The 121,896-nt window shown below is 47.4% G+C and overlaps 1 protein-coding gene and 1 long non-coding RNA gene across 7 annotated transcripts; one reads left to right on the top strand and one right to left on the bottom strand.

Moving 5' to 3' along the window:
- Positions 1-813: 813 nt before the first annotated feature.
- Positions 814-50,734, bottom strand: lmo3 (LIM domain only 3). 5 transcript variants are annotated; one of them, XM_086201276.1, is made up of 5 exons: positions 50,472-50,606; positions 46,631-46,764; positions 45,504-45,717; positions 13,639-13,764; positions 814-3,251 (listed from the first exon to the last, which is right to left on the bottom strand). In XM_086201276.1, the coding sequence occupies exons 2-5, from the start codon at positions 46,641-46,643 to the stop codon at positions 3,146-3,148; spliced, it is 459 nt and encodes a 152-aa protein (XP_086057402.1). In that variant the 5' UTR covers positions 46,644-46,764; positions 50,472-50,606; the 3' UTR covers positions 814-3,145. The 5 variants fall into 5 exon arrangements, with proteins under 5 accessions (XP_086057402.1, XP_086057405.1, XP_086057404.1 ...); XM_086201279.1 differs by lacking the exon at positions 46,631-46,764 and having other exon boundaries at positions 50,472-50,734; XM_086201278.1 differs by lacking the exons at positions 46,631-46,764; positions 50,472-50,606 and adding an exon at positions 50,166-50,416.
- On the top strand, positions 48,750-59,915 carry LOC147262435 (uncharacterized). Of its 2 annotated transcripts, none has more exons than XR_015112377.1 (4): positions 48,750-49,204; positions 56,560-56,653; positions 57,443-57,549; positions 59,829-59,915. It is a non-coding gene; the product is annotated as an uncharacterized LOC147262435 (long non-coding RNA). The 2 variants fall into 2 exon arrangements; XR_015112376.1 differs by lacking the exon at positions 48,750-49,204 and adding an exon at positions 52,034-52,074.
- The last annotated feature ends 61,981 nt before the right edge of the window (positions 59,916-121,896 follow it).

Here is a 121,896-nt window from a genome sequence, read left to right as displayed (position 1 = left end):
TCTACTCGGAGTGTTTTCATCTACTCAAGGACTTTCAACAGCTTGAGCCTAATCAAAGAGTTTCTCTCTCTTCTCTGGATAAGGAAATTCAATTAGCTTAATTGGTCTGGATATTATGCTCTGTAATGTGATGGAAGCACGGCTTTCAACAAACTTCGCAGGGCACTTTGGAAGCACCTCGCTAATTAGAGCAATAACTTTAATCCAAATGTTTTACCTCAACATTTCACATGATTCTAAATTGAAATCCAGGTAATTAGTAGAATCAACCCATGAGGAGGGAGCTAGCGCCGTCTTGAAGGCAGCTAACGGCAAAGTATAACTGAAGCGTTCCTCCCGTTCCATGCTTGACACATAACGGGACCGAAAATAGAAAATTCACTCCTCCTTCTGACAAGATGAAAGCGTCGTGTATTTAAGAGGAAAAGGTGAAGATCTGGTTTGAGCGGGGATTTCGACCCTGCAACCAAGCGTCTCTGTTGTCTCTGCTGCTGCTTGTAAAAATCCCCTTTTCACTTTTGTTCTGATAGCAAAGAGCTCACAAACTGAAGGAATGATTGCAGACTTCAGATCAATCATATATCATGGGCTGCAACATGCTCTGCTGGGTAGGGTAATAGACAGGGAAGCAGCTTTTTCTGGTGGCTGGTTTGCATCTAATTCTGTGCCCTTGAGCTAGATACTTAACCTTAGCTGCTTCAGCAAACACACGGCCTGATAAATGAAAGCGTAAACTTTCTGCAGATATAAATCTCTCCTGACAAACAAACTTACAAGAATGAGATTAAAGAAAAAGACCCCACACTCGCTGTAACACAATAAAACTGTATTACATTTGTGCTTAAAATTATTACAATTACAGTATTTACAAGCGTTGTCCTAAAAATAAACATCTCATGCTGGATGACACATAAAAAGAAATCATTGTACAATAGCAAGCAAAAATGAATATTTCTTTTATGTACACCCACAATTTACAAATGTTGTTTTTTTTCCAGCTAATTAATGCTGAGCGCCGTTGCACGCGCTCAGATGCTGATATTTAATACTGAAAGATCAAAGATGTGTTTTGTTCTCTGCAGCCGTCAGGCCCGGGATGATCGACGATCTGCCGCCGCCGCCGGATCCACGACATCATTGACCGGATTCAAGTATCAGCACGTCGAACGATGCCAAATTTTGGACAACAGGGTGATGCACTGAATGTTTATCAAATAAATAGTGTACAAAAACCCCCCCCAACACCCCCATCAATTCTCTACAACTGCTACGACGACCCGCCGCCTCCAGCACTTCAGCTTCTCAATAAATAAGGACGACTGCTTCCACGAGAGAGCAAAGGTTTCCCCAAGAAGCGGCTCTGAATGAAACCGACACGCCGTCAACATCCGTCGGCGGGTGAAGTTCTGGTCCGTGTCGTATTAGTGTTTTGGTCACATGGTGTCAAGCGGTAAACGCGGTAAGATGTGAGTTGAGTTGTTAGCTCAGGTGTTAGCGTTGCTGCTCAGACCAAAGCACTTTCTGAGAGGGCCGATTCACCTGGGAGCCCAAGGTGAATCGGCGCGTGATGCAAATGATGCTGATTTGTGTACCAGAGTTGCAAACTTGATGCCAAACGTCGCCGCTCGGATCCAAACTGTCAGGAAACGTGTTTTATGAGCTGTCGGTGACGCGACGACCACAAACCAGCACGATGGCGCAGTCGAAGCCTGTGGACGAAGAACCTCCATCCCAGCTGATGAGTCACAGCCCAACACTTCCATCCCAGCTGCGATTATGGAGTCGTGTCATTTATGAAACAGACTCCAGTCTTGGCTTTCTGAAGAATTCGTGACTTGAGTGACAGAAAAGATGAAGCAGTCAAGTTTTCCGACGTTTCCTGTTCTTTGCGTTTGTTCTGAACACAACTTCCTGATGGTTCGGTCTCGAGCAGCTCAGGAGGGAAACTCTCTGCTCACTGCTCACCAGCAAACCTCCAGATGTGTCGGCTTGGATACGGTGATCAGTTTTCACTGAAAACGGATATCTGCTGATTGGGAAATGAGATCGATAAAAGTCCAGACTGACGACGAGCTGGAAAAGAGCGCCGTGATTTCCCTCAAAGGTGGTGGGCGTCGTGGAGCCCTGGAGCCACCAGAGGCGCTCTTCTGCTGGTAGGCATGACGGTGGTACAACTTGTTCCCTCACTTGACGTCCTCATGGCCATGAGACGTAAATCAATTTAACCGTTTTCATTTTATTTTTTAAGGTAAATCTCACTGATGAATTGAAATTTCATACCTTATGGCCTCAAAATAGCTAAGTGGTGGGAACAAGTTATACCTGGTGGACCCTACCTGTATACGTCCTCCCCTCTCGCTTCTCCAGGGCTCGGCTCATTCAATTTTTTTTAAAATCCGTGAGTGTGAATTCATACTAATGTGTGTGTGTGTTGTGTTTTATTCATTCAGAGAAAATCACTGATGTGTGTTTGTTTGCTCCGTCAGGTTCCGGCTGCTGGGACCAGCAGACGAGGCCTCGCAAGACTGCAGGACAAACATGAAGAGTGGCTAGCGTGCGCACGCACGCACGCACACACACACACACACACACAGAGCAAATCATCAGTCAGTGTTTTTGCCGCTCTTCAGTTTACATTCGCTGTTTTAATCTGACGACGTCCAGTAAAAAGGTCTGTATCTCAAAATGACATTGATTGACAAACACCTCAGTGTCTCTTCCATTCAAGTAGAAGCTGTTGGGCTGCAGTCAGGTGGGACTCGCCGCTCCTCCACAGACGAGGCCAGACGATACTGCATTGTAAATTTCTCTCCAACAACCAGGAGATGCTGTCGGTAAAAACTTGCTCGGAGGGACGAGGCAGCGTCCGCCAGTCACGGACAAATGGACAAACTTTAGATTCATACGTGTAGTCCGCCGGCCTCCGGGACCTCTCCCTGCCACGCCGCAGTCTCTATGGCTATTCTGTACAGCAGAGCACCTCCCCTCCCCTCCCAGGGAGGCTTCATTATGTACACGTGGGGGACGGGACCTCGACAGGAAGCAGTAGTGCTTTTGTTGTGTGATTGCAAGCTCTCCTTCAGTCTCTCTCTTTCTCCCACTCCTCCGCTTCCTCCTCCTTTTCCTCTGTGTCGGCCTACGAAGGTCAGCGGACCTGCGGAGCATAGCCCTCCTTCATCAGCCCCTCCTCATAGTCTGTCTGGCACAGGATCATGTTGTTCTTCAGGAAAAACTTGTCTCCCACACAAAACCTGCACAACACAAAGAGGCAGAGGGGGGGGTTTACATAAGCATCAAAGCAAGAATCTCATCATTAATACGGAGCTGTAGGCTAGCAGGCCTAGCTGGCTGCAGCACTAGCTTCCTGACAACAGTTCTACCTTAGCTACCGCTGCAGCGCTGAGCATGTGCAGACGGCCGTCCTCCAGCAGGCCGGTAGACGGCAGCTAACAGGGCTTCAGGGAAGGAGATGCAGATGGAATCATCACGGTTTTAGCCCACTGAGGTTCGCCTGCACCTGCAGCGGTTACCCAGCGCGGCGCCGTCCCGCTCCCGTCACGAGGGGCCACAGTTACGCTTGACCTTTCAGTGCAGCGCCAAGTGGAGATTATGTTGAACGAGAGGTAACTCTCGCTGTATTGTCCTGAGGGGGGCTTATCTCCCTCAACGCTCAGGTTGGACAAGGTCGGCAAGCGCCGGTGCCAGTGTTTACTGGTGGGGGGGTGGGTGGGTGGGGGTGGTGACAGTCAGTCTCGCCTCTGTTTGACTTCCCAGGATGCTAAGAATGCCGAGTTGAGTGCCGAGAGCAGCGGATGGAGCTCAGGTACCTGATGAGCTCGGCCAGCGTTTATTCAGGGCTGGAGGGCAGATCCAGAGCGTGATTTGTTCCATCCACCTGGGACCAATTAACAGACACCAGCACAAAACAGCAAAAACTCCGAGTGTGTGTGTGTGTGTGTGTTTTTAAAGAAAGCAAATGTTTAAAGACAGAATTGATAATCAGCTGCACACTCAGTTCAGCCTCTGCAATTTGTCAACTTTGGCGTGGAGGAAGAACCGAGCTGAGAGGAGCCATTCTGGGTCAAGTTGTTCCTCCACTTTCTTGACTCGGGGACCAAAGGACGCGCGGCGACCAGCGTACGTCTCCTGATGTCCTCACGGTTGCTGCTGATGTTGGATGTAACACCACGTTTCCACCATGTTGCGTGAACCTCCAGAACTCCTTCCTCCTTCTTTCCAGTATGTTGAAAACATTTAGCTTCTGCTGCAGGGGTCAGGCCGAGCGTGAACGGCGTGCTAAGTCAAACAAGCTAACGGCTCGTGCAGCATCTCTGTGGGGCAGCGGGATCTTCTACGCGCTCGACGCCAATCATCTCTGGATTCTACTGCTTATTCGGGGTCGGAGGCCCGCGCTCGTGTACTACTACACTACTGATACGTTCACTTCTCACTTCATGCTGTGCTGCCTTCCAACAACGTAGTAACAGTGATAAAATCGGGTATTGAGTCTCTTGGTCACATGACAGGGAAGCTGATGGAATAAACTGAATTCAAATATCAACTGAACATGAAAGTCACAATTTTCAGCCTTAAACTTCTAGAGCCTCACAGGCGCTTGAATATTAAAAATAAAGGTGGTTCAGGTAGGTGGAGGTAGGAATGTCTGCCGGGCTTTGTTGCATGGAAGCCCGATCAGCTGGTCGTCAGTTTAAATACACGCAGGAAAACTGAAGTGTCACCTTTTGGCGTTTTGGACACAGAACGGTGATGAAAATGTTCCTCGCAGGTGGTGGGAGCACTAAAATACACATGAACCCCGAGCAGCGGCGATGAGGGGTGCAGTAAAGATCTGAGCCTCGGCGTCACTGGATCCCATGATGCGAGAGCAAATCAGAGACAGCGGCCAACCCACTCCTTCCTGGTGTTCACACGTCCGCCCTGGTCTGAATCACCGGTCAGGACATGAAAGCTGCTGATCTAAAGGAATTAATTTGGCTTTAAAATGTGAGGACAAAAGAGGCCGAAGAGTCAACGTGTAGGGACGCCATCAGGAACCTGAGGCAACAAACGCAAGGACAGGAACCTCGCAGGACTGCAGACTCATTTTTCTGTAAGTAGAAGGTCACGGAACTGAACACTGAGGTCGCGACCTCTGACATCAGAGGGCCGCTGTTATGGTGAATAAAATGTGATTAAATGAGAGTTCTCGGGTCGGCAGACGTGTTCCTCACACGCAGAACCCGTGTGCGTCCGTGTGTCTCCAGTCAGCTGTGCTTCATGTTCTCCAGTATGTCCTCCTGTGTAACTGACACGTTCTCCCCTAGAACCTATTATTGCCTGTCTTTACTGACACTGTGTCCACTCCCACTTAAGCTTCATCTCACCCTTTATTTTTTACTCTCTCTCTCCTCCAGCAGGATTACTCCCTCCCTCCTCTCCCTCCCTCGCCCTCCTCCTCCTCACGGCTCTTATCCTCGCCTTCCACTTATTTCACACAGCCAAATTGTTTCTGCTCGGTGAAATGTCAACAGCATATGTGACATCTGTGTACCAATTATGATGAGGATATTACACTTGGCCTATCACAGCCGTGTCTAATAAAGGACCCTGTGTAGCAGCGCCGCTTCCAGTTTACAAAAAACAATCGCAGGCTCCATCTTCCATACATCACTCTATTAGAGGCTGCTCAGGGACTGGTTTTCTGCTGCTGACTTTCAATATAAATCCCAGTATTTGCCAGTTGGGCCACTGAGGATGAATGGAACACGGAGATGACTCGACACCACCGGCTCTTACAAGTACAACATTACGTAGCTGCAACACTTCATGAATCTTTTCTGTCTTCGGACGTGGAAATAATCTCCCAGCTCAGCGGCTGCGTAGGAACCAGGCTTCCTGCAGGACTTTTTCAACAAGGACAACAGGACAATTTCAAATCCACATGAGGAAGAGGTGAAAGGTGTGAAGGATCTGAGGAATCCCAGAGTGCATTTACAGACAGCAAACATGAAGATGGTTGGAGTTTACCAGCCAACACTCGTCATCAACGCCTCTCTCCGAGTGAACTGGAGCATTAAAGGAAGACCCGAGGAGTTCTGGGTGACGCTTCCATGTGACTGCAGACGAACGTGGACTCAGGATGTGCGTCTGCCGGTGGCTTGGTGTTGTTCTGACCTCAACTGTGACTCCCTGTACCTGAAATTCCTAATTTGAGTATTTGACAAGCCATCGCCGAGCACTCGGACCTGACACTGAAAACTTTCCACATCCTCCTGGTGTTTTTAAGGCCTGTAATTCAGATTGTTGGATTTTAGACCTTTAAGGATCTGTGGTCTGATTTTACAAAGCGTGTGTTTTTAGACACGACCCACAGATAAAATATAATGGAAGGAGGTCATTCACATTTGAGACTTTCATTCATACGAATGTAAAAGAGAATCCAGCTGCGAATGAAAGCCTCAGCTCTGAGTGCTCCGGGTCCAGAGTCTCCACCTGTGTCGTCTGATCCAGAGATCCGTGATGTCTTTCACATCCGATCATTTCGGAATCTTTGCAAGTGTGCAAGAACGACACCACCAATAAACCACCATCAGCCACCGGGCAAATCCGCCAACATCACGTCTTTGTCACGTTGTCCTCATCCTGATACTGTATAGATATGTACTGATAACAACAGAATTCAGGTTGGAGGGAGACTTTGTGATGCAACCGATCGCCGGTGATCCATCTGGCACGTAAACGGCACGGATGTGGTCTGTTGCTATTCTTGTGCCCCCCCTTCTTTTTCGGTCAAACGTTGTCATATCTCTGACTGTGCCGAAGGACGATGTCATCGTCATTAGTAAGCCCAATTACCAAACTCTGACTGTTGCTCCAGCTGAAGGAAGCAGCAGTTAATGAGCACGACATCGTGGTTATTTAAAGATGTGGGCAGCCGCTCAGACGTGTGAGGAGCTGCTCTCATTTGATTATCGTGTCTCGACCCCGAGTGACCGCTCAAACCAGGACGCCGTTCATCTGAAGCCCGCTGATGCGTCACGTGCTGCCAAACCTGATCTCTGGCTGATTTGTTCTCTCCACGCTTTCAGGTTCAGGTCCATTCTTCCATTCGTCACATCCTGAAAACGCACCGTTGATGTGTTTCTGTCCAGTCCACTGGGACTCCAGGATGAAGTGAAAGTGTTTTGGTGGTGAAGGTGCTGGTCACCACACGCCTGATCTGACCAACACTCTGTCTCAGGGACACCGTGAGGGGAATATCGTCAAATTTGGCGAAACATTCTGCAGCGCGGTTGCATGATTCCACCCAAATATTTGAGTGCATCCGTGAGTCCCAGTGGTCGCCGGCTGGTTACCCCTCGCAGGAACAAGCACAGCTGGAGCGTCACATCTGTTCTCAGAGTCCGTGTGACTGCACACCCAAATCTAAACCCAACCGTATAGATGTCAGACTACAAGGCCTCTGCTGAATCCGCCCTCCCTCCCTTTACTGCCTTCACTTTCTTCCCTCTTTCTTCCTTCCTTTACTTAGAGGTGAGTGTGACTAATGAGTCTTCAGAGACCTCGTGCTGGAGGAGGCAGAGAAAGAATGGCTTCCACTGGCACACACTTAAAAGATGTACTGCGATGCCATCTATTTGCCTCGGAGGCCCGTGTTAACTAGAATAGTCACTTTCCACTCAAATGAAGAAACAGTGAGATTGTCAAAGTGAGAAAACAGTCCAAACTGCAGCAAATCTAATTACAGTTGGGATTCACACAGGTTCTCAAACACTTGGCCTATGAAGCCCATGCTTAATAGCAACCGCCTGCTGTAAATCTTGTCTGGCAGATTGCTGCCGGGCAATCACACAGCAACGGTGCAAGGACATGTTGAAGATGAGTTTTTCTTTGGGGAGTGTAATGTAGACAATATAGTTCCACATCTGGAAAGGAGAGGATCATCATTGTTATTTATTTTCAGGCTCCAGTTTGGTGCTTCAAACTCTCAGGTTTTAATTAAATCATTAACATTTCAGTCTGGATTTATGAAGCTCATCACAAACAGACGCCACGTTTCTCTGCTGGAACAGAGAGCCAAAGTAGCCAAAAGTCTCTGTCCTGAGGTCTCAGTTAAGTCGCTGCAGCTCTGCACGCCAGACAAAGACTTCCAACACTCTTCAGTCTCCTTGAAGGACCACTGGCCTCAACCGGCGCCGCCGCCCTCGCACAGAGGATGATCCACAGGACGGTTGCGCTCCTTCCCACTTGTTGTGAACAGAAACAAGCCAATGAGCCCGTTAACGCCAACTAGTGGCAGCGCAGGACGCCTGTGTGAGCGGTATCACCCCCGTCTTAGGGTAGTAGCCTATCCAAGTCTGAGATTCTGCTGAAACAACTTGTTTGTCACTTCTAGTTTAAGACTACAGTTTGTAGATTTTTCTGGTTCCTGGCAGCACGTAAAGAAGCCGATGAAATCGCTGCATGCAGCCGCTGCAGCCTTTATAGTAAATCGTTAAAGGACAAATAATTACAATGAGCGGCTCCCAACACGCCGGTCCCGTCAGCGTTAAACCCTGAATGAAGTCATGTTGAGCATGTAACCTGCTCATGTGCTGGGGTGGAACCGTGCAAACCTGCCAGTGGCGAGCAGGTCCTCTACAGGAGCGGCAGGAAACCGCCGGCGCTCCCGAGGTGGAGCTCGTACACAGTAATAACCCTTGATGATGTAAAAGTTTGAGCTTTAGCTGTGTGGCCCTGTGCAACAAGCAAAGAGCGTGCTGTTCCCTTTGAGGAGAAGGAAAACTACTGTGTCGTGTGTGGAAGGCTTTCCTACAGTATGTCAACGATCTCACTGCTGTTGGGAGCGACTTCTTAAAAACGTAGCAGCGTTTAACAACAGCGCACAATGGTCTTCAACAAGGGACATCGTGACCTGATGAGATGCAGCTGGGGGGCCCAGTGCGAGGCGTTATTCCACCATCGCCATCAGAGCAGGAAGGAAGGAGGAAAAGCCATCACTCATTTGTGTGTCACTCCTCATTTTTATTGTACACAGTGTTTTTCGCTCCACCTCCAGCAGCTCAGGATTAGGACGCGTGCTCTCTGGTAGCCGGGCTGCTCCGGCTCCGAGCTCTCGACACCAATCATACACCAAGTGACAACTGTGTCCCTTATTGCCTATTAGGCCCCTGTCTAACAAGCCTAACTCATGACATACAAGGCACCAGTGGCTGAGCTTAGCTGTGCTGAACCCAATTGGCGTCACTCTCTCCTTCCAAGGCTCCAGTATAGAGCCTCCCCCCCTTATCAGCACTGACCTGCCCCTGCACTGTCACCCATCCTGTTCTTCTCTGCTCCCCTCTACTCTAACCTTCCTCCAGCCTCCCCAGACTGTGGCCTCCAGCTCATCAGGGGGAAATTGGGCCAGCACTGGCTAGATGATGAGGCTGGACGACAGCCCCATCGATTAGCTGTCCCCCAGGGCTGATCTGTGGCTAACTGCTTGCTGGATGGAGGCTCATATCTCCTTCCTTATTCCCTCACCAACAGCCCTGCACTCCTCAGAACCAGCCTCCTGTTCCTTTTGGGTGCTTCCTTTTACCAGCTCAGGTAGGGAGAATAACAGGTCCAGCAAGTGGGAAGGTCACCACGGTAGATTTATGTCCAGTTTAACGGAGTAAGGCCACATTGGGCGCAGACATGAGGAATCAGAGCCAATGTAGAATCCTATATTTTCACTGGGAGACCAGCGACAGGAGCTATTCACTCCTCTCAGCTTGATACCATTTCAAAGTCATGCAGGGAGTGGAAAAGTGTGTGTGTGTGTGTGTGTGTGTGTGTGTGTGGGGGGGGCTTTCACTGTCTGGCAGATACACAAGTAAGATAACTGGTGAGGCTTTTCCATTTATCTTCTTCCTGAAGCTGGTTCAGCTCTCAGTGCTTTTTTCATGGCAGGCCAGAGTTTGCTGCAATTTAATGGTGATGATGACAAAGATGTGATCGCAGGTCATGATGTAAGTGACATGTCCACTCGCCGCGAACGGGCCAGCCTCCCCATCTCAGCCGCGCACTAATTGGCCCATCACTTAAGCAAGGCCCTTAATAGGGGAGCATGGCAATGACCATTAGACTCCTGGAGCGAATCCCTGATGAAATCAGAATAATCACTGGCCTGCAGTTCCCTGCTCTGTGGGATACACCAGGGTGGATGTACCCACAAAGGAGCTGATGGCGTGGATTGATACATGGAGGAGAGTGTGTGTGTGTGTGTGTGTGTGTGTGTGTGTGTGTGTGTGTTGGTGGGGGTGGGAGGCTGCTGTATGTTCATACTTGATTGTAGCAATTCAACCTTCAAACGCCAATTTGCGCTGCGGTTGACCTGCAGGAGCAACGGATAATTACACTGCGTGACCCCGGCCGACCTCGCGATCGCCTGCTCTGTTTATCAGATTTCACATTTTCTGACGATGTTCCACAGAGAAATCTCTGGGCCATTTGTGAGATGGATTAGATTGCTTTATTGAAGGGCCTGTCGGGGGATGGGAGGGGGGTCAATGGGGGCTTTCATGTTTGTTTGAGGCTGGGAAATGAGAGGGGACAGAGCTGGTGTGGATGAACAAGGCAGCAGATCGGTATGCCAGACAAAGAACTGCAGCCCATTTTCAGGCCGGCCGCGACGAGACGCTGAGAAACTACTCAGGGAATCTTAAGTGAGATCCCCTGACAGATCTCCAGCAGAGAGCATTTGATCTATCAGGATCTCGGCCTTGAGAAACCCACTTTATGATCTTTTCACGCCAGACGGCCGAGTGGCTCGTCCGTCTGGCTTTCAGGTGAAATTATGCAAATGTACTTCTGCAGATCAAGACAACACTTCTGATTCACACCCTCTCACTTTCAAGGTAGTAAAACTACGAAAATACACACCCACTTCACTCCAACCTGCTCAAGTTTAAAAGCACCACGCCTGCGGCGTCAGACTCAGTTCACGCTGGGAGATAATCACAAGACTTTGGTAGAAATCTGCAAAAATGTTTAGATTTTGACCTTTGAACCAAAGAGATTTCCAGGCTATTGAATCGTTTGCCATGTGACCACTCAAACGAGAGAGACGCGCACCAGAATGGTTATCAGTTATTTATGAAATTTTCTTTGTTAACCTTTATTTTACACACTCCAAGATGGAGTCTGAGACATGAGCAGTTCTCTGATTACAGGTACTTTTGGAAAATGTTCCCTCAAAGGCACATTTGTTACCTCAGAAATCCACCTTTTGACGAACAAAGAGAAAGGAAGCAGAGCAGTTCAAATGTTACTGTACTTTCTCAAGACGCTAAACGTTTTGAACTCCCATCTTGCTCATGGCGTTGCTTGTTACTGGTGATACGAACCTCACACGATGGCAGATGGTGTGGGAGTAAACGAGGGGAACTTTCGTCACGAGGCTGACGGCCGCGGTTGTTGTGTTGATGGATTTCCGAGGATTTGCACGTCGGACTGCGGCGGGCAGTACGGAGGAGGCGTGGCGTTCACGGGCTCGGCAGGTAGAGCTTCTGGCAACATGGAGCCATTTTAGAGTGCAAGAGCTCCTGAGTTTAAAACCCCTGCTCAGGTTACGATGTCCAACTTTTACAAGACGGTGTGACTCACACAGTTTACGGCGATACTGACACGCTGCCACTTTCAATGATGCTCTTCAATATTGCACTTTTTGACGCTGGCCTTGGCGGCGAGATCCGCTCCAGACGACCCGCGAGTTTTGGAGAGTCACTGCCATGAAAACCTGCTCTGAATCCCAAATCTTCCAAGAGATAGAATTCATTAATGTTGTCATAATTCATTGATGGATATATGGCGGCAAAGATTACTTAGAAATCTTCCCACACAGTTTCTCTCAGAACAGCAGCCTGCCAGTAGGCTGACATGACGAATGGTCTCGTGTCTGCAGTGTCACTTCTGAAATATGCTACAATAAAACATATGTAAGAACAGAGGGAATAACAGTAATAATATGCACCTCCGAGTCTGATTCTCAAAGTTACGTCCCCAATGAAATATGGCATCCTCATTTATTTCAGCTACTTTGCGGGCAGCACAGTTCCTCTCAGATGTGAGCTCACACACACATTGTGATGCCTTAAATTTATATTCTTGCAGAGTTATCTCTCGCCCGATGTAACGAAACAAAATGGAAAACAAAAAGTCAAAGCTGAGGAACAGCTTCAATTAAAGCTGGTGCCACACCATAAATCTTGGCCCGGCCCCGGTGAGATTGTGATGGGCATCTGAACGGCGCCTACAGAGCCGCGGCGGCCAATGTGAAACACTCCAACGTCGATTTTATTCAACAGTTCATCAGCTGCCTTAATGTAAAAAGAAAGATTTGCCCGCACTTAAGTGGGTTTTAATGTGGGAGAGCAGAGTTGGCCTGCCTGGGTCTGGCTGATGAAGATTAGCTGACTTCTTCCATTAGGGGAGGCTGTCTGGTGCAGCCGGCTGAAGTGGCAAGACAATAATCGAGTGCTAATTGTGCGTAACCAGGTCCTACGCTTTTAGCAGTCACAGTGAGTCTAGTTTGTGTGTCCCTGCATGTGGGGGTCTGTAACGGGACTCAGGAACAACACGTGACCTCCTGGGATCCCCCAGGGTTCTCGTCCTCTCGGGTTCCTTCAAAAACATTTGCAACATCCTGGTTTGGTTCATTAAGTCCATGATCGTCCTTAGAAAGTGTCCACAGCAGCCACTCCTGCCAGCTTGACTTCTGTCCAGGAATATGGAAACGCATGCTCAGACCAGCAGTGGCGCCATTTCTGATGGTCCGTCAGGCGCGGCTGTGGTGTCACTGTAGGAGCCTGCAGACGTCCTCCTCGCAGAGGTCGATGACCACAGCGTTGAACGAACGGGCCGTTCTTTACTTTGCTGAGTTTTCATGGCGAGCATTTTCAAAGCTCTCCGGCATTCCAGGTCCTGTCCCGAGGAACGCCGGACGCAACGCTACATTCAAACAGGTGGAAGCTTCTTCCCTCCATGCTGTAATACTGCACGTCACGTTTATCTGGCTCCCACCTGTTTCTTCATCTCTGCTTCTCTCAGGATGACGCGGCCTCACGTGCTGGTGCTAACTGCTGTCTGGGGCACTGCAGATGTACAGAGATGGTAAACGGCTGCATTTGGGTCTCTCATCCCGTTGCAACCGTCCCACACAGGTGATTTCTATTTGCTGCCAGCGCACCTGCCACTGCACATCCGTCTTCTCCTTCACGCAAATTCTGAGCATTTCAGTAATTTTTCTTTTTTTTTGTTTTTATTTTTGAAGGGCTGAAAGCTCTGACCGCGAGCTTGAGCAGGTTCAGGTGGAGGCCAGGTAACCAACACTGACAGGAAGCATACATAAGGACACGTAACGGCCCTGCTCGCTCTCACCTGACCCTCTCCAGGAGTCCTGGATTATAATCACACTTCTGCGTCTAGCAGGTGCCCTTAAAGCCTCCGATGGGTCTGGCTGGTCACTGGGTAGAGAGATATATCCCTCATGTGGGACCCCCCTTCAACTATCAGCGGCAATTGGGTTTACTATGCTGCAATCTTGCCTCCCTGAACAGTCATTTGCTGGCTGCAGGTATGAGGGGGAAGCAGGAGTGTGGTCCAATCACTCACCTCTGATTGCAGAGCTGGCATGCGAAACAGTCCAGGTGGTAGACGTTCTCCTTGGCCCTCATGACCATCTCGAAGGCTGGAATTAGCTTGCTGCAGGCGGCGCAGTTCCCCGTCACACCAAACAACCTGAGACAGAAAAACATGATGTCAGTCTTTGCCTCCAGCTCAGGCCTCGGGATGCAGAGCGTGTTTGAAATGAAACGTAGCAACCAACAACAACAAGTTAACCGCTGCTAACAGTCGTTGTGCTAAGCTAGGCTACACATCACTGTTACACTGATGGACTTCAGGGATAAAAGGTGGAGGAAGGACTTTGTCTTTAATGTCAAGTATTTGTAAAGTGTCATTTACAGCAACAAGGACAGGAAGACACACAGGCACCGTTTTTTTCCCCCTGAATATTTTGGTAACTACACTTTTGTGCATTTTGAGGCCGGCTGCTGCTTTGGAAAAAGATATGTAATTTTACAAAAAACTTTTTACACTCGTGTGTGTGTGTGTGTGTGTGTTTAATGGATGTGGAAATTATTAAAAAAAAAAAAGGTTTCCAATCACAGGACGTGTGTGTGTGTGTGTGTGTGTGTGTGTGTGTGTGTGAGAGAGAGAGAGAGAGAGACTTTATTTGAGGTGATTTGACAATGTGAGGATGAAGACAACTTTATTCTTTATAACTCCACTTTAAACACGTCTTCGTCCAATGTTGCACATCAGGTCTCTCGCAGACAACACGGAACCTTTGACGGAACGTTCACAGCTGTTCTTGTCTCGTACCTCTGTGGTTGGACGGATGAGGAAATGTCAGACGGAGGCGGGGCCGAATCCTCGTCGTTATCTTGTCAAACCGACTGGTAATATTTTCTCAGCGCTGGACTGAAAGTGCACATTTAATTTATTTTGCGTCCCAAAGTTGTGAACGAGAAGTTCGGCACATTTGAAGGTCTGGTTATTTTGGCTCCACGACTCCCGGACTCCCGCCCTGGAGTCTCATTGTTACCAGGAATACACACTGAAGAATTACAGGACCACTTCTGCTCTTTCTTGGTGGCTCTAAGACTGAGAGTGACAGCTGTCAGGGGAGCTCTGGTAAGCAGATGAACATGAGCTGCTGAGACAGATCGGGTATCTGAATCAGCCACAGAAATAGGCTGGATGGGCTCCGGCCACAGTAAAATAGAGCAGGGCCACAGCTTGTGCCGGGGAAATAGATGGGACACGGCTCCCACCACTGCCCAGGGAGGACCCTATTATTTCTGTGCCTGCTCTGGGGACATTAATGCGAGTATTCATTAGGGATTCAGGCCTGTTACTACACAGTGACCTAGACCGGGCTAGCAGGGGAGAGAAAAAAATCTGATAACGAAATCATATAACAAAATAACCTATTAGGCAGACTTCTTCAGGCACTTTTAGCCGTCGTTGTTAAAATGATAAAACGGCATGCCACTCTCAGAGTCTGTAAGAGATCGCAATCTGATAAATGATCTCGGGGCTCGGGATATGCAGGGTTGTTTATTAACCTTCAGAAAGTATGTTTCCCAGAGGCAAAGAAAGCAGATAGATTGTGCCCTCATGAATACCTACAGAATTAAGGGCCACTGTCAACACACCTTGAGACAATGAAGGATATTTCTTGTAACGCGGTGCAGGAGCTTGGTGAAAACAAAGAGGGCCAAATCCACGGATTAATGCTGACTTAATTAAAAGAATTATGCCTTTTCCTTTGAGACATCTAAATTTAGATATGTCTGTGTTATCTCTTCTCCTTTCTCTTTGCTGCACAAATGTGCATTGCCAAAAGGCCTTCACATGAAATAGATGAAATGATGATTCCTCCCCATACAAAGCCAAGTAATTGATCTAAAAAAAATCCTTTAAAAAAGAGCAAGAAATGATAGATTTAGCACGAGATAATGAGCCAGAGTGTTTGAGCAGAACGGCAGCACTTTGTATTGTGCCGTACGACAAAGAGTCACAGAGAGCCGCCTCTCACTCTGCAGGGGCGAATGTCCTTGTCTTCCAGTAACCTGAATCATTTTCAGATAGCATGCTCTCAAGGCTCTGGATTATAAATGATGGAAGGTATTCGTGTAAAAAAGTGATGTTATAAGCTTTCTGCCTGTCAGCTTGAATCAAAACGGTGTTCTGTTTCACCGTTCGCCGTGTCTGTCCATGCTTTTCTCTCATCTCTTGCAAATTTAAGGTGGCCTGCGCTCTTTAAAAGGACTGTCACACTACTTTGCTCAGAGAAATGTGTGTGCGTGTGAGTGTGTGTGTGTGCAGCTACCACCTGACCGAAGACCACGACTTTCCACAGAGTGATTATTGTTGAGGGGAAGTAACAAGCTAAGAGAAAACCTTTCAGATGCTGTTGTAAGACCCGTAAAGATATTAAACTCTCACAAATTCCTGAAAGTACCTGGGACTCTTTCAGTGTTTCCTCTGACAAGAATCCAAACCTGTTTCCTGGAAAGTGTCTCCAAAGCTCTCAAACGTGCTGAATTTGTGCAGGGTGACTGGTGAGATTGGAGCTTAAGACAAATAAGATAAAATCACGGGGTGCTGTTTTTATTTCTTGTGAGTAAAAACTAAAACTGCAGCTCAAACATGTATAAAAAAAGAGCCCAGTTTGTGAATGACTGTCACCCCACTGATGGGTTTAATCAGCATGAAAACATCTTCAAGTCATAATTTATATCCAGAATTCACAGCTGTGATCGAGTGTCAGGGTTCTGCCGGCTCGGGAGCAGCCAGTGTCAGCGACAGCCGCCATTCATCCATTTTCTGTTTGGCAGCGAGCAGCAACACAGCTGGTGGCGGCGTGTCTCAGCTGGTGAGGGCGTGAGAATGAAGCTAAAGTTTGAGCAGTTTTAGCGATATCCGATGTTTGGCGGATATCTGGTATTTACCGGCAGAGAGATCATCTGCGCAAAAACAAGACAAAAGGACAGTTTTAGGTCCTCACTGAAAAACTCATGTTTCACCCCCAAGTCGGAAAAGTGAAGTTCTTCTGTGATTCTGTTTCATTTGGGAAACTGCATCAATAATCAGAAAGTAAATGTGATTTTATCAGCAAAGAGACTGAGCAAAACTGACTGGAGTCACAGACAAAAGAAGCCCTTGATGCCCCTCACTGACGGAGACGTTGAGCCAGCTGTCTGACCTGGTTGGCGTTTTGCGGAGGTTATTCTGCGTCGCTGAGGTGCAGTCAGACTGTCTCTGATGAGGGACGAGCGTTCAGGGCCATAGCACGCTGTCGTTCAGTCAGGATCCCGTTCATCACCATGTTTAGGACATGTAAACCAGGTGAGACACCTCCAAAAACAGCCACTGAAAGGACGGAAAAGGCAAACATCCCCCGGCGTTCCCGAGCAGACCGTCTGAACTCCTGTCTGCCTCTCATCCACTTGTTTGCTGCATAATTCATCCTGCTCTTTCCTGCACTCCTTCAGCCGCTGCTTTAAATGATTAAACATCACCTTGCAGCCTGTGCTGCTTTATGGGGACAACACTTACATCAGCTCCTCAAATCAAACAATGTTTTTATGTCTCCGCCGCGCTGAGCTCAGGTAATGGAGTAGCTGATAAGAGGTTTTAGAGTCGGCCTCCGTGTGGCAGCCAGCACCCAGCCGGCGCAGCTCACCGGGCTCTCATGTGGCGAGGAGTCCTCAAACCGGCGGGATGTAGGAAACCCTGCCTCACCCTGTGGGGAGGGAAGATGGATGGAGCGTACCTGCCACTCGTCTTTCGCCGCTCTGCCAGTTTGATGTCACCGACGCTAATGGCTCTCGAGGGAGGAGGCAAATTAAGCGCGGTTTGGCTTGTAATGAATTCAAAAGCTCCAACACAATCAGAGGGTGATGGCTTAGAGGCCTTGTGTGTAAGACCCAGGACCTCAGGCTCAAAGCTTTTAGCGCTGGATTATAATTGGTAATAAATATATAAATTCCTCTCCAGCTGTCAGTGGTACAGCTGTCTGCTGTATCTGGAAGGCTGTAAACTGTTGGACAGCGGCAGGAAAAAACAGACTAACATATGTAAAATAGCAAGCTTGACATACACTGCGTATCCATGGCTGACCAGAGAGCATGTATATTTAAAGAGGTTGAAGATACAACATGGAATTAAAATTCATGCTTGGCTCCAATCTGAATTTGAAAGAGAATAGAAGCAGTCAGTGCTCAATACCTTGTTTCAGTCAAAGGCAGGGCTGTGCACTGCAGCCTGTACGGCTCAGTGGTACCTATTTGATGAGAGAAAAACAGACACCAATTAAATTATTCCACAAGGCTTTAGCCCAGTGGACCCCAAAAGGCAGGGGTGGAGTCGTGCCCACGGCTTCTCTCAGCTTGGTCAATCTGAACGTGTCAAAATGCAACTGATTACTGGGGTGTTGGGAGTGACGCACATTAGACTGGGACACACACGGAGGCACAGATGCTGCTCAGAGACAAATGTGTGTTCCGAAGCTTCCTTTCTAAAGACGGACGCCAGTTTAGGTTCTCAGAAGAAGGTTTGAGATGTCGAGCGATAAACTGAAGCTGAAAAAATGGAAATACAGAAGCTTTTGATTGACGGCTGAAACTTCACCACCAGAGTCGCCCGTTCGTGCAGCGGCTTTCAAACCACTGCCAGCAGCGCCTCATATGGCGTCGCAGACATTTTGTAGAAAAAGTGAAACGTTGAAAAATGTACCATGATGCTTCATTCACTGGTCTGCTAGATCCATGGTCATAAAGAAATGTCCCGCCTCCTGATTGGAGAGATTTGTGTCAGTCACAAACACACCGGGGCCTGAGGCTGACGTCAGGGGGAACGCGGTGAAACCACCGTCTCCTCCAGTGAGGCAGCGACAGCTGTAGCTCTTTGTTGTGTGTAGTTCTTTCTTATTCTGGACTTCTGATCAAAGTTTGGCTGAGAGAATCGATCACTTCCCCCATCGATCAGCCACTATAACAGCAATAACAAGGGCCACAAGTGTGTGTGTGTGTGTGTGTGTGTGTGTGTGTGTGTTGGGGGGGGGGGGTGAATCCATTTAGGAGAACTTGGTGGAGGGCTGATTGCTCCAGTGCTTCCAGTATCCATTTGAAATTCCAGTGGCGGCGGCTGTGCTCCCCACCCCCCGCGCCCATCTCTTCCATCCCTCCCACCACTTCAATTGCTCCAACCTCGGCATGCATTCATCAGCTGCCGGATTAGAATTTGTTTCCTCACAAACCATTGATCATCGGCCTATTACTAGGCAAATGACAGTTAATTACCCACTACATTAACCACTGGGACCCGGGGACCGACTCTCTGTGCCATCAGTCAACATGATGAATGTGGCAAGTTCAGTAATGCATGGCCATTCCCTCGTCCGCCTGCCACGCCGAGAACAACCCCTGGATCTCACTTGCAGGCACCCAAGGAAAATCTATGGTAATCTGCATAATTACAGGCTCAGGGTTAATAACAGACAAATGATTTGTTGCATCTCAACATAGGCTTTTTTAATGGGATTGTGCTTTGTCCGTTTGATGATCCACCCTGGCTGTGGCCACCACGCCGGTGTCCCACTTGAAATGTAATCACAGCGAGGGGAAGCTTCATTTTGTCCAGAGAGAGAAAAGAAAAAAAAGCCCACTCTCATGCAGCGTGGAGTTCATATTTGATAATATAGTTTGCCTATTAAAGGAGGGAGCAGGAGAAGAGAGCGGCAGCGGCAGCGGGCTGAGGGGCTGCTGGTGTTCGGGGGAGGGGAGACAGTTAAGGCTGGCAGATGTAATCAGACTCTTGCGTTCATCAATTTAGTACCCCCTGCATGTGTGACTGTCAGTGATTAAACAACTTTAGGGGCAAAATTATTTCAATTACTGTGGGCATGACCTGGGAATTGTCCCTGGGATAAGATTTTCCTCCTTGAGTGCCCCGACTTGCCTGGCTGCCGGCTCTATCAGTTCTCATCTGCACCTGGACTCTGATATCCTAATGATGAATTATGGCCTGCTTTCTGAGAGACTGCCGACCATACACAGGAACATTCCCCTGAACTGTCAGCTTGAGGAGCAGCCGCGGAGCACTGCCTAATTAGGTCCTTTAGAAACTTCTCCAAAAGGTCGTAAAACATTTGCTATCCTCCATCATGCATCTCTGAAGCTGTGAGGGGAAGAGATGGCGGCAGTCAGGTCCTCAATTATGATCATGGTTTTGGCCACAGTGAGTGAATCAGTCAGATAAATCCACGGGTAGAGCGCCTCCGTTAGAGCTGGCGGGAGCCATCGACTCCTGCGATGACGATGATCGAGGGGGTGAAGGGAAACTTCTTGGCTGCGCATGTTCACCGTGAAGTTGTGCGACTGACGGCTAACAACAGCAAAACTGCCCAAAAGCCGTTGGTTTACAGACTCGAGTGCATCATCCAGTAGAGCCCTGGTCTTTATCCAGCCGCCTGCTTGGTCCTCCACAAACTTTGGTTAGTTTTAAAAAAAACAAACTACAACCCTTCCCGTTTTCTAGAGTTGGCCGATGTCAACCTCGCTGGCGGGAAACCTCGCCGATGGACAGCAACATCCAGCCTCCTAAGCTCAGAAAACCGTCCAGGCAGGGAAGGGAGTCCCTTCATGGGGGGATGTCCAACATGCGTCCCTGTGGTGGGTTTGTACGGGTCCTGGTTGCAAGTTTAACAAAACTGAGTGCCGGAGGTGTGATGTGGTGACCAAGTTAGCCTGCTAGCTTTGCTAAGGAAGCTAAGCTAACAGCAAGCTGCACTAAAGCAACACTGCCACTGATGTGTCTGGTTTAGTAATTCTATGTTCATGCGGCGACCAGCAACTGCAACTTCTCCCGCAAGTCAAAGGTGAAGCAAAACACCTGCGCTACGGCAGCTCTGAGGGGACACAGGCCCTCACATCACGGTGGTAGAGGATGCAGTGGCCATGACGGTCAGCCATCAGCTCAACGTGGCGAGCGCGGCCAGCCCGCAGGTCCGGACCATGTGCCTGGGAAACGGGAGATTTTGGGGAGTTTTGCTGTTACTTTGTTGTCAGACCTGAGTAATAGACTAATTACTTTTTACACGCAACATTTGCTCACCAAGCGGCTCGCCAGGAAATGTCAGTGAGGAACAACCTGTGAAGGAGATTAGCTTTCGCATCAGAGAGGAGAACATCACCTGCACTCCAACATATGATTGATCACTGATGCTGTCTAGGCGCCATTAATACCCCTTTAATGTATTTTATCTTATATCTTGTTTTTGTCAATAAGTGAAAGGTCTGATTGGCTGTGTGCATCCGTTCTGCTGCTCTTTCTCGTTGCCACGTTTGACGATGAGTTCTACAAATAGATTTCCCTCCTCCAGTAATTCATGCGATTACTCAAACTGGGAGAATGTCACTGGAGCCCACGCTGCAGTCCCTCACCCGCACACCAACACCGCAGCCCCTCGCTAACTTTACTCTCCGTCCACAACAAATATCCCAGAACAAAACACTCTGGGTGAGTTTTCAGTAATGCTGTTTTCAGGTCCATTTTGAAAGGATGTAATGAAAGATTTTGACCCCCACGGGGGCCAGATGTGCCGTTCGATAGGCACTTCCCTGCGCCAACCCACCTGCTATACTGAGCTGGATGCCAGGCTGTGGCACACTAGCCCTGCAATTATCTGCACCAAACATGCACAGTCCCATGAGTCATTGCTCTTCACAGCTAATTTAACTAATCTCAACTGGAGGGGATGGTCCAAAAAATAATGTGTCCAGGCGACTGAACACACAGACATTTTAGTCAGAATGAAAATACCAGTGTTGTGCCCCCTCATGGAGACAAAATGGTGTCCTTTTTATTCAAAGAAAGTGTGGAAAATGAAAGGTCATTCAAAGGTCACACTGTCGTTTGAGGGAAAGCCTGTTTTTACAGGTTGTTGTACTGACATCAACACTGACGCCTGGTCTGGTAAATACTGAGGCGTCTACTTCCACCTTTTCAAGGTGAAATGATTCCTTCATGCTGGAGGTTTTAGGCTAAGAACTGAAACAGGAGGACATTTTGTATTTGACGTAGTAAATAAACCTTTGTTGCACCACTGAGGGATTTCTGACCGCAGGATCGTTGGTTAATGTCTGGCGTGACGCTCATCAGTGCGTTGAGCAGCAACAGCAGAGTTCTATGAAACATGGAATATTTGTCCACTGTAATTATTTTGTGCTTTTATTTCAGAATCAATGACGGGAGAAGGAAAAGTTGAGGGCGTGAACATGCAGACAGGCTCATCTCATCCAATTAGGGGCTCGGTATCTTGCTCAAGGACACTTTGACATCAGTGAGGGGAAGTGGGGATCGAACTCGCGACCCTTCGGTTGCTCGACGACCACCCCACCTTTATTTCAAACATGTTTAAAAAGCGCAAGAACATACAGGTTGATGTAAACGCAACACAAACAAAATCCTCTGCAAACAAATGAAGTCAATCAAAACGCCAGTCATTGTAACGAATAAATCTCTCAGAGAAAAGGAGCTGGTTGTCTGATGTCACTGTGATGTCACTGTGACCATCAACTGGTCATTTTCAGCCGTTTAAATTTAACAAAGCAGTCTATCTTAATCCAAACGATGATCTTTCTCAACCAAGAGTTTCTTGTGTCAGTGACGATGACGCAGCCAAGTAACAATCGCGCCGCACCGAAGCACCGCCCACAACGCAGAGCGCAACCAGTGACGTTGTTACTTAATGAGTGCAAACAGTCAGACGTGACGTGCAACATGCCCTTCAAGTAGCGTGTTATCTTCACACCACCGGTGTGATGTCAAGGGAAATGGACGTATGCTATGTTTAGCTTTCCAAACTTCCTCTGCTGACGCTTCAGCCGTGCTCATCGTGACGGAGCGGCGCAGCTGCTTTTACCTGTTCGTCACAACAAACTTCTGCTCCTCCCCATTAATAATGGCCGTACTTCAAATGCAGGCTAAGCGATGCTGCCGTTGTGGGCCTGTCATTTTTCTCTCTCCATCAAATCCCATTCCTCCTTTGCTATTGGGAAACAAAACAAAGGCCCCACTCTTGACCTCTGCTTAAGGAAATGTGACCCCTCTCATCAGGACAATTAAGCGCTGGGTGGAAACAGACCCTCCCGTGTGCGTCACCCTCCTTCAGACTCAATCACTTGCGATTACTGGCGCCCAGTTTGACCTCGTAGCATTTTCAGATCACACGTGAAAAGCCCAATTTAATTACAGGAAATTCAGATACACGCATTTGTGAGCTCGGGCATTATTGGCGAGGTAATTGCTAGACGTGTGAAGTGAATTGTGGTGTTGGGAGGTTAATGGCAGCCAAGCTTTACTTAGCACAACATAACAATTATAGGGTGCTTTCAGAGCTTTTAACATCTATATTCCATCTCATTAAACTGCGAACTGAAGTGGAAGCTGCTCGGAGACACTCGCATATTTCTTGGCATCATATTGTCTGCTGGTTCAACCTTTTAAGAGACAGACAAATACAATAAAAGATTGAGAATTTATAAGTTATACTTATAAATGTCATGCTTTAACATGTGATAAAAGCATAACTCTGTCACGGTTTGTGGCCTAAGAAGGCACCATAAAATGTTCTGGTTAGTTTCACTTTCTGCAATTAAGTCGTTTTTCATGTAACGGTTGCAAATGTGGAAGAGGACACGCGGCCCGTCAGGTGAAACCTGGCTGACTGACACATCTGACATGGGCAGAAATATCTAAATCGTCCCAGAGCTGCCTTCAACTGGATTTTCACAAGCTGTCAGGAGCAATATCTTTTCATATTCACTCCACTTTCTTATTATCCGATCAGCTCCATATCAAAGGAAATATCTAAACAATCTGCTGTCAGAAAAGGTCAGCGTTTTTCATCATGATGCTCCCGTTATCTGCTGCCTGGTTACACACACACTCCACCGATAGCATCGTAGCATGATGAACGCTCCCAGGAGCCAAAGTGACATCATACAATAAAAAATCACCTCAACAGGTCACACGTGGAAAGACTCAAACAAATAATGGCTGAAGAAACAGGATAGATTTTATATTCGTCATTGCTGTTTATCAATCTTCAAATATCCACTCAGCCAAGCTCAAGGAATCCTAACACGCCGTTGACACGTCTGTGGATCTTCGCGCTCAAACTGGAGACTGAGGGACAAACGCGGACGGAATCCTGAGCAGAGCAGCGCCAACACGGGCGGTTGTGTGAAGCATACGTGTGCCCGACACATGCGTGACTCCCTACATGTCCCATGAACAGAACATTGATGGACAAGCGCTTGTTAGCCCAAATGAGGAATTCCCCCAGAACCAGAACATTTCCACAGGAAGAAGAACAGAGACGGAAGAATGAAGTGAGAGATCGACGTGAGAGCAAACAGAAGCACGGAGAATCTCTGGCTCTGGCCTCATTTATTGGTTATTGTCTTCCTCCTCTTAGGATGGGCTGCTCTCTGATTAATTCTCATAATATTTGATAAAAACTGGAATTCCATGTACCGTGTAGTAATTTTTACTGTATTTTTTTGTACATTAATATCTCTCTTGGATTCAGTCTCAGCTGATTCACCGGATTAAATGGAGGTGAATAAAAAGGCTGGAATTGGGTCCGATTTTTTTTTTATAAGATTGATGACAACTTTTTAAATTTGAAAAAAAAAATTGAATAAAATCACTAATTTTAAAAACAAAAACAAAAAAAATACAAACGTAGTTTTGTTCATGACAGCCTTTGATATTAATGACAGCGAAGGAGCTTTCAGAGTGAAGATGCAATCATCACAACACAAGATCGGTTCTCGTTCTTTGCTGAACAGAACTGAAGGTGGCAGTAGATTTGGGAGTGTTTCAGGCTGCTGGGAACGTCCATCAGCATCGGGGACACCACCTGAGACGCCACCTGAGACGCCACCTGAGACACCACCGGCTCGCTGATGCCTCTACAGCTAATTTACATACTTGTTGATTTCTCAAAAATCAGAATTCAGAAATCAAAATGGAAGTGAATCATGACATAAGCAGGATACGATTCATCTGCACGTTAAAGATGAAAATCAAAAGCATAATTGACGACATCATAATGACAGATTACGGACGGGAACACCAGAGGTGTCACGGTGAAAAGCGCCGTGATGAGGCTAAATGTGAGCGCGGTGGAACAAAGGAGATTCTGCTAATGAACGGACAGAGTGCAGCCAATTACATTAATGAGAGTCTACAAAAGCCTGAGGTCTGGCCAGAGCAACTATGTGAAGCCATTAAAGTCTGAGACGCTTTCTGTGCATGCAGCGAACACACACACACACACACACACACACACACACACACACACACACACACACACACACACGGATCATTCTGCTATTTCTGGTAGCAATCGACGATATCTCCACACATTGAAGAATTATTAGTAAATGCTGAATAAATTATGCATGCAGTGTTGTTCTGAGACAAGGTGATTAATAAACAGGGAAACAAAACAGGTTTTATCTTGATTACCATCCATAATAAAAGACTCGACATTTCCAAGATAAATATTGTATTGATCATAAACCCGTTGTTTAGGGGACTTTAATGGTTGCTAATGTCGCTGCGGCTGCAGGGGGGCACGTGTGCCGGTCACCGATGCTGCAGCTCCTCATCAATTCAGGCTGGTGAGACGAAGTCACACAACGGTCCACAACAAACTGAATTAATGAAGCGCTGCAGCACCAATAGGAGTTCAGAACAGACTATTTTGTGTGACTTCATCTCTAGTCAGCCTCACGATGTGAGCGAAGGGAGAAACGGCCGGATACACAGATTGTAGAGTACAACTGTGCTGTTGATATGAAACTAAAACTAAAGCTGGAATAAAAAAACGAGAGATTTCTCTCAAGGGAAACGCTGGCTTGGAAGCGCTCCCTTCGTTTTGAACCTGAGTCCTAGTTTCATGATTTGTTGTTCCAAATCATTCATAAGAACAACGACCGATGTGCTGAGGTCATAATTAGAGATGCCTGACGACGTCTCCACGTCATCGATACCTGCCGATAGAAGGCCTGAATAGCCTGGTACCGGTCGGACGAGCAGAACTGGGCCGATACTCAGTATTTATGTGTGTGTTGTCAGTAGATTGTGATTGTTTTGCCTGATTCTAACACACGTGTCACAACGTTAGTGAAAGAGCGTCTGACAGTCAATGTTTTGTTGGTCACGATCATCAGATGTAGGAGAGTACTTCTGATCATGTGATGAATGACAACATTCTAATTTGTGGTTTTAGCAGGAATGTAACACACAACCCTGTCACACCGATGCGGAGCTCCGCTAATCCACCCACCCACTGCCATTCAAGGCGCAGCGCGAAGCAGCAGGGGTGTCCGCTCCCTGAAGCAGCGCAGAGGAGAGACGTGCGTCTGTCTTGTCTGACGCTGGGAGGAAGTGAACGTGTTCTCGAAAAAACAAAGGGCTCCAGGAATTCAGCCGATCCTCCAACAACTAGGAATTGGGAATTGTTCCCATCCAAGACTTGTGCCACCACGAGTCCACTTTAGAGGCAATCAGCCGTCATTCAGCGTTTTATTTTTATGATAAATTCGATCGCTGACATTGATTTGCCGTTGGAGTTGTTCAGAGTGACTGAAGACAAAAAGACTGCCGAGGTGTTTATTTCTATTTTCATATTCTGTAGTGTTAGGGGTCATGTCCACGTTGTCTCTCTCTCCGTGTCTCTCTCTCTACCTGTGTGTGTGTGTGTGTGTGTGTGTGTGTGTGTGTGTGTGTGTGTGTGTGTAATCTGCGTCCCGGCTCTCCCACCCATTGATCAGGCCTTCTTAATGCAGCAGAGGTGGCTGAGAAATCACCAGACTGACACATGGACGCCGCTCTGACAGCGTGGCTGCAGATCGCTTTGATTGCCTCTTTAGCATTTCACAGATTAAAAGCGTATGGAAAACTGGTGGAAGGTGCAATCAATGCAGCCGTATAACCCCGCTGTTGTGTCCTCCCAGCCTCTCACCGCCACACACACATCACACACACAAGATGCAGGCGTGACCTCAGCAGCACATTGATTCCTCTAAACCCCAAAACATGATATAGATCGTCTGCCGTCCCAATCACGAGTCTTTGCCTGACTCTCACCTGACTGATTCCTTCTTAGTTTTCATCTTCAGCTTTAGAAAAAGAACAATTTAGCCTCGTTTCCAGGCGACATCAAACCTGAAAGTGTTTATCTGACAACTTCCGTAGCAACATTTATGTCTCGCATCAGCCAAAGTGATGCAGGACAGGATGTGCCAACGCTGCCAGGTAACTTAATGAAGTTGTTAATTCCTTTGTTGAGTGACTTGTTTGTCGATGTGCCCCGGCCAAGGGCAAAGCAGTGTGTAGCATTAGCATTCCTGTCTTTCTTTGGGCTTCCTCATGAATAAATCAGGCTGTTTAAATTGCCACATTTACATCTCATTTCACACAAGCGTAGCACAGCGACTAGGACTGGCTTGACTCGGTTAAGCAGGCGGGCTCTCTCCTTCCTCATTGTGGAGTGCGTTATCTGAGAGATTCAGGTTCGTCCCGTTACAAAGCATCACACTCCGCCATTCTGGCTATCATGGACGAGAGGGCGACATCAAAAACAAACTCATCCTCAAAGCTGCAAAACAGCATGAGCCTGATGAGCCCTTTCCGTGCTCCTCTCTGCCACGTGACGCCACATAAAAGTAGCATGTTCTCAACAGGTCAGCACAGAATAACTTGACCAGCCAGATCACGGCCAGATCAGCCCGGAAGCTGGACGAGGTTCGTGTGCGTGTGTGTGTGTGTGTGCAGGGGCTGCACAATGGTGTCTGGTAGTTCCGCTAGGCCGCCCACTAATTGAGAAGTCGCTCAGGGGTTCAGCGCAGGCCTCACAGCTCTGCCTAAACCATTCAAATAACGCCTGTAAGTGAGGCTGACACCGACCAATCAGCATTTTGAAATCCTGTTTTCCACAGCGCTACCCCCCTCCCACCACCCCCACCCCCTTCACCCCAGACTGTTTTAACAGCTGCAACCAGCTACAATCTCCCTGGCTAACACTCCTCTCCATGTCTGCTGCACCCCCACTTCATCTCCATAAAGGCCTCATTAAGCCAGGGTGGCACCCAGGGCCTGGCTGAGGCTCCCCACATCCACACACACACATACGCACACGCACACACACACACACACACATGCACACACACACACACATGCACACTTCCGCGCTAATTCCTGGAGCTGACTGGCTTCAGGAGGTGATGGTGGAGGAGGCCCCCCCACGTGTGTGACACCTCCTCTGACACACCAAACTCCCTCTGAGCAACATTTGAATGAATAAAACACAAGAAGAAGAATTAAGAATTTCTTTGGGGTAAAAGTAGAAAATGTACTCAACTGGAATTCTATTTTTATTTCTAGGTCCTTCTTGTCACTGCACCCACCAGGCTGATGAGTGACATCACCACTCCAAGTACAAACACAATATTTAGCCCATGGAAAAAAAAGGCTCATTGATATCTATCATGATGATTCATGATCTTATTTGTGGAACCAAATTCAAAAATGCTCTTAAAAAGCAGAAATGACGTATTTAGGAACTGGAATTTTTATTGCAAGAAAATGAATCTTGATACATCACCACATCTTTTAATAACATTTCCTACGAAGCAGAGAGGAAGCATCGTGTGTGTTAGCATTCACACCAAAGATGAAGCTACAACGACCCAGTCTGAGCTCAGCGCCTCTCCAACACACACAACTGCCCCAGCAACAACGGGTCAATCAGCCCCTCCCATAAAAGTACTGATATTTGGTGTCAGTGCATTGATGACAGTTACTACAGTACTGATACTTCGTCTCACTCCTAATCGCTCCCAACAAGCCTGACAGAAGAGACGGAGGGATTCATGATCCCAGTGTGTAAACCTGCAGTGGTTCCGTGTCTGGATGTGATCAGAGTCAAACCGCTTCGGGATCTAACTGGATCATCCCCAGTGAGTGTGTGGAGGCTGAGCCCTCGGGGGGGGGGGGGGGGGGGGGGGGTGTCTCTGAACCTGCAGTAGCCCTGCTACGGCCGAGCCTCCCTGGCCTCAGCTGATCCCAGACCAGAGCCCTGGTCTCTGAGCTGAGAGCAGCCCTGCAGGGATCATTACTGAGCTGGTAACTCCTGTGTTTGTACAGAAACTGCACGTATACACACACGAGGTTAAGGTTCAGAGAGGAGGGGTGTTGTTTGACTAACAGGTGCTCTCTCCCTCTCTCCCTCTCTTTCTCCCCTCCAACTCTCTGGATTTCTCCATCCTCTCACTCCATCCTCTCCTCGGCGGGCACGATGCCAGGCCCTCGTCTGTCTTCATCTGCTCTGGCAGGCCTCATTAATCATGCATGGCTGCATTTGATCCCTCCCGCCACAACACATCTGCTTTTGTCACTTGGAGCTATTTAGCATCAATAGTTAAAAACGGAGAGGAGCGGGTTCACAGGGGAGACCGGCTCCATCTCTCCCCACCACCCGTTCTGAGGCGAGGTGGTTTGTTTTTCTGGATGGGCTATGGTGGTGTGAGGGCAAACAGGTTGAAAACTGTGGACGCTTCCCAAACACATCACCCTGAAACAAAACAAGACCCGTGTATGCCAAAACCTGCGGGGCGGTGGAGCGCGGGGGTGCTGCATATCGCCGAGCGTCAAACAGCAGCACTGTTATCACGCTCTCACATGCCTGCAGAGGAGAGGTGGCGGCCAAATATGCGGCGGCGTTGCAGCCAGCGGTGTGTTCCAGGCGAGGCGTCGGGCCTGCGCCACAGAGCTTCTTCTACCCACATACATACATACCACCTGACACGTGGCGGCGGGTCACTGGAGCGGTTGGGCGGTGACGCAGCCACAGAAGGATCCGATTATGACCGCACGGCTTTCTGGCTTGTGTGTGCTTTTATCTCATTCATCATTCAGAACTGATTAAAGCAGCACAAGACCAAGACCAGGTCCCCGACGGACCAAGTAGGTCAGGACACATTTAGGGACCATGTGACTCTGGCCTCAGCGCTGCGGGCGCCAGCGGCGTCTCCTCAGTGTCGGCCTCTCTGGGCCGTCAGCGGATTTGATGCCCATTTCTCTCTATTTTGATAAAAGTTCTTCACTCAGCCGTTTCTTGTCTTTTTCCAAAAAGAACAAATGTACCAAATCGGGCGCGGAACACCTTTTTTGAACTCGTTCTCTGGGATGTTCTTCTGTTCTTCCCCACAGGTTTTTTTGCCTCTAATTGCTAACAACTACATAAACCAAACCCTGAATTACTTTCATCCGTGGTTCTTGGGTGCTTTTGGTTTGAGGTTTTTAGTTTTCAAATCCAGGTTTACTTCAAATTGTCATGACAGTGGAATCATTGAGGAGCATTTGGCAGGTTGGCATTAGTTTTTAGAAAAATCACTGAAATATCTTTACTTTGGACGCAGAAACACTCAGGAAGTTCCTCGGCAGAACGCTGTTCCCTCCGTAAAGAGGACCTCGGCCCTGACAAACTTTCGTGCCAGCATTTCTGATACGTTTGCACACCAGCAGACACTTGAACCGCAAATCGTCCCTCTGTGAAATCAGTTGTGGTGTGGGGTTCCAGATGAGAGGGATGCAGTATATAAATTACACCTCCATGCACGACAAACCCATGATACATTATTATATTTGCTTTTAATATAATTTTCCTTTTTAATTCTCACACAAACGACCTGATCTCACTCTGCTCTCAAATGTTCCTATTTTTCACTTCCCAGACACACAGGTAATTATTTTGACTACAGTGATTCTGCTCGACATAAATGATAAATTAAATGAGAAGAGGTAATTACAGTCATTAAAGTCATTTCAGCGGCTTGTATAAAATTCTTCAAGGGATTTTCAAATAAACTGTTGCTGGAGAGGAAGAGGTGGCTTTACTTTGTTTCATTCTTGTGTTGCAAAATGTCCCCAGATTTCTCCCTGCTGGAACCATAAAATGTCATTTGGATTCCAGCGCTTCACTCAAACATCACATACTTGACCTCTGACACGTTGAATCAAGCTGATGGAACACGGAAAAATGAGGATTTTTTTTCCCCCCTTCCTAGATTTCAAAGCTACTTAAGAGAAGACTGAGGGGGAAAAAAATCAGGGTTAACTGTGGCCATAGACAAAGCACAACCACTTAAAACACCATTTTAACTGAAGCTTTAAACATTTTGTTTCTTCTCTATCAAAGAACTTCCCACGTAGCAGATTAAAAATGAGCCACAGTCGAGACCCAAACCGCTCCTTAATCTGTAAAGCCTCGCCTAAGAGGAGAAAGGATATTAATATATGCATGGAAATGACCTGCGGCACTCCCCGTAAAGAGGGGGCAGCAAAGGTCAAATAGCCGCCAAACTGCACTTGAGTTTAATTAAAAAGACAAAGAGGAGCATAATTTTGGAGTGGACAGGCACGATTACTGTTCAGTGAGAGGACGAGCTGGGCTCCGGCTCGTTCAGCAGGCCCGTGTTCCCCTTCCCATAAGGCATTGCGCCATCTTCTCATCCCTTTGATGTGAATATAGAGCATTTATTAGGGCCATAAAGGTTAATCTAGAAGGAGCCAGGATATCACATAGCGGGCATGAGCAGAGAAATCCACATGAGCCTCCAGTGTGGAGGAGAGCTGCATTTAGCTGAGACCAGTCATCAGGTAATGGAGTTACCAACATCAACTCCTGCAATTTTAATGAAAACCCTAACCAAACGTAATGCTGACACTCCGGCACCCCCGCGCCCAGCGGGGCGCGCTGGGATCGGAATGTTTAAAAAGCTTGATTTGCTTGGATGAATTCGACGCAATACGAGTCAATATTCATTACAGAGAGGTCTGCCTGGTCAGAGGGGTTCACGACTGGGACGCACACATGATTTACAATATTACAAAGTATCAGAAGATGATGGATGTGTTCAATTGCACAAAGTAACTGACTCAATGAATTTTTCATTACCCTGGTTGATATGTTTGGGACAGCGAATTAGATAAGCCCACTGATGAAACCCAGAGCTGGGCTGTGTATCAGCCGGCCCTCAGGGACATACAGGAGGAAACGCGCTCTCTGTGGATACGGGACAGCATGCACAATGGCATATTCATTCATTTGGCACACTTTTGTCCAGAGATCGTACAAATGAGGTTTAATTCAAGCCGCCGACCAGGGAGGATCAACGACCCACCCGGATCACGTGGACCAAGTGACGCCGCGAGGATTTTCTTCGTTTCTTTTGCGAAGGGGTAAAGTTTTGTACGTGTTTGAACACTTTCACTCCTTTCTCAAGACCCCTAGAAGAATCTCAGCTATGATTCTGGAAAAAGAAATCAGAATAAAGAAGAAAAAAATCCACACTTGCATGAGGATCATCAAAAACCGTTCATTTGGTTGTCAGGCGCAAGGCAGAGAAAACCAGGTACGTTTTTAGCTTCAGCCAAGCATTTTTAAGCGCTGCCATCATGTGTCCTTCACGCCATGGTTGACATTTTCTAAAAGCGCAGAACAATAAAGATGCTTTGATCATGGTTCCACAGCAGGGCTTAAGAAGCATTACTTCAGCATAATTAACATGTACTAATGCTCTTTGTGTTATTATAAAGTGAGGAACGTTTGTGGCTCTGAAGGCTCTTCACCTTGATGCTGGCCCCCATGTTTCCTCCCTGCCGCAGTCCTTTCAGTTCACCAACAGCTGGTTACTGAAGGTTACTAAGCCATTCAGTAACCCAAGTGCACCCTAGCCTTCCGTCACGCTCAGGAACAGGAAACTAGCGCTGATCCATGTTGTCGGGTGTTAAGTCAAAAACAAGTCTGGATCAGTCTGGACTCCCGGGTGGAAATCGGGCTCATCGCTCACTGAGAAGTCCTGTGTCATCGACTCGTCCTCCAGATGCCGACATCCTTGCTCTATCTGCTTCCCTTTGGTCATAATCAGGACGGCTGCCCGAGGGAGCTCAGCCTGAACACACCATTACATCCACTTCATCCCGGCTCTCTGATTACGGGCTTTCCTCTGCAAGATTTTTGCCTTGACAGCATCTGTTTTCTACATAAACCCCATAATTTGTAATTGTATTTGTTTAGACTGGGCCAGTGCACGATAGAGCATTAACCTTGTACATAACAAAGACAGATGCATTGTACCGGGTTACAGCAGGATTGTTATTTTCTGCTTGTAGTCCTGGGGCAGGTGTGGGTGGTGTAGAAACCCAGCGCTTCACATCCTGTGACTGACAACACGGTTATTTACAATGTAACACTGAAGCGTTTCCACGACGGTGGTATTTGAAATCGAGAGTGTGGACGGATGCTGCCACATCTGTCAGATGAACGTCTTGTGTCGCGTATGAGGCTACAAGATGTTTTTTGTTACCTGGCAACAATAAATGCTGGAGGAGGAACTCTGAAATCGAGGTCGTGGGTGTTTTCAGTTAGAAAACACACACATCTTGTGAACAAATGTCCTACAAAAGCAATCATAACTCGTCTCACCCTCCTCTCTCCTCGGCCTGCTAACATTTACATAGTACACAATGACAACAATTAAAGGTAAGAGGAGTGTGTGTGTGTGTGTGTGTGTGTGTGTGTGTGTGTGTGCGCGTGCGTGCCTCTGATTGATCAGACAACTCAGAGAATTACATAAGTCCAGAAACACACACAACTGCTGGAAATCAATACAGCAACAATAACGCACGACGTGAACACCCAGCAGCCCACTCTCCCACCCAATCACTCCAGTCACCTCTGGGCTCAGCTGCTGTCGGCTCACCTCTGAGTCACCATCACTTCCAGCTCACTCTCAGCTCCAGGAGAATCCAAACAGGATTCTTCTGTACAATTATGTTTCATTAAGATGATGGAAGCAAAAGGAGCAAAGATGCTGTTTATGTCTGGTCTCTTTACCCTGCATGTGTGTTTAAGCACCGTCCGGCGTGGAAGACCAGCATGTGTGTGTCTTCTTGTCTTGGACTGAGATCCAGTAACCAAACCCCCCTGTTAGATTTGTAAAATGTCACCAAATGAAACAAAACCAGAGGCACTTAAAAAAACAACGGCAGAGTTTCACCACAAACGTCTCCCCAGGCCTGTTTCTGACCCTTGCTGACTTGTTTGTGTTCAGTCTACAAGCAAAATTCCTCCTCTACATGTTGACTGAGTGGAGCTGCACGCCCCCCTGCAGCAGGACCTGCACGCCCCCCTGCAGCAGGACCTGCACGCCCCCCTGCAGCAGGACCTGCACGCCCCCCTGCAGCAGGACCTGCACCTCCTCCTCCTGTCTGAGCTCTTTTGCAGTTTGCTGTTTCTTTCAGGGAGGAATCTGTTATTCAGCATTAATTAGCTCCAGATTCAACATGATTTGCTCTGTTTTAAAGTACAGAGCCCTCAGAGGAGAGCACAGAGGCACAGAGGCACCGGTGCCATGAGGAGGATCAAGACGGCGACGCCGGTTAGACAGACGTTACAGCAGGTGACAAGGTAACGAGGCCAAAAACACCCAGGAACTACAAGAGGTTTGGAGGTTTGAGTTGCGAAACAAAACTCCACTTCCTGCTCTTGTGTTTCAAATTAAAAGCCTTCCCAGGACCAAAAGGTTATATTTCTGTCAACTGAAGGTGTAATGTTGGTGAAATTAAGACGCGTGCTATTAAAACAGTCTTTGGCTTTCCTGGCGGTTGTCTATAGTGACGGAGCAGATCCCCTCAGAGGAAAAACCCTGTTGTAGGGACAAAGAAGAACTTCCTGCTTTCATTCAATGATACTCGATCACAAAACACAACATCTGATGTTTCCCTGGACGACATCCAGAGGCAGCATGAAGCTTTTAGCAAATAAAGGCTGTCTGGGTCCCTGCAGCCAACAGGAGCCCTAAACAGCAGGCGCCCAGTCAGAAAAGAAGGTCCAGCTTTGTCTCTGATTCTCAAATGCTGTCTGGTGAACGTGAACTGTTTCTTCCTTGCAAATGTTACGCACATCCATAGTTCTTCTCATGCAGGCAAAGACCATTTAGAAGAAACCTGCTGTTGATGTTTGATGGAGGTGTGCTAGTCCACCCATCGGCTACCATTGGTTGTGCTAAGCTAACTGGCGGTCAGCAGGAGAGACCGCTATCTATCTGCTCACTTGGCTCGAGGGAGGATGGCAAATATAAGCATTTCCACAAAAAAACAAAAACCCTGGCACAATCCTTTCAGTTTCCCTAAATTTTTGGGTTGATACAATTTGGAGCAGATTGAAGTACTTAAGACACAATTAACAAAAACCAGTGACGAACCAAAGAACTTCCACTTTTTATCGTTAAAACCAGAGTCGTGATGGTGAAGGAGACTGAGCAGTGACACGTCAGGAGGCGGAGCTTAGCTGTGGGAACATGCTAAGCTACGTATTCGCGATAGAAAAGAAGCACAAGCCCAACATGGTTCCTTGAAGGGTGATTCGCAGACTTGAGAGAACCACACACGAGTGTTCCCTCCACCATCTGATCACGTCTCTCCCTTTTAACAGCCCGAACCTCCTGAATGGTTCTCTTCCTCTGGGGAGAGAAATTACCGCAGCAGGACACATCGCAGTTCCCTTCAAATCCCAAAACCAAACAGAGGAAAGTCATGCAGCAATTTTAGACCCTTTACAGTGAGGAAACGGGGCGCTATCGTTCTGATAGCTGGAACGCCCAGCATAGATCCTGTTCAGTCCCAACACACACGACCGTGAACCTTGACCTCTCCAAAACCAATTTCATTTGAAGAAATTGAAGGGGTGAGTTGTTACAGTGCATTTGTGATGCAGACAAGCTGAGTGAACGCTCATGAGAAGGGTTTGAGTGGAGATACTGCAGTACAAATATCACAGATGTGTGAGGGATCCACACACTCACTCACCCACGCATCTCATCAGCCAATCACGTGTCAGCAGTGCAATTCATAGCATCGTGGCGCTTCGGGACGGTGAAATACGACCTCAGTGCTTCTGTAACTCTCCATCTTCAGGGATTTTCCTGCCTCAACAGTGTTCCTTCAGAACGCTGCAGAACACATCCATCTCAACGGGCAATTGATGAAAGATCCACTGTCTGATACAAGTGAGCACAGATAACAACTGAGCCGAGCAGGAGAAAAAACATCTCTGAATGATCAAGGTGTTGAGGCTTGAGGGTGATGAGCTACGAGTGAAGAACGCAACGTCAGGTTCCACTTCTGTCGGGCAAGAACATCAAGCTGAGGCCGCAGCACTGAAACCTCACTTGATCTCACACCTCACACGTCGTTTTAGAGTCCGACACGAATCCAGGGCTTCATCCTGCCTCCTGTCATCAACCTAGCAACCGCTACCGTGGATTATACCCAAGAATCGTCGCTTGATGCCTTGCTGCTGCGCTCAGCCAGCATTTAAGCATCTTCCCAAGCAAACTCTAATCTAATAACCAATAACACACTGTTCCACACGCAGAATTGCTAGGACAATGTGTGTGTGTGCTTCTCTTCACTGGCCTGTGCTGCATGAACCATTAGAACAGAGTTCCTGACGTGTGACTGCAGGTGGTGACCTTGGATTATCAAAATCACACTCGCTCACACGCTCATGACGGTCTGGGATGCTAGACGGCGCTACGCGCTCCCTGCACACGTACCGCGTACGAAGACGAGTATTAGTGGCGGATGAGTTTGTTCTGCTGCTTTCATGTTCTTTGCTTTCTCCCACACACTGAAAACAGTTTTTTGAAAATACCAGAGAACAATTTTATTCCACCTCCTTCAACTTTTATGTTTGAGCATGTTGGCACATTTCCACTCCAATGGACTGCACAACAACTTTTATGTGTTTAAAATTTGGTGTTGAATAACGAGGCGTCTTGCAGTACTTGAGAGTACTGAGGTAGTTCTGTAGGTGCGGTCATTACGGACTGTACAACAATCTCGTTTCCTCTTCATCCATCTGCTCACGGGTGAAAACGCGCTTTCGTCTCTTAATCACATCCACTGTATTTTCAGAGACTAAACAATTATGCTGCACTGCTAAAATGGTCATAAAACCCCAGAATTCCACTAACTAGTGATATCTCATAATTTGACTGCTGATAAGCAATTGTCCCCATTTTTATCTCCATTTGTCCTGGCCCCCCCCCCACACTCACCAGCTAATTCACACAGCCATCAGAAGTTTAACGACAATGGAGAGGTGCGGCGGAGACAGAGAGAGAGGGTGCTGAACGTTAGAGCCTCGACCTATTCATATTCTAATACTTCTGCTAAAGGTATGCTAAAAAGCTCCAGGTGGTGACATCTTAATTTTTCACGGACAAAAAAAATGTGTCTGGGCGACCCCCCCCCCCCCCCCCCATGCATTATTCTTGCTCTAAGCAGCGCGTCTCCTCAGGGGAAGGGGGGTATTGTTTTACAACACACCCAGCTGCGGCCTACTTGCCCGGCCTGGGGTTCTTTTTCAAGGAGTTGTCTTTGGTGACCCCTCTCACTGGCAGTTATTAATAATAACACGTGCCGGGGAATAGTTCACCTTGTAGCGCTGAGGCCGCTGTGTGTATGTCTGGCCTCATACAGAGGAGTCCCCGGGGCTGGGGGGGGGGCTATAGGAAGCCAGAGAGAGAGATGCACACACACAAAAGACATCAAACAAAGTTTCCTCTTTGCATGTAATTAAACTCAGGTAATCATCTATGGTCCCGCTAAAGTGATGGAGAGCCTGATTAGCAGCATCAAAGAAGGCCAGGAGTGCTGAAACTTAAAAAGGAGGTGGGCAGTGTATGTATGGAGGAGGGAGGGAGGGAGGGAGGGAAGGAGGGAGGGGGAGAGATGAAGGAAGGTAAAGTGCAGCGGCTGGCAGAGTGAGTGCTGCATTCTCCACCTAGAAGTCCCATTAAAAGCTTGAGCAGGAGAAGGCTTTTGTGCATGCTGAGTGCTCTATTGTAATAACAAGCAGCAGAGATAGGATTCAATCTGGAGCTTGAATGAAGCGACGCATTCCAGACAAATTCTCCCTCTCAAGTGCTCCAGGGATTCGACAAATTGAAGGCTGCTTTATTTGGAGGGTTCAAAAAAATTATGTTCAACTGTGATTTTAAGACTACTCATTCTATATTTTCAACCTGAGGGTAATTCTGGGCAATTTGACATCCTGATTGATGAATTCAAATAAGTGCAGGAGCAGGAGATCATAGCTCTCTATCAGTGTGAGTTACGTGACTTTTAGACTTCCAGCGTTAACACAGCCCCACTCACGCCAAAGGAATACAAAATTGTGGCGAGACACAAGGACAGAGTAAGTAATGCTGGTGGCATTCATAGGCACAGCAGGCGCTGTAACCTTTCACAGAACCACATCCTTCAAACAACAGCACCCCGCACCCCCACCCTCTAAAAAACTCCAGCACAGGTGCAGTCATGGGAGAGAAAGAAAGAAAAAGTCTGTCACACGCTTGCTGAATCTGACCTTACAGCTCTTAACGAAGTGAAGATAACACAGCAAGCCACGCAAAGTTAATTAGTTCTGCTTGATTTGCAAAGAAACATTTATGACACTTCTCCTGCTTCTGTTTCACATGTTTTAATTGCACAACCACGTCACATTTCCTTCTCTGACAACTGTGTGTTCGGAGAGGTTGGTTTATGTTGTCTATTATAGAACAACGCGAGGTCGGAGTCAACAAAACATCGGACTTTTATGGGAGATCATTCTTGTAAGGTTAGGGGACGTGCTAGCAAGTCACTAAATAAAAGTGAAGGATTGGGTTTGGTACCGTCAACATGAGCCAGTAACTCTATATAATACTGCTAAAGTTACAGCAATACTTCATCTAAATAGTGTATTTTGCCTTTCAAGTAATCACTAACAGGAGTCTTGAACTCTGAGATGGTTTTTTTTCCCCTCCTGCGTTCCATCTTGGCGCCAACAGACTGCAGGATGAGCCAGCCTCGTGTGCTTAGCTTGAAGCTAATGGAGACTGATGGCTAAAAACAGCTAAACTGTCCAGACACAATCTGTTTTTAAACTCTCCAGGTCATCAACTGCTATAATCTGTGGCTTCTTAGTCCAACCGTATGATTAGTAGTCCACAGATGAGCCATAAACTGCATGAAAGTGGGACTGGAACAGTAAGAGTCAGAAGTATTTCCAGGTGTATCATATAAAGTACGAGGTAGGAAAACAATAACCGTCTGTGTAAAATGACAGAAGATGGCGGGAGATCATGTCATGGTCATTCAGGTAAACTCAGTAAGAGCAGGAGAGGGGGAGTAAATCTGCAGCATGGAGCAGAATCAAAGGACTGATGCTAGCTTAGCTGCAGGCGACACGCTAGCAACTCTGCTTCTGGTCCGTGTTTTTCAAAATAAAGTTTTCAAAGTCAGCTTTAATGAAGCCTTGTCATTAATATTGCTGTTTATTTTGAAGGCGTGATTACTGGAGCTGATTGTAACTCATCAAGGATCATAAATGGCAATGAAGAAAATAGGATTTCTGATAATTTGGCAACTACTTTTCCTGCCAACATGAGTGCATGCGATCGTTGGGTTGATGTGTCGGCACACTGTCACATCCCTAACGCTCGTACATCCCAACTCCCTGAGTAAAAGGTCAGCAGGGATGTAAGGAAACCATGTTCACAGTCTGTAAGCATTTATTCTCTAACCCTCCACTCCAGCTGGAGGAGAGTGGCTGCAGGAAAGTAAGCTGCGGTGTCACTGACCGGCAGCCTGACGGAGGATGTTCTTGTGCCCTTCACTGTTAGTCGGGGGAACATTCGTGCTGGAGGAAAGACGAGCTGGCCTGAATCTTTCAGCCTGTGGAGAAGGACGGCGTGAACCCAGCTACAGCCGGCCTCCCGCAGATCTCCCAGGAGCACGTCGGCCGTGGAGCCAGGGGAATGCTGCGCAGCGGCTCGTCTACCGATCGGTCACAGTAGACCATCTACCTACTTCTGAGCTGTATCAAGGTTTCAGCACATCCACCACCAGTTCGGTATTAAGATGAAAACCAAACCAGTATTCTGAACTCCACCATGTTGAGCTTCACATACCAGCTGCTACCAACTGGAGCTCTCTGTGGTTGAGCTTCCTCTACGCCGCCACTCATTCAGAACATTTTTGGACAAACTATAGAGATTTTCCCTGGAGGACAGTCAGCTGACCCACCCCACCAGAGAGAGGTACTCCTCTCCTCTGTTCAGGGGATTTAATCTCACCGGAGTGCTGAATAAATAACCTACCACCACTTGTTTCCAGAGGAAGACGTGCGGCACGTAGAATGTCGTCTGTGTCAAAAACCCATGCTATGCTGCAGCTGCTGGCTAGCTACGTTAGCCTCACACAGCACGCTGCAAAGAGAGACAGCTTCTCCTCATTTGCACCTTCATATTCACCATCATTACAAACACTCACTGCTGATCACTGCTGTGGGACATATCAGGACTTCACATATCAATATTTACGATCCTATATATTCAAATGATCAGAATGAAGTCCAACAGTGTCCTTCCACAATGTCAAAGATTCATACATCTCTCAAAATCACTTGGCTCCTCTTGCTAGTCATCTAGAGATGGTTTAATATTTTGTGGCGTACAGCAGCACACGTTTGCACCTCGCTCCTCGTTTGCTGATGTCTATAATTTCATAGAACACACGGCGAACGCCCACAGAGGGTGACAGAAACATCTGCTGGTATCCTGGAACACTTCCCACATCGCTGCACAAACAGCACAAGCCTGTTATTTAGCTTCCATGTAGCCTGTTAGCTTGTTTATGCCAGCACACTGTCGCAGCAGAAGTGCACTTTTTCAACAAAGTCGATCAAATAGCAGACGGAGGTTAGGGAGAGAAGACTTGACCTCCAGGTGGATTCTCCAAATGTCCTGTGGAAGTTAGGCCTTCGTGGAACAGCAGGGTTTATATTCACGCCACCTCTGAAGAAGCCTGCGCCGCGCACCATTTGAAGGAAACGTTTCAACCAAGGAACGCGAACGTGCCCCAGTTTGAACGTGGAGAACAATTTCGAGCTGCACGGCCTTAAATTTGAATCTGCATCTGAGCTGAGAAAAGTATATGATTGTACACTGGGAGTAATCACACAGCGAGCAGTATTTTATTAAAGGTATGACAAATGTTCATGAGAAAGAATGTATCTAAATGAGATTTGTGAAGAGAAAAGATGAGTCGGCGACAGCCCGAGCCTCCTCTCCTCACCGCCTGTCACTCGCCGCAGATAAAGCTTGACTTGATGTCACAGTCATGCCTGACGCCAACATACAAACTGCATCATAAGCCCGATGTGAGATGGAGAATAAAGATACGTTTTTTCATTTACATTTACATACATGCTTATACAAGGTAGCTGTGGACTACATAGTTGATTCTGAAGGAGGACGAGCTGTAAGTTATTACACTGAACCATGCTCTACATGTTGGTTATCTCTCACTGATAGCCAGCTTTCCAAAACGTTAATAAATCCAGCCGTGTTGACTGCTCGGTGAGTTTGCTTGCATTTACAATCTTAGTAAAACCACTGTAGAGGAAAATTGAAGTTGGATTAAAAAAATGAATGAATACATAGATAAATAAATAAGTGTTCTCCTGGTGCTGTCTTTAAAATGGATGCCTGGAATTTACAGTTTTCCATTAACTGATGCCCAACAGCTTTTTCACGCCTGCACCCCGGCCTTGGAGCCAGTGGTGGTGGTGGTGGTGGTGGTGAGTGTGTGTGTGTGTGTGTGTGTGTGTGTGTGTGTGTGTGTGTGCGCGCGCACACGGTGGCACTCAGCAGGCCACTGTGCCTCAGTCTTCATTTTCTCAGCGTTTTTTTTTTTTTTTTTTTGTAACTTAAATGTGTCAGTCTGTCTGCCCTCCTCTGGGCTTTCAAACATTATCGCTGTGTACTGTGAAAATCCCGCATCAGCATAAACAGAGGCGCCGCACTATTACCAGTATCATCAATGGAAGCTTTGCTTTCAAAGGGATCATTTATTGATAAAATGTTCCTTTCCTCCATATTCACAGAGAGCATGCCACAAATCAAGCTCTAGGAGATAATACCTGTAATTATGTTTACACACACACACACACACACACACATTTCTCTCCGTACATCATATTTGATCACACAGCTGAAGCTTTATGTTTTTTTCCATCAGTGTTTGCTTTTTTTTTTTGTGACTCTTTTTAGAGGATTATTATTTCACTGCTGGTGGCATCACATCGCTCTCGCGTGTAGAACCCTGAAGAATTCTATTAACCCTGTTCGTGTCGGGCCTAATAACTCGCTAACCTGCTAAGGAGAAAATGATTAGCTTGGAGAGGGGAAGGGGCCTCAAATCATTTACTTTTAGGAATATAGAAAAGGACAAAAATCATTTTTACTTTTTAAATCCTGTCCCTCACCTGGGCTGACACACGCAGATAAACACAAGTCAAGATAATAGTGTATGTGAAGTTGCTTTTAAAGTGAGGGACTCTGTGTGTGTGTGTGTGTGTGTGTGTGTGTGTGTGTGTGTGTGCGCGCGCGCCTCATGACATAAATCTGTCACAAGCCCCCATAAATCATTAAATTTCAGGTGAAGACTGCAGTAAGGTTAGGTTAAGTCTGCAGGAAATTGAATGTAAGTCAATGCGATGTCCTCTGAAGTGCTGCAAACTGCAGGATGCGTGTGTGTGTGTGTGTGTGTGTGTGTGTGTGAGTGTGTAAAATTGTATTGCTTTGTGATGTTGCAGCCATTGATTGCCTCAGTGATGGAGCCCGGTTTTCTTTCTTGCTCTGCAGATCAGATGTGGAGTGCTGCGGTTTGCTATATTTGCCATTCATTAGCCGGCAGTGAGGGGATGTCAGGGCGCATTCACAGGCAGGCCACTCGCATGATAGCGAGCATCAAATCAATCCAGTCACCTTGAACTTTGAAGATGAAAGAATAACATGTTGGAATTGGTCTCCCTGTTAGCCTGCACGCTTGTTCCAAACGGCTCGCCCGGCTTCACGGCTGCTCTGACAGTGCTGCTGTTGGACAAACAATGTCAACCGATTCACTGGTGACATTTACAGTTTTTTTCTCGGCTACATGGCAACCAGAAGTTTGGAGTGGGCCTGTTTCTGAGACATGTAATCAGAGAAGGTGAAGCGTGTCTCCCCGTCGTGCCCAGGGTTTTTTTTAAAACCAGAAATCACGCTTTGGTTCATTACTCATTTTTACTCTCCTAACTTTACCCTGAAGACCAATGAAGCTGAGAGGAGAAACGAGACGAGCTCCACTTCTCCAACACCAGAAGAACTCATTCCAGCCTCTGCAATGGACTCTGACATCAAACCCACGCCAGGCGCCAGATTTCAATGTTGCATTTCAGCAAACCTGCATTTCACAGCAACATACGTGCATCAGGTTCGTTACATGAACACATCAACACGAGCCAAGCCAGATGAAACCAAACGTTCATGTGCAGCGTGAGGAAACACACGCACATCAGGGGGACACCTGGTCAGGTGGAGCCACCTGAGCCCCAGCGAGCCCCACATTCACTTCAGCTTCAGTCAAAGATGATGGAGCTCTAATACTTAAATCTGCTTTCTTTAACAACACCTTCCTCCACCAGCTGACTGCACCCAGAAGCTGAGCTGGCGAGAGGTTCTGTAGGTCAACAGCACCCATCAGCTTCTGCTCACCAAACGATTCACGCCTATCAAACATCTCCTCCCAGCAGCAGCATGGCAGAGATGGAATGTGACACTGTACGTTTGCACCTCTATTGAAATCCGCAAAAAACTCAAATCCTATATTTTTTGTCGTCTATAATTCATTTCATTTAAAATATAAATATGTCTGTTGAAAAAATGAACTTGATATTAAATATCTCCCACGACTTTTCATCTGCAGCGTTACTCTGTTGTGTGCTGTGCTTATCTTCCATCTTCTATCTGTCAATCCTGTCCAGAAGTAAATAACAGGGCCGACGTGGGGAGAGGTGGAGAGGATGAGCGCTCCAGCTACGTCCACCACAGCTCATCGTGTGTGTGTGTGTGTGTGTGTGTGTGTGTGTGTGTGTGTGTGTGTCGGCTGTGAGGCCAGCAGGCCTCGGCAAGAGCGACACAACACTGGCGGTGAAGTGACGTGGTGCCCAGAGAGGGACCAACAAAACCTACAAACAGACCTGCCAGTGAGGGAGGTCGCCTCCACTGAATGACCCTCGGTCAGGAGCTGCCCTCATCCACAACTTTGTTCTTACACAGGATAGAATTTGCTAACCCTCATCTTAGTCTTACAGACGGGAAGCAACGCCTGACGGCTGCCAGCTGCAGATGTCGGAGCAAGGAGGTTCAATGGAAACCAGGCTTTCTGTCTGTCGGACAAAACTGAGGGTTAAGTACAAATTTGTGCACAAGAGCATTTCATGAATGATATCAGAAATAATCTTGAATTATTCAAATTGTTTTTAAAGGCTCCATCAGGCATTTATCACAATATAAAATAATTATGAAAAGGTTCTTATCGACACAAAAAAACAATAAGGGTTTGTCAGGAGTCAGCATTTAAAACATTAAATTTGAGAGTTGCTATGACATATTTATCATTATTATTATTATTTTTATTATTATCATCATTGTCATCATTGACAGACCTGGCGATCGAATCAAGGGCGGAACCTTTGTGATGTTGTAGTTTAAACTCCAGCTGTGAGGATCCTCAGTTTTGTGATGACATCACAAGCTGATAATGATGTCAGCTTTCTGACGATTACCGTAACCGTGTCACGCCGCACCGCCACACACGCTGCACTCCTGATAATCTTTTTTTTTTAAGTTAAAAAAATAACTATTAAAGCAAGTGAACATGTGACCCAACTCAAGTAAATCACCGCAAATCAAATCAGGGTTTCTCTTTGAGTCTTGCCTCACACACTCCTCTGCCAAGGCAACCTCCTCAATGTAAAATATCCTGCTTTAATAAATACTAGCATCTGCCTCAGAGAGCACCTGCGTCCCTCCCGCCGTGCTACGCCCCTCCACCACCTCTGGAGACGTTTGTCTTCATCGTTTCTGTATAATCCTGCTAACACACAAACAAACGCCACGGGTAACATGACCTCCTCAGCCAGTGATGGCGTCACTGGCTGAGGAGGGGAAAATCAGAGCGGCACCAGCGTTAAAATGGTGTGAACCGATCTCTGCGTCTGACAGGAACACGTGAACCCCAACAAAACCGAGGAGTGATCAAAAAAGGGAGTTCTTGTAAGTCTGACTGATGAAATAACAGTAACTTTCTAACTGACCAATCAAAGGAGTTTGAATTTCAAATTTCTTAATTGATCTTTTTTTTTTTAGGATCAAAACTGATCGATAATTATCAACACTGACTGAAATGAGATCTTCATGTCGCAATATTTGCTTCAGCTTTATCATCCAGGCCTCAGTTGTTGCTGTTTTTGTTGATAATTCATTCCTCTTGACCTTTGACCCCAAGGAAGGTAAAATCTCCTGGTGTAATGAGAGTAAAATCCAGGGACGGCGTGTTTTCTTTTTAAAAAGGCAGATCTACGGATGCTTGCTAAGAAACTGCAAGGAGAAAAATGGGGGAACCCCAGAAGATGCAAGCAGAGCACCAAATAATAACCAATTATTTCTACGTGAATCTTGCTGCAGTCTAACAGCTGCTTCCTCTGAAGCTTTTGGTGCCTCAAAAACCTGCTGCACTCACAACGAACTCCAAAATGTGTTCACAATTGATTTCAGGAAAATCCTCCCCTACACGCACGCCCTCTATCACACACAGCGCCCATCCCGCACACGATCGGGGCGACGCTGTGTGTTTTTAGCGTCACACAGGCGCCCGGCCGCTGCCTCTCTTACCGTAGGTAGTCTCTCCGGCACAGGATGAGGTTGGCTTTGGTGTAGAGCGTGGAGCCCACCTCACCCAGCCTGCAGTCGCAGCAGGCGCACTTGAGGCAGTCTTCGTGCCAGTACTTATCGAGGGCCTTCAGCAGGTAGCGGTCCTTGATCTTCCGGTTGCAGCCGGCACAGCCTTTTGGCTTCGTGTCCGGCTGGACGGAGAGCATTTGTATACCTGCAGGGAGCAGAGAGAGAGAGAGAGGGAGGGGGTCAAACTCTCGTCCAGCACCGGTGCAGGGCAGAAGCTTCCTTCATCAGGATGCTCCAGCAGTGAAAGACTGAAGCTGACGACAGCTCTGAGGAGACGACGAGGAATCGTCAAGCGAGTCAAACGTTTGTTGACAGAGATTAGAAGACGCGTCCCAGCAGAATCATCACTAAAAAAACAGCAGCCGGCGTGAGGTGCAGAATTCTTGTGGTGAACAGGAATTTACATGAACACTAAATGAAATAACAGTAACTTTCTAAAAGTGAGAAAAGATGTGGCATAAAAGCCTGAGTGTGAAGAGGTGTGTGTTCCAGACTGGAACCGTGTGTGTGCTCACACCACAGATGCATAAATTCTACATCAGAAAACTGCTGCACACAGGCTGCAAAAAAAGATGAGTTTTCCTCAGGAAGATGTAGGAACAATTTATTGGTACTAGAATTGATGAAAACAAATTTAATACCACGCCACTACTGAGTTTATTGTGAGGTCACATGTGACGAGGTGTGATGAACGCCGTCCTGCTGCGTTTAATCAGAAGACGGTTTCTGACTCCAGCAGCACTTCAGTTCTGCACCTACAACATTTGGATCCTAAATTCTACACGAGATCTACAACCTCAGTTCCTCTGAATGTGAGACGAAGCCGACACAGTCGGAACCGTCTCACATCTTCACGCTGCAGAGGAGTGGTGAGGTTGTTGGGAGCTCTGGTCGCCCTCCTCTAAGACTCTAGCTTTGTTCCCTGGGCTACAGATTAGCTTAGCTGCCTACAGCTGGAGGAAGCTGTGCACTGTCCCTGCAAAACACAAACAAAGAGCACACACCAGCGCCAAAAGGAAAAAGACGGCACGACTGGGATGTGCAGCTCAAGAACTCACACTCATTAGCCATCAGACAGGAAGTTGTAGTCTTTCGCTCCCCAAGACAACAGGAGAGGGAACTATCTGACCAGCGTCATTCTAACTGAACAGGCAGCACCAACACTTTAACCACCGCGACTGTTAACTGATCACTGGAACAGAAGAATAAAAGAAGAAGAAGAAGAAGAGTGTTTAGTGGTTAGCAGACTTGGCAGCAGCTGATCAGTGTGAGTGCAGCTTGTTGGTCTCCACACACACACACACACACACACACACACACACACACACACAAAGCCACAGTTTCACATTTTGTTCTGGACACTTTTTTTTAAATAAGCTGACCTCCTCTGTGCTTAAGGGGGCGTGGCTACAGGCAAGGAGCTTTGCAGCCCCTGTATTGTTTGGCCTGAGCTGAGGGTCTTTGTTGGCCCATTGGGGGCTAAAGGGCTGGGGGGGGGGGGGGGGGGGCTCACACCAGGCTGGAATTAGTATTCTCCTACCATTCCCTGAGGAGAGGCACACCCCCACTCCCCTTTTGTGTCCCTCATTCTCTCCCTCTGTCTCTCTTCTTTTTCTTCCTCTCTCTCTCCCTCTCTCTCTCTCTCTCTCTCTCTCTCACACACACACACTCACACTCACACACACAATCTCTGGGTAAAGTTCACTCATTTTAAGGTTCTGGATCTTTCATCGTCTCCGTCTTCATTCAAACGTAACGGTAAACACAGCAGAGGAGAGACGCAGCTCAGTCTCTGGACGTTTCCTCCACGGGAGGCGTCAGTGGTTTGTTGGGGTTTTTGCTCCCGCAGCTTCTCAGTTTCATTTGAAGGAACTTCTGTGTCCCGTCAGCCACGTCCAGGCAGGGTGAAGTCAGAGGGGACAGACAAACACAACTGGCACCTCAGTCCAGGAGGACTGAACTCATCCCGGTTCTCCTCTCACCTACGCCCTCCTCCTCCTCCTCCTCCTCCCCACCCAGCATCCACCCCACACCGGCCCGTTACTGCTCTACAGGAGCTGCTCGTTTGTTCCGGTGCGTTCGGGCTGCTGATTTGTTAATTGGCTGGATTTAGGGAGCCCGTGCGCGCGCGGCTGCTCAGCTGCACCGATCCGTCCAGCCTCGTTAACACTACAAAGTCCCCGCGACTCATTACCAAACCAAAAGAAGCCGGAGTTTCCAACCCCCCCCCCCCCCGCTTTTTTTTTTTTTTTTTTTTTTTTTTACAGTGCAATCAACTCAGAGGAGAAGAGGAGAAGCATGGCAGGAATTTGGCCACTTCGCTCTTCCGATTGCCGGGGGAGGGGGAGGAGGAGGAGGTGCTCAACAAAAGCTTCATTTTCCAGGGAGGAAGGGACCCACAGCTGCTCGGAGCCCCAATGATATCTGTTTTATTTGCTCGCTGGCTCGTATCCTCCCTTCTTTCCCTCCTCTTCTCTCTCTCTCTCTCTCTCTCCGTCGCCGCGCGTCCCCGGCCGCGTGTATCACCATCCGAGCCCGGAACGGATGGAGGAGGAGGAGGTGATGATGGAGAATAGCCTGCTATTTCAGTCCCAGCTGTTCCACAACGAGATGCCGCTGACATTTCACCCTATCAGTTTAATTACTGTTGCCATGGTAGCGGAGTGCCGGTAAAGGCCAGTCACGGGTTTGATACGGACTCAATTTGCCGCGCAGCTTCCGCCGTGAACGCGGGGCCACATCGTGCGTGTGTGAGCGCGCGCGTGTGCGATTCTAAACACAACATCAGAGCTTAACGGGGAACCGTTGTAGGAATCAGAGAGAAAACCGAGCGGCGGCGGCGGGTCCGGCACTCGCCGCCTCCCACCGACGCGGAGATGTTTGAACTAAACACGCGAAAACACACCGAAGGTCGACAGAAGACAGAGACCTCTTACCGAAACTTTTCTCCCTTTTCTGCATTTGTCGAGCCGCTCCAGCAGCACCACCGCACCATGCGACCCGGAGAGCAGCAGCTGTCTGCTGGCAGGCTGGCAGGCTTTGTTAGAGAGAGACGGAGCCAGCCAGCGACCAGAGAGAGAGAGCGAGAGAGAGAGAGGGAGAGAGAGAGGAGGGGGAGGGGGGCACCGGCCAGCACCGCGGAGGCGGAGGATCAGGCTGCTCGCCGTCTGAGAGCACCGGGTAGCGCGAGGAGACGCAGGCGGCGGCTGACAGGACGACAAAGAGCCGCGCTGCTCCTCCACCTCCTCCGCTGCTGCTCCTCTAATCAGCACTTTGACGTGACACCGCGCCGCGCACACGGAGCAGAGGCTCCCCGCGACCACCAACTCTACTCCGCCGTGCGTGGCTGAGCGGGAGGCGCGTGTGTGCGGGGCGTCCGCGGCTCACTCACCTTTCGCTACAAGTTACAGCAGAAGCCTGAACTCCGGCAGCAGCGGCCCCTGATCCCCTCGGAGCGACGGCAAACTTCACCAGACTGAGGTCTTCACCGCGAGCTCCACCACCACCACCCGGCTACAGGTGTTCATCCGCGCGGCTGTGCGGCAGGCCGGCGTCCCCGTGCATAAGCAGCCTGCGCGAGCTCCAGATCCCCCGCGTCCCTCACCGGAGAGACATCACACCGCCGAGATAAGGTCACTCACTCATCAGGGAGCGCTCCACTATAACGGAGAGCAGGCATGGCGTGCGCGCCCCCCTGGAACGCCCACTTTCCCTTCTTCATTCTTGGGAGCGCGGGGGCGCGCAGACGCACATGCGAGCAGGGGACAGGTGCGTTTGTGTGGAGGTGCGCACGACTGCGTTTCCTCCTGTTTATTAACGCACAGGCAGAGCGAGGGCAGAGCCACTTTGCGGGTTCAAGTGAACCCGAGTTCAACCAGAACCTGACGGGGTCTGATCCCTCCACGCAGGACTGCCCCCCCCCCATACACAGGCCTGTGTGTGTGTGTGTGTGTGTGTCTTTGTAATGTAAATAAAGTGAATTAAATCAATCTTGTTTGCCGATGACGTATCGATTGTTCCCCGTTTTCTCTCGACCGTCCACGTGACACACGACCCCCCACCCTCTTTTTAATTTAAATCATCCCTGTAATTAAAGCGGAGGGTTTATTCCTCCGCACTGTTATTGCGCCACTCTGCATCAATTAGCAGCCCAGTTGTGACTCCCATGTTCGGGTACCTCCACCCTCACCTCCGGCTGCTGGACTCACACCGTACCGACACTGACAAGTTATTCTCTTAAATATTCTGGTGTGTGTGTGTGTGTGTGTGTGGGGGGGGGGGTAGAGTGGCATGCGGCTCCAGCCTAAAACGCAGCGATAATGAGATGGGTCATAAAACGCTCTCCGCGCCATTATGAGTGATGAGATGCATTAAAGCTGACAGCGTATTACCTGCCAGTAATTAGGTTTTGTCATGGATTGAATTATTTCAAGGCGGCCTATCTTGGTAATCATGCAATTTGCTGCAGAGAGAGAGAGAGAGAGAGAGGGAGTTTGTGTGTGTGTGTGTGTGTGTACGTGTGTGTGTGAGAGAGAGAGAGAGAGAGAGGCTGCCACCTCTCTCCCGGTGCCCTTCCACCCTCCTTTCACTCACCGCGTTCCGCCAATTATTTACCCTCCGCGCCTGGCTGGGAGATGGAGGCGGAAGGCGGTGTAGAGGTGGAGGATGGGGGATTAACTCTCCTTATCCCGGCGTGTATCTGCGAGCACACACACGCGTCCAAAGAGGAAAAACTTGTCATGTTTGTCTCCAACCTCCTGACTGAGCGAGCCGGAGCCCCGGCACCTCTCCAGCAGCACCAGCGGCGGCGGCTACCGGGAAGGAGCTGCTGTCGCCGGGCACTTTACGCGCAGCTCCGCGCCGAGGCTGTCAAACTCTCACGGAGGGCCGACCACGTACCTTGAAGCAGGACCCGTGACGTCCAGGAAGAAGTGGCTCGGGATGGCCGCGGCGGGGTTTCTTGAATCCAAGTGTCCACACTTCTCTCCAGCTCCAGAGGGGAAACTTGACGGAAAAGTGTTGGGAGAGTTGTCGGGATGCGCCCTAAACTCGCCTCCCTGCGGGGCTCTCCGCGTCCTGGACCCCCGGCTCTCACTCGGCTCCCTCGCTGCTCTCCCTTCCTCACCTTCCCCCCGTCGTCTGTCTGTCTGCTGGCAGCAGGGAGAATCGGCGGAGAGTCGAGCCTCCTCTCCTATTTAAGCCCCTCCACCAGGTCCCCAGTCAGCAGCGCACTCCAGCTCATCCAAGAAGCTGACAAGCACCGTTAGGGAAGGCAGCGCATGTTGCTCTAATGGACCTCATTAAGCTCTACTTACAGATGTTCTCTTAACATAATTGATCTGCAGCGAGTTGAGAGGACGGCAACCTATTCCCCAGCCCCCAATTATGGCCCGGTAATTAGATCCCCAACCTCCAGTTCTCCACATTCACCCTTCTTACATTCCGAAATATCAAAGTATCTCTTTCTCTCAAAGCGACCCCCTCCCTCCCCCTCCACCTCCACCACCACCTCACCTCCATGTCTCCTCCCTCCCTCCTTCCCTCCCTCCTCCCACCCACAAGACACTATTGACAGTCAGATCTGCTAACCTTTGTAGTGAAGCCAGACTTAGCGGTGCTCTCACTCCAATTGACAGAGCTCACTCACTCTCTCACTCCCTCCCTCACTCCTTCCCTCACCCTCACTCACTCATCCTCTCCTCGCCTTTCCCTTCCCGTCGGGAGGCAGACAGGAAAAAGTGAGTGGCACGGAATGAGAAAGACAGAGCCAGGAAGTTAAAAAAAAAAAAGTTTCCATAAAGGGTTGTAATGATAATATCTGTCAGGGGAGGACCCCCCCCCCCCCATCATGTCTTTTATCTTAAATAATTCCTCTGATGGCAACAGAGAGGGAGAGAGAGGGGGAGACGCTGGTGCTGGGAACCAGTGAGGAGTGATAGTGCAGCTTTTATAATGCCAATCAGTGCCACTCCTATCACCCATCTAATTAGCCGGCGTGCTAAAACAAAAACACTTGGGAGATGGTAATGTCACGCTTTTGCACTTTAAAAAGAGGCCAATTTCCACACTGACGTATTGATTGGGTGTGATGAAGTATTTCCTGAGCGACATGGGGGGGGACACCTTCCTGCATCTTGTCACAGATGTGCAGCTCTGAGTGTCTGGGTGGCTTACATGACCTAGATTGCAATGCTACCTCATATGTGTGTGTGTGTATGTTGGTGTCCAACATTTGCACGAAGCCTGCAGGACAGTGGTGGTCACGTGACGGTGACAGCACGCCAGTATTACACATTACTTGTACTAGTGCTGTAAAAAGTATTCATTTCCTTTCCTAAGAGTAAACTAGGTATTTTTTAACTACAGGGTACTTCTAGATGTTGCTACGAAAAGTAGAAATGATGCAGTTGTAGGGCGGCCCGGTGGAGCAGTGGTCCTCACTGTGGCCCCCCAGCAAGAAGGTTGTGGGTGGAGCCCCGGCTGCAGCACGGGGTCTTTCTGGGTGAGTCTCCATGTTCTCCCTGTTCCTGCTGGGTTCTCTCTGGTACTCCAGCTTCCTCCACAGTCCAAAGACATCAAGAGGGACCAGGTTTATCCAGACTCTAAATTGACCGTAGGCGTGGCTGGGAGAGCCAGTGGTTGTCTGTCTCTATGTGTTGGCCCTGCTATGGACTGGTGACCTGTCCAGGGGGAAGGCTGCTGGGATAGGCTCCACCCCCACCACCCTGAACAGGAGAAGAGGGAGAAGATGGATGGATGGATGGATGGATGGATGGACGGATGGATGGTGTTCCAGTTGTGCTGATCTAATTGAGCCGTCTTGAAGTTACCTCACATTGAAAGGTTCTGGGTTTGAACCCACAAGCTGAGGAGTTGACATGTTCTCTCTGTACCTGAGAGGTTCTCTCTAGGTGTTCCAACTTCCTCCCACACACCGAAAATATGGAAGTCAGTTAACCGGGGACCTGTGACGGACTGGTGACCTTTCCAGGGCGACCCCGCCTCTCACCCAGCGGCAGGGTGGGATAGTATCCCTGACCCCTGACCCCAAACAAGATACATGGTAAAGACAAAGATGATTTTGTGTATCCAAGTGACCACCGGAAGAATTCTCCTGGTTCTGCCCTCACAGAGATCCTGGTAGTGTCTCTGTTCTTGGTGGTGCTTCTATCAGACCTGGTCCAGTTCTAGTCCAGGACCTAGTGAGGGATTCAGGGGTGTTTCTGTGGACGGGGTCATTGCTGCCATGCTGTTATCAACTGTCTCATCATGGGAATGTTTCCTTTGCTTCATCACTGATGACTCAGACATGGTACCGGTATCAGAGTCACTGGGAGAATATTCCTGGGCTCTCACTGGTCCAGAGAGTCCTGGATCAGGTACACACACCTGATGGTTGCTGAGCTGGCCTGGATTAGTTTTGGGGGTGAACCTAAACTCCAGAACCCCTCACAGGTTAAGTGAAGTCCAGTTACTTCAACAGTGTTGTTTGGGCTCATGTTGGAGGTTCTTCAGGTCTAGTAAAAAAAGTTCAGTGACATATTGTGCAGGTTTGTGTTATGCAGACCCGAAGCTGACACCTGAGACCTGTTCATCACTGTTGTCTTACCAGCTCTGACAGCGTGTGGCTGCTACTGTTTCCACTGCTATGTGGCTAAACCGGGTCCGAAACTCTGGGGAGTCGATGAGCTGAGCTACTGAGGTGTTAACATTTCTGTGTGATTTTTGATATATCTGTGCATATATCAACATACCTGTGTTTATATTAACATATCTGTGTGTATATTAATGTATCTGTGTGTATATAAATGTATGTCTGTGGTTGTTGACATATCTGTGTGTATTAACGTATTTGTATGGTTGCCAATGTAGCTGTGTATATAAACATACAGTACATGTGGTTGCGAATATATCTTTGTGGTTGCTTATATATGTGTGTATGTTAACGTATCTGTGTGGTAGCTAACGTATCTGTGTGTATATAAATGTTTGTGTGGTTATTAACGTATCTTTGTGGTTGCTAATTTATCTGTGTGGTAGCTAACATGTCTGTGTTTATGTGAACGTGTCTGTGTGGTTGCTAACATATTTGTGTGGTAGCTAACGGCCCTGTGTGGTAGCTAACGTTCTGTTTATGTTAACGTGTCTGTGTGGTTGCTAACATATTTGTGTGGTAGCTAACGGCCCTGTGTGGTAGCTAACGTTCTGTTTATGTTAACGTGTCTGTGTGGTTGCTAACATATTTGTGTGGTAGCGAACGGCCCTGTGTGGTAGCTAACGTTCTGTGTTTATGTTAACGTGTCTGTGTGGTTGCTAACATATTTGTGTGGTAGCTAACGGACTTGTGTGGTAGCTAACGGCCTTGTGTGGTAGCTAACGGCCTTGTGTGGTAGCTAATGGACCTGTGTGGTAGCTAACATATTTGTGTGGTAGCTAACGGCCCTGTGTGGTAGCTAACGTTCTGTGTTTATGTTAACGTGTCTGTGTGGTTGCAAACATATTTGTGTGGTAGCTAACGGCCCTGTGTGGTAGCTAACGTTCTGTGTTTATGTTAACGTGTCTGTGTGGTTGCTAACGGCCCTGTGTGGTAGCTAACGTTCTGTGTTTATGTTAACGTGTCTGTGTGGTTGCTAACATATTTGTGTGGTAGCTAACGGCCTTGTGTGGTAGCTAATGGACCTGTGTGGTAGCTAACGTATCTGTGTTTATGTTAACGTGTCTGTGTGGTTGCTAACATATTTGTGTGGTAGCTAACGGCCCTGTGTGGTAGCTAACGTTCTGTGTTTATGTTAACGTGTCTGTGTGGTAGCTAACGGCCCTGTGTGGTAGCTAACATTCTGTGTTTATGTTAACGTGTCTGTGTGGTTGCTAACATATTTGTGTGGTAGCTAACGGCTTTGTGTGGTAGCTAATGGACCTGTGTGGTAGCTAACGTATCTGTGTTTATGTTAACGTGTCTGTGTGGTTGCTAACATATTTGTGTGGTAGCTAACGGCCCTGTGTGGTAGCTAACGTTCTGTGTTTATGTTAACGTGTCTGTGTGGTTGCTAACATATTTGTGTAGTAGCTAACGGCCCTGTGTGGTAGCTAACGTTCTGTGTTTATGTTAACGTGTCTGTGTGGTTGCTAACATATTTGTGTGGTAGCTAACGGCCCTGTGTGGTAGCTAACGTTCTGTGTTTATGTTAACGTGTCTGTGTGGTTGCTAACATATTTGTGTGGTAGCTAACGGCCTTGTGTGGTAGCTAATGGACCTGTGTGGTAGCTAACGTATCTGTGTTTATGTTAACGTGTCTGTGTGATAGCTAACATATCTGTGTTTATGTGAACACATCTGTGTGGTTGTGAATGTATCTGTGTGTTCGTTATACGATCTGTGTGGTAGCTAATGTGTCTTTGTGGTTGGTGACGTAAATATGTATGTTAATGCATCTGTGTGGTACCTAACGCATCTGTGTGGTGTGTGTGTGTGTATATATATCTATATCTATATATCTATATCGATATATAGATATATATAGATATAGATATATACAGATACACACACACACAATTTCTAATCTATAATTTTCTACTATTCCAGCATCAGGAGACACACAGAGCAGCTAATGAACAGACCACTGGTCAATTACTGTGGTTTAAGGTGTTTGTTGTTGGTAAACAATAGTTTTAATCAACCAGCAGACATGGAGCAACATTCAATTAGGACTCGTCTTCAGGAGCCGGATTAATCCACCGGAGGAGTTCATTACATCACATCCATACCACCCATCCTCCCATCCGGGGTCACGGGGGCGGGGACATCCAAGCTGTCATCGGACCCAAGGTGGCGTCACCCTGGACAGGAGGCCAAAACATCCACACCACCCCGTCAGCCACCGTAACACGTCAGCAGCAAAACTCATTCAAGCTGAGGAAAACTCTGAACCCCTTAATGCTCCTGAAGCCTGATGAGCTGGTTGTCACCTGGCATGCGGTTGCCACTATATGTGTGTGTGTGTGTGTGTGTGTGTGTGTGTGTGTGTGTGTGTAAGAGAGAGAGAGAGAGAGAGAGGTGCACTGTGAGTACCAGGGCACAGAAAATGCAGGACAGTGTTATGAACAGCGCAGTGTTGTGCAGACTGGGCTTAAAGAGACACAGACACCCAAGATAAATGATGGCTTTGTTTGAATTATTTCTTACAGTATTTAACAAACTTCCCAAAAACCTTCTTCAGTACTTCCAGGTCGTGAAAGTATTAGATTGTGTATTTCTCTGATGTATTAGCGTGTAAAGTGCATCTAATGGAGCAGCTCATCTCTGTAATCGGTTGAGCTAACCAGGCGTGTGTGAGCAGCCTCCTGTTGATTGCCTCTCAGTAACTCACTGAGAGGTTCTTCCAAGTATTTAACTTTGATTTGGAGCTGATGAACTTTGCTCCCGTCTGTTCAGATGTGTCTCTACATGCTACAAACCTGTTTTTTTTTTGTGTGTGTGTGGTTTTTTTTTGTCAAACTACTCTGGACAACCTGGAGATGTCCAGCACGTGAGGCGCGAACACAGACAGTCGCGCCACATCTCCATCAACACTTGCTGTGCGAGTAGCTTGTGACATCAGCAACATCCAGATCTTTGTTCTGGATGCAACCAGCTTCTCTGAGGACTCTGACAAGTTCAAGGGTGGACCTCATTGCTCCTGTTTTCCTCCTACAGGGGGTTTTCACAGGTTTAGCAAGAAGCTTAAGGCCTGGATGCTGGGCTGTGGTCCTCCAGCCCCTCACTCACACACACACACACACACACACACACACACACACACACACACACACACACACACACACACACACACACCCTCCTCTCCCCAGGGAGATAACCCGGGGGACTGTCACACTAACGACCAGCAGAGGCTCTCCTTAAAGACACACTCAATAATTGCTGCCAGTATATGACCTTCAAGGGGTCAAGGGATACGTAATTTTAATGACAACTTTTCCTCTTCCCCCGCAGGCCAATTTTGTCTTTTGGCAGACAGAGAAGTGGCAGAGCGAAGTTCCAGAGGCATCTCTTTACAAAAAGTCTGGAGAATCACCTTCGGTAATAGGTCAGAAGGGAACCCTCCAACTCTAAAGAGAAGCCGGGCCAAAGAGTATTGACCCTTCTTATTACTCCACTGAGAGTTAATGGAGATTACTTAATTCAAGCGCCTATTCATTTAGTCAGAATATAAAACGAGAGCAGTGTCAGTCAAAGAGCTGGGACTGCAGTAATAGGCTGTCTCATTCCCTCTGACTCTGAACACCAAATAAAAGAGACGGAGGCCAGCGGAAGATTGGAGCAGCAATCAAAGAGAGGCTACCTTCATGAAGACACTTAACATTCATGCAGCATTTGTGTTATTTCAATGAAACTCATCAGTGCAAATGTAACGTTTGAATCAAAGCGAATAAGATGTAGAATCAGCCTCACGACAAGAGACATCCAGACGTGCAGAGTTCCGTATGTGCGGATTTGAAATCGGCTCGATAGGGTCCGAGACGACCACAAGACCATTCTTTTTATGAAAATTCAAGTTTATCATTTAACCCTCTCTTATCATCATATTCTATATTCTTCGAGTAGGAAATCTTGCCCTGGTTTAAGAGCAGGACATGTCTCTTTCCAGTGCAGAGCCACAGCGTTTCCTTGGAATGTGTCTGACATTAAAGCGTTAGTGGAGCGGTGATTATTGAATCAGAGCAGTGAGAGCGTCGTTCTTGAGGTTTTACTGACACACAAAATCATGTGGAAGAACATGGAAGTCGTACTCAACAACAGTGATTCAAATCTGTTCTGCTGAAACTGAAAAGAAGAATATGTTGTGGGGTTTATTATGCAACTGTTGGTTTTGCAGCGTTCTACTTGTGCCTGAATCGTCCAACCGGTGCTCCAAGGTGTCCGCGGCAGAGGCGCAGGGGACACCAGCAGTCCTCTCGGTCACCGGAGTCCCAGATGTACCAGGTGCTCTCCTGAGTCCCCAAACTCCATCGCTTAAATCCTGGCATTTTTTTGTGCATTTTTGGCCACTTTAAGGAAATGAAGAAGAGACTAACAAAAGTAAATGAGACAAAAGAACCAAAGTGGTTCTCAGAATTCAGAAGCGTGAAACTCGGCAGGAACGTTTACGGCATTAAACACAAAGTTTGGATGCAAAGGTAAATAAACCGCGCTAGCTTCATTTTTAACGTCCCAGGCAGAACATCTATGGGGATGCTGCATGTAACAGTTCATTTTAGTTTCTGTTCTGTATTTAAATTACGTTAATGTAAATGTTCTTAAAAAAAAATATATATATATATGTATATATATATATATATATATTTGATCTATCTCTATCTATCTATCTATCTATCTATCTATCTATCTATCTATCTATCTATCCATCCATCCATCCATCCATCCATCCATCCATCTATATATTGATATATTTGATCACAAAAAAGAGGAAAGCATGAATGGAATTGGTGTGCTGGGCGGCCATCTTGGTCTGGGGCCAGGCTCGACCTGTTCTCCTGTCTCCTGTTCAAAAGCCAGCCCTTCACGCAGGGAGGATACTGGTTTGTGTGATTCGTGTTGGATTCCACTGGAAGCAGCTTCAGCAGTACTCAGGACAAAGTAATATTTTTGGATCAATACTTTCTAACTCATAGTAGTCTATCCCTTCAGTAACACTTGGATCCTCTGAAGTAGAAGTACCTCAATAGAAACCAAAACAAACAAACACACAAAAAAGACCTCTTCAAACTTTGTACTAAGAGAGTTCCACAAGTGACGGAACCCACAGTTCTGTGTCCTGGACTGAGCAGTGTGTGGCAGTTTTATACTAAAGGGCTAATATGGAGACAAGCGAGTAAGTTTCCTGTTGACAGCTGATGACTTCACATGTACCCGTATGATGCGCCATCATTTGCAAAAGGGTTCACGTGTGGTACCGGATGAGGTGAAAGAAGAACGTTCCTCACGTCTTCTCTGCTGTTCTGGATCGTTCAATGATTTGGCGGTGAGCGCGGAGAGCAGAGCCGTGTCGCCTCCAGCCAGGGGAGCGGCAGCAGGCCCTGTCACCCAGGTTTGATGCTGCCACACATGCCAGCTGACATGTAGACACGCATAGACAAGGTTTTAGCAGCCGCTGCCTGTCTCCATCTGTATCTCATGCTAGCATGCAAACTCATTCAGAAGCAGATGATGGGCCTTTGAATAATATTTCTCCAAGCCTTTAATGATGATAACCTTGAACAGTGCAGTGCTGGTAACTGCTACATAATATCTATCGATTCCATCCGCTGCGATTTCCTTGAGTAGCTTGGGCTGAAATTACTTGTGTGTTCAGAACTGAACATTTCAAACAGACTGCTGTATACCTCAGCAGCAATCAATCAGCCTTAATCCAAAACCAATTTACTCCGCCTGAAGAGGAAAATATCTTTTAATCTCTTGCCGACAATCCCTGATTGCAGTCAGTTGACAGTCAAACTGTGCCGCTTAGAATGGGACGTTTATATTGGATTTGTGGTTGCCGTCCTTACACACACACACACACACACACACACACACACACACACACACACACACGAATGAATGAATAGTCAATTTAATACCTATGAGAACAGTTTTCCCTTAACTGAAGATGGGATATTGCTTTCCAGACATCTTCTCTATAATGATTTCCTGTTCTATCCTGCAAAACAATGTAACCAAAAAAAAAAAATTTAAAAAAGGTCAATGTACAGGCCTCAACACAAAAACACACACGCACACATGATCCACCTGTGTACAGATTGGGAAGAAAAATATGTGTGTGTGTGTGTGTGTGTTGTAACACCATCTTTTCACATTTTAACAACTCTCACTCTGGATTAAAGCTTTCAATATGAACGGAAATCTTTGAAATAGTCGATGTACCTCTGACATTAAGCCATCTGCTGTGTATAGGGATTGTTTGTGTAGTACTCCATCTTTACAAAGCAGAGGGGATTACCTCTGTCAGGAGCAGGACAGTCGTTGCACCGTCGCCGTTTTTACCTCCGCTGGTGCGGGAGGGAGGCATGTTTGGGTCTCACTCTCTGTCTAGCTGCTCACCGTGGCCCTAAAAACGAACCAAACAATGAAATATGCAAGTGTTTGTTCTCCCGTTTGCAACAAATAGCAGTAATTGTGAATCTATGTGATACTGAGAGTACTTCACCTTTCAAGCACAAATAGCTCTCTCAGACATTTTGTTCTCTCCTCTGCGACTCCAGGATGCAGAAAGAACCGGCCACATGTATTCAGCTTGAAGCTAACGGAGATTGATGGCTAACAACAGGAGAACTGTCTACAACAACATGTATTTTTTTATTTATTCTACTGACCTCCTGAGTGGTTCTGGTGGGATTTCTGTGGAACGGGGATCAGTTCCAGTCTTCGTCACGTTACTGGGACAGCACCAGACAAAAGGGCAAATGATGCAGGTGGAACAAAAGTCACATGCTAACAAGCTAATAGAGTGTTTCCCCTGTACTGATCCGTGGTAGCCCGCACAAAACCAACACTGCCCACCAAATATTGATTTTCTATTCTTGTTACTTTTTAAAAAGAGTAAAAGCCTCTTTGTTGGTCAGGTCTCTCTCTCTCTGTTCTACTTGTCATCAGAGTGGTCAAACATAATAAAACCACAGCTCATGTTCACTTTGAGAACCCCTGATACAGATAGAAAGACAAGTGTGTGTGTGTGTGAGTGTGTGTGTGTGTGTGGGTTGTGGGTTCAGCAGCTCAGCTGGACTATATACTGTCCAGTCCGGGAGAGCCTGGATGTTGAGCCAACCGCCAGCAGCCTTTCATGTGGCTTTATCTCACCAAGCTAATTAGCTGATAAGCGTGTAAGCAGCGCTGCATCAATCACGATCTAGATTCTAACTGAGGCTGGTGAGACGTGTGACGCCACACCCTCCAAACAAGAGCGAGAACCAGGATGGGCACAAGAACAGCGGTCCCTCTTTCGCACAACCTAAAGGGACACTTGGACATTTACCACTGAGTTCTTCTCAGGTCTTGCTCTGATGAGAGGGGTTGCTGAGGGCAGCCATTCTGGGTTCTTTGTGAATTGGTGGTGGTGATTTCAGAGTCTTCTTTGCCAGTAGGAGCTGATTTAAGAGTTGCAATGCCTTCATGCTCTTCCACAGCAAATGTTCTAATGGAGACTGACAAGTGTCCAAGTCTTTCTTCACAGTCACCAAGTTCAGAGTGACTGACGCTGAAGTGGAAACAGGCCCGTACCTGCAACTGTTGAAACGGTGAATGTTTGTTGTCTCTTCGCAAAATTAGCATCCAAAGTTGAGCCATTTTTCATCTCCAAGTCCACGAGATTCAGTATTGCAAAAGCTCGACTCTTGCTTGGAACTACAGGACTTCAGCGTTTATACTGTAGGTATTCGTTGGGATTTGGGACTCGTGAAGCGTCGGAGGGGAGGTATCCCCGCCGCACAGCACCGCCCGCAGGCCACCGAAACATTAGCGGTAAACGTCGATCATCTGACGGTGCATACAGGGTATTGTGCACTGGTGTGTGCTAGAAAGAGAGAGCAGCAGGATGAATCTGTTTTTGAGTGCAACATCAATGAATATTTCATTTGTGTTTTTAACCAACTGCAGGTGTTTCGCAGCTCTGAGTTCAGCGTTAGCTTTAGTGGTTTGAGCTCTGCAGCACAGGAGATCATCATCATGCAGTGATGTTCTCTATATTCACAGCACTAATGAGAGGACAATAACAACAACACAATCTCCTCCGGCTACAAACAATAATGTCAGTCATTTGCTGTAGCGCACTCTCTCTGAGCCCCACAGTAACCAAACTAATTGACGGCCATATGTAAGCAAGTAGGCCTTGTTTTAGAGGAGTGCAGGGAAGCAGTGCGAGGAGGGAGTCGAACAAATGAGCCCCCCTGGAGGGAAGCACAGCTGAGCCACGGTCAAGCACAACATCATCACATAGAACAAGACAGAGCGAGCAAAGGACAGCTCTGTTTGTCATGGGGACCATCCTAGAGTGAATGCAAACGCAGGATTAGCAGCCAGTTAGCATCGTAGAAAAACACAGTAAAAGGTTGTTTGATGGGAAACGCTGCTACGATAGAAACACGACCACCTGAGCTGCTTTTACATCTCACGAACTCAGGGGGGTGCTGCATATTCCTGCTATGCAACTTGTTGAAATCACATCATTAAAATACTTAAGTAAAATTCCCACAGAACTTATGTGCTGAACAAGTAAGCTTTCAGAATAAAAGCTTCGTCCTATTAATTTACCTGAAGAATACAAATTATTCTATGTCATGTGAAGTCACCCTCTGGAAACTTCAGCGTTCCAGCCAGGAGTGATATCTCCCACAATGAAGCCACATCACCCTGCAAGGTTTCCAGGAAGATCCAAGATGGTCACCATGGAATTCTATTAGCTAGATTTCCAGGGAACACACAGAACATTTTGGGAACTTTTAGGGGGCCACCCAGGATCTGTGTTATCATCATTTTCCCAGAATGTCTAGACATTCTAGACATTTCTGGAACCTTTAGGGGCTGAGTTGATGGGTTGTGGTTGTTCGGTGGCAGCTGGATCAGAAACCATTGTGTTGGGCTTCAACCGATGACAGTAAGAAGAGACTATTGATTCAAAGCAACGATGGCGGCTCCTGCAGACGTTAGCGATCCGTAGCTGCTGCTACAGCATCAGTTACATCAGCGCGCTGGAGTATTTCCTCTTTGAAAGAGGAGCAAACAACGTTCGATGTAAGGATGTCTTTGCTCTTCGCCTCCCTGAACCGGACCAAAGGGTCTCAGGCATAATTACTCTTTGGAATATTAATACAACCAATATACATCCAAAATACTTAAAGATCGCATCAGTGCTGCGCACACAGTGGAATTGTCATCATTGCTTCATTATTGAGTGCTATGAAAGCTTTAAGTCAAATGTATTATTATTATTATTATTATTATTATTATTATTATTATTATCAGTATTTACTAAAGGGCACCTTCAGTTGCTTGGTGTCCAATATTTTATTAAATAGAATGTTTTGAAGACTCTGGATGTCATTGAATTTTTTAAACACTCAACCTCTCATAATTAATATCAGAAGGAATCAGACACAAACAGGGCTGAATGAAGGATAAGCAGCAGGTAGGTGATAACTGAACCAGGGTCAGTTTGCCCCCACGAGGGCTAAAAGCAACCGTGAGATGTCCCTGGCGTTCTCGGATGGCGAGCCAGCTGAACGGAGGAGGGGATTTACTGGATGGTGGTGTGTTGCTGCGATTGTGAGGCTGCGTGACTTCCCTTGTGGTGAATCCACAGCAAATCTGAGCCGCAAGCACACATGTCCCTGCACACTGTTTGCTCATTAGCACCAGTCACTTAATTCTGCTTCCTGTACTCTGTGTTCCCTCTGCTGATTGGCTGTCGGCTCTTGTGTAACTTCAGGCCTAGTTTCTGCGTCGGAGGCTCGACTCTGTAACGAACCTGATGCTTTGGCAACTCAAGAGCAGATTCAGGTCCCACTCACATGCGTGTGCCAGCCTGACTGCAGCTCTGCTGCCATTTCAGCACCTTTGTGTTGTTTTCACCACTAAAAATCTGAAGCTCAGTCAACACTCAAAGAGTTATGGTCATGTTTGAACACTAATAATACAGCTCATGTAAAGCAGAAATGAATAGCGCTCTTTCTCACATCTAATAAGCAGCTGTCCTCGTCCAAGGCTGCACAACACACAGTATTTGAATCCCAGTCAAGTGTGATTTATCTGAACCAGAGGCTGTTTGGGTTTGATCCAGTTGTCTGTCACAAGCTCTGGCTGCTGATAAGTACATCCAGTTGTAGGGCATTGATTTATTCATGGTGTTTCCTTTAAATATTCACATTGTGGTAATCCATGGAGACATGCGTTCTGTCTCCAGAGCAATAGCTGAGGCGACATGCAGCCAAAGGAGAAGGACCGAGAGCAGTTAATTATTGAATGAGTCAAAAAATAATCAGCAACATGTCTCAGCGTCTGAGGAGCACAAGCATCGGCTCTGAAATGCGCAAGTGCATGTCAGCTCGCCGTGAAACCACTGCTCACCACCACCAGTGTAGCGCGTGTAGTCTTTACGCTGGTGGACCGGGTCACAGGGCTACAGGGCCACGGGTCTGGTGATGAAGGGCAGCGTCTTTTTCCACTTGTTCCCTACGAGGAGCGGACAGATGTAGCCCGCTCTTCAGGTAGCCAATCACAAGGTTGCATGAGCCGTTACCCAGGTAACTGATAAATGTCCTCCCTGGAGGTACAACAGCACCCAACCGGCATTGCTCTTGATTTCTGTGGAGACCTGAAGGTGATGTGCACCATCACTGGTGCCTTTCACTCAGAGGAACTTTCAGGATAAATTGTGAGGGATCTCGGAGTGGATCTGAGCCCCAGAGGGGCCGTGTGCAGGATCCACTGGTGGGTGGACCAACTTCAGACCTCATCGTTCAAATCACCTGCTGCCTTGATCGCGTGTCTTCAGGTACAGACGGGAGAACCCAGAACACTTCAGTCCATCTGGATTTCATTCTGTAGCTCGAATTTCTTGCTTTTGTTGAGTGAGTGAGGAGAGCTGCCATCAGCACAAAGAAGAGGAGAAATAAAAACCCCACCCCCAACAAATAAAGGCCCTAGAGGACGTCTCTGAGTAACGATAACGATGTTACTGCATACAGACGCTGATTTAAAATGCAAAAATTGAAATTATAAACCTGATTAATCTCCATTCGCAATTAAATTAAGAGATTAAAACGATTCTTCGGCCAAAAAGAGTATTTTGCCCTTCAAGTACTTACAAATAAGTGTCTTGACCTCACAAAGATGTATTTGCCTCTTGTAGCGTTGCTCGTTGTGTCCATTAGCTTCAAGCTAATACGTGTGGCTGGCTCTTCCTGCATCGCAGAGTGGAAATGCAGGAGGGAAAAACCTCCATGAGCTGGGGTCGAACATTTGAGAGTAACTGAAGGGCAAAGTACATGTTTTTGAGAGTATCACTTCAATTGCGATGAACAGCAAGTATCATTTGAAAGGCCTGAAAGACAAATACAGGATTTGAAATGTGAAATACTGAGATACATTTTAGCAGCCATCATCAACAGCTGAAGTTGTCTTCAGGGAAACCCTTCGATAAAAGAGGGAGACAGTCATCAAATTGTTATTTTTCACCCAATATCTTGTTTTAGTGCATTAATCTGAAGGCAAAACTAATGGAATTCTGTGGAGCAGACTGTCTGGCATATCCTTATCACCAGAAAATTGCAATATTGACCAAATGTCAGCTACAGAGCAATGCAATGATTGAATAAAAGAGGATACATAATCAGAGCTGAGGAGTCGGCCAGCGCTGCCTGCTGCTGCCACCCTCCTCACAGCACTCGGGGAGCGCTCAGTCATTAGCACACGGACACACGGCCACATATCACTGTCCACTTTTATTGGCTTACTTTCTGTTTTTAACAAAAGACAGCCTGCAATTTGTATTTGGAGCGTAGCCAAGTAAAATAAGAAAATGCTGTCATCCACTCAACTGGATTATTCATCATCTATTTTTTTCATAGCCAATCAAAAGAGATTATTGATCTGGGGATAAAAGATTCAATTTGGTGTCAATCTGTTCAATACGGAGCCCAATTATCGCTCCCGTGGAAGCTGACTGGCGGAGACGAAGGAGGCGATGACCGGCTGGGGGGAGGCAGCGTCCCACCGCCGCCAAGATGCGTCAAACCCAATGGTTTATGTTTAAATGACGGACAAATTGCTGTTAGATTTGAGAGGCAAGTCATTTTGGCTTGGCGGGTTTGGTTTTGTGGAAAAAACATCAATTGTAATTGCTGATATCGATTTTTTTTTTTTAAGATTAGAATAGAACACAAGAAAAATTACAGCAACCCGAACCAGTCGAAGCATCGAGGATGAAACCAGGCTGCTAACTTACAGTAGGAGAAGCCAAGCCGCGATGTCACACCTGATCCACGAGAGGGTTAACAGGTGTATCTGAATGAAGCACATGAAACGTGTGTAGCTGAAGGAGGCCTACCCACCCAGCCAGAGTCCAGCCAGACCAAGCAGCTACGGGGGGGGGGGGGGGCTCAGCCACTCGCGCTAATGAGCCACTCCTCAGACTGGCAGCTGATGATGTATGGAAGCCTGAGAAGCCAATCAAATTATTTGGAAATAAAACATCATGTCAGTACAAGTTCCTGACGCTGCTGTTCCAACCTTTTACAGAGTAACTTGTTGACTTGATTGAAAATCTTCTGTTTTTCACAAAAATGTGTGACGTGTAAATAAATTCTTTCCCCCAACTCCTCTGAGGGTGAGTGTGACCTGCACAAAACACCGTCAGTGTTCACGCGGTGGAGAGTTGTTCAAGTATGAAGTGTAAACTTGCTGGCCATCAGCAGTCCTGGAAGAACCCGTCCTCAGCAGCGGTTTGGTCCTTTTCCAGCTCTACAAAGCGACCTGTGCACCTCCAGGTGTGTGACCGGTGGCCGCCGGCCTTTCTGATCCTCAGCTGTTGTATTTCAGATTGTGGGGCGTAGCGGAGTGGGGTACACACGCTACACAACACTGATTGGCTGCACCACTTTTCAGGGTTGATGAGATCATGAAAAACCTTGGGAAAGTCATCGGGTTTGAAAAAAAAAAACATTTCAAGGCCTGGAAAAGTTTTAGACCTTAAACAGTCAAAAAATGCTGAAAAAGACAGACGGAGAAAAAAGTGGTTTGGTTGCTACTGATTCACTTCACATGGAAACTTCTTCCTCTTCTTCCTTCAGCCTGGATTCCCTTTGCTAGATCATCAGGAAGGACAGTTCTGGTCATCTGAGGCTGGCGGCGTGATTCAGTCATTCGACAGGAGCCAGTTGCCCTTGATTCACACTGGAGCAATGCCAATCCCGCACTCGCGTGGGTAAATAAAGGTTAACTAAAACATCTCTCACTTTTAAAAGTTTGGAAAATCGCGTCCAGAATGACAAAATAAAGTGTTTATCTTGTGAGAACGTGGTGAAACGGTGGTGATTCACTTTGACAAGGATGTCAAATCCATGGCTGAGCTTCCCGCTGCATTCGACTGATTCATGTTCCTGTCGGACGGTGTGATCACGTCAGAGTAAAAAGAAAAGCTCCGTACGCTCCGAGTTAGCTCGGCGCTTCGCTTCTCGCCACCTCCATCGTCCAAATATGGTTTCAGTTACAAAAAGTGGAGGAACGGAGAATGAAAGGGAACAGGAATCCATGAACCAACGGGAGGCTCACGCCTGCTCCTCAGGCTCCTCAGCCATAAACGTCTGACTCCTGGAGGACACGGACAGCGAGTACGTCTCTGTCTTCAGGTTGAGGCAGTCACACAGGCTGTGGATAGTTATTGAATTTGAAATGTGGACAGCAGCCCCATCTGCCTCACGCAGGCCCCCAGAGCTAACCTCAGTATCACACTGTTTGATGGGAACTCTACTTGCCTAATGGACCTGCAAGAGCTCATTTGTTTGAAGCAATTATTCCAGAGCCACTTTCTCACTCAAGTTTCCTCTCAGATAGCCAAGATTATTCGCTCTTTGCCTCACAGAATGACTGAAGGGCATCTGAAGACATTCCATTTCCTTGCATCCACCAATGAAGACAGAGGACCGGGCAAAGCCATCTGCTGACATTGTGTGTACACAGAGGTGGAGGGGATCAACCAATCAGCTTTCAATGTGGGAAAACAATCTCAAAAATGAAAGAGAGGCAGTGGGTCTGAGTCAGCAGCCGGCTTCCTTTTGGTGTCCCACGCCTTCGCATCAAAATGGAGATTGAAAAGCCCCCAAAACTCCAACAAAATGATCATATGTCTGCCTCCTTGCAACAAGGACATCATTACAGATGACGTCGCTCCGTCCAACACATCCGGACACGCGGCTCGCCTCTCAGATTTGCCACATCCAGCAGTTTCCTCATCAATAGCAGTCCAATTATCTTATAGCCTTATCACGGCCCTTTCAGCCTCACAGGGGAATTAAGTTGGAGCCCCTCAGCGTCCAGCGGCGGCGGCGGCGGCAGCACAGCCCAACAGGGCCCTGATACTCTCATATTCCATAAAAACACCTCATTCTGATTAAAAAGGCCCCAAGTGAGCGGAGGTATAGACGTAGCATAAACCAACACAACAAATACTCCATCATGTCCAGCATCCACACTGAACTCAAGGAAATACTGCACTTTCAAAAAAGAAAAAGTCCCCAAAAGACTGATAGACACCGCTGCGTCAGTCTCCCGTCACTGCGCCGCAGTGGTTAGCGTCTCTGGCGGGTTTAGCGTCCATCGCTGACTCACTACCTGAGTCTCTCCGAGGCCCAGGAACCCGAGCGGGGAAGACGACGGACCTCCACCGTGAGCCGATGGCACTCGGGCCCACGCTCGCACAACTTATTCTGATTAAAAACCCAACATCAGATCATTGATCCAGAATCCGGGATGGGAATGCCTTCAGTCAAAGGAACCCAGGGACTGATCTCTAAACGCCGATCAGAACTTTCACCCACAGAATCGCTAAAGTAAACCCTCACTCAAACACAGGCAGCACAGTAAGTTGACATCTGTACCGACTTGTAAGGACATCAAATGCAAAATTCTCTCTCTCTCTCTCTGTTTTTTATCAGTCAACTATTTTGGATTTCCAAACCTGCTGGATTCCCTCGCTCATCCTCCCCCAGACTGATCAGTGGAGTGCATTTGAAAACAGCCCTTAGCCAAGCTTAAAGGAGCCTAAGACGGGAGGAAATATCAAAATGGCTTCAGAAGATGACAGGCCCAATGTGTTGCCAAGCCTGGATCTCTCAGCTTTATCCTTTGTGATTCCCTTCTTCTTTTTTTTCCCAGCGTATCAATCCCCTCGATGGAGGAGAGTGAGAAGAGACAGCTCTTCCTGTTTCTCCTGTCTCTATTAGCTCCCTGGTGGATCTGCTTGATGTGAAGTGACTCCAGCTATAATCTCTCGCTAAGTTTGTATGTTGTACAACTTGGCATGGTTTAACTTAACTTCTCGCTCGCTTTCCCTTAGACTCCGCCCACTCTACCACCCCAGTTGAGCTGTGGTGCAGTGGCACTCCTGCATCAGACAATGAAGGAGCGATGCAATATAGCCGACACACACACACACACACACACACACACACACACACACACACACACACACACACACACACACACACGGTAATGCAGTCTAACAGCAGCTGCAGTTTACTGCTTATCCAGGCTGAATCCAGAAGGGAAATCATTCCCTAACAGTTTCCTTTCATAAGCACTGTTCAGGGCTTAGCGGCGCTGTGTTCATCCCAGCCCACAAATCACTTTTCAGAATGGCCAAAAGAGCAAATAAATGATGGGAGTGACACTGAGGCTGAGGTCGGCTTTCCAGATGGAGTTACTTGTTATCAATATAATTTTGTTGAGAGAAGCGGCAGCACTTGGTGGTCTGGTGCCTGCCGTGCATAAACACACACCACCATCTTCACTGGTTGACTAATGTTTATCTCCTTCCCCTCTGTAAGAAATAAGTCCACTTGACAAAAAGAGCAGCAGCCAATAGCTCAGCCAGAGTGATTCTGAAAAGGACTGAGGTGACTCGCTTCCTCTCTCTGTTTAACAAGCGCCGCTCTCAACCATGTCATCCAGCGTGGTTGTTGCTACGGGTGATGGCATCACAAGCGACAGGCACAGATATAATGGAGCAGGTTTTGCTGGTCCCTGGAAGGCTGAGCCGGGGTGTGATGATCACATGAGGATTCGTCCCCCGACACTCTGAGAAAGCAGTCAATTAAAACACAAAAAACAAAGGACTGGAACGCCGCGGAAAATCTAAATAAATAAATAAGTCAAAGTGAGATGTAAAGATCTTGAGTGTTCTTGTACATCAACCGTGTCACCCTCCGCTGTACGCCGCCGCCGCCGCCGCGTTCAAGCCCTCTCCATCCTGAGGGGCTGTGAACCCCAGAGGAGCAGGTTCTCCATGCCTCATTTACAGTTCGACGACACCTTCAAACCTTCAAACATGGCAGCCGCGCTCGCAGTCACCCTCCCTCTCACCTTCCTGTTCATCTGCTTTAATGGGAATTATTTTGATGCAAACCTGCACGCAGAGAGCTCGGTCCTCTTTTCACCCACGCCAAACTGAAACCATCTGTCTGAAAGTGTCTCCAAAAATACAGGGGCAGAAGAAGAGGGGCCGGTCAACATCTGATTGGCTGCCCTGCCCTTCCCCGCAGTTTTAATTGCCAGCACTCACTTTTGCAAGCGCTGTATCTTAAAACACTCCAAATAAAGGAAATTTCTCTCGGTTTCCGTTTTGAGTCCCTACCACCAGGGGGCAGCACAGAGGTGGCACTCGTTCATCACTCCAGATGAAGTACAAATACAGAGTGTGACTGAACCTGTTGACTCCAGAGGAGCGAGGATGTACAGGCTCCTGGATGTACTCAAAAGTATGAAAATATTGTGTCTTTATTTGTCCACTGTCCTTGTTGATAAAGGTCACGATGCCTGACGTTTCCACGGCCGAGGGTCTCGAGCGCGCCTCTGTTCTTCTTCTGCACAAGAGAACACGCTGAATGCTTTTGTTAAGGTTCTAAATGTTTAACGGTGGACATCTTCTTCTTCTTCCTCTTCCTTCACATGTTTTGGCAAATGGTGACCAACATTTACGTGCATTCGCGCCACCGCTGTTGGATGAATGCCGTGACAAAACTATTGACTACTTCACTTATGACTTGTTTGACACCGTTTTTGTCTGTTGCATCAAACCAGTAAAAAACCAGGCTTGTTTTTGAAATGTTAGTGGTAACATGTATGTAAGTGTATGTATATACACACACACACACACACACACACACGTGTATATATACTGTATACATGTACATATATATGCACATATACACGTACATATATTCGTCGTCAAGGACTCTGGTTTGTATTTGTCCCTATTCATTCATCAGTTCGCTAAACTTGAATAAACTGGCACGATTTGTCCTCTCAGACTGTATTTTATAAAAGCACTTTTCCCTTTGATGAGGTTAAGAATCTTTGTTTTCTGTCTTTTTTCCAGGCGTTCCACGCCGTCCTCACCTGAACATTAGCATAAGCATGTCATGCCGCGTGCAGCATCTCTGCTTCAACACTGGGAAAACACGCGTCTTTGTTGTCATGGTTGCATCACTGGGGATCAGAGCTGGAGGCCGTAACGCCCCGTGCAGCTCAATCATGTGACCCAGGAAGCAGGAAGCTAGTAGATGGTGGAAGGTAAACTCAGGCTGCACGCCTAACGGACATCTGATGCTCCCAAATCATTCAAATGCAGGGACTGAAGTGTTTGATCTTCACTCTCACCTGACAGGGCGTCTGATCACAGTTGGTGGCGACACGTAGTTTTGTTCTCCTTATTCCCTCCGTCAGAGTCGCGTGCAGGAAGACAGAATTTAAAGGCCTGTTTTTCTCACCATCTCTGCAGATGAGAAACGTTTCCTTTCCAGCATTTTTTCTTTTTTTAAAAAAGTCATGTCACAGATAGCAAACAACAGGTGCTGGGAAGAAGAGTGACAAAGCCCGCGGCCGCTGTGAAATGAAGTGATTAGCCATCTTAATTAGCTGTCGTCTTTGGCCCTGGCCTTCTCTGCATGATGGAAAGTTGTGCTCGGAGGATCAATAGGGAGTAAAACAACAGCCACCCATGAGCCTCCTCTTAATCAACCGTCCCTCTGCTTGAAAGCTGAAAACTGCGTAGGCGCGCAGGCCATTTAGGGTAGAGGGCGCCGCAGCACCTCTCGGTTGGCATCTGCTCAGCTGATTCTTCAGTCACTGAATCCGTGTTGCACTTCTCACGTTTCATAGAGACTCATGTCAAACTCAGCACCTCTGACCTCGTCTATGAGTCCACGTACGTACGCAGTGCACGACGTCTGGCGGTCTCTCCAAACACGTCCTCGTATTACTGGAGATCCTAAGATGAACCCCGGAGACGCTGGACGAACGTGGGCTTGTCCAGCGTCTCTGCTGCTCTCCAACTTTCTATGACCTCCAACAAGGAAGTCATGTGATCATCCGTCTGTCTGCTGGATCATGGAAATACTGTAGGGATATTTAATGCTTTAAAAGTTTATTTTTTCATTTGTCTGACGCCGCCTTGCAGAAGTGAGTGTTCTCCAACGGTCGTGGTTGAGTTTACATCACGGTGGTCACCAGCCTCACTCCGACGAGTCAAACAACACTTCCAGATTTTAGTAAATCCGTTTAACCTGTCAAACGCACCAAAACTGGTTCTTCAGTCACTGATTAGAATAACCTGACCTGTTAAATGAGGTATTTGCAGTTTTCATGTCCACATTTAATACAATTTAAAAGAAAAATTCAGTTTAAATCTACTCAAAGGAATAAACTCGAAGGTGAGTGCAGGATGCAGCGGCGCTACTGATGCGGGGGAGGGTGATCCTGCACATGTTGACAGATACTATAATACCTATACAACCTCCCAAGTGTGTGTGTGTGTGTGTGTGGGGGGGGGGGGGGTGTACACAACACTGGCTGTTGACATGCACCCAATATTCCTGTAATATTCTGGTCTGCTCCACTCAGAAAATGACAATATTTAACTGAGCTGTTTGCTCAGATCAGGGAAGTCAACGTTCCATCAGCTGGACCAGACCAGGATCAGCTGGACCAGACCAGGATCAGCTGGACCAGACCAGGATCAGCTGGACCAGAGACTCAAAGCTGAACATTACAGTTCCTCCTCAAGTGACTTGGTGACAAAACGTGATGTCCAGAGTTTCTCTCGTGTTTGTCTATTTTGTTCTGACACGTTTCATGATGAAGCAAACTGCAGTGTGGATGGCAGCGCTGACGCCAGTGGACACAGGGGTTCTGAACCTGCTGCGCGTCCTCTCCTACACCGGACCAACACCAGCACGTCCCACACAAGTGAAGTTCAACTCAAACATGCGGTTCACACAACCTTCATCAAAGAACTCTCACTTTCTTCATAATGGCGGCGTACGAGTGAGCATGTAAACACAGCATGTTCACGCTGACATCCCTGACGGTGAGCTGAAAGTCCTACGACCCCTGAATGCACCGGTCCAGGGTCTCCATTCTTATCCCAGGTTATATGAATGTAGCGCCACCTTGCTGGTTAATGAGATTAAAACACGGACAACCAATCACGACAATCTTGATGGCGCTGACAAGAGCGAGTTGCAGTGAAACAGTCAGAAAACAGGCCGAGTCAAACGTGCCAAACACGCGGCGTCCAGGTGGATCCAATATGAGCCGCCGCCAGATTCGCCTCCCTCTCAATCCCACAGTATCAATCCAGTCTATCAGAGCTTATTCCACGGCTCGGCTGGACACCGGGACCTTATTTCCAGATAGAGGCTCGGCATTATCATCCATATTAAACAATATCCCAATGGCACTTGCTCCCCGAGAACAATATCAGGGGTCAATCAATAATGCATCCTAGGTTCAATTTGAAATTGATATTTTGCTTGCAGTTAATATCATGTGGCTGCTCAGCGACAGCAGGGTGTGTATGAGGGAATTAGCCTACCTGGCTAAATAATCAAATACTCCAGTGTGAGTGGCTGCTCCAGCAGATATTTATCTCCTGGGAGGACGGTTTAATATAGCAGGAAACATTATTATGAGCCCAGGATGAGCAAATACTCCTGAAAACACCGTGAGTGCCATCAAGCAGCTAAACGATTCTTGACTACCACATGTCAATAATAGGAAACCTTATGCATTTGTAAAAGTTCTGCTTGATTGGCCATTTACATAGAAATTGCCTTATTTTAGACCAAATAAGGACTTCCTTTTCTTCATTTATTATCGCGCGATATCCAAGGTCTGGAAGAGGGTATGATATTGATTGGAAGTGTACTACTGCACTCACTACTTCTTCCTCTTGGCCTTATCAAAAGGTAGAACTACCATTCCAAGACCTCAGCTAAAGCGCTAAACTGATACTGACTGTTTGGGTTACTGCAGTTCTGCGTACACAGATGCTCCTCTCACAGGGGGAAGCCAAGACCAGCCAGGTTTGCTCCGTGTCAGGTTCCCGGTGGTTTTATTCTGCAGGTTTGGAGAACTTTTATGTAATTTGAGGTTCCTTTTTCAAGAAAATTGTGGAGCAAAAATCACTTGCAGCTGACACAGAGCCGGATTCATCCCGGACAGGAAATGAATGTACGAAACAGGAAAAAACACCAAGGTCAAAGAATGCCCCCCCACGACCCCGGCCGTGGCTGAGCCGGCCGCTGCTGTCACATCTCTGAAGGGCCTCTGGATAGGATTTGAGTTTAAAGGTGCCGACCTCCGAGACTCTGATGACTGGCCTCTCACTGGTGTGACTGGTGTCAGTACTCAAGCTTCTGGTCTCGTCTCTACTGGGGGGTCCTGCTCTCGCGCAGGTGCAGGGTATCAAGTCCTTGATTGAGAGTCGTGATCACGACGCAGGTGTTCGATGAGAGGTCGCCTCGCATCCTCGACAAACTGCTGCAGCTGTTGTTGTTATTATTTGCATCAATAAATAATTAGTGGCCACCAATTCATTTGATCGGACCCGAGTTGTTCCACCAGAGCTGATGAAGTAGAGCCGCACTGGGACTTCTCACTCCACGTATGCCTCCGCCTCTCAGGTGTCTTAATTACCCCCTCAGTGGGAGGCCCCTGACTCACTACGAACGGAGGAATTCACGCCGACAGAAAAACGTTGCCTTCTGAACGGCGGGAGTTCGTTGCTTCCCACCTTCCAGAGTCAAATTAACCCTCCGACTTCTGCTCTTTGGTCAAGTCTTTGAACAAATATTGGAACTACCAGTATCTTCTTCAAGTCCTGGAACCAGGAAACAGACACAGGGTTGTTGTGCTGCCAAAGACCGCAGCATCTTATCTGCTATTGATTTGGTTTCGACTGACCTAAAATAAGATCCAGGGTCTAAATATTTCCTGGGTCAATAGCGGTGACAAGCAGCGCCTCATTCTGCTTCACCGGGATTCATTCCTCATCGTCTTTCTCTCCTGTCATTTAGGAAACACAATTTGAAACTATTTCATTAATCTGCTGGAAATGTAAAAAAACAAAACCTCCCCCACACGCCAGTGAAGCCCCAGCCTGTATTATAATGTGGTGAACCATAAAGCCACAAGGTAAACGAGCGCCGTCCTCGCTGGCTGCAGATATGTTCCCCATGTAAACAGTGGGCTGGTGACATGCATGAAATACAGCTGCCCCCACAGACCTCCACAAACAGTTATTGATGAAAACATAATGGTGGATTTCACTCTCCCTCTGTGGCTCAGCGTTGGCGCACAAAAGACCATAAGAATAATTATTATTTCAGGAGAACAAATATTACCCCTTGGGCTCCAATTATTTTCATGCATTGGCTCCTTCGGTGTCTAACTAGATTCTTTTTTTATGGTTTCAAAAAAAGTGTTTTGCCTCAACCCTGTGTAAAAATTGAGCTGCCATGTGATGCATAATGAGGCAAAGTCATGGACGCACACATAATGCAGGGCTGGAGGTGCCACTGATGTGATTGGGCTGGAGGTCGGATCGGCGCCGGTGCCAAGTCCGACCCAGGCTGGTGCCGTGTTAGTGACCGCTGCTCTTTTGCAACGGCGTCCATCTCGTTTCTGCTGTAACGTCACGAAGGTAAATGGCAAAAAAAGCAGGATGTGTTAAATTCATTCGAACCAACCTGTCAGAACAGTCAAGGCTCCACGCCGCCACCTCTCACCGGAGCTCTATAGGTCATGTGACCCATGCATAGCTAGCGAGCGCCTGCTAAAGCGACAGTTCTGATCTTTTGGAGGAGGGGGGGCTGTGTGACATAGCGTCATCTTAACATCGCTAGAGAGCAAGCGGACACAAGCCAGGTAGCAGTAAAGTTACTAATCAAGCCACGCCCCCGAGTCTGTGTGATACCCCTCCACCTGACCAGGTGACGTGTCAGATTAGAACCTCCCACTAAATATCACGAGGACCAATGTAAGGAAACGTCATTGCAGTGGCAACAACAAACACGGCAGAAGGACGTACAGGCTTGAGCCACGCGTGGCAGCACAGACGACGTCTGGCGTGGACGAGCCGCTGCACGACTCTGGTTGTGATGTCTGAGCTGACATTTAAAATCACGTGATTGTGATATTGGGGTTCCTTTTTTTAAACTTGTTCTCATTTTCACTTTAAAACCCATCAGTGACTTTGATGAGCTTCAGACTAAAGTCCGTCGAGCGCGACGCGTCGGAAGGTCACACCTGCAGCAAAGTCACAAATTGAACCGTGCCGTCAACACACGTTGGCTCCTTGGGTCACACCGCGGTTTGACAAATCTAATTTCAGCTCCTGGTTCGGGCTCGTGACTCTACAAGTCTACGGTGAAGTGGAGTTTTGGCGCTGCGCTTCCTCCGTACGCGCCGAGCTCCTTTCCTCCGACAGCCACATCAGTTATTGACCTATTTAATGGAAGATGACCGAATTCGTTGCAGAAAACTCAAGCCAACTTTTCTCTATGCAAAGACTGGTATCATCAAAGACAGAGTAAAGTTTATTCCAACTAATTGGCAGCAACATAAAAGGGAGATTGAGCAGTATTGGAAGACACAGAAAAACCTCTGTATCTTTTTTTCTCCCTAACTGTTTTCTTTCATACGGCAAAAACAAAGCATTTGCTCGTTAATGATGAAAGAGCTCCATAACTCCCATGCTGATTGACGATCACTGAGATGTATGACACCTCTCAACTTGTCATAGGAGATATTTGTACTCTGCTGCGATCCATTCTGTGAGGAAAGACCAGATGTCCCGTCTTAATTAGGCCGGCAGTGATGTTTTTAATGACTTCTAGCCCATTACAGGCAACGGAAGAGTTTCCAGAGCCTCCTCCTGTCACTGCTGTGGGCCTGCTGCTCTTTGTCTCAGGCTTGAATGTGATTTTTGACACATTTAAATCCTCCAAAGACACTCACAGAGCGAGAGTGAGTGTGTGCGCGCGCATGTGTGCAGGCATGTGAGTCAAAGAGTTGTTGAGTGTATTGTCGAAGAATGAGAGCAACTTTCCCTAATGTCTTCTATGTTGTTCGTTTATCATGCACACCTCATTTATGGGAATGCGGGCACATATTGTAAAATATATTTAATTCATGGTATATAAAGTTGAAAAACTAGGCCATCATAGTTGATGCAGGATCTGCTGTGTGTGCTGCTTAAATAATAGTGCAAAGGAGGGAAAAAAACGCCCTCCAAGGAATCTGTGTGGTTCTCTCTCTAAGGTTTTGAGTCAGACAACACCTTCTTTTCTCTTTCTTCCCTCCCCCTTCGCTTCAGCTCGCTTTCTTCTGTTTGGTTATTCTTTAGTTCCACTCCCTGACTTTTATTTTTTTGTTATTATTATTATCATTATTATTATTATTTTAAGCAGCCAAGACACCGTAATATTGTCAGGGAACGTCTTTCCCTCTCATTCATTTTAACTGGATCATAGCTCTGAAAATGCTCGCGATGAAATAAGCATCAGAGACAGCGGCTCATTTTCCAGCAGCAGATCAAATGTGCGGCGTCTGTGCGCGCTGATATCCCGCCCTCTGATGTGTCAATGAGTAACATCTTCAGAGCCGAGCTGGAGGAGGCTGAGGTGAGCAGACACACCACCTCGCCATCCTCGCCGCTGCCGCACATGAACCACCTCAAGGTAAAGATAGAAGTAAGTTTCTGAACAAATGTTATTGCTTGCTATAATGAGGGTATAAAATGTTATTAATATTTTAGAACAAGCCCTATTTTTCATTTCTGAAACCCACTGTGGGGCTTCTTTTCAAAGGGTTTCAGTCAAAACCCAATGGGAGATTCAATTGACTTTAATCTTGCATTCGTTTGAAAATTTGAGCCCATTAGTTAACTTTGCCTTCTCTGTGCAGTTTTCATTGCATTTCAATGAAGCCGCTTTCCTGTGGTGTTAAAACACTAATAGTTGCTTCAAATAGCAAATGAGAGAGAAGGAATGAGAGCATAAGAGAGAATAAGAGAGGAAAGGAAAAAAGGAGCTGGAGAGAGAGAGAGAGAGAGAGAGAGAGAGAGGAGGAGGAGGAGATGTTTAAGACAGGAAAAACATATGAAACATACATGTTCTCCATTTACACGGACACACAGAACGTGTCTCCGTGCGTGCATGGCGGCCGTCTCCATCAGCTCAGACCAGATGAGACTGAAGAAGGAGCTTCTAGGAGCCCGTGGACCAGCACCAGCGTGACCTTCCTCACTGCAGCGCGTGCACACACACACACACACACACACACACACACGTAAAGGCATCTCACCGACTCCGTGACAGACACACACCACGTTGTTTTCTTTGGCCTACATTTGTTGGTGTTGTGTAACGCTTCAGTGGCTCCTGGTCACAGTCCTGGACGTGGACCCGAGAAGGTGCAGCATCAAATACACTCCACAAACCCAAGTGTGTACTTCAGCATGTAGTTGAACTACGACTGTACTCAGAGTACTGCACTTGCCCCCGTGACTCATTCAGCCTCATCATCACAACACAATTGAGACGTTTGGAGCCACCTCATGCATTTGGACAAGCACAAGGTTTTTTTTTCATCTGTAAAATAATTTTTTTTAAACTTTTGGAAAAAATACATGAAAAAGTCAAAGTCGCTCATGAAGTTCATGGATGTTCGCGCTCACGATGTCGACTAAGAGCTGCTGAAATATCAAGTATTCCCATATTTACCAAATCTGGTAGAAGTGACATGCTTTCAAAGCTGTTGCAGCCAAAACTGGGAAATGGGATTCAGTTTAATTGATTTAATAAAACAGAATCTGACATTTAAGCTGTATAATTAGGACATGGTTTATTGTTCGTATGTTGAAATATCTCTAGATTTAAAAGGTTACGTGAGAATAACAAAAACTAAATTAAATAAATACAGGATTTTTACCTCCTTTTCCCATTTGTGTTCAAATTTGTATTGAAGTTGACTTGTTACATTTTGGAAGAGTGGTGATTCATTTCTTCTTCGTCTTTCCAGTAAAATCCTGCCTAAATGTGAGGTCACACCCTTGAATACGGTAAAATCACAAAGTTGGTGACACAACAACGCCAAGAGAAGATTACAGGACAAAGCTGTGGCTGAAACTCGCCAGCAGGCTGTGGACGACCACAACTGCACCAGAAGGCTCGTGAGCTCGCGTCATCAGTTGGCCCTGATGCGCCGGTGGCGCTCAGACCCGCCGGTGGCGCTCAGACGCAGACTCATCGTGTTCTGATGTGCTGGAGTGACTGTTTGCCGATCCAGACGTGAGGGGCGCCGGCCACCTTTCGTGCTCTGACAACGCATCAGCTGCATTTAAGCAGCAGGACTAATTGGCGGCGCTGCAGTGGTGAGAGGTCAGAACGGCCACAATCAAATCAAGGAATGCAGGTGCGACCTGAATTATTCTGTCTGATGTCAGGTGGACTCGGGAAGTGAGACTCTGTAATTGCCACATCTCTCCTCTGTTTCTGCACTCTCTCTGGACGGTGTTGGCGCGTCTCTCTCTCTCTCACCTGCTGTCACTGTAGTCAGGCTGAACCAAACTTCTGAGATCTCTCCACCTAAGGCTAGCTCATCTCCACCCAGTATGATGGATGGAAATACTCTTCATAAAATCTATCCCCAAAGACTTTAAGTCCTGAGCATCTCAGAAATTGCATTTTTGTGGATTCATGAGCGAGGGCATTGAAAGCCTCCCAGCAGTGCTTTCACCAAACATTTTTCAAAAGGTGTTTGTGTCACCGAGCTCTTCTGGCTTTCCACTCAGCTTCCAACCAACAGCCTCACCCAGTCACAATAGGCGAGAGACGCCCGTGGGGGTCAGCGGATTGGAATGCATCCACTCTGTCCATTGCCTTTAACCAAATGTCATTATGCTTTTCATCACAGGCTAAACAGCTCTCTTTTTCACAGTGCATCCCCATTAATGAAAAGTAGGTCAAGTGTAGAGCTCCAAAAGGAATGCCAAAACCTCCCACCCCTGCACTACCCCGGCTGCCAGGCCGACCCCGTGGAAAAAGGTGCAGAGTGGAAACTCTCTCCAGTGATTCGTCATGCGTCTTAGCCGGCGCTGGCTCACGTTATATATATGTACACATCAAAGGAAGTGATGAGAATGGCTATTTCACAAGCGCTCCTTCATTGTTAGCTCACTTAAACGCCTCCACTGCCGGCGAGCGAGTCGAGCAAAATGAGTCAACAGATCTTGTAGAAAGTCGAGATGTCTCGTGGATTTTACAGAATCAGCTCCGGCGTCCTGGTGGGATCCTTCCCACCTCGGTGGCGTCTCCCTCAAATGAAAGCTCATGTTGTTGTTTCTGCTGCCTGTGTTTAATCAAGCCGCCCCATCCCCCCTCCCCAGCATCATCACAAGCTACTGACACAATGCCTGACTAATCCTACGCCCAGCTTTGGGATATGGCACCCACACAGTCAAATGAGCAAACAAAGAAGCTTAAGTCCTCTATACTGGATTAAGGAGGTATAGGAATAATGGTGGGCCATAGATACCCGGGCAGCGCTAACCCCTGGCACCCAGTCACACCAAGCCAAGTGTCTCAGACTGTCTGAGCCCAGTCTAGCTGAGCCCATCTGTCATGATCCTGGACATTTAGCAGTGTGCAGTAGTTGATATAAACAGCATTTCAGGCTTGACAAAAACCAGCTGATATTTACAGGAACTCTTGCACCTGACCGTGGCGCTGGTGGCGAGGAGAGAGAGGAGGCAGTAGTCAGCAGGCAACCGGCCAAGTCAAAGCTAAGCTAACGGCTACAGATCTTCTGCAACAGTCTGTCTGACACGGCCAAGCCAATGCTGCTCTCTCCTCCACGCAGACAGGCAGCCTGATCTCATTCACTTTTCATCAAACTGAATGCACTACAAGTTATTGTGAGACAGGAGGACAAAAGAGGGGACGTCCTTGTGCAGCTGTTGTTCTGGCAGGAACACCAGTAGCTCTTAGCAAGACATGGGGACATTTGAAGCTACGGTTCAGGACATTTGCAGCTGTTGCTGTGGTGACAAAACTGTTTTGTTTTTGTATTTTATGAAGACATTTGCAGCCACTGCTGGTGCCTCAAAGTGCGGCGCTGAGTTTCTGGTTCTACGTCAGAGACAACAGAGTGACACAACAGAAACAGCTTCGGAATAACGGGAAGCTGCAGAGCAGTGGTCAGTTGAAGGATCGTTTAAACACTGCGACATGAACAGGTTAGATCATGTACTGATGGATTGTGTTGATGGAATTAGCGCCGTATTCCGCGGCTGAATATTCTAACGACTAGAAATGCCACATTGGGGTTGTTGGCCTGAGAGGCGAGTGACTTTCTATGAGACAGAAAGTGAATTCTAGAAATGCCGCAAACAATAAAATGTGAATTAAAAGTGGTTTCCACCGACTCGTCTGAAGCCAGGTTACCTATTTCTGCCAGAAGATGGCGGTGAAGGCAATTTAGCAATGGCTGCATCAGGCAGCGTAGAAGAAGAAACCCACACGTCACAACGTACAACTGTTGACGAGTGAAACACGGAGGAAGGAGGAATTACAGTCAGATGGACAAAGTGTAACTGTTCCGTGGTGCCAGTGACCTTTGCCCTTTGATCACCTACATTTTTTTTAAGGTTGTTTCTTTTAGCACCAATGGACATTAATGGACGTTCACATGATCCTGGAGACCCAGGATCCTGGATGTTTTTCTGGAATTTGAAGGAAGTTCTTGGAGGCGATCCAGAGACGTTGCGTCTGAGAAGCAGATCTATGGACCAACAGCCCAAACACATATTTCCTACCCAACACGACGCTGTGGATGTTTTGCATTGTGCTTTGTTGCCTTGCAGAGAATTTGCACACTGATTTGCGCATCCCACTGGTGAGGTGCAGAAGTTAACCAGGTCCAAGGACGGAGCGTAAAACCATTTCACGGTTGTTCTCCGACCAGGCCACCAGCCTGGGTACCCTTCAGGATGTTCTGAAGTCTGGTTCTAGTCAGGTATTGCAGATGCATCCAGCTGAAGAAGCTAACCCTACGTGTGCTGGCCACTGCTGTTGTGTGTCAGCGATGGCAGCAAGTGTGTAAAACTGTTTCAGCAGTGTGATGAGCAGGCTGTTGCTCCACTGTTGTGTAATGAAAGGTAGTGAGCAGCCAGCACAACAAGGTGTGGACTATCCGATAGATTATGGAGCAGGTGGGATTTAATACTCAACTGGACTGTTCAAAGCAATCGCTTTGGAGGGGTGTGCATATTCCTAACAGCATGCGTGTGCGCACGTGTGTGTGTGTGTGTGTTTGTGTAGTGCTTTGTGTTGTGTTTAGAAGCAGGATGCCTGTTAGTATTTGTGTGTAGGTGTGTGTATCTGGCTGTCAGTGAGTGTTTAAAAGCTCAGTCACTGGACCCAAGGGAAAGGAAAATGAAGGAAAAGGCACAGGGCAAAGTTGCAGTGTGGGGGTCTGTATCGAACCCGGGCCATCTACCCACGATCCCTGCTGCATCCAATTTCAGCACCGACGCTTCCTGTTAAACCCCATCAAACAGACACACGGCAGCACAAAGGAAAACCTCATCTCCACGGGAAACTAATCCGCCGGTGTGCGCTGTAAGCCTGTCAGGTTTTTTTTTTTTTTTTATTGAAAGAAGTCATCACTCATTTCGCCAAAGATTAAAAGTATGGCTAAATTGAGAAAATCCGCTTAGGAATTCTGAATTTAAATACTGAGTTGGAGGGGCAGCCAGGAGAGATGCCAAGGCTTGTGGGGAACACAGACAGGTATGGGAGGTGAGATAAATTGAAAATATACATATTTGTTTTTGTAGTTGGATTTCCCATAACCATCAGGCTGTTTTTCATTTTTTAGTTAAAGCAGAGGAGGGAGGGGGGCTGAAGGCAGGAGGCCTCCACATCCACACGGCAGTTGTGGGAAATAAGTGAGGCTCACCTCACAGGCAGAGTCCTGATTGGAGATTGCAGCTGCAGAGACACGCATGTGAAATGACTTCCTGTTACTTTAATTGCCTTGCTGTTGGCAACGAGGTGTTTCAGCAGGGGAATGCCAATTGCTTACCAGCTTGACCACGGAGGGCGGGTCAATACACATCTCTCATCTGTACCCCACCAGGGTTTGGTTTCACCGTGTTTGCTGAGAGCCAGTGTGTCTGTCTTCACTCGTCCCTCCGTCGAAACAGAAGCATCGTCAGTCTTTTGTCCTAAACAGCAGAATATGTTTACTTCTTCTTCTGGAGCCGCTTGTCAGGGTAAATGGTCGTCTTGGCTTGTAATCTGGTCATGTGGTGTCAGAATAAGGATGTCACCAGTGGTGTTTTATGAATGAACAGAGGAGGTGAAATGGGAGCTGTTGCTGCGCTGCCGCTGGACTACGGGGTAGAAAGGCATGGATGGGCTTCTCCTGTAATAAATGTACAAAACGCAACAATCGGGTCAGCGCTTCCTTGACAGTTGGTACAACTGGGGGTGTTTGGATTTGTGGCTTTTCTACTGGCACATTTGTCCACATCAGACCGTGGCGAGCTGAGCGAGGCCCGGTGCAGAGGCAGGTGATACATTGAAACTCCAAAGTGAAGTAAAGCAAAAACTCAATGGTGACAAATCAACATGAAATTTAAAACCAGAACTCCACTTTGGGAAAATGAGCCTAATATCCTTCTCCCACATGCTTGTATGGCGTACGGGGAAACTGGGGATTTCCACGGTGGGCCAGTCGGCCCGTTGGGCCATGACAAGAAGAAAAAACAAAGGGGAATAAGTTGGGGAACGGCCAGGAGCGTTGCATTGCTGGTTGTTGTGATGGACTACCTGTGTTTGTGTATCACTGCTTGCCTATGCTGATGATAGCCAATCAAATTTGGTCAGCGTGAGCATGTCCCACCCATTGCTTCAGGCTGTCGCAGTTGTCACTGTCACTTGTCAATCAATCACACTGCGTTAACAGTGCAAAACAGCCTCGGTGGATAGCGAGCTAGCGCGACCTGGGCTGTATGTTGCCCTCTAGTGGTTTACTCAGGGTACAGACAGTCAGTGTCATTCAATTCTGTATGTCTACCAGCCTGGTAAAAGGGTTGGCCAACTGTTACTGTATCAATGATCTGTTAGCATCAAAATCGCTACAAGCTGTAAAATCACCATCCTGCTGTTATCACTTTATTTTAGGTTACTCAAGGTTTCAGGTGTGTGTATATACTGTATACATACACGTGTGTGTGTGTGTGTGTGTGTGTGTGTGTGCACAAAGCCCAAACTGCTTGTTGAAGGTGGTGACAAATCACTGCATTCACCTGGGTTTCTGTTGCCATCCATAACAATCAGAGGTTTGCCGATAAACACCGGCGTCTCCCGCAGGCCCATTTGAACTGGGAGTAAATGCTGATTAAAGCCAGACGTTTGCAGATGTTGACATGTTTTTTTGGCCAATCAGGCAAAGAACCAGTGACAGTGAGGGATCAGGCAGGGACTGGAGTGTCCAGACAAACGTGAGCAGGCAAGAACCTGATTGGATATCGAAGCAAAGGGACACGGGAGGACTATGATGGAACGTTAGCGCCAACGTAGCAGGCGACGAGGGATCCCCTTCTATCTGTAAGAGGTCACCTTTTTTTTTGTTGAGCTGCTCCAGAAAGTCCGAAAATACATCAATACATCTTTCGGAACCCGTCTCGTTGGTTGGAACGTTACTGGAACCACTGGGCGATAATCTTTGCGTCCTTCTATGTTAAACAAAAGGAAGTTAGCTAGCTAGTAGCAGCTTCTGTGCTAAATATGGCAAATTTTCAAGAAGAAAAGCCAAGAAGAAAAGAAAGTACAGCTCCCAATAAAATTTCCCCTCCTCTCCAGACATATGGCGTGAAACACGCAACATACTGTTGAGTGGGTTTATGTTCCGAGGTTGAATTTGTTGCCGTTCCCATTATTACAAATGGTAATGTTATTTTCTTGTCCTACTTCACTTCAGCTCTCCGTATAGATTACCCTGTATCCTCAGCACGTACCCTGGAGTATACACAGATGTTTTACACTCTGGCTAATTACTAGAGGGACTACATATGCCTCTTGTGTTATTTCATTGAGTGTTTAGAATCTTGCATGAACCCATAGCGTCTCATGTATACAGAATATGCATTGTACAGTGGTATTAGTACTTGACAACAAGCCTTGCTAATTAAGTCTTCCTTTTTTTCAGCGCAACACATGAACTGTGCTCTCCAAACACACTCCTATCACTCAGTCTCTGAGATATTTCGTGCACCGGCCACACAGTCTGTGTCTTAGGTGATAATTATGTCAGCTCCCAGACCAAATGATGTATTATTTATTTTTCAGTAACTCGCTGCTCTCTCTGCCTCTAACTGCTGGCTGAGATGTGTGCCCCTGGAGTGGTCATTAATCTGATATCTGGTCAGCCCGGGCGCAGCCCCTATGATCCTGACCCAATCTCAGATCCTAATCCAAGGAGGAAGAGGGCTGCAGGCCAGGATTTGGAGGCCTTGGCTATCTCTCTCTCTATAATTGATAGGTTTTAGGCGATTATACCCTTCACGTGATTATGATCTATAACGATGTATTGATTGGACTGTACCGGGATCCAACCAGGCTGCTTTTCACACCAGAGACACCTACACCTCCCCTCCATCGTCCAGTATCTGGCTGCTGTACATGTTGGTTCTTAGCTGTATTGGACTTTGAAATACGCAAGACGGGCAGCCATGCTGAGTGTGAAATAAAGCACACACACTCACACACATACACACGTAGTAGGATTAGACCATTATATGAGGCTGATATTGGCCTTTCACTCTCCTTGGTATTTATTTGGGTGGGTCGGTATCAGCCAGATTTAAAGTTCCCTCCTGGAAAAAGTCAACATGACATTTCCCAGCCAGCACTCGTCTGGAGCTGCCAGGTAGCAGCAGGTGTAGTTGGGATGAAAGTGGTCTTTTCTGTTTGAGAAACCCAGGTTGGTTGCGTTCGCTGTAAATACGGTCGACACTCCCTGTTTAGTGGGTCGATGAAAACAGAGCCCACGTCCCCCATCGCCGCCGACAAGACTTCAGCTGGGGAGCCGAAACACGCCGGTGACATTTGAACTTCAAAATGTTGTGTCTCTGTCGTTCTGTGAGACGAAGTGACTGGAGGGAAGATCAGAAGCGGCGACGTTTTTCATTTCATAAACTACATTTTCCATGTGTTTGTGCTGCACGGCTCTCATATAAAAAGAGGGTCATTGTGGACAGATTTCAGCTGATTGACACTCGTGGGTCAAATTCATTGATTTGTCAACCTGTTACTCATCCAGGGGTTCACGCACCGCACACGGACACGCAGCCGGGTTTAAAATCATCTTCGCACCATTTAATCAGAGCAACTACAAGGCGCTGACCTGTAGAATTTATGATTTTCACCAAGAAAAGAAATGTAACACTCAACAACAGCTCCAGTCGTCAGGGTCACCGACCGAAACATCTTCGACTCACTGAAATTCCTGAATAATAAACTCAAGGACCTTTTACAGTTTGGTTGCAGAGCTTTTAGTGGTATCACAAAGGCTTCATCAATAAACAAAATGTACTCAGTTGTCTAGTTTAGCAGTTTTGTCCTTCATTGTAGTAAAAGTACCCTTCTGACAAGCAGGTATCTTATTTGGGAACGCGGGCCTTCGGGGTTGTAGAGAAGCATTGGGAGATAGTTAATTATGATAAGTGTGGCCCGGGCCGTGATAACCGTGCTGTCTGATCTCTATCATGGCCTCTACAGCTCCATGTTCGCTCAGGAAGCATGAAGGACAGCTGGCAGAGACCCACCGTGACCGGCGAGAGTGCGGGGCAGCAGGGACCGAGGCCGTGCTGCACCCAGCCAGCTTCAGTCAAGAAATAATAGTCAAAAAATAGCCAGTAATTAGATTCTGCTCTGCATGTCAGGGAAAGGGTTCAGAAAAAAGAAAAATCAGGGAAAGAAACTGGGAGACTTGCGAGCTGCTCGCCAGCTGTCAGTTGCACTGTTAAAGCACATTGAAGTCCATTCAAACCCACATTTCAGGAACTCAAACAACCGCGCCATGCGCAAGACCATGCGGAGAAAATCACACCTCCAGCAATGAAAGCCAATCAATTCCAGAATGATCCGTTTGGAAAATAGCATCGATGTTTTGCCTCCAAACTCTGCAACCGCCAACTGGAAAAACTTAGCAAAGATGGCGGACAGAGAGACGTGAACCTGTAAACAAATCTTTGTTTAGCTTTTCCTTTTGCACAATTACACTGGCTCATAATGCGGCGACTGCAACCCGAATGTTCACTTGCACAGAGCCATCAGCGCCAACCAGAGGCCGCTGAGGGCAGCAGCCTTCTGTCTGGAATGAAGTCATCGTCGTGGTGGATGAAGCTGGAACTGCAGACCCAAACAGACTTTTGATGAACACCAGGATTACAGCGGGCACGGCGCCAGCGCTTCAGTTTCAGCCGCGCCAAAGTAATTTAGGCTGAGCCTTTTAATTACAGATGTCCATGCTTTCCTTTGAACGTTTCCCAACCAAAAATGACTGACATGCTGCTGGAACCAGTGCGTCCGGGCGATGGTGACACCTCTCGCCAATGCCAAGGCAACATGTCACTGACCCATGACAGTCGTATGTGACACTAAGGTCACACACGTGTGTCACTCAAACACGGTTCTGTGAGGGAAGACATGAAGATGTGTATATATAATGTATGCACATGTATGTATATTTGTGTGTACCTATATGCATATAGATATATGTACATATATAGATATATACACACACACACACACACACACACATATATGCAAGAGGACAGTTGGGATACCTGCAGAGTCTGGCTGGGTCGGAGAATATTAACTATCAAAGACATTGTGGGGCCTAAGTGTATGTGATAAGGCTGCAGATGTAGTAGTTAGGGGTAACTGTACTGCTGTTATGTAGTTTTTGTAGTCTGAAATGATGTACACAGCATTCGTACGCCAGTTTAGTTTCATATGCGACGATCTTACGCTGACATCCAGAAACAAGTCTGTTCGTCTCGTCCTTCTCCGAGGCTCTGATCCGTAGCCTCATGCTGTCTTTGATGTCTGTCTTTATTCTTTGCCGTGGATGTGGACGGTTGATTTGATTCAGTCCATAAACAATTTATGACAGGGAGTGTTGTTTAGGGTGGAGCGGCCGTGAACATGGGTGGGCCCAGGCGTGTAAGCCCCGCCCACAACGCTGGACAGATGACAGATCGCAGCAGTTCAAGACAAACGTGTCACGTCAGTAAATAATCTCGGCGCTTCATGTGCGCAGTGAAAGGTGTGGGAGGCTTGAATGGCATCTTGGAACTTAACGTGTGATCCTCCTCCTGTGTCGTCGTGGATGTTCCCCTCCTGAATGTCCATTTGTGAATAAATGACTCCTGCTACTTAACTCGGAGGCTGATGGCTCTATGATAGTGTAATAAGTGATGCTGAGGAGAGCAACAGCTCTCTGTTCCTGACTTCCCCTCCCACAATCCCTCTCTTTCGGTGGCAAGCCATGCAGAGAGAAAGAGAGGGAATTAAAGAAAAGCAGACAGAAGCACTTCTAGTTCATTCCAGCATTATGGCACATTTCCATTTTTCGCCTCGGTCTTAATCTCCATTGAGTGACTGTCATCACCCTGCGGCAGTAATTAGGCATGGACTCTGGACAACAACAGACGAGCCGGTCTAGCTCTTCTTGAGAAGCAAATTACCTTTAGCTTATGGTAAGCAATATTCCGTGCCAGGCAACTTTTACTGCTGATTAGCAATTAGCCCAAACTAGCGGCAGCCGAAGCGCTAATGTTTAATTTGCTCCTCTAATGATATACGGCGTTGTGGTGCAGGCGGCCGGGGATGGAGGGAGACTTGGAAACGTATGGATTTCTACTTAATTCCTTTTCATTTACAACCTGACAGGCCCGCAGGTAGGGAAGGGAGGAAATTTCTTAGCGATTAGTAATGGCTGCTCCTCAAAGGAGGAGGCAGCAGGCGAATGCTAAGAAGGCACACACACACACACACACACACACACACTCTCATAGACTTACTGTCTCATTTCTGGGCCCTTCCCAGCACATTCCCTTGCTCAATTATTCACAGCAAAGTTTGAATAATAACAGTATATTCTGTGAGAAAACAGAGTGATTACTGTGTGCATCCCCTCCTTCTGCTTCCTCGTGAATATGAGCTGATCGTACCTGGAGAGCCATTACGGAGACCTCTCTGGTAAATGGATCGTGGCGCGCTGTCACTGTGATAATGTTGTTGCAGCGGTGAGGCCGGTGGTCTGTTGAAAGATCCCACATTAACGGGCGTCAGTAAACATTTTAATGAAGTGCTAAAGTGAGGCTTGTATTAAATCTATGTTTGTCCTCATGTGTGGCAAACAGCGGGATTTGAAGCTCTCATTACGAGGTGACATTTTGTACACCGTCACTACTTCAAACACCTGCTGTTGTCTTTAGGTTCTGAAGGCTCAGCGGTGGCGGCTTAAACAAGCGTGAGCTGACCTGTGCTCAGGTAATACGTGTTGTGAGAGGCAGCCGCTCTTTAGCTCCTAATACCTTGTTTACCGCTCCAGCCTTGTTTGCAAACACAAGTAGGTGGTGTCAGAGGAGGCTCGCCAGCTCCCCCAGGACCCCGCAATCTGGGGCGGGTTCCTCTTTAAACTAAAACGTGCCAGTGGGCTGGACTCCACAAATCAGGTAGACTGGACAAATCTCTGGTGGGCTGCGTCTGGAACACAGGCTTGTTAAAAAGTGCAATGGGTGCTCTGGGAATAGCCCCCTCTCCCCTCGGGGTTAGGGACTCCTCCTCCCTAATGAAGCTGGAGGATGAGGCTCGTTATGTGCTGCTGCCTGTTATTCTGCAGGCCTCGACTTTCTCACTCTCGCCCTCGTTTTCTCTTCGAGCAGCTGTGGAGCAGCGACTGCAGTGTGGAACCAATCAGGCGGAGCGTTTCAGGACCCTCTCTTCTGTCCCAAACTGTGCCGGTGCTATAGATGTTTCAGAGGGGGGTGGTTTAGAGGAGATGTGGCCCCGTAGAAGTTGAGACAAATGACGGCAGTCGAGGCTGCGGGTGAGCAGCCACCGATTGGACAGCTGGAGTGCTGAGACAGCCACCATAACAATGAGACCAGTCTAGTGGGTCATTAAAGCCCCAACAGGGACGATCACTCACACGCTGACCTCAGACCTGCCCAGAACGTCCAACCCTAGGAACCACAAACACGTATGACGCTGAATGTCACGAGTTTGTGATGTGGACGCAGGTGGACTCCAAAGAACTGACAGGAACTAAAGAACTCAAGATTTATGGTGGAAATAAACGACGAACGAACAAACCAAACAGGCAAATCACGCAGAGGAAGACGAGGCAGGAAGTAAACCTCAATCTGACAAAGAAACTGACTCTCACGTGGTTCTGGGTGATACGATCATGAGCCAACAGTGTTGGGACGGATGGTCCGATTTCAGCGTAGAAATCATCATCCATCTGGACTCGCATGATGAAAGGGATCGTCAGTCATGGAATAGTGACGTGAAAAACAGTCCTTCAGATCTCACACCTCAGGATGTTCTGACCTCGACCTCTGAGGAGAGGCCAAATCCAGGCCGGAGGAGCTCTGAGCTGGGAACCTTCACGGCGCTGGATCAGCAGAACTGACCGGTTTTATGTGACAGCCAGAAGAGTGGAGACAACTTGGATTATTTGACAGAGGAGCACATTTTGGACAGGGAAGCGCGTGGATCCACGAATCCAACGATGCACATCCATCACCACAACCACCATTGCTTTCCCATCCGGAAAATCATGTTACAGTCCAGAACACGAAACAACGGTGATGAGAACGGTGGTCCGGTGACGCATGCAGAGCCAGGGAGGTCTGCCTGGCAGGAACCAGAAGAGAACTCCTCCGCCAAGGTGTCAGGCGCTGGCGGTGTGGTGACGCAGGCTCCTCTCAAACACCGATCATCACTCATGCAAAATTGAAAAGCAGTAAACTTGCAAACGAAACAGAAACCAGCGTGATGACGGAAACCAAAAGTAAAATACAAACTTGACGAACACACAGCAACAAGGAGCTGAGAGGACACGGTGTGGCCCGACTGGGCGGTGTGGAGTTGGAGCAGAAGAGCTGATGGATTAGTGGAGGTTTTCGTTATGTTACAGGTCCATATTTCTGTGGAGAAGTAGAACATTCAGCAGTAAAACACTTGTATACGTCCTGGAGTGAAGCATCGTGAGTTAGCAGTTCTACCACAGCCACCGCGCTGCGTCACACGCGCATGTCGCCGTCGTGCCTCACTCCCTCACATTGTTGACTCGTTTGCATGTCAACAATCATCTTCGGTTCTTAGATGTTTGAAGTCGGATCTTGATTGCATTCTTTGTGCCAAACGCACCTTTACTCATGTTTTTGTTGTGCAAAGCGAAGCAAAGATGTGAATGTTTGCGCTCCCAGCTGATGCGGCGGTCGCTGTGGCGGCCCAGCGACTCCAGGCCGGACCGCCACAAAACAACCTTGCGTGGTTTTGCTGCTGTTTGTTGATGTTTATGTGCGTTTGTAAGTCTGCTACTGTTCAGAATACGACAGCTGATACAATGTTTCTGAGCTCAACATGTCACGGGAAGTTCTGTGCTGGTTCTGGCTGGTTCTGACCCGTAACTCTCAACCACATCGGCACTAAACAGGAAACGGCAGGCAAAGAGTGATGAACAGGCGAGACGCATGTAAGCACACAAAAACGAGGGAAAACAGGCAAAGACAGGAAATAAAGCTAGCCAAGATTTTCAAAATAAAGCAGGAATGTACATCGTAAGATGAAACGGGAGAGTAAAATGAATCTCAGAAACTGAGACTGGACTGAAATGAAACAATACTGTGACAGCAGGTGATGCAAAGCAGTATTTAGTATCTGTATACCAATGACAGTACACACTCATCCAGAAACAGAAACTACATGGGATGTACATGAGTATCTGTACTGCTATTCGAATGTATTCCAGTAAGAGAATCATTCCTGTGGTTACTCCTGAAGGATGGAGACCCGATGGCAAACTGAAAAAAAAACAAAACCCAAATTCTGCAAGTGTACAGCTGGAATACGGTAGAAAATAAACCCAACTGTAAATTCCAGATGATGAGTGGAAGAACACAGCTGTCCTCCCTGACCGCGTGCTACGCTCCCAGGTTATTTGACTTTATACTTCCTATTCCCATGCACACTCGCATGAGTTACGACTGTTGTGTATGTAGCTGTTGTGAAAGTTCAAAAGCAAGTTTTTTTTTGCTCTTTCCTCTTTCAAAGTCTACAAACTCAACTTTTCTCCAACCTGTGCAGTGGGTTTGCCCAGGCTCAGGGGAGAGGTAGCATGGAGGGAGCAGGGAACTCTCACTCATCTCCTCACACAGAAAAAGACTGACAGGCAACTGGTTCAAAGCTCCCCTCCTCTCCAGCTTTCCTCTGGTGCAGAATTTTAATGCCTCATTTTTGTTTTTTCCCCCCACAAAGGCTGTTTTTTTTTCCAATGGTTCTCTGTCAGCCCCTCAAAGCTTCCCCTGTCCATTGATGAATTAAGATAAACATAAAAACTATGGTAACAACCTGCCCTAAGAAATGCATTGAAAACACAAGAGCGTTTTCTTTGTTCTGTCTTTAGAAAACTGGCAAAATATGCATTTGCTGCACACAAGGGAATCACAAGGCAAGATTTAGCAGGTGTCACTGCCGTGCAACAAACCTTCCTTCATTAGAACGTTCAGTTTTATTGTTGTTGTTCAGAGAGATTCATTTTAATGGTCGTTCTGGAGGCTGGGACCCTAACATTTTTGCCCATCCCATTTACATCAATCGGGGTTGACAAAATGTGATTGACACCCTGGCCGTATGATAAAGTTGATGCAGAAAAATAAAATCTGGTTGCTTTTCAGTTACATTTCAGTGTAAAATGAAGGCTCGGATAACGATGCGGGCCGTGGCTTCATGGTTTCGGCCGGCGGTTTGAAAAGTTCTGAGCAACAGCTGAGTTCCATGGACATGATATTCTCACAGGCTGTGGAAGAGAGGCAAAAAACACTCCAGAAACTGAGAAGGTCCAAAGTACAGCTTGGTGAAAACTCCGTACTAGAGGCAGGCAGAGAGGCCTGGAGGCATAGTCTGGAACTGGGGCCTCGTCTGGAGAGAAAAGCTCCTGAGCTACAAAGTCTGGAGGCCACCACCTGTGAGACGTTCATGGGACTCGCAGCTCCAACCGGAGTAAATCGACCTTTCAAGTACTCACAAACATGTCTTGATCTTGTGAAACTGCAAGCCTGCACCTTTGGGACTCCAGAGAGAGCCAGCCATGTATGTTTAGCTTGAAGCTAATGGAGACTGAAAGCTAGCAACAGTAAAACTGGTCATCTTCTTAAAGGGACGAGAACCTTCCAGTCCAGTGCCAACGGACCACGCCAGCTGGTGGAGCCTCTCACGCTTGATCATGGCCGCCAACAAGAGGGATTAGAGTTTGTTTTAATCTCAAATCAAAGAGTTTGTGTTGCTGTTGTCAGCCAGCAGTCGTCATTAGCTTCGAGCTAACTGTACCAGCCTTAGTCTCCGTGTCTGGAAACGTTTTCTGCCACGTGTCCTGGTAATGTAACCGGATGTGAAGCTGTGATCAGTTGGCCAACATTTATCAACTGCACTTTGCCATCCCAACTTGTAGATGCACTCTGGAACATGTGAGCACAACCTCACCTGGGTTCAGGGGGGCTCTGATGGACCTGAGGGTCACAGCTGTGGGCCATCTTGGTTATCAGCTCCTGCTTCCCCTGCATCAGCGGTGACCCTGGATAAGGGTCCTCAGCTCCCCTCCACAGCGATAAGGAAAGGTCATTTCTCCCGAGTCGTCTCCCCGCCAGAGGCTGGGGGAACAGATCTGACAGGCGGGAGGGTGCAGTGATACTCCTCCATTTCAAGTAGGAGCACCAGGACCCAGTTCAACATCAACTCTCCCACATCGTACACACAGTAGAGTGCGTGTGTATAAATATGATTGCCGACGTTCTCCTACACCAACCCCCGACACCGTCTTCTTCTGGGGGGGGTTTTGCTTTTGGAATTTGGATGAAATACAAAAACAATCTCATGATCACTTCGGATGACATTTTGCAAACTACAAAGCCGTTGTTTTGAACGTTGAAGGCGTTCAAACACGATACAATAGACGATTTTTTCAAAATCCTGAGTTGTCTGTCAAACAGGACTGCTGGGACGCTGGTTCTCACTGTGAAAGGCGGTGTCTTCACTCAGCTGACCGCAAAGTTATTTCCTTGCTTCTACAGCTTCTGTCACAGCTACTGGTGCAGCCCAGTTCAGCAGTGGATTCGGGTGGAGGTTGTTGTCATGTCCCGTCCCAGGCCATCACATGGTGGTGTTTTCCTTGTCCCTCGCTGGCGTGCGAGGCCTTTGAAAGTGTGTCAAACACATCGAGCTATTAACTTCAATTAAGCCGTTCACGTAACTTAAACCCCTTTATTCAATGGTTCACACGCAGGAATGTATGAGCTCTGCATAGGACAGAAGGAACAAAACAAGCAGTACTGTAATAGGCGCGCGCGCGTGTGTGTGTGTGTGTGTGTGTGTGGGGGGGGGGGGGGTCTGTTATATTAACCTTACAGCCACAGACTCCAGCAGACCTCTGTGGAATCTGGTACCAAACCTTGGCAGCAGATCCTTTAAGACCTGTAAGTTTGTACGTTTTTGGAGAATTTGGAGGTCAAGTGGACACCTTGAGGTACCTTTTGTGTTCTGGAAACCGTTTCTGAACCATCACTGCTGTGGGACGGGGCTCATCCTGTGTACCAAGGTTTCAGCCACTGGTTCGTTTCAAAGGGACGTCCACGTAAATGGCAGCGCCCGAGGTTCTGCAGCAGAACACTGGCCAAAGCACCACACTGACTCCAACAGCTCACCTTGCTCCCATCATGCATCCTGATGCCATCTCTTCCCCAGGTAAGCCCCGCCCACGCATCTGCCCATCAGCAAGATTAAAGAGACCAGGCCGCCTGCTTCCATTGTTGATGGTCCTGGTCCAGTTCCAATGCTCACGTGCCAGGGATCCACAACCCAGGCCCGCCTTCACTGTCAGGGAGCCTGGGCACCCGTGACCCTGGTGTCTGGTCCCTGGCCCCTGGCGCCTGGTTGTCCTTCCTGGTTGACCACTGCAGACCAAACACACCCTACTAGACCTTCAGGGGCCAAGTTTGCTCACATCCTCACGTCTGTTGTGTTTCCTGTGTCTAACACATCAGCTTCTAGGACAGAATGTTTGTTTGCTGCCAATAATAATAATTATTATAATCATTGCAAGGAAATCCATGTGGAGGCGGTGGTGACAGCAGGTCACTGCTGCCACTGACCAGCACCGTCTCCTGTTCAGATGCCACTCAGTTACCTAGACAGCAATATTTCCTCCCGTCCTGCTCTCCCCTCCCCCCACAGCCTGTGTTATTCCTGATTAACCGTAAACGAGCAAATATTTTCCCAGTGTTCGCCAGGTTAGATCCCCATTTAATTAAACTGGCTCATTATGTCGCTCTCTGATTAGTGGAGGAGAATCAATTATTCAATTCACAAACATGGGGAACAGGAGCTGGAGGTGCACAACGAGCTGCTCATTTAATTCCAAGGACACTAATTAGCTACAAAGCAAGCAGTAACTTTCCTCCTTTTTTCCTCCCCATCCTTCTTTTCCAATTATCACACATGCAGGACACTTAAAGTAAGTGAGGAGAGGAGGAAGAATCACAGGCCAGGCTGTGGGTGGTGTTTTAAGGAGGTGTTCTGGGACCAGGGATGGGAGAGGGGTGTGGTGGGTCAATCTTTGCCTTATTTAGCCGGATTCTCCTCTAGTTAGTGAGGTCAAGAAGGAGAGGCAGGCAGGAGGGAGCTTATTTGCTGATATGTAGATCACGGAGCCTAAGCATTCAGGAAACGACTCAGGGGATTTGCGGATGTGTCGAGCCGGGGCCGCTTACTTTTGTTCTCTGCAATCAAACAGCGGGCAATTATCCGAATTATTGACAGCAGATTTCTCATTTCAACTGCAAATTAAGGCTATCAATAAAGCTTTCTGATGCAAAAGTGACTAATTAACCAACAGAGTGGAGCTCTGAAGCCTTGATATAAATTAAAAAAAAAACAAAAACCTGCAGTCGGCTGCACGTTGTGGAAACACAGGGGAACTAATTAGTTTAATTATCAAAACAGCTAATTAAAATTACACAGTTGCCTAATTAGTTCTGTGCTTCTTGCTGTCTCCTTCTCTCCCTCTTTCTTTTTTCTTAGTTGCCCTCTCACTCTTTAATTGACAGGTTGAAGTTAAATATAAAATAGGAGGAAAGAGAGCAGAATGTGTGCACGTGTGTGTGCATGTGTGTGTGTGTGTGTGTGTGTGCTGGAGGTTTCATCTGTGCATGTGGGCTTGGGGGGAGAGGCAGGGCGCAAACAGCTCCTGCTGAATATCTCCTCCTGTGGCAGAATACTAACAGCAGAATAGATGGCTGTTGTCCCTTTGGTGAGCCGGTCCAAATTTTCCTCCCATTAATCTGTCCCCGGGATTGGAGATGCACAGGGTGGGGTAAAGGGGAGGGGGCGGAAGGGGGGGGGGGGTGTGGGGTCAAAGCTAACAGCAGGCCCACCGTCCCCAGAAAGCTGCCGTTTCAAGCTTTTATGCTACGTTCATAAACAGGTTAGCTCTGTCTGTCATGGAGTGGAAAGGATACGCGTGCAGGAAAACGTAACCAACAAGGTACTGATACAACAAACAAACGTACCTGTGCGTGTGTGTGTGTGTGTGTGGATGCACACGCATGTCCTTCTATCCTGTGTGAGCCCTTGACCAAACACCAGTGTTGTGAGGACATTTTGTCTGATCCTCATGATTTCAAAGGGCTGTTTGAAGGTCAGATCCAGGCGTAGAATTAGGTTTGTGCTCGCGGTTCAGCTGCGATGGTGTGGTTTCTGGCCGAGGAGTGGAGGTCCTCACACAGGTAGCAATACCAGTGTGTTTTCTCAAATTGTGACGTGTGATATTTCCAGCACAGATTGAGTTCATCGTGCAGGCGGCCATTGTCAACATGCTGTAGAACGCAAACATTCTGGATTGCATTTAATGTTCAAGCCGTCCTGACCAATCAGGTTTGAGCGGCTTCGGTTCTTGCACTTGACCCTTCCGCTAGAAGCAGATGTCACACTGTCACCTGACCGCACCCTGCAGTTAAAGCCTGAAATGACGTCATTCCGTGATGCAGTGACAGATATTGCAGAGTACCGAGGTGACCCACACCTGAGTGAGTCATCACTGGGTTGTAATTAATGTTCCTCCATTACTAACTTATCAGCTCCGCCTCCTCGGATGAAAATTCCTGGTGGAGTGAAAATGACGAGTCATCGATCGCCATCTAATGCCACCTCATGTGATGCGAGCACACGCTCCACAGCCAGGTGCACCGCTGGTGTCATAGACAGCAGTTTTTATGGGGTAAAATGACCCCTCGGTGGTTTGAGGTGTCAAGCATCGTGTGTGTGTGTGTGTGCACATTCAAACTACATACCTGAAACACACACACACACACACACACACACACACAAATGCATGCCTGCCTGATCCTGTTCATCTTTGCACCTCACAACGATAGCGATACAGCGGACAGAAGATGAGTTTGGGCCCGGATGGGACGTCCCAGAATTTTAGCCACCGCTGTCGGTTCTGGTTCTGACTGCCCTTGACTCAAGAACCCCTTACACTTTACACGCGTGTGACAAGCAGTGACGTCGGCTGTTCAGGGTGATTTTGAGCATCTGAGCTTCCAGCTCAACATGTTTTGGTCAGATTTTGCTGAATGAGGAAGGACTGAGGATCTTCAACCACAATCACATCAAACTACAACTCAACATGGACGTAATGTGACGTCCAGCATCTCGTATCCCCTGAACCAGCCAGTGGGGTCGGGGGGGAGGTGCTTGTTGCCTGATCCATCATGGGTAGATTATGTGTCAGGTGCAATGTGTTCATCCCCTCCAGCGAGGGTGCTCATCAGTAGCTTCCCCGCATGTAAATGGGAGCGTGCGGCGCTGACCTGGAGCCTATTCGGCCAGGGGTATTTTTAGCCACACTAATCAGGGAGCTTATTATTTCTAGGGTTCACAGGAACTTTGAACTACAGACTCTCCTGGTCTAAAAGATTCATGAAGGAGGGGCTACTGGGAGACCTTCTTGTAGCTGGAGAGGTCAGAAGTTTGTGTTATCCCTACGGCAACCTGGAAAAACAAATTATATGTGTTAAGGGTGAAGTGCTTGTACATTTATTGTGTAAGTTTAATGTACCGTACTGTCGGTTTAAGTGATTTATAACTGCGGGGAGGCATATTGACATATACAGCAAGGTGGAGATGTATGGGATTTGTTATCTACCCCATTAAAAAAAGAAAAAGCTGGGAGTGTAAAATAATCAGGGTCACAAGTATTAAATGGATCCTTCACCCAAAAGGTGGTTTTGCCTTTCAAGTGCTCACCAACAGGAGTCTTCAGCTCAAAAGTAAGACTTCTTTCCCTCCTGCAGTGTTTCTGAGTGACTCCAGAATGCAGAGCGAGTCAGTGCACATTTAGCTGAGGCTAACGGGGACTGATGGCTAACGAGAGCCACAGCAGCCAAACAACAGAAAAACTGCCTTTTTAGCTCAAATCCGAGTGTTTGTGGGTTGCTGAGCATTCGGCTGGAAAAACAAGACCCGGGTTTCACTGATGAGCTTCAGGGTTTGTTTTCGTCGTTGCCGTCAGTCCCCGTTAGCTTCTGGCTAAACGCCTGTGTGGCTGGCTCTTTCTGCATGCTGGGGGATAAAGACCTATTTGTGAGGTCAAGACACCGATTGGTGAATCATTAAAAGACAAAAAAAAAAGAGCCCACATTAAAGGCCTGCTGTAATGGAGAGCCATGACGCTCTGTAAATGATCATGCTAATTTGAAAGTGACGCTTTGGAACATAAAGGCTGTTGTAAATCTGTTGGGGATTAAAAAGTTTCCCTTGCTGACTTTAAAATTAACTCACTCATTATCAAACTCTTTTCCATTTATTTCAGTGTTATTGCAGATGCACTTGTGAATCTGTGCACCTTATTAGATTGCCAGTGAATGCGATGGCCCTCGGAAAGGAAGGCCCTTTTGTATATAAAATGCAATCTAGCCGGGGCCAGCTGGTGAGGGAAGCATGTAGATTACAAGGTGAATTGCCTGCAAAGCGCTGTTCGATTTGAATTGTCAATGCAGCTCCTCCATTTGACTCATACAGAGACCATTTTGGCTCAGATAGAGCAAAGACAGATTCCATCAGGTCCTTATCTGTTACAAGCTGCATTGCTTGCAACTGGATTCAATAGGTACCAATAATGGTGTTATTTTTTAAACATTAGGATACCTGGGTTTTCTGCACTGGTCAGCAGTGGGGTATATGAGTAGGAGAAAGGCATATAAAACATGCCCAGCTTCCTTCCCTCCCTGCTGTCCCACACCATGAATGGTGTATTATTCCTATCATTTTTCTGACTTTCTGAAGGAAAAAGTAATTTTATCTTGTAAAGGGATGTATTTTTTCTGCACCCCCTCCCCCCATCTGTACCCCGAGTGGGTTATATTGTTCTGGGATGAAGAAGTCTTGCTGCTGCATCGATACATCATCGCAGCCAACCACAATCACTGTCTGCCAATTGTCAGTAGAGACCAATTTGGGCCACATACACTCTGACCGTGACATTTAAGAAAAATTAATCCCACTCTAAGCCTTCGAAGAGAATTAACTCCATGGTATCATCAAACCTCTACAGAGGGGCTGGCGGTGCGTGGGGTCTTATAATTCTGCCATTTTCTGGTGTTGATCAATAGGAGCGTTTGACAGCTTTTGTGCAAGTCGGCGGATTCTTTTGTTGTACAGCTGGATGACACAGCCTCTCCCTCCCGATGCAGATACGGCTAACATTTGAATTGGATGGAGTGAGAAGCTCTGAGCAACCACTTAGGGAGCTGTCAATCACACCACTGACATTGCTGTTTTCTGCATCTTGATAGTGTGAGATTGAGGTGGTTGCAGCTAATCGCTCGGGCCTGCAAACGAAGGTGCCGCTTTCAAAACAGAAGCGATGGGAAGCTTTCTTCAGTCCAGTGAGGAGCGAGTCTCTTCCCTCCTCACGATTCATGTGGAGCCAAAGCATTTGGATAATAGCCATGTCTCTGCCATGATGGAGATTGAAAGGATGAAGGCTTTTTGCCCATTAAGGCGGTAGCAACACTCACAGATACACTATCCCAGGTTATTAGCAGGCTGGAAGAAAAAAAAGGCACTCAGCAACATGACAGTGAGACATTTCACTCAGACACAAGCATACATCCTGGTATCATATGCAGCGTCAGGGCTTGAAAGCTAGTCAAGGTGGGATCAGACAGCATCACCGCGGAACTAAAAGCCACACTTACCTTTCACTAGTAGCAAGTGTCTGACAGATCCTAATATTTTCCTTTTACATTTCAATAAATGGCACATTTCCGCTGCTATCAGCTTGAACAATGCACGCACCTGTTACCTGACTCTGGAATAAGAGCGGTAAAACCTTTATGTTAAGTTCCTTTGATTGCTTAAGACGCCTTGCATGCTCCGTTTTGCAGCGGGAAAGAATGAGGCGCATCTTATTTACATTTCCTTTTTCCAAGCTCGCTCTGTTCCAGCGAGAGTGCAGGGAAGGCAGTGGCAGAAAAAGGAGGGAAGGAAGAAACAGACAAGAAAAAGAATGTTTCAATGCCAAGGTGCCGAGGCCTCGGTAAATGTTCTGACGAAGGGAAGGGAGGGGAGGAGGGTGATAATGAGAGCAGAACTCCTTTCCAAGACAGCCGCATTGTTTTAATTGTTCAGACCGGAGCGAGAGAAGAAGCCTAGTCTGTTTTCTTCCGAGCCAATGTTAAAAAAAGAACAAACCTGGCTTTTTCTCGGCAATGTGTTCGAGCAATTATGTACAAACCCCGTAATTATGCATATCTTTTGGAAACATGTAAAAGCTGTATGGAAATGAGACAGGGCCGCTTAAACAGCATGCGCACTGCCCCCCCACGGCTCTGCATTGTTTGATATTCCAGGCAGTTTTGGAAAAGTAATGGGGAGTTTAAGGCACATTGTTGTTTTGTTGCATGCGTGTTTGTTCTTGTAAATGTGGAGCATGGTGGGAGTCCGGCTGCCCGGTGTGGACGTTCGCTGGTGGAAATGTTCTCATTTCTCTCTGTGTCTCCCACCACCTCTGTGGCTCCCTCTTTCTCCCACACAACCAATCCTCTCTCCTTCCTCCTCTCTCCTCTGCTCGTCTCTGCATGTGCTGGGTCCCACCCTTAATTAAGTCTGCTGGGGTTTAAAGTGTTGAATCTTGTTTAAAGCCCATCTCAGCACATTTAAAAGGACTGTGAGAGTGTGCATGGTAATCAGGACATTCATAGCACTTTGGGTAGGAGCGCTGGCCACAGAGAGCCTGATTCCAGACTTGATTCCTTCACAGTTGTGTTTTTTTCTCTCTCTCCCTGCATACATGCTTGGAAGGGAGGGAGAGGGTGTGATTATTCCCAACTGTCATACAGTATGTTTCTTTTGTACAGACTCAAGGCTCCTAGTGCTCACAATTACCACAAGTTAATCTTATCACAACAAAAATTCAATTACTTTTATCGAGGTTATTTCGTTGGCTACAGATGTAGCCTCTGTAGACCTTTTTTTCTGTAGGCCATTGTGTCCCTTCGCATGTGTTTCTGTGCCAATAATTGAGCTCCGCTTTTACCCGCAGAATGCTGTGTCCCGAGCAGCAACAATGCAACATGTAACAGCTCTATGAGAAACCAATAATGGGGGCATTACTGCAGTTCACCTCGGGCTGAGCACCTGTTACTGCGTCTCCGTTCGGTGCTCACACTGACATTTAAAATGGACATTTTCAGCATTGATAACAGGTTAGTGGCAGGGCTGCAAGCCAGGAGTCTGATGAAGGCTATTTAAATGCTTGCAAAGTGGCCAGATTAAAATCGAATAAGTGCAGCTTTTTCCCTCCCTTTTTCTGCTTGACTTATCTGCATTCGTTCCCCCAGAACCCTCGCTGCGGTGGATTCTGGGTACCCCCTCCGCCGCCACTGCACCCAACACACCAATTACCCCTGGATGGATTTTTTTGAGTGAAGCAGAATAATTGTGTAATTATCTGGGTGAAATGGGAAGTCTAATGTGTTAAAGTGGGATTTTTTTTTAAGCCACTAGGAGGTGGTGGGAAGTGGAGACGCGGGCCAGGATTGTGCCGCTGGTGGAGCTGCAGTTGCTTCAACTGTCAAAATAGATAAACAGATAGGACCGTATCGAGGGAGGCGAGTGAGAGGAGAGAGAGGAGTGTGTGTGCTGCTGCGAACCCTCAGGGCGTCACTGAGGGGCACCTGACCCGCCCCCCCCCCCCCCCCCCATCACCCCTGACACGAATGTTTTGTGTCACAATCATAATTGTTTCTCAAAACCTGCTATGTACACACTATAAAAGGTTCATTATAAAAATACTACTAAACCAGAAATACCACTCTGGTGACCTTGACCTCTGACCTGCGTCATCCTGGAGCCACAGTGGAGGTTTGTGTTACATTTGACCAAAGTTCTTCAAGACTTTTCTGAGATATCGTGTTCCTTTGAGTTCATCCTTGAATCCCAGTGGATGTTTGTGGCGGTGCCCCAGAGAGGTGTTGCTTTCATGAGAGTAGGACCAACATCGCGTTCATGGTGACCTTGACCTTGACCTTTGACCACAAAAATCTCCCCAGTTCATCCTTGAGTCCCAGTGGACAACGATGGCGATATCCCTATGAAGAGAACGATGGCACGTGATGCCTGGTCCACGTCAGCAGCGTGGAACTCCCTCCCAGCTGCTCTTTTCGTTCCCATCAGTTCTTCCCTGTGGTGCTGCTGGTGGTGCTGCTGGTGGTGCTGCTGGTTGAAGCCCCTTGCTTCTCCAAGCGCTCCTCCGCCTCATACACCTCCTGTCTGTCTGGTAGTGGTGGTCACACCAACACCTACACACAGTAGCCAGCATTTACATCCCCTTGTTCATTGACTGTTTGACCTTGTTGTGTAATTGTCTTCTATTAATTGTTTTATTGTCCTCGCGTTGTCCTGTTAATGTTCTGTCTTTTGTCTTGCTAATGAGACTGGAACTTGCCGGACACAGACTAATGAACACGCCGAGAGCCAGATGTACGTCCGCGGCACAGCCGGGCCTCTCCCTGCTCCTGCGTGCGCTGTACTGCCTTCTACATACACGAGCAGAATTTATCCTGAGTGTTCAGTTTGTCTCAATACGTCTCGTTGTATTGTTTACATGCAGCTACGCTAATAAATCTGCTTTCATAGCAGTTTACAACCACCGTGACAACAAACAGGAGGCCTGTCAGGTGGGTCATCGTCAAGGTGAATGATGGGTTTCTGGTTGTCTCAGCAGCGCCCCCTCCGGTTGGTTAGGCCGCGCGTCCAGGGGGCCGTGCTACCTCCCGTGGGGGAGTTCCTCGCTGCCGGGCTGAAGAAGGCAACTCCAAATGTGGTGGGGTAAACGTGTGGTCATGGTACGACTCAGCTTGGGGCTGCACTCAAATATCAGGTATACGATGACCAACGGCGCCCAGGAGGTCCCGTTTCCATCAACGTGCTTTGATGCGCAGTTTGAAGGTCACATCAGAAAAGGTGGATTGAAATGGTCAAATTCAAAAAGTCCCTTAATTACACAAAAAGGTTGTTGCACTTGTTTTGGGTGTTTTTATTCTCTTTATCATGGAAACACGGAGACGAAAACCAGTGCTCCAAATACGCCCTGAAGTGGGGAATCTGACCAACTTTCTCCGCTGCTGGCGTCTTCACGGACATTCCTGATCACCGAGACAGCGGCGACATGTCCAACACTAGGAACACACACACGCACTCACAAATATTGTGCATCCAGGAAAAAACTGATGTGAATCAACGTCCAACACTAGGAATTCCCTTCGGTTTTCCAGCAAAAAACCTCAGGAGGTTTTTGCTGGCAGATGACTTTTCTTCTTCTCCACTGTGTCTTGCGGCGGCCGGCGGTGACCAGAGGGTAACGCCACCCATACCAACATCTTCTGCCACCACTGTGTTGTCTATTATTCACGCCAGCCAGAAGATAGAAACACACCTAATGCGCGTCTCTTTTTTTTTGCGTCGCATCCACCGTTCATGAAGCACGTCTGGCGATTGCTGGCAGGAAACAGGCCGATCCATTTATGCAAAAACAACATTCCAGTCTGTAGTCATAACTGATATGAGAAAAGAGGGAAGAGAATCAATGGAAAGCCATGAAGGTATTTTTCCTCTAAAAAATAACACATTGCATTGACCCTAATCCAAATCCACTCAGAAACCAGGCAATTTCTCACTGCCAGTCTCCAGACCCCGGCTCTCGATGTGGCTGCAAGCCGGCAGTAAACACTCACTTGTGAAACAGAGGGAAGGTGAGGAGGGGGGCATAAAATGAAAATTCAAGGAAAGGGAACATAAGATATGTTGTCTGCTTTCAGCGGTTGTTAGAAAATAAATTGCTTTTGAAAGTAGAAATGTTTACCTCAATTGAGAACCGTTTTATGCCCTTGACAGGAAATTATTTCACAGCTTCTCCAGCAGTTGCTCTTTCCAATGGTTATGTTTCCTTAACCCCAACAAATAACTTGGCCTTCACATTCAGCCCGAGTATAAATAGCCTACTACGTTCATGTTTGGAGGCCTTTCTCAATTGGTTCCTCAACTAATTTCTCCCCTCTATGGAGCAGCGGGAGGAGCAGAATAGAGAGGAAATGGTACATTGGCGGTCCAGCAGCTCCGGTATCGGACTGTCAGTGGAGTGAATTTGTAGGAAAACAAGGAGACGATCAGATATGGAATCACACAGCAAGTAGTGCAGAGACAACATCGGTGTAGCGGCAAATGGAAAACCTGAGTTGTGTCGGAGGAGGAGGAGCTGCCAGCAACAGGCCACACACCTTTAACTCGAGTCTGCAGCAGCGTGTTCACACACACACACACACACACACACGTAAATATTCAAGAGCTGAATCCAACCCAACATGGCTCTCAGTGTAGGATACAAGGCTAATTAGCCATTGAGGGTGGCAGTGATACGGCCCGTTTTAACATCTTGTGTTATTTACCTGTTAAGTTGTGCTTCACTTCTTATGACATGTATGATACATCGTTGAGCTAATAAGTTTATTCTGGGCACTTCATCATATTTGGATTATGGTTACCAAGGCCACTGACTGAGTCACGTTGTGTTCAGCGGTGTGTAATACCACACCTAGCCTGGTTGGGCTCTGGTTGGTGATGAATATTCCCACGATGTCCCCGAAAATACTTAATCGTACAGCAGGTGGCGCTCTAGTGAGAAGTAAGAAGAAAATGGAGGACAGAGTGAATGCTGGGGGGTGGCCGCCCAGACACCGTGCTGAGAACAACACAACCCGGCTGCTCAAAGCTCCACACCACCAAAGTTCTGATTATTGGCAGGACAAAAGGTTTTATAATCAATTCCCAAATCAAAGCCGGAGCAGCGATGTGAGGATCGGTGCAATGTGATCACCGCCGCTTTTACTTGTCTGGCATTTGGAAGGCGCTGCGGTCAGCTTGCTGTCATTTAAACAAGTGAATGGAAACATTATTTATAGCTAAATACATCAGGAGGAGGCGAGCTGGTGAGGAGGAATAAGAAAATGCAGAAATAGGCAGAACAGAATTATAACTTAAGGATTTACTATGTAACAAGATTTGCCTGCAGGACATTTTTACACACACACACACACACACACACACACACATACACACACACACAAAAATAATGTGCATCCAGGAAAAAAACTGATGTGAATCAAGCCTTTGTTTATGAGAAAATGATTAAAAAGCTGAGCCTCATCACTTCCATGTGGTCATTTGACAGACATTTATTCTTTATCTTTTTCTTTCTATTTATTGTCCTTTGTTCTCTATTTTTGTTCCCCTTCCAAGCTTCCCCTGACCAACCAGAGGAGGCGCTAGAGACAGGACACGTGCCCTCATCAGGCCTCCCAGAGCCGGCCAGTGGCACCACATTGGAGGCAACGTAACAGCGCACGAGCAACTTCCTGGACACCTCCACAAAAGCCCACAATTCTGATTCCATCCTTGATGGGGGGGGGGGGGGGGGGGGCTCCTGTACTCAGTGTCCTGTCGTATTCACCTGCAACTACAACACAACGGGCAGAGGAGCGCACAACATTTTATCCTTACAAAAGGGAAGCATTAGCATTTACAATGCCAACACTCACTCTTTTCATCGCAGCTCTTACAGTGAAGCTGCAACATTTTGTCACAACTTTTGTTTTGTTAGCGTAAAGATGCTGAGTGTTTGGAGTACCTCTCCAGTCGCGCGTGCACACACACTCACACACACACTCACTCACACACACACACACACACACACACACACACACCGCCAAAACAAACACATAATGGAAGCTCTCAAAGCAGAGAGCTTCAAGACGGCGAACCTCTTTCAGCCCTCATCAGTGCTGCTGGTAGAGGAGAAATAACAACAAACACAAATATGATGGTGAGACAGAGGTGTCAGGGCCAATTAGGTTGAATGTTTTCATTGCAGCACTCATCTCTAACAAAGAGGTGCCTGTAGCTAAATGCCATACACAAATACAAGGGTGCCTGGCTTTGTTTGGATAGAGGCCTATGATCTACAACAGACTAGTGGAGCACTGCTGCCAGCAACAAATGAGGCAGAGAGCTTTCATTTAAAGCTGGATGGTAATAAATCTGCCCAGTCGCCAGAATCAAACATTGGCGTCGAGCACGTCTTCAAACCTCGAATACACGGAATCTCGACATTGGTGAAAAGATGGCGTGCCACATTCTACGACTGACAACACAGCCTGTTGACAAAGAGAATCCACGACAACGCGGCTTCTTAAGAAAAGTTCTGGAATGAAAAGTGATGTTTCAGTAGCACAGTTAGGGAACCGCGGCGCAGGAGCGACTGCATTACTTCCTTGTACCCTTTTGTTCCTGGTCCCTAATTGTTGTGGAGGATATTCGTGCATTTGTTGTCCAGAAATGTTGGACGCTTGAATTTGCTGCGGCCGTGCTGGCTCGCATGATGTCCACCTTCATGTTGCGACCCAACGCCGTGCTGCCACCAATACACAAATACTGAATGATGTGGTGCGTCCCTGGCGAGAAGTGGTGGTTTCTTATTTTCGTCAGCTTATGACATCACATGTTTTTCTCCGTGGAGAATACGTCCATCAACGCTGCACCACAGCTGCTGAGTTGATCTGAAATGTATCCCAACCATCAAAAATTAATTGGCTGAATTTTAGTCATGCTGATTGAAAGTTTCTTATCCCATCAACGCTCCTCGGCGCCCGGACAGGAGATGACTTCTCTCCCTCTGTCAGCAGGGCTGCAGTCAGTATTTGTTTGGTTGGTGGAGTTTTCCGTGTCCGTGGGGCCGCTCGCTCACCGCGCCGCTCAGTTATTGTTCCAGATGGTTGTCATATCGATGTGAGGAGCATAAATAAAACACCACTGACGAGGTGTTGCTACGACAACATAGGCAGGTCCAGCTGGAGGGATCAGACGGTGATGTTGGGAGGTGTTTCCTGACTCAGAGGTTCTACAACCGAAGCCTGTTAGCTCGTCAGTCAGCAAACGTGAGTCAATCTTAACTCCTGTCACTTTCACTGGCATCGCTAGAATCGGTGAGAGCTCAAGGTGAAGAGCAGAATTCCACGAGCAGCAGTCTGATGTAGCCTGCGTTTGGTTTGTCCTCCATGTGGAGAGAGGAGGGCGCGGCAGGGGCGGTGTTCACCATGCTGAAGGTGCAAGCTTGGAGGGAAACACCTGCCCTCAAGAATGCCTTGGCTCGCATGTTCGAAGGTCAAGTGGGGACTTTGTAGTTCAACGTGAGGACGTTCAAGTCAAAGTCCAGAAGCTGAGGAGGTGTGATGGGAAATCCTGGTGGCGCCAGGTTGGTAGGTCATGTCGTCTGGATCAAAGCGCAGAACTCCTCCGCCCACCATCCCGACACCACCCGAGTTATGACAGCTGTTGATGGCTGGTGAGTCAGACGAGGGTCTGTGAAACCTGCGTCTGTAATGAGGATTTTATAAATAAACCTGATGAGACTCCTCATCAGTAGACTATACATTCAGATTAAAACTTCACCAGGAAGTTTGTCGGGCGTATTACAGCACGCTAATTTCAGCCACCAAGGAAAAGTAGCAATAATCATGATTGAATGGGGATGACGACTGTCATAAAGCTATGGTTGTCTGATCGAGTTAGTTCACCAAGACTAACGACTGCAACAATGCAGGAGAACTGACGATGACTAATTAGCAAATCCATAATGTTTCCCTCCTCTTAAGCATCTCCCTCGAGGCTTTTGAATCATTATGCAAATGATGTTGTCAAATGTCAATTAACGTGAGCGGAAATCCAGTGATTTATTAGAGTGAAGTTGAGTGCAGGCAGAAACTTTCTTCTTCCTTCAGTCGTAGCTGCTGTGTGGGAGACGCCGGAAGGCCGATCACGTCGCTGGCTGCTCAGCCTCACGAAACTCTCTCCCTGCCGTTGATGAGTTTTGCTGGCAATCGTTGACATCTAGTCCACAGTAGGGGGCGCTATTGAGCACCTCCTGACAGAATACTGCAGGTTGAGGTCCAAGAACAAGCGAACAAGAAGCTCCGGACAGACAAATGTTGTGGTTCTCCAGGGGGCCTGAGGAGCTGCACCAGCCAGAAGTAGGAGCACTTGAGTCGGGCAGAGGAGGGTCATGGATGCTCTGGCTGTGTGTGTGTGTGTGTGTGGGGGGGGGGGGGGGGGGGGGGGGGGCTCATTACCGTTGTTTATTCTTTAAAGTACACAGTCAAAGTAACCGTATGGGTGTGAGAGAACAAACCCTAAAATGAATAAACACTTAAGTTTGTCCAACCCTCGAAACCCTGGAAAACAAGATGGATGAACTGATGAGGACTTTTTTTGGATGAAAACAGAGACTTGGGTCTTCTGATGCGCTCAGTATTTTTCATAATCATGACACTCAATATTCTGGTGGTCTTGAAATATTACTGAATATGTTCAAAAACACTTGCGGTGGCTGGCAGCTCAAGAAAGGACCAGTATTGCAGTTTTGAGGTTACAAATGTACCTGCAAGTACACAACTGCTGTGGTCTGCTGCTGTGGTTTGGAGCGTGTAGCTGATAGTTGCAGTCTGTTATGAATCTATTTGATCCACCTCCTGGCACTGAGACACATTTGGCCTCACGCTGGACCACCAAAATAAAACTGAACTGTGTATTAGGGCCAATTATTTCAGGCAAAACGTCAGACATCCTGCCTCAGAAATCTTGAGCGGAGAAACTCTCCCACATGTGTTTATAGTTTCATAGGCAATAAAACTGGCACAGATTAGAATTTAGACTCTCAGGCAAAACCTCTAACACACATTTATGGACTGTTACTAATACAGCAGCTGTCTGTCTTAGTGTGACCAGCTGGCAACTCCCGCTGAAGCAACTCCATCACGTTTGTTCTTAATAGCACCACACTGGAAGTGCTGCTCGCTTTCAGCTCAAATTTAGAATATTTGTTGATTGTTGAGAATAAAGGTGGATTACACCCGATGAGCCTCGGAGATCTGGTAAACTGACCTTCTGGCCACATTTGCTGTTGTTAGCCTTCTGTCTCCACTAGCCTCAAGCTAAGTGTACGTGGCTGGCTCTTTCTGCAGACTCACTGAGAAGAGATGAAAACACCTCTGTGAGCTGGAGACTCTCGTTCTGTCCTATTTGAAAGACAAAATACACTTTGAGCTCTGTCGGTGCAGAGCCTCAGTCACGCAGGTCATGGCGTCCACATTTTATGACACTTTAGCCGCTGGACAGTGTCATTTTTACATCAGCTGAGCTCCGTCTTTACAGGTCGAGGCCCCACGCGGTGCAGCTGCGGGGTGAAACTGTGTTTTTAACGGTGCTTCAGAAGATTCAGGAATTATCCATCAGCTGGACAAGCAGGAAAAAATGGAGGCACTCGTGTGTTCATGTGAAAAGCTTTTCACAACAATTATAACCAAAAGCGTGATGAAATCTTTGTTTGGGCCATTATTGTGAGGCCCATAAGTGACTGGAGTGAGCGTGCGGACATTCAGTAGCAAGGGTGAAGTGGCTTTTTCAGAGGCAGCACAATTATCCAATAAATCAGCCAATAAAAGACAACACTGGGTGTCAATTAGCTTGTGTAATTGAATAATTACTGGCCAGAGCGCTGAGCCACAGTCACTGCTGGAGCTCTTTTCCAAATGTCACGAAGCAATTGAAATAAATGACACATCTGTGCGTTTACCTGCTTCAGCTCTGCCGCGGCAGCGTGACGCCGCCGCTCCCAGGGTTTCAGCCTCATTTTCATCTGACAAACTTCTACAAGAACAACTTGGCTCAAACATCTTCATCGAATTCACTCACTGATGCAGAAATGTGACTGGCATGACCGCAATCACGAGGAAAACTGACCAGGAAGGACATCATTTCACCAGCTCAAATGTACCATATCTTAATAAAAGCCTTGCTGTCCTGTGGAGGAACCGGGTTTTCCTCCTGTGGAGGAACCGGGTTTTCCTCCTGTGGCTCCTTGGGTCTGGAGGTCTGGGCATCGAAGCTGATTTATCGATCGCTCCTTTCAAACTAGACTCTAAAATATTAAAAAATACCCCCCACAATAGAGCTGTTGATTGATATGCCGCCCCTCCTGAGGCACAGAGCTCCCTGTGTGCTGTCTTTGGAGATTTCCGATCCTTCTTTATCTCAGTAGTGATGATGACCACGACTATCGGACCGGCTCTCAAACCTCAACTGCAAACAAGAAGTCAAGATAAAGAAACGTTCTGTCTTGCAATATTAAGGAATGTGAAGTCAAATCTGCAGGCTTGTCAGATCTGTGTGAGGAGCTCTTACCCTCATGTGGGTCAGACTGACGCTTCAGGTGAACCGGTACACGGTGCCACCCGCGTCCAGAGCCAGGAGGAGCTTCTGGGTCTCGTGAGTCCTGAGGATTCTGTGTTCGTCTGGGTTTTCTGCTTCAAACGATGGCGAAAGACACACAGCACACATTTACATGAATACCAATTTCATGTTAAAAAAAAGTCTACTGTCTATTTTCTCACTCGCTGGATCGTTCAGGTCCATTTAGACGCCGCTGATCAAACTGCAGCTGATGATGTCATTCAGATCCGTCTGAAGTGTAAAGACGGGCAGAGAGAGGCGAGCGCAGAGGAACCCAACAACATGGCAGATCGGCACTTTGATGAAACATTGAAGGATCGCCCTTCATCACTTGTCTGGTTTCTGTGGACCCCCAAGAGTCGGCTGCCCCCACCACTGTCCAGCTGGTGGGAGCCACGCCCCCTCGCCGCTATTAACCTCCTTGTACTGATGCCTAATGCCAGCAGAGAGGTGGATGCAGAACGCGCCTCCACCTCTCTGCCTGGAGTCTAGTGAGCAAACATGGGTGGGGACTGGCGTTTGATTGGCAGGCTAAACCAAACACGGAGTATCAAGGTCTTCCCTGATAAGATGCTGTTGATTCATGTTTGTCATGGATCCGCTGGGTCTGCACACATGATGTCCCATGATAGCGCGTGTGCTCGAGTTTGAAGAAACAGGATTAAAAAAGGGGGACATGAATAAAACAATGAGCGTTCCACACAAAGTGTCACTTCATGGGTAATTTAGACAGTTTCTTCTTGTACCCTCGTTCCATTTGTTTGATATGCATAATCATGTCACCATGATTGGATAACCCTCGAGGAGGAAAGGAGTGACAGACTTAGAACAACAGCAAGCAGAAAGATTGAAAATAGGCTTCAAATATTGCAGGGGACTTGTTAGAAACCCAGTGGAGAGTTCTGCTGCTCCGGATCCGGGCGGTGCCAACAAGCCTGGCACACCTGAGGGAGAGAGGAGGTTTCTAAGGACGCTCAGGCCGATGCACGAAATCTGCAACTTCAGTCGTTCTACGTTCAAGAGCATGTGGTTATTTTATGTAATTCTTACCGTCAGAAACACCAATATTTATTCGACCTCTCTTCTTCAGTTTTATCTGAGGCTCTCACTTCCAAGTGGATTGGTTGGTTTCTTCAGAACCAGGAAAGAGGAAGCGGCTCCCTGCACTGCCAGGTGAGTCAAACGGATTCCAGGTGCTGCTGCTTCCTCCGTCATCCACGAACGCTGACGGCTCGGAGGCGGACAGTCGGTAAGTAGCACATTTATTTATAATGGAATGTAAATCAAAGCAATAAGAGCTCATTTAAGCAAACACATAATTAAGATGGAAAACTCTGTCATAAAGTGATCCAAGAGAATAAAATTGCCAGATTCAACATGTTTGAAATCTAAATGATGTCATGTGGCGTTCAGTAGAAACGCGCAGCTGAAGGAGTGTCGTATCCTCGCATCGCCATTGGTTCCTTTGACCGTAGCCAACCGGATTTCTACAGCCAACTTTCAATGAGCGCTGGCAACAAAACTTTATCAGAACAACACTTTTTGTGCAGGCTAATTACCACAGATTCGGTGACAGGAACAAAGCTAGGGGAGGATGGATGACGTCACCACGTCTCACCACCGACTCCTTACATCGGTGAGCTCAATGTCGGAGCATCTCAAGCTGGTGAGAAACCATCCAATCGACGGCGTTCACAGGTTTTTGGGGCTGTGAGAGGACGGAAGGAGGGACGCAGCTTCTCCCTGTTTCTCCCGGTTCTTTCCTGATGGCGTTACATCGACTCCGCTTTGACACAAATACAGTCCTGATTTCTTGTGAATCTCCTTCATGTCCATTATCTAAATAAACACAGTGTGCTGTGTTTGGCGGGCTTGCGCCTGGCTGTGAGGTATGTGGATGCGGTCTGTTCTGGATCCTGGCAGACTTGATGAGTCCTATCTCCTTTAATTTCCCATCAAAGTGTCGGGAAGATCACTCGTTTCCCAAATTAAACATCATTCACTGGTAACTTATTCAAGAGATTCCAATTAGCTGAAAAGTGGTTCTTCATGATTGTGTTTTTCCCACCCCCACCCCCACCCCCCTCCCCATTCAGATACTTTAAAGAAAGCCTTAAAGGAGAAAGCTCCCCTCCCAACTCCATCCTTCTTTATCGGTGTGTGTGCTGGGAGCTCTATCAAGTGGTATAAATCTTTAATTTTGGAGATCAGCATTAATGGCCGAAACAGCCTCAGATCTGGGCCCCGCTCCCTCCTTTCATCCTCCCGGCTGGAGGAATTCCGGGAGAGGCAGGGAAATGGGGGGGGGGGGGGGGGCTATGCAATCGTTTGCTCCCATAAGTACACAAAATTAGCTTCTTATCGGTTGATCTCTGTACATGATCCTTCAGAAATCTTCTCTGCGTCCAAGGCTCCTTCGTTGGAGCAGCGTATCCCTGCTGGCAGTGTGTGTGTGTGTGTGTGTGTGTGTGTGTGTGTGTGTGAGGCTCTAATTAAATCACTTTTCAAAGACAATAAGGCCGGAGCTTCTTCGTCTTCCCCTGTCGCCTTTCAGCCTTTTACCTCACAGCTCTGAGCTGGGAAGCAAATTGAATTTTCATTAATCTGTTTCAGCCTCCTGTATTGCCCATCACCATGTTTTATCAAAATTCAGTGAGCTAAAATAAACAGGGGGGAAGAGAGAGAGAGAGACATGGCGGGAGAAATACTGGTGAAGAGCGAAGCTCTGCAAGGCTGCTTTTGTTTTGATGTATCCCCTTGTTTGTTAACTCGCCTCTCTCCTAATCAATCAAGCGGCAGGCACATCATTTTGCTGTTCTATTTTGACTTCTTTTGCCAAATACAAGCGCCAGCTATTCTCCAAGCTCTTTCCTAATGTTGCTGTTGCCCCGTATTTCTCCACATTAATGAGTGCAGGCTGTGGAATTAGGCTGGGCGCTGCCTGTTAATGGGGCCTGTGAAAGCTGGAGAGTGACTGCAGCTCTCGTTAGCCAAGCCGGCTGCTATTGATTGCAGCGGGCCACTGGGGGCTCCCTACCTGCGGTTGACTTTGTACTTCTGCAGGAGTTGTAAGGGTCTGCTGAACAACAGGGACCACGCACATCTCAAACAAGGTCTATGAAAAGCCTATCAATTAGGCTTTGAAGGTCAAGCAAACTCTCTCCCCCCGCGCTCTCCGTCTCTGTCTCCCCACTCTTGCCTGGTCTTGAGCCGGCGGTATCTCCTCTGCTCTCTCCAAAATACATCTGAAGACTCCATTCAATTAAATATCTCTCGGCTCCAGCTGCTCCCTAAGTGAAAGGTCAACTAAGTCCAGGAGGCTAAAAGAGAAAGGCACGGCTTCTTCACAACCCCTCCCCACAACAAAGCCTCCCCCAAGCAGGCGCTCTCGTTCTTAATGATACCCACTGGTCAATCCCTAACTAGCAGTGACAGTTACCCCCAGAAGCACCACTGCAGACCACAGCCAATCGATCAGGTGAAAAAAAATACACATAATGATAACCCGCAGACATAATGTCAAGTCCTTGCTCTGTCCCAATTGGTTGACATTCAGGTAGATAGTGGGAGAGAGAGCTGGCCAGACATCAAAAGCAAGGTGCAGCGGTGAGCTGTCTTGCTCTCTCGCGCCCACTGAGGTGGGTTAACCCTCTCACATGAACTCTAATTATCCACACTGTGGCCTCGGGGAGTCCCAGAGGGACGGCCAGCAAACCCAACAACACACACACTCAATAACCATCAACACAAACACCACCTAATTGAGTCAAATTGGGGCTCATTACCTAAGCTTTAGTGCAGTCATGTTGAAAGGCCGTGTGTGTGTGTGTGTGTGTGTGTGTGTGTGTGTGTGTGTGTGTGTGTGTGTCCATGGCATGATGATGAAATAAATGATATCTTTCATATTTCTGCAAAACATTACATAAGTCATAAAAACAAACATTTTTTCGCAGGAGTGTGGAGGACGAGTTCTGGAGTCTCCTGCCCCGAGGCCGAGAGCTCGTCTGTCGTCTGGCCCAACGGCAGCAGGTACTCCTGCGCGTCCTGCCAGATGGTGTCAGGCTGGTGTTCGCACATTTGTTCTCAGGCAGGAACCTTGGACTTGTCCAGTTTGCCTGGTCTGTTTTGTGTGACGGGCGGAACCACCAGATGCAGCCAGCCATTCATGCGCTGTCATGTGAGGCCTGGAAGGGACAGACATCACCAAACCTGTACCTTCTTGCCTGGAATGTGCAAATATTTAGTTTGGACTTTAAGCTTTGAACTCTTTAGTTCAGTCTAGCTTTGTTTTCCTTGTGGTTTGACCTTTTTTCAGTTCCTGTTTTATTTTGAAAGTGCTTCCCCCCCATCTGGGTTGCTCTACTTCCTGTCTTTGTCTGTTGGCTGCCGCTCTGAGTGATGCACCTGTGTGGAGCTGGTTAATCGTGCTCGTCTGCCACAGCTTCTGCTGCTGGTGTTTCCTGCCCTCCTGACTCTTGTTGTGTCATTAGTGCGGTTTGGCTTTTCAGTCTGTTTCTCCTGGCTGTCGTGTTTGGCCACTTTCTTCCTTTTGTGTCTCCCTTCAAGTCTCAGGATCCTTTTACACACGTTTTTTTGTCACATACGACTTTCCCAGGAACTTTGATTCGCCGTGTTCTTGATGTGAAGGCCACAAGCTGTTGGTTTGTGATCTTTCCACGTGAAATAAAGGAGATTATTTTTGTATTCATGCATTGAAGGACCTTCACAACACTTCTGCTCCTTCATCCTCGTCCATTCTCACAAACGGACAAATAAAAGGGAGGACAATGAATCGCAGATCACCACGAACGGAGATGAAATGACGATAAAATGAAAGATGAGACAAGGAAAGAACAGATGAGTGGAAGCTATACGATAAAAACAGGTGTTGACGGATCTGATCTGAATTTGGAGATAACGATGATCCCAGAAACCAAAGACCGATCCGCTGATCTGCTGTCAGCTAGACGAGGGCGTGTCGTCACTGGAGGTCGAGGTTCTGTCAAGGTCGATACGGAGCTCTACGCTCGCGGTGAAAATGAAAATGATGTCAGCATTCAGCCTCCTGTCTGGACGACTACGCATGATTCCCAACCACTCAGGTGGTGCTGGGGGCGGGACAACGTTGGAGACCAATGAGAGTTCTCGATGAGCTCAGGGTTACAACAGAGGTGGCTGCAGTACTGGAATCTTAGATAATTACTTTTATCAGCAATCTGAGTTAAAAAAAGAAAAATTCCAATCATCCCATTAAATTCTGGATCCTGGTCCCATGTGTGGTCCAACCGTCAAGCCTCACGGCCAAAGATTCCATGAAGTTTATGCAGCAGAGCACAACTGTGCTGCTTTCCACCACTAAATCTTCCTTTTTGATCTCAGCAACAGTAAACGTGTCTCCTCGAACGCCACAGTGCCAGTGCACAACTTTATAACCAAATACTGCCGTCGACTGAAATGTTTCATGTTTGAAAGCTGGAGTTTGTGAATGGTGAAGAAACGCGACGGGGGTTTATTTTGGTGTTGAACTACGAGGCTCTCATGTCAGTCAGATTATAGTTAGAGTCTTCTGGTGATCTAAAGCTGTTCTGTGTGTTTCAGGATGTTTGCACGGCTTGATAACAATGCCGCTGCTCTGCTATGGATTCTGTTTGGCTGGTAAATATGCTGGTCACACCTCCAGACAGCGGACTCAAGGGTAAATGTAAAGAGTAAATAGTACACATGGCCTTTAAAATGATGTTAAGGTGAGAGCGCGGGTGCTCCTCAAGGCCAGGACACTAAAGGTTGCACACCTCTCTGTTGGCAGAGCCCTCTTAGTTCTGACAGTCCCTCAACACACCGCACTCCCGGTGGCAAAGCAAAACACCACCAAAGGTTTGGTGAAGTGCTACGTCTGACCTTTTCCAATCCCCTCAGATATATATATATATATATATATATATATATATATATATATGTGTGTGTGTGTATATATATATATATTCATGTGTGTGTGTGTGTGTGTGTGTTGGCGATGTTGATTGTTGATGCTGGGTCATGAGTACAAGTTTAAGAGTCGATGGCCCTCTGAGGTGAGGCGTTGTTGCCGGTGTTTTCTTGTGTTGACGCTGGGGGTTAATTATCAACAGTAGCGGTCTGACCTTCTCGCACGTCTTGGGGAGAATGCTGGGGTGTTTGCCAAGCACCCAGCAGGCCCAGCAGGACTCCAGCTGGTTGATCGGGTCTCATTGTCTGCAAACCCAAACTAGTGTTGCGCCGTTTCCATAACCTGAACAACGGCCTTTTGTCTGTCCTCAAACTGCTTCCTGCAGGTTTTCCCTGCCTGTCATTCACTACTACATTTTGTAGTTTTCCATCAGAGAAAGTGAGGCCTTTTGTATTTTTTTGAAAGAGAGTAAATCTGCTAGACAGGAAACCACTTATTGCAGATGAGCTCTGACGTCTGTACGTCACGTCTATAACTCCCTCGCCGATGTCTTCACTGATTCCCAAACTTGCTGGTACTTTCGCACCAACTTCTGGTGGCGTTGAGTCGAGTTGCTCACAGACCGTCGCTTTTCTTAAAATTTCCACAACAGGTGAATTGAAAAAAAACTACAAACATGTCACCTTGTTGACTCCTGATGTAGGAAGGCGCTGAATCTGCAGGCACTTCCTCCTCATCAGGAACGATTGAAGCAAAGCTGAGTTCAGATGCTGGTGCTCTGTTGTGAGGTTCTTTGAGAGTATCTGGTTTTATGAGGGTGTATGGTGCCTGTTGGAGGCCGTGATGTCACAGCCAGAGCGGAGAGACCATGGCAGTTCTGACATCGTGCACAAATTTCTTCTCCACACTTAATTGGGGGGGAGACTCCTGGTTTAAGCTAACGTTAGCATTTCTGCTAAGTTTACCTTTCAGCTCAGTGTTGGTAACTGAGGTTGGCGAGCGCTGGACTAACATCGGCCTGACAGGCAGAAGCGAGAGTCTCACCAGGCAGAACGCAGGAAGTGCTCATGCCACACAGGTTTCTCTGATTAAATGCGTCTGTGCAGTAAACAATTTTTCCAAGTGATTTGATTCAGACTGACAAAAAAGTCTGCATGTAAACTCAGCTACTGAGATCTGTAAAATCTGGCAAAATACCGAGCCACCACAGAAGTCTCTTAGTCGCGTTTGTAAATGCAGACACCTGTAATCACGGCGATTCATCCCACAGCTGCAGCTGCAGAGCTGCCAGCATTTTAACGGCTGCACACACGCAGGTACTTTCACCGGTGGATATACAGCCACCTCTCGCCGCTGTAGCCCTTTCTGTTCTACCAGCCACCATTCTACTTTCATTTAGAGCCATGCTCCCGAGGAGACAATGGAGCAATTTTGCAGCAGGAGCAGGTAATCTGTGTGGAAGCCCCGGAAACAATGGGAAGCGGAGGAGTTCACATGGTAATAAGTGGACAAACCCAGGAGCGATTAACTCTGTTGTAATCCCATTGAGTTCAATCAAAGCGAGCAAGTAGTACTTTTGGAATAAAGAGAGGAATAAGGAGCCAGAGGAAATGAATGACTTTGAGTGCAGCACCTGTGGAAATGGATGCAGGGGACTGCTTCAACAAATGAACCATTTCAGGCACTCAGGAGGCATTTGAACTAAGGTGAAACGCTCACAGAGGAGAGGGAATTTAATCAGCCCGTCTCACTTTAGGTCTCCAGTCATGGAACAGTTTTGACTAAAGTTTAATACAAGACTTTGCATGGACGGAAGGAAAGCAGGAGTGTGAGTGCGAGTGTCGGAGGTTTGCGGAACGACTTCGACCAGGCTATTTTTAGTCTTCACCAGGATCTATGAAAGTGTCCAGTCTAAATGACAAGCAGAAACGTATTATTTCCTGTCCAAATCTGAAGGTGGGAGAGATGTTTAATCAATGGGAGCTTTCATATTTCCAGAAAATTGGTCAGCACTGCTGTCATACAATCAGAGCATTTACCGAGGCTGTCCAGAACGAGTCTACTACTCCAGTATTATCGTGTCATACGAGACAGTCGTCTTCCGACGTTCTCAGTTTTCCCAGAGCTGTAGAAATCCAAATCCAGTTATGGATTTAGTGTTTACTGAAATGAGATGCTTACAAGATATTTGAATATTGTGACCAGACCCTCTGTCATATAAAACATTCCCATAAGGGGAGGGGTCAATAGGTAATCATTGTCCCGAGCAATACATTGAGAACATGGGATATTGACTGAAGGCCTGCTGGCAGAACTGTGGAGACTCGACTGTAATGAGAAATCAAAGAGCTCCAATGCATTTATTGTCTTTGACAGAATGACCCCCAATCAATAATTATTCCAAAGGGCTGATCAGAGCCGTGCGTGGCACATTTGACCGCGCTGGAAATACTTGTTGAGGCAAAACTGTGTATTTCTGTACATTTTCATACTTCAAAATGAGTCCATGCGGGAAATGGATATTTCACTTGAGGCACTTTACAACGCTGCCTGATTCACGCACTCACACTCACACACACACACACACACACACACACACACCAGCGATGGAGGCGCTGACCTTCTCAGTTAGGGGCTCAAGGACACTTCAACACTGTGTCCAGGAGAGGCGGGTTTTGAACCAGCAACCCTTCTTTACATAACGGCCCTGTGCTGGAGTGAGAGATCACGGGAGCTGAAGTAACAGAAGTTTAACAGAACAAACGCTGACGAGGTTCAGAGCCTGGGAGGTGATTGGATGCGTCCTGTGTTGTTTTACACAGTTTTTGTTCCCATGTACCAACACACACATGAATATGTGCACATCAATACCTTAACGCACACAAGAGGTTGATATTCTTCGAGGATTCCTGATGGTCATGTGATTCCCTATCCATCACATGACTGGAACAGAAGAAGTCAACGGGAGAGGGCGGGACTGCGATAGATGAGTTACACGTGTGGACTAGAATTCCATCAGCCATCAAAACCACATACAACACATGAATAATGGATGTTTCACTTATTTTGAAGAGCAGTAGTCATTCTATGTGTGTTTTGTCAAACATGAACCGTTTCCTAACCCCAATGCATGATGGGACGTGACGATGCAGCTGCCACTGGAGAACTACCAGAGAACCACCGCACTGGAGAACCACCGAAGAACCGATATACAGAGAAGGACACATTTCAAGCATCCTTGTGTCCCACCAGTTGAACTGTCGGGCAAGTCTGAAGAGTTAAGACCGTTTTTGAGGGTTGAGAGGACGGCACGGTGTTGTCAGGTGAGAGGCACCGCCAGAACGCTCACCACCACCAGCAGGAGCAGGACAGGAGTCGTTCCTCGGGGACAGGACGGGACTTTATTTATTTTGAAACTGGGATTGGGAAGGAACGGGAATATTTTGGTGGGAGGGGGATGGACAGGAATAAAAACCCTCTCCCGTGTCACCCTCTCGTGCACAAAGAGACAGCATCCTGCCTCATCCATGTCAATACTTATTATTTTAAATCATCCATGTTCCCCCTCTTCTCCTGTTGAGGGTGGTGGGGGTGGAGCCTATCCCAGCAGCCTTCCCCCTGGACAGGTCACCAGTCCATGGCAGGGCCAACACATAGAGACAGACAACCATTGGCTCTCCCAGCCAGGCCTACGGTCAATTTAGAGTCTGGATTAACCTGGTCCCTCTTGATGTCTTTGGACTGTGGAGGAAGCTGGAGTACCAGAGAGAACCCAGCAGGAACAGGGAGAACATGGAGACTCACCCAGAAAGACCCCGTGCTGCAGCCGGGGCTCCACCCACAACCTTCTTGCTGGGGGGCCACAGGGAGGACCACTGTTCCACTGGGCCGCCTCTATTTTAAATCGTTTATATGAAAATTATTATTTTGCTACAATGGCGTCAAAACTTTCCAATAAAACAAAATGTGTGCAATTCCTCTGGTGTCCACTAGGGAAGTGTTTGCATGTTAAAATGCATCAATCAGCAGAAAAAAACATTAAAAACAAGAACTGTAAATCCAGACCAACAACACAAATTCTTGATAATTCATGATTTTATGCTGCAGCGTCCATTGGAGCAGAAAATACAAGTTTTTCTTCTTGAAACAGCCACCACAAACCCAAAGATCTGATCTTTCACAGGCGGCTGCAGTTGGAACCTGATGTGGTTGAACGTGGCAGCTCCGATGAACTCCGCTCTGAGCAGGTTCCCTCTTTGCTTCTTAATCAAAATGGCTGCCGTTAGAGTCCACTGTTACAATTCAAGTTCTCTGGTAGGTTTCATCGTCCCCTGGACCTTCTAGTGTGTAGCTGAACTAAATGCAGGTACAAGGCTTAAGTTATTTATCTGTCAATTATCCAAGACCAAGCAGAAATTGTCACACCCCTTCAGAGTGGCGATAACCTTCCCGTGATGTGGCGTGGACGCCACGTCAGAGGTAGCGTGGCGCTCCTGGAACGATCCTCACCGTGATATCATGCTTATTCATCAGAGCCGACTCGTTAGCGGCTACCAGTGTTTCCAACAGGAGAAGTGAAGTGGAAGGGCGCAGACTGTGGAACAAGGTCACGAGGCCACGAGGCAGCAGGATCCCAGCGGCCGTCGAGCAGATAGTATTGACAGTATGGGAAATGTGATCACCTTTAGTCTGCGCTTTTTCATTTAGGGAAGAGAGGGTGAGTGAGCGAGACACAGAGGGTAAGTGGAAATGCAGAGGGAGTGTGTAAGAGATCCTGACAGTCTCTCAGCGTCTCCCATGCAGTCTGCTGTCCTCATCAGTAATGCAGCGACAGCCATCCTGTCTTACTGCTGCTTGGCTGCCACTCTGCAGCCTATTGATGAGAGTTTGGTGCGGCCCAGCACTTTCTCTGCTGCCACTGGAGTCAGGTCGTCTGCCCAGGTCAGACCCATCATGGATCTGAGGAGAGGGGCTTCGGTTTGGTATCAAGTCTCTGAGAAAAGTCTCTGTCTCGGCGGGACCAGTGCGAGGGATGCGCTGGCATCTATCGGTGAAGGTCCCAGCGTGGTGGGGAACCTCGAGGATCAGTCA

Source organism: Aulostomus chinensis, chromosome 4 (genome assembly GCF_037954235.1).
Source record: "Aulostomus chinensis isolate RoL2024-O1b breed Wild chromosome 4, RoL_Achi_v1.0, whole genome shotgun sequence".
Taxonomy (NCBI): domain Eukaryota; kingdom Metazoa; phylum Chordata; class Actinopteri; order Syngnathiformes; family Aulostomidae; genus Aulostomus; species Aulostomus chinensis.
Note: the sequence above shows the minus strand (reverse complement) of the source record. Positions and strands in the feature narration are given on the sequence as shown.

What these genes read in the sequence shown, in the direction of transcription:
- lmo3 (XM_086201275.1), bottom strand. Translation starts at nt 48,533, where the DNA reads ATGCAGAAAAGGGAGAAAAGTTTCG. An exon ending in GAAAAGGGAGAAAAGTTTCG is followed by an intron (nt 45,718 to 48,508) that starts GTAAGAGGTCTC and finishes TGCTCCCTGCAG; the next exon opens with GTATACAAATGCTCTCCGTC. An exon ending in TGCCAGCTCTGCAATCAGAG is followed by an intron (nt 3,252 to 13,638) that starts GTGAGTGATTGG and finishes TGTGTTGTGCAG; the next exon opens with GTTTTGTGTGGGAGACAAGT.